General features: G+C 39.7%; 1 protein-coding gene and 2 pseudogenes across 2 annotated transcripts; 2 read left to right on the forward strand and 1 right to left on the reverse strand.

Moving 5' to 3' along the window:
• Positions 1-51,870: 51,870 nt before the first annotated feature.
• On the forward strand, positions 51,871-52,970 carry LOC121433370 (annotated as a pseudogene).
• Bard1 (BRCA1 associated RING domain 1) lies at positions 52,060-118,775 on the reverse strand. Of its 2 annotated transcripts, XM_041632001.1 has the most exons (11): positions 118,501-118,775; positions 106,989-107,045; positions 105,415-105,563; positions 98,693-99,624; positions 87,663-87,743; positions 86,071-86,243; positions 78,075-78,183; positions 72,627-72,759; positions 71,979-72,071; positions 56,015-56,112; positions 52,060-54,671 (listed from the first exon to the last, which is right to left on the reverse strand). In XM_041632001.1, exons 1-11 carry the CDS (start codon positions 118,638-118,640, stop codon positions 54,339-54,341), a joined length of 2,298 nt encoding a protein of 765 aa, XP_041487935.1. In that variant the 5' UTR covers positions 118,641-118,775; the 3' UTR covers positions 52,060-54,338. The 2 variants fall into 2 exon arrangements, with proteins under 2 accessions (XP_041487935.1, XP_041487936.1); XM_041632002.1 differs by lacking the exon at positions 87,663-87,743.
• Positions 65,130-65,542, forward strand: LOC121433535 (annotated as a pseudogene).
• Positions 118,776-144,179: the final 25,404 nt, after the last annotated feature.

Below are 144,179 nucleotides of genomic sequence, written 5' to 3' on the forward strand. Positions count from 1 at the left end.
TACTCGGTATTTACTCTGAGACAACTGACAGAAATGTCAACTGTCCATATACATCTCAACAACGCTACACTCATCTCAAGGTGTAGAATTTCTGCCAACTTTTCTGTCACTCTGATGCCCTTCCTCTGGTCTTTTGTGAGTTTTCTTCCATGATCTAATTCTCATTCCACAGGTAGTGAGGGGCCCAGCAACACACTATGTCAGTATTGCTGTGAAATAACTTCAAACTCAAAATAGAAAAACAAGACTGCAATTTATTGAAAGTACCCTGCACAGAGAAAGGAGCAAAGATGGCAGGAACCGTGGTATCCTCTGTTCTAACATCAATATGATGATATTTGGTTGATAACTGAGTGCTACTAGGACCCTCACAAACCTACCTTGAGGTGAGGAAGTGGACAATGGCATTTAGAGAAGAAAATGAGATAATGTGACATTTAATATTTTAAGAGAGGGCAGGCTGTGTACTCCAAAGGTGAGAAGAATGTGGCACTAAGTGTATATACTTGAAAGAGGTCACAAGATATCCCTTGGAAGTACATGGGCTCTGTTTGTACAAACAAGAGCATATGGCCATCTTATGTGTTCCCAAGAAGGGCACACTAAGGATCTCTGCTGCTTGGGATCATTACATCTCTGAAAACATGGCGTGAAGTTTATGGCTTGTAAAGCCTGCCTCTCTCTTAATTCAAAAGAGGCCATTCAGCTCATTTCTCAAGAGTGGTTGTCCTCTCACCTTTCTCTGGGGGAGAAGGCTCCCAGAGTTCACCATATAGAGCCATTAACTCATCATGGCACCTACTCCCACTCAGGTACCCTTAGGCCATGGGAGGATCTTGGTGTTTTAAGAGAGGCAGGGAATAATTTCAAACTGCCATCCTGACCTGAGCTAAAATATATATCAAAAGTGACTTAAAGAAGGAAGACACCAATGAACATCACAAACAGGGCTAGGAAAAGCCCACAAGGCCTCCACCTACACAAAGAGCTTCAGGAACTGGGAAAAGGAGACGTGGTCTTTCCCAGAAAGGAGCACAGCAACTGGATGCCCAGTGCCAAATGCTCAGCCCTGAAAACATACCTACAGGCAGCATTATACAGAATTAAATAATGAATAGGATATAATGAAAAATATATATGTATATACATATGCATGTCTGTATACATATATGTGTATATATGTATATATATGTGTGTATATATTTCATAAAAGGAGAGAGAGAAAGGAAGAGTGGTGATGGGGCCTGATGAAATATTAGTAGAAGGATGTCCCGCAATGGGTAAGACCTGATGCTTGCCAATTGTTTTAACTATTAGTAAAACAACAACAACAACAACAAAACAAAATCAAAATAAAACCCAGAGGCCACGAATTAGGAGGAGAGTGAGGAGTGGTATGAGAGAGGGTGGGAAGGAGGAAAGAGAAGGGAGAGAAGGGAGAAATCTTGTAATTAAATTACAGTCCTAAAAGTTAAGGTAAAAATTTTTGTAACGAAGGGACAAAAATGGGACATGGTAGCATCTGCCAAAAAATTAAAAATAAAAAAGCCTCCTTTCTCTACTACCTGACTGTCTAAATTAAAATTATGTTAAAAAGACTTCTTTTCTTTCTTAAGAAGTCATTTTTGCCATTTAGTTATGAAACTTAATTGCAAAAAAATCGATGTTAATTTATGACAATGGTACTATAAAATATTGATGAAATAAAAATCCCTAGGCTTTAGTAATGAGAACAGACATTTAAATCAATTCTGCACTCCAGCAACAAAGCAATCTTTGCAGAAATACTAACTGGTTTACATTTCTTCTTTTAAAATCCTTTACTAGTTTTTTAGCATTTGTCAAATCAAGTCTAAATTAATTAGCAAGACGAAATATATCCTTCATGGTTGTCTCTTATTTATTGTTCATCTCCCATTATTTTATGCTATCAAATAAGAATCCATTCACAGTTCCCAAAGGACAGTATGACATTTTATACTCCTTGTTTCCATGGCTATCATTACAGAGGAATTTCCTATAAGATCCCACCTATGCTTCAAAACCAAGGTCAGGTCTTGCTCATCCCTGGACATCACCCCTACTAATATTTTGTCAGACCCCATCTCCCTTCTTTTCTCTCTCTCTTCTGCATCTCAATCATAGAGCTATGTTTCTTTCTCACTTGGCTTAGAGAAGAGGCCAAGTTTAATTTCATGCCCCCTAGACTACTCTCTAAATATCTGCTAACTGTATGGCACCAGCATTATCTCTCTCATACTGCAACATTAGTGCAACTTCTATTACGTTCGTGTTATATTGCTTAAAATTGATCTTTCTGGTAACCTTACAAAGTGAACAAGATATCTTCATGCCAATAATATGTAGCAGCCAATAACTACAACTATTAGACTCAGAACCCATAATTTTCTACCCCTACATGTTCAGTGATCTAGACCAGTGGTTCTCAATCTTCCTAATGCTGCACTGCTTTAATACAGTTTCTTATGTTGTGTGACCCCAACCACACAATTATTTTATTGCTACTTCATAACTGTAATTTTTCTACTGTTTTGAATCATAATGTAAATATCTGATATGCAGGCTATCTGATACGTGACCCTCACAGGGGTCATGACCCACAGGTTGAGAACTGATCATATAGATGCATACCTACGTAGATAGTAAACCAAGCACTCTCCTCTTCTGATCAAGTAGTTTAAGGAAAAGAATCTCTATGGTGTAAATGTGCAAATAATCATGCTGAGGAATAGAGCCACACTGTAAAGAACACACCCTACTTTTGTTTCTACAAAACTCAAAAAGAGTGCTTTCCCAACTGGGACCATATTTTCCTCCCAGGGACCATCTCTTCATGTCTGATAACATTCTTGACTCTTAAAACACAGACAAGAATTGCTTGCATAGAGTGAAAGAAGACCAGGGATGGTCTTCAGCAGTTGACAGAACAACCCTCTATACCAAGAAACTATCGAGTCACCGAAAGTCAACAGTGCTAAGGTTAGAAAATTCTTTCTAAAACACACAAACTAATCCACGCTAACACAAGGCTACTATGGGTGGTTGGTTAGGGATGGAAGGCCGCCGGAGAAAGGGAAGGAGGGACTGCAAAGACACGTGGCAAAGTTTCAGTCCACTTGCCCATCGGAACTTCTGCTCAACCCAAGTTCATCACAGATTCTAGGCAAGTGATGGTACACATATGGTGCCAACCAAAGCAGTCCCTGGAGTGTTATTATTCTTCCCACAGCTATATGACCCCATTGGCATTTCAGAATAAAGCTCAGGGTCTTGCATTTTCACTATCAATTACATTTTACACAGATGATTCCCCACAAAAAGTTTCCAGCTAAAATTAGAAAAACAATTAGCTTTATATCTCCTTCCTTTTGCCCGCATTTCATTCTTCATCACCTAATAGTAGTTTCTCTTGATCACCTTTCTAAATGCTATTCAATCTAGACTGGCTTCAGAACAGCCATGATAACTGTGCAGACGTTCTCTAAGGTCTGTAACATTTGGGACTGGGCAAGTGTTTGTTTCAGTGGCTATCATAATCTATCTGTGTGATAGGGTGGTTTGAGTGTTCATTACAATAGAGTAATTCTATTCGATGTAAAACAAAAATGTTCATCATAAATCCTATCCAAGCAGTTAATTATACGATCTTAGCTAATCTTTATTTTAGAGGAGAAAAACTTGGGACACATCTTGTCAACTCTTCCCCAGAGTTGAATTTCAAGTATGTCAGACCCAACCAAAAGCCTTCTATTTGTACTGGGAATGGGGCTGAGTGCCAGGTGTGTTAATTTTTTTAATTGTGGAAATTAATGTATTTTATTTTATCTGATTTTTAAATGTATACCTCAACTTTACAGATCATGACTACATGCAGGTAATAAATTACATACTTGGAGAAAATAATTATTCTGTAACTCATTTAACTTGAGGTAACTGTCATTTCACTTTTTGTCCCAAATCTGACTCAAAGTAAAACAATCTTTTTCATCAACAAATAAGTGTTACATATATTTGTGGCTAAAATATATGTCTCAGGAGTCCTTTTCTCCTCACTCCTCATAGTTACCCATTTCTCCCCCTCACCAGGATTTGCTATGCAGAGACCCGACCATGGCTCTGGCAAACTCTCTCCAAAGATCTGGTCCTGGATTTTTTCCTCTCTCAGAAGATACTTCTCAGATTATCAGTTCTGACGGTTTGGGAACTCTTGTTCTGGAAGGAAAAATTGTGGAGCAAGCAAGATTAGACAACTCTCTGGGTGCTGATAAGGAAGAAAAAACAATTAACAATCAAAACCTTGGGAAAATATCATTTCAGTGTCATACACAACGACCTCTTATTGCAAGGAGTTAAAAATTATTTCACGTCCAGACTCTCATGTGTCTATCAAGAATCTTTACATTACAAAAACCAAGCTTCTGCTTTGTGCTAATAATGTCTTTAGGCTTCCCCTGGGAATTCTTCAATACACAAAGATGTTAATTAGAGAGAAGGAAAGGTATTTGAAGGACTTCATGACTCTCAATTATTCTTTGGTAAAGTTGATATTTTTTTCTGAACACATGAAGGAATGCATGTGCCTTCCCATGCCAGGAATAACTTGTAACCTTAATTCTATCAACAGGAGGCTATGATGTATTTTTCAAAAACGTTAGCAAGAGTTTCCTCAGTTACAAGTATGCCCCGAGATAGCTTAATGAAAAAATAAAGGCAAGACAAAAACAATTTTCTGGTAAATGCAAGCAGTCAATTTAATGGTTTACACAGTAGATTAAATTAAAGAAATATGGGGAAACACCCATGAATCTGGCATTTCACTTATGGAAGTATGTTTTTCCTTTTACATATACAAAAAAGGCCAACACTTCAAGTTTTTCTTTGTCTAACCCAGTAATTAAAAAAAGTGTATGGATATAATTACCTTTTCTTAAAACAAAACAAAATAAAAGACTTTTATATATTATCACACTGAGGCAGTTGAGAAGAGGCAGTGGATTATAAAACATGTTAATCTCTTGGAGTAATTTTTTTGTGCCTGAAGGTTCTTACTATACACATTTGAACTGGGAAGATGCAATCATTGTGCAGTATTAAAGAACATTTGCATTGAAAGTTCATTTGCTTATTCTCTCTTCTGGGGTATGTTTCTATTAGTACTTTGCCAAAACTGGATGGTGAATTTGTGGCATATGGAAACAGAATGCATGCAAAGCTCTTAACTGTACTCTTTTTAATGACAAATAACTACAGAAAATAAACTTCCATAAACAAGAAATTATGATGTATTCAAAGAATGTTGAGCCACTGTGAAAATGATGATGGTTCATGGATGTACTTTAGCAATCATTAATGAGACGAGGGGGAATTAACTATTTGTATGGAGGTTATATATGCACAGGGCAATTAAAAACAGCCGTAACTGTAAGGAAGCTGACTGAGAGAGTAACAGCTTCTGTGGTGTTGTATTGTCTCTATTTTTGTTTAAAATATTTCAGTGACTCAGGGATTAACACCACTTGGTGTTCTTGCAGAAGACTGAGGTTTGGTTCCTGGAACCTTCATGGTAGCTGATAATTGACTATAACTCCAGCTAGGGTCCAACACCCTCTTCTGGCCTATGTGGGTGCTACACATACATGGTGCTCATACACACATGAGACAAACACTTACGTGCATAAAATAAAATTTCAAAAAGAATATTTCAACGTTGATAATTTATCATATATATATCATATATAGTGCTTTCATTATCTTATATTCTGAGATATCATATTCTGGGTGCCATTAGTTAATACTTGAAGTTTCTTAATCAAGAACATGGACCTAATTAGTACTAAGTGGTGCTTGCAAGCTGACCAGCCCATGTTAGGCACAGCAGTAGTAGCTATGTGCATATTAAAGTCGCAGAAAAGAGTCTAGTGGAAAGGAAGAAGGAGTCAGCAGGAATGGGAGGGGTAGGAGAGGATAATGAGGACGAGTAGGACCACAATGAGTTGTATACAGGTAGCAACTGAACAAACAGTGGTGACTGAATATTCACAATAATACAAGCAAGTATGGGGAACTCAGAAACTGTCCTGACTTTCCGCACAGAACTGATTTCCAGACTGCAGCACAGACAAGGAAGAGGCCCCAACACACCACAGTGGCCTTGCTGAATGGAGTAGAGGTGAAGGTTCTTGGAAGCAAAGGAAGTTGGCAGCAAGAGTACTGGACAGGAGAGTGCCATACAACAGTTCCAGATTTCTCCAAAGGCAACCTCATTAAGAGAGACACTACTGCACTGTGAGCTGGAGTGACTCTCAGGGCTCACTAGGGGTCAGGAAACACTCGAGCTCCCACCAGCTACTGGAGAGACCTCCTCAGAGGACGAGCAATATCCACGAGCTCTAAAGGGGTCATGCCTTAACAGGGAACTAACCTAGGCCTACAGTAAAGGACCCTCGTGGCTCACACTAAACTAGCAAGCCTAAAACAAGTGTTTCATCGCCACTACCTGACAAAATAAAATTCTAAATTTTAGAAAATGCAAAATTCCAAATCTTGATTATGTCTGGAATTCTACTAAAAATAAAAATCAGACATCCAGAGGAGTAGGAAACTGTCACAGAGAAAACAATTAATTAAAGGGGAAATTCACAGTAGAATACAAAGGAAACATGAGTAAAATGAGGAAAGACATGGGACTTACAGAAAGGACTAATTAGGAGCTCTAAAAGTGAAAAGTGCAGGATCAGGAATAGCAAATTCTCCCAAATTGTACACCCTAGCGATGTGAAGATATGGTAAAGGAAACCATCTAAACTGAAGAAAGAGTTGAAACATTCTGAACAAAATAGACAGACATTTACTTATTGCATAATGTCAATACCTAGAACATACATGCAAATAAAATACAGATAGTCATGAGCGTTGACCCTAAATTTTCAAATTTAATAAGAAATAGAACCCCAAAGAGGCTCAAAATGTTTATGTACTCAGTGACATCGTCAGTGCAAATGCTAAAACAACAGTATGTCCGATGAAAGCAAAATGTAAACTATAGTGACTTCTCATCAGAAATAATTCAATGATATGTTTAAAAATTAAAACATCAATCTGAAACTTTATATCTAATAGAAAACATATTTCCAAAATTAAGAGAAAATAAAGACTTTCAAAAACAGAGCAAGAGCCGGGCGGTGGTGGCGCACGCCTTTAATCCCAGCACTTGGGAGGCAGAGGCAGGCGGATCTCTGTGAGTTCGAGACCAGCCTGGTCTACAAGAGCTAGTTCCAGGACAGGCTCCAAAACCAGAGAGAAACCCTGTCTCGAAAAACCAAAAAAAAAAACAACAACAACAACAACAAAACAGAGCAAGACTCACACAGATATGTCGCTGCGGTTTGTGTAAGGATAAATTCTGGGTGAAGTTCATCCAGTTGGAAGTCCAAGGACCACCCACCTCCATCCAGTTTATTTGAAAGACTACCGTAAGAAAACCAAAACTTACCCCGAGAATGAAGAGAGCTGGAAAGCTATTGTATGAATACTATAACACGTATATTTCCTATTAGTTTAGCTTATTAAAAATTTAAAGTTTATGATGACATTATTGTCTGACAATGATGTAGAAGTTACAACAAGAAGAAATAAATAATCAAACATACTATTATTTTATAATAATGACATGACATTGATAAGATCTGGAAAATCTAATGATAAAAATAGCAACAGAAACAGAAGAGACAAATGAACATACCTAGCTCTCTAGAGCTGTAGCTTCTCAATGAAAACATGTGATGTTTGGAGACTCTATTGTAAGTGGGATGCCTGAGGGCTGGAGAAATGCTTCAGTGTTTAAAAGCACTTGAGTCCCCTGTAGAGAATCCAGGTTCGATTCCCAGCACCCACAGGTGGCTCAAATTTGTCTAACTCCAGTCCTAGAGGTTCCAATGCCCTCTTCTGGCCTCTGTGGGCCCTACACGCACTCAGAGTACATACATATGTGGAAATAGCTCGTACACACAAAATAAAAATAATAAATCTGAAAAATAGAATAACCAAGAAAACTTTCTGAAAGAAAACTAATAAGTTAGATACTACTGGCAAAGTGAAATTGTAGCCAGACATTTATAATTTGTCATTTCGTAGGGAGGTGAACAAGAAGCACCCAAAGAAAAAGGGAGGCCGAGAGAATCATCAGAACACTGACTAGGGTGCTATGTAATCATCTGAGTTTGTTGTCAGGTGCCATCTGTCGGCTCTATGATGTGTGACTTACTGTACTTTCTTGCTCTTGCTAGATGAATATTCATTTTTATTACTAGGTTTGTGTTCATCATCTTGTATGGCTTTTTTATTAAGGAGAGCACTCAGAATTATTTATGCCTGAAGAGTCACAAGACCTTTAGACTAGAAATTGCCTGAAGGCTTGTGAAAACTAAGACAAGACCGCTTGTCAAGATTTCAGACTGTGCCGTGCCATTGTGTTCATGTCTTCTTGTTAATACAAATTTTATACGTGGCAAAATGGGTTTTAAGGTTTGCTTTTAATACACTACATGGTAGGAGACTGAAGGGGACAAAACCAAAGCAGAGACGCATGTAATTTACCAGCCAAACCAGGACACTTTTAGAGCCTTGGCTTATCAAAGTGAAGAGGCAGCAACATACATAATATACACAGAGAAGCGTGGTCCAAGCCAACTGAAGCAGCCATCCCTACCCCTCCTCTAACTACAAGATAGTACAAAATAAAATCGAAAATTTTAGGATTTTAACAAACCACATGGGTTGTTAAAGTTGCAATAGTTAAATGCTATGCCTACGAATCATAAAAACACATGCATCTACATGCGCAGGATGTATATATGTGCACATATGTACATGTTCATACCTACAAGTACATGAACAAAGTCTGACAATTACACACTGCTACTTATATGTGTGCATGTTTTCTACCTATGAATATATATAAAATAAACTGTTATAAGCTGGTTTTAAATGCATATGTGCTTGCGTATATATTGAAGTTACTAAAAAAAAATCTGTACATTTTATTTTTGGAGTAACTGGATGAACATTTCTGATACATACTCTTTAGGCACAGCCAAAGATGCATTTGTAAAATTATTTCATACTCCAAAGATTCAGACAGTGTGTATTAGTGTTCTCCTGGCTATGACAAAATGCCTGACTGAGGGAATTTTCAGAAGGAAAGGATTATTTGGCTCACAGTACAATTGGATACCGCCCATCTTGGTGGAGAAGGTATGCTAGCAAGGGCTTAAGGAAGTTGATCACATTCCATCTGCAAGCAGGACACAGAGAGCTGGTGCTCAGTTCCTCCTCTACCTGGTTCAGGACCTCAGACCCTGCAAGGGTACAACCTACACTTAGGATGCTCTTCCAGCCTCAGTGAAATCTGGATAATCCATCACAGACACACCTAGATATTCGTCTCCATGGTGAATTTTTTTTGTTTTTGTTTTTGTTTTTTTTTTTTTTGGTTTTTATGTTTTTGTTTTTGTTTTGCTTTTTGTTTTCGAGTCAGGGTTTCTCTGTAACTTTGGAGCCTGTCCTAGAACTTGCTTTTGTAGACCAGGTTGGTCTTGCACTTACAAAGATCCCCCTGCCTCTGCCTTCTAGGTGCTGGTATTGAAGGCATGTACCACCATCACCCGACTCCATGGTGAAATTTTAAATCATATCAAGCTGCTAATTAAAATTTACGTTCACAAACAAACTGAGAGATTTGTGTTTTTTCTTCCCATGTGGAATTCAGTTCCCCGTCATTTGACACAATAAGAAAACTGAGCATCTCCATGGCTTGAAAAGGCCTGCTCAAGGCAGAGACGAGAGTAGGGTATACACTAAAAGAACCCTGCAGGAAGGAGGCACATTATATGTTTCTTGTGTCTCCGCTCAATCCTCAAACCTCTGTTCTTATATATAACAAATCCTAAGGGGATAATTTCACAAACAATTTTAACTTCCCTTTATTATCATCCTATAAGTTTAATATACCCAGACATCTCACCATATTCTATTTTGGAATGATTTCCTTAGATTAGTATTTGATGCCAAGCAGTCGACATAAAAAAAAAATCACCAGAAGTTTGATATGCCATTTATGATGTGGGGAGGGGGTTGATTTCTTAAATTGTGCTGCATTTTACTTCTCAAACAACTAATTCTCCATGCCCATTTCCTACTTAGCAATCTGTCAGCACGCATCCCCCAGCAGTTGCCAGTGGCCTTTCATCAGAATAGATCTGGGGCACTTAGGTCAGCCAACATCCAAATTCAAGGTGACAGCAGAGTCATTAGGAGAAAATATAGACTAGGTGTGACTTCGCACTCCAGTGTCTTGTTGGGTTCGTGTCTGACAGGTGTAAACAGCAGCGAAGAAAGATTCGCAGCACGGAAGTGGCGAAACTTCCCTGGCTTCCTGCCCACAATTACTTTTACATTTACACCAAAAGATGTTTAAAGCAAAGAGGCATCTATCTATGGCTATAAGAGAACATGTAACTAACAAATAGTTTTCCCTTAATGCAGTGAAAAGATATGTGCAATTTGGGGGGAGGCTGTTAACAAGGGGGTGCTGGATTATTTCCTGCTTTCCAGTATTTTCTAGATTGTTTCTACCAAGTTTGATTGCCATCACCAACCCAACTGTTGTCATCAAAACATTTCCAGAGGGAACTTTTCTATGCATTAAGTGATGGCATTCCTTTGTGAAGAAAATAAAGGGAAAGCCGTGACCTATTCTGCAGGTCATTTGGTCCAGGTGGCAGGCCAGCCATGTCCAGAAGGCCTTGCTTCCCTTACACACTTGCCCCCCCCCTTTTCTGTATCTATTCATCTCTTCTATCTCAAGTGCACAGAAACAAGCTAATGAGATTACTGCCTATAGCTTATATATGTGTTTCCATGCCATGGTCCTTTCTCATCTTTTTCTCTTCTCCCATCCCCCCTACTTTACTTCTAGTCACCTGTGTTGACATTTGTGAAATACACCCCTCATGACCATATTTACATACATTGATAGACACATAATCTTAAAATACATTGGAGGATATAAAACTTTATGCGCTATATCATACTGGATTTGAATCTCATTTTTAAGTTGGTTTGGGTTTTCTCCTTTAACTTAACATTGGCCTGTGGTTCTAGTTACACTCCTGTTTTTCAATGTTGTTGACTAACACTGAGGCAGCAAAGTATTACGTTCATAGCACAGCTTGAGTGCTGAATCTCCTAGACGTGGTCTATCTATCTGTGTGATCAATGCATCATACACAAAATCTTTCCTCCAGCACATCTCCTTGGGAATCTATGATTGAGTTTTGCACACAGAATGAGCTAAAAGCTCATCCACATTAAATGACACTAGCACTGGCATTGCATAGCCCAGGGATCTATGTCTAAGTTTTTCCTGCTATGGAGTGGGATGGTGGGGTCTGCGAGTTTAGCCTTATTATTGTCACTAAATACTCAAGGCAGTCCCCAGATGACTGTACTTCAGGATGATTTCCTTTACAGCTTCCATGTCTGTACAAACACGAGCTGCCTGTGACACCTTAGAGTCATCAGGATCCGTCCATTTACCAGTATCTTTTCTGTATGTCTCTGCATCCATTCCTAGCACTCACTACCTACTCTCTAAATTGCACACATTGTCATTTTGTGCGATTTTCTGCTCATTCATTTGTGCATACAATATTTCCTCTGTAGTCCAGATATTTAATGTCTTGTTATATCTGAGATGTATTGTAAATGTCCCTCCTCCAGTTTCTTGCCACATCTTCACATTGGAAAATTCTAGGAAGGAAAACAAAACAAAATAACAGCAACAGCAAAAACCGTGGTGAAAGTCAAATGCACGAAGTTTTCCTGGGTGGTTTCTACTTGAAGAATCTAGTTGATTTAGTCCTGCCACCATCCAAGGCAATAAAGAGACTTTCATCTGTTCTATTTCACATAGCTTTCCAATCTACATTCAGTATTTACGTCTTTGATTCATTTGAGGTTCATATAATAATAAATCATCCATCGCCAGATGAAGGTTCTAAGGTGATATGCATGATATTCATCAGTATGGCTATAGGATACGGTAATTTCAGGTTCCCTCTCCTCAGTTGCTCAAGGTACTAGCTGGGGACATCTCCCTGGACACCTGCGAGCCCCTCTAGAGTCAAGTCTCTTGCCAACCCTAAGATTCCTCCCTTAATTAGGATATATATTTCTCTGCTCCCATGTCCACCCTTCCTTTACCCCAACCATCCCATTCCCCCAAGCTCCCCCCATTCTCCCCTTCTCATGTTTCTCACCCCATTTCCCCTTAGCCCCATGCCACCTCACCCCCAAGTTCCCAGGTTTTGCCCGGCAATCTTGTCTACTTCCCATATCCAGGCAGATGACTATATGTTTTCTTTGGGTTCACCTTCTTATTTAGCTTCTCTAGGATCACAAATTATATGCTCAATGTCCTTTATTTATGGCTAGAACCAATTATGAGTGAGTACATCCCATGTTCATCTTTTTGGGTCTGGGATACCTCACTCAGGATAGTGTTTTCTATTTCCATCCATTTGCATGCAAAATTCCAGTGTTTTCTATTTCCATCCATTTGCATGCAAAATTCGCAAAGTCATTGTTTTTTACCGCTGAGTAGTACTCTAATATGTATCGACAGAGACCAAATTGGAGTAACAGACTGAGCTCTTAAATCCAAATGAGGAGCAGAAGGAGGGAGTACATGAGCAAGGAAGTCAGGACCACGAGGGGTGCACCCACCCATTGTGACAGTGGAATTGATCTATTGGGAGCTCACCAAGGCCAACGGGACTGGGACTGAATAAGCATGGGATGAAACTGGACTTTCTGAATGTGGCGGACAATGAAGGCTGATGAGAAGCCAAGGACAATGGCACTAGGTTTCAATCCTAATACATGAACTGGCTTTGTGGGAGCCTAGCCTGTTTGGATGCTCACCTTCCTGGTCCTGGATAGAAGTGGGAGGACCTTGGACTTCTCGCAGGGCAGGGAATCTAGACTGCTCTTCATTCTTGAGAGGGAGGGGGAATGGAGTGGGGGGTAGGGGGGAGGAGTAGGGGAGTAAGGGGAGGGGCGATGTGTGCGAGGAGGGGGAGGGAAATGGGAAACGGGGAGGAGGCGGGAATTTTTTTTTTGCAACAACTAAAAATAAATAAATAAACAAAAAAAGGATAATTATTCCCCCCCCCCCAAAAAAAAACTTAACTCTAGGTCAGTTTGAGACAGAATCCAGCTGTGATTTTAGTTATGTTCTTGTAGAGATTAGGAAACAAAAGAGGCTCAAAAGACTGGAAATTTAGTTCCTGGAGAGATGGCATATACATGCATATACACACACACTCACACACTCACTCACACAAACACCTACACATAAATAATAAAATATTTTTAGAAAGATAAAAAAACAAAACAAAAAAAATAATACTAAACCATCATTCATTTACATTTTTTCTACTCTTCATGGAGGGACAATTTCTCCAACTTGTATTAACAATCTACCCTATGATTTTTAAAGCCATCTGCTGATTTGTAATGCCATGACTGTCATATGCCAAATGCTCATGCATGTGACTTCATTTCTGAGATTCATATTGGTCCTATAGCTGGCTCTTTTCCTCACCAGTGTTACACTGGTTTTGTTTCTTGATAATAAATCATAAATGTTGATATGCCCTGAAATAACCACACAGAAACTGTATTAATTAAAAACACTGCTTGGCAATTAGCTCTAACTTCTTATTGGCTAACTCTTACATATTAGTTTAACCCATTCCATTAATCTGTATATCACCATGTGGCAGTGGCTTATTGGAGATTCTAACTGGCATCTGGTGGAGGATCCATGGCTTCTCTGACTCTATCCTTCTTCCTCTGAGCATTCAGTTCTGACTTCTCCGCCTATCTAAGTCGGCTCTATCAGGCCCAAAGCAGTTTCTTTTTTTTTTAATTGGTGATGGAATATTTATTAAGTGGTCTTTGGTCTTTGAGGAATCATTGTCAACCCAAAGATCACTGGCATTTTTTTTTATTTTTTTTTATTGAGAAAAGGAAAAAAATGTATCCGCCTCCTCCCAGCCTCCCATTTCCCTCCCCCTCCCCCAAACTCCTCTCCCCCTCCCTCTCCAGTCCATAGAGCAGTCAGGGTTCCCTGCCCTGTGGAAAGTCCAAGGTCCGCCCCCCTCCGTCCATGTCTAGGAAGGTGAACATCCAAACTGGCTAGGCTCCCACAAAGCCAGAACATGAAGTAGGGTCAAAACCCCGTGCCATTGTCCTTGGCTTCTCATCAGCCCTCATTGTTTCTAAAGCAATACATGGACAGAAGAAACTCCTACACCATTTCCCCTTTTCTGTTTAAACAAAAAGGAAGGCTTTAACTTTAACATAGTAAGATTACATATAACAAAACAGGTATCAAGCAAAAACTACAGTTACAATATTTATATATTTGTATCTTTTATCATAACTAAGAAAAACTATAATAATAATCATTCTTCAACTCCATCAAAGATACCAGAAGGATAGAATATTGCCTAAGTAAACAGAAAGTGCATTGTAAGCAACTTCCAAAACTCTAGAATTGATAGAGACATCTTGCTGCCTGAACCCAAAGTTCTTCTGTACCATTGGGACATCCATCTTCAGCCTACAGGTCCATAGTGTTCAGCAGACTTTTCCATGAAGCAGGAAAATTCAAAGACAGTTCAGTCACTTTCTTATGTATCCTGAAGAATGTCTCGTAGACTCTTTCATGAAGCAGGAACCCTAAAGAAACATCTCACCTTTAGTCAAGTTCAGCAGTTCTCTCTCTGTGGGTTCTTCATGTTTAGTTTATGCAACAGTCCAGGCAAGAGCAGTTTCTTGCCCAAATGGCTAACCAATTCCATAAGGAGCCTCTTCGATGCCCATCTTCTTCAGGAAGTAGCTTGATGCTGCCAGGAGCAGACATGTCTCATTGTCATGAAAAGTCTTAAGTTATTAAAACATTTTAAATGCTATATTCTGTAGTCTTTGAAAGATAAGAAAAATGCCTATCCATCTGAAATATATCTATGCACATCTAGAAAATCTAACATGACTACAAACTTGATTATTATAGAGATTATCTATTAACCTATATTTCTTAATTATACATTACATTTTTAAATGAACTACACAATCACAATACCTTAATCAAGAGCAGAAATATACATATAACAAGATTGACCTTAATTTTGTATCAATAAACCAAGATCTATATCAATGCAAATTATTCATATCTTTATCATAACCCCCTTTAAATGTAAAAGAACATTTATAAACAATATTTGGGAATATGGGCATAGATTTATTCACACTGCTCTGAGATTCCATCTTATACCTGTAAGAATGGCCAAGATCAAAAACACTGATGAAAACTTACGCTGGAGAGATGTGAAGTAAAGGGAACACTTCTGCATTGCTGGTGGGAATGCAAGTTGGTACAGCCCCTTTGGATGTCAGTGTGGCAATTTCTCAGAAAAGTAGGGAACAACCTTCTTCAATACCCAGTAATACCACTTTGGGGTATATATCCAAAGGACGTTCAATCATGACACAAGGACATGTGCTCAACTATGTTCATAGCAGCTTTGTTTGCCATAGCCAGAACCTGGAAACAACCTAAATGCCCCTCAGCTAAAGAATGGATAAGGAAAATGTGGTGCATTTACACAATGGAGTACTACACAGCAGAAAAAATAATGACAGCTTGAATTTTGAAGGCAAATGGATGTATCTAGAAAACATCATATTGAGTGAGGTAACCTAGATACAGAAAGACAATTATCACATGTACTCACTCATAAGTGGTTTTTAAACATAAAGCGAAAAAAGAAAAAAACCTAGCCCACAAATCACAATCCCAGAGAACTTAGACAACAATGAGGACCCTAAGAGAGACATACATGGATCTAATCTACACAGGAAGTAGAAAAAGACAAGATCTCTTGAGTAAATTGTGAGCATGGGGACCTTAAGAGAGGGTTGAAGGGGATGGGAGAGGCAGGGATGGTAGCAAAGAAAAATGTAGAGCTCTAAAAAATAATAAAAAATACTGTATCTCTTGACTATTTATATCTCTGTTTTACTAACTATAATAGTTTTAAGAAAATCTCTATTTATATTCTTATGTGTTCTGCTAAACTTATTCCCAAATGTTTTTTGAATTTTCTATAGCTGTTTTAAAAAGTCATTTGTTTTATTCTGGTTTCTAGTGTGTTACTAATTTGTAGAATGTCACTGATTTTTGTATGCTCACCCTACACTCATCATTGCATATTTAAATGTTGTTCCCTGCCCTTTAATGTTTGTTTGCTTTTCTTCCTGGGTTTCGTACTAAAGGGACATTGGCCTTTCTACTTCTGCCTTTCAAATTTTTTCTTATTTTGTGTTTGGTTTCATTCTTTCCAGCTTTTAATCCTTCTCTGAAACTTTCCCAGAGGGTACCCCGACCTGCTCTCCACTTGCTAATAGTTGTGTTTGTTTTCTCTCTCACCCACACATCCGGTTCTTATCTAAACCTAAACTTGATAGCACATGATAGAGAGCAGCCATCTTCTTGCAGTCTTCCACAAACTCTGACCTACAAGATGGTGAGTTCAATGAGCACTCTTCTTAACACATGACTGAATTCAATAGTTTGCTACACAGCAGCAGATAAGAGCATCAGCAGATGGTGAGAGCGGAGGTCCTACATTGAGACGGATGATACCAGACTCATCAGAGGTTATAACTAGAAAATAAAACTAACCTACGGCTTATTTAATGTAGGGTTTTAGAACAAAGTAAAAAATGCTTAGCCTGACTCCACTGAGACAACACTGGCTCTTATCCCATGAAATTGTTTAGTTTTAACATACAGAAGTGCGGGGCTCCCAGGGTAAACTCATCTGTGGGGACCACTGGAGGAGGGCTTTTGTTCATAGTGCTTCGGTCTGTTTATTAACTGAAGTAGCTAGCCTCATTATGGATACATCAAAATATGCTTGAGTTTGCTCTTTCAATTCTCAGAGTGATTTTTAAAACACCTTTTTGATATGCTAAGAGCCTTTAATGAGGACAGAAAACATCAATTCAAAAAAAAAAGGTTTCAGTGAAGAACAGCTATCTCATTTGCTATTAGTTAGCAGACTGCCCACAGGGACTGCAGAATGGATTTTCATTCAACAGCAGGCCTTGCCAAAGAAGGCAACAACTATGACTGACCTTGGAGAATGCAAACACGCATTTGCCTTTAATTTTCCCTGATTTTAGAAAATTCAGACTCCAGATGTCTAGAAGACAGTACTGAGTGAGGATGCAGCAGGAAAAGGTACTGAGTTTTGATTTGCAAAGGCCTTTGTTGCTCCTCAAAGGAGTGTTGTATTAGGAGTGGCGGGGCAGCTAGCCCCGGCTCCCGTATGGCTAGCTTATGCCCCGAAATAATTACACAGAAACTGTATTCTTTTAAACACTGCTTGGCCCATTAGTCCCAGCCTCTTATTGGCTAGCTTTTACATATTGATCTAACCCATTTCTAATATTCTGTGTAGCACCACGAGCTGGCTTACCAGGAAAGATCTTAACCTGCATCTGTCTGGAGTGGGAGAATCATGGTGACTCACTGACTTTGCTTCTTTCTCCCAGCATTTTGTTTTGTCTACTCCGCCTACCTAATTTTCTGTCCTATCAGGCCAAGCAGTTTTCTTTATTAGTTAACCAATGAAAGCAACAGATAAGATACAAGACCCACCTCCATCAAAGGAGCCCAAGAATCATTGGGAATTTGTGGTTTGTTTTTGTCTCCTGCCTCAGTTTCCTCATCCATAAGAAGATAGTTCCCTTTCTCAGAACCAACGTGAAAAACAGTTTCTCAGTCATCTGACACAGAGGAGCCCAGAATAGATACCATCTGTGAGGTCCATTCTTATCTGACACACACAAACACTGAATTGATACTGTGAGGTCCATTCTTATCAGTAGAAAATAGAAGTGGATTCCAGTAAGACAAAACAACTAAAACATGGGATCTTAGAAATAAAGCACTTTGACAAGAGGTCACTCCCAAACTAGCCAACTAGGCAGGAGATATTAATTAGGACAAACACAAGGAGAGAGATGGGGGGACAATAACAAAGTCCCATGGAGTACCGACAAGAATCAGAGGAGACAAATATCCAGAGAGGTCAAGACTATGAAGAACTTGTGTAGACAGGACATCACAATCCATGCCACACCATGTTTAAAGAACAGTGTGCCCTGATGAATAATCATCAAAATAAACAGAAACAGAGACATTTCCTGATGACGTGAAATAGAAATGGCAGGTTAGGGAGGGGATGATACCATCTAGAACTCCTTCTGGTGGGCAGTGAGATGGCACAGCTTTACATAAAGACACTTGCTGCCCCAAAACCCATACAGTAAAGAGAAAATTGACCCCCATAAATTGTCTTCTGACATTAATTAATGCTCATCAGTATATGCACCAACATACTAATAAATAAACAAATAAGCAAACACAACAAATAAGTGCATTAATCAATTCATTGATGTAAAAATATCCTAGTAGAGCTCCCTTGGAAAGGGCACTCAACATTCAGTAAGAACTCTTTGATAAGTGAAGCCAGCACTGTCACTGCTCATCGAAGATACCCCCAGATTCTACACTTTTGTGCCCCTGCAGCTCGGAATCAATGTGTACTTTTTAACCTCAGAGCCACAGCAGCATATCTTTGTGGGTCTGCTCTGGGTGACTAGAGTCTGCTGCCTGTCCATAGAGAAAGTCTCACGTGTATATGCCTATAGCCCTGGTGTGGGCACTTGCTAAGTACTGAATACTGCAGAGCGTACACACCACTGGGAGGACTCATTCATTCATGGGATCTGGTGCACCTCACAACTCCATCAGGTGTTGGACCTCTGCTCAATTCTTCCATTCTGTGTTCTGCTTTTCCATTCCTTTTGTCGTTTCTCGGGGTGAGGGTAGGGCTTAAATAAATCACTCATGTATGTAAGCATCCTCATCTCAGAGATTCATTAAGTAAGACTCCTACCAGAACAATGATCTGTTTGTTGTAGGAGGCTGCTTGGGGGGCGGGTGATTGCCCAGGTAGCCAGTTGTCTCTGTCATTTGTTGCACATTTTGGAAGTTGCTTGATTGCACTTCCTGCCTATTCAAATAATTATTTCCCTTCTCGGGTCTTTGATGGGGTTGAAGATTGCATAGTCAGAGTTACTCTCCTTCTTTGACTTGGCCAAATTATTTATAATACAAGACAGAGACTCCTTAGGATAAGATAATTATTGAAATATTTATCACGTTTCTTGTTTGATATTGTTTATGCTGGTGGTAATTCTAATTTTTACACTTGATATTTGTTCTTATTGTATATAATTTTGTATTAGGCTTAAAACTCCCTTATTTAAACAAAAGGGGGAGGTGCTGTGGGAAATCCTTCAGCCAGTAGCCTTTAAGTTACCTACCCACTTGGGTGTGGCCTTTTATACTATAAACACTGATGAAAAGCACACTCGCTCTCTCTTCTGGCTGCTGGATTAGGTTGTTGTTCCCCGTTCAAGCAGAAGACTGTAATCTGTGAGTCTACCTGTAAATAAATAACCCTTTATTACACTCAGTTCTGAGCTCGTGTGGGATTTCTTTTTAGTGTCTGTCTTCAACAATCCACTAAAGGGGTGCAGAAACCATGAAAGAGACTCTCTGTATGTAAGTCAAGTTCATCAGAAGATCCTTTGTTTTGGTGGGTTTATGATTTTATTCCCGAGAATAGTTACTGGGAAAAAGCAGCTTTGGGGGAGCTATTTGTGTGGTATAATAACCACATACACAAATCCATCAAATACCAAGGGTACTTCTAGCACTTCATAAGGTGCTCACACACCAAACGGATTATGTTAAGGAATTGGAGCAAGTGCTGATTTCTTCACTGCGATGGACACAACACATAAGCGAAGAGGTTGGTCTTTTGGTCCAATACAGGAGTAGAGCATAAGGGTATATTTCATTCTGTAATATAAAGACAAGAGTTCAGTTTGCAATTCAATACAGCAGGATGGGGAAAATGACAGAAATAATACTAGCCTAATCTGAATCTATTTGTTCTCTGCTTCCATCGACTCTTTACACAAAATGTTTAAGCTACTTGTGCCAAGCTCCTCATTCTGTTACACAGAATCTGACAGAGTTAAAGCACTTTTTTCCTCCTTTGTTCAGTGATCAAATGCCACCCTCTGTCACCCTGACTCCCAGGTGGCTTTTCTCCCACCTTTCCTCACTCTCCTTCCTTTGGATGTCCTCTCATCTTCCCATAATTGAAGGCTGATGTCATCTGGAAGACGCATGCACTCCCTATTTTCAGAGGCTCTGTCATCAACACAGCTGTCTGGCATCCTGTCATTGCCCATCGCTGTCAGTTAAACAGGAACACAAACCTTCGGTGACATTATGCAAATGCATAACCTTCCCTGGAGACTTTCTGCCTGGATGCCAATGTCTAAGTCGCGCTGAAATAGCACATTGTCCATGTAGACAGCTGTAACCTGCTCTAATGTGTGTCACAAAACAAGGAAAATTATCTTGACCTCATTTGCTAAGGGAATCTGCAATTTCTAGACTAAAGTAGCATTCTTGAAACAAAGGTCTCACAAGAACAAAAACATGCCTTTAGTATTCTATGCTCCATAGCGTTTAGAAGAAACATTCGATAGAAGCGAAATTTCAGTCTTGACTACTGGGCTCTTCACATCCATTGCTTCAGAAAGCAGTGTAGACTTTCCATGATCCATCCCACACTGACCTGCAAGCATGAGAGGATGTTCACTTTGACTGCTCTAGTCAAGCACCCCCTCTCTCCTCTCTACCCTGTTCTTTCCTATAGATTCAAGCCAATATAAGCACTCAATCTGCACTAAACTGCTACGATACCAAGTCTACTGCGCTCACTACTCAAGCATCCCAGGAGACTTAGGCACACTTGTTCTCCATGGCCGTTTTAGTTGTAATATCCCCTGCCTTTCCTTATGTCCGGTCTTCCCTTCACTCAACATATATTTTATAACTATTAACTGTGCTCAATCACTTAATAAGGCCTAGAACAAACAAAACATTAACTCACAATGGCCTGTTCTCAGTGACCTTGTAAACTATGCATAGTCCTCAAGTTGATGAGACTCTGCATTATGTGCATTGTGTTCGTGACCCAGAAGTCTTTCAAGGAAAAGGCAACATTTATAAGCAAATATAAAACTTATAGTGATCTTCCTGCTGCAAGTATAACAATTGCAGCTTCAGAATATACAGAATGTAATACATTCAAGTTCTAAAGGCCAGGAATGTAAAGTGTCTCATGGAGCCTTGATCCCTGTCATGCTGCTAGGCCCCCTTGGCACTCCTAACCTTGTAATGTCATCACCTTCATATCATCTCCAAATCTGCTTTCCTCCCATAGAAAGACCAAGTGAGCCAAACAGAATAATATTCCCAACGAAACATCCTGAACTAAGTGAGAACTACAAAATCGCCTTTGCTGGATAACATAACCACAAGGTCCCAAGGATTAGGGCACATGTATCTTTGGGAGTCGGGTATTATTCAGACTTTCAGAAATATTACATACTAAGGAAGTTTTCTGATCAAAGTCAAAGAAACAAGTATGTTTGCAACTGGGACATGATAAGAAGTGAATGCAGTGGACACTGGGAATCCCCACACCCAGAATAGGGCCAAATGTTACTAAAGATATTGGAAATATTTAAAGGCAACTAGAAATAATCAAACGTGTAGAGTGAAGGCTACTGTCAAACGTGAAAAAGGCAGTGGTATGCATACTCATCTGAGCTGTCTCATCTTTACACAAGACAGCCTGACCTGTGTTTTCAAGGAATGTAATGTTCTAGTTAGGGAGAGACGGGTCCTGGGGGCAAGGCGGAGGTCACAAGGGCACAGACTCCATTCTACTAGGCTAGTATAGGGTAGCCCTGGTCAAATCAGTGCCCTGTGGGGTATGGGAACAATAGTGTCATAAATCAGATTTTTCAAAGGAAGCTGGAAATGAGCATGCTCTATATATCCTAACTTTTAAATACCAATAGAAGCTATTCAATTGAATAAAAGCATTATAGTGCTGAAAGAGTACATCTGTGACTTGAAAGATGCCTGTGGTAATTTATAGCCGCTGGCTTAAAAGATGGCAACGGCAATCAGGAAAACTTCTCTGATGCTTAGGGCCAGTTTTGACTCAGAAGTACAAATGACATTAGAACTATGGTTATAGATCTAGTCCCAAACCCCCTTTTTATTGATTTCCCTTTGCCAAAATATTTGTCTCCATATCATCCAGATGGGTAAATAATATGTAAGAATAAGATAAGTAATTTCAAATGGTCATATCACTCTGTAAAGAAGTATTATACTAACAACTACAACAGAAACAAGATGGTTTGTCTAAGCCCACCGGGGCTTCATCCTTACTTACATAGCCTTAAATTCTACAGCAGATTTTGCTAGCATACATGCTAGTCAATCCTGCCCTGGAATATTCTCATCAGTAGAACTTTAATTCTGTGAAGAATCCGTGTCTGTGTTTTTTGGGAGAAGCTGGGCTCTCGTGTAGTATAAACCCGTCATGACAACTTTGTTTCCCTCCTCAGTGACTGATTGCCTAATTTGCCTATCAGTTCAGCTCTAGCCACTGAAACATGATGATAAATCTCTATGGAGACTCAAGAGAGTTTCCTGGTCTCTTACCAAGAGGGAACACTTTTCAGACACTGGAATTTGCTGTGCGACATCTGAAGTTTGTTGCAGCCACACTATATCCAGGGTGGCAGCTGTGAGAAGAACCAACATGTTGAACATACTAAAGACAAAAGACAACATTAACAAAAGTCATACATAGGAATGCTACAGAAAGCGGCATGGGCTTGACTGTTTCTCTCACAATAAGGAAAGACACATGTCAGCTTTTATTTGTCAGAAAACAGAAAAGAGAACACATGAGTCCAAGGAAGAATAAAGGAAGTGATGAAGAAATCTGACTGTAGAGGTCTGAGGTAACAATCATGTCAGCATCAGTAGGCGGGTACCAACCACAGCCACACAGGAAAGGGGCAAGCAACATCTGTTTCAGAGCCTGAGGGCACTGCTAAGAGCATGCCCAGATAGGCAACTCCAATATCGGGAGGGTGTTTAGTGGATAGGAAAGTCTTTTTAAAAGAAGATCTCACTGACTGCTTAAATGATTTCAAACAGTGTCACACTTTCAACTAGTTACTTTCCTTGTGACTGTGACAGGTACTCAAAGGAGGAGTGTTTTATCTTCCTTACAGCCTCAAAGGTGTCAGCCATTGGCTGGGGAAGCCACAGCAGAAGCAGAAGCCACTACAGAGATGCTCATGTGTGGTACATAGGAAGCAGAATCAAGTCATGAGAAGGGGCCAGGGCAACACATAGCTCCAAAGACACAACCCTAGTGAACTGCGACCTCCAGCCATACCCAACCTCCACCGTTCTCCCACCCCCAGTAGTCTATTCAAGTTCTAAATTTTCAGTTGTCAGACCACTCTTGATCTGACTGTCTCTAGTAACCCTGGGTTACAGCTGGAAGTGTGTCTGACTAACCTTCTTGGTATCTCTCAATCCAAACAAGTCCACAATCGTGACTGACCATCAAACAGTGAAACTCTGCCATCTACCAGTAATAACTGGTTTTTTTGTGAATATTTCAGATATTTTAATGGCAAGTTTGTAGCCTGATTAATAAAAACCCAGAGACAGAAATTATGGTTCAACCTAAAGGTCATAAAAGCAAAGCAGTCAGTCACTGGCTCTTACATTTACCTCAGTCCAAAATGATGATTCTGCCTCCCAGAATATCAGAATGAGACTGTGTGTGAGAGCTGTCTCTTCCCATCTTATATTTCTCTCTAAAGGCATGCACCACTACCGCCCGGTTTCTATGGCAAACCAGTATGGCTACTGGGATTAAAGGTGTGTGTCACCACTTCCTGATCTATAAGGCTGATCAGTGTGGCTGTTTTACTCTCTCAACTTCAGGCAAGTTTTATTTATTAAAATACAAATGAAATATCACTACACAAGTTAAATTCTATCAGCTCAAATATTGAAATAACTATGACTATAGCAATGAAAAATGGTATATATAGAGGCAGGTGAACTGGTGATAAAGAAGGTACGTTCAGAAGGCAAAGGAGCAAAGGCAAGAAGAAGCCACGAGGTTATATTAATGTTCAAAAAAGAGAACCCTGAAACTGTGGCATGGGTTAACTATACTAATTTAGGGGCTGGAAAGAGGGCCAGAAAAATTCTTGCTCTTCCAGGGGACCTGAATTCCATTCCCAGAACCTGCATCAGGGGATGCCCAACTGCTGCTGACTTCAGCTTTAGGGAACCCAGGGCCCTCTTCCCCTGTGCCTCCTTGGGTACCTCCACACATGGCATGTGGCAAGCACACACACACACACACACACACACACGAGTGTGCACACAGATAAGTAAATACATTTTAAAATAATTTAATAAGAAGCCCTTTTTGTCAATAAAATTTTACTCCATTGGAGTGTGCCTGAGAGGTCAAGTGGAAACAGGCCAGTCAAGCTGTGGAAACCACAGTCAACCGAAGGCAAGAAAAGATGCCTATTAGACAGAGAATGTGAGCACTCTGACCATATCTTTCTATATTTTGACTCTCGGGGAAAATGTAAACAAATTTCCCTCTACTATTTATTGATAAATGGATATATGTTGTATTTTATATGTTTCTCCTGTATAGTGTGTGGTTTCGGGATGTACTAACACTGTCTGTAAGTTCAAGGCTTTGAGAAGTTTCTTGTATTTGGGAAGGAAATTATATGCTAAGCAAATTTTTTAGAGTTCAGACATAACAATGCTACATAAACCTCCCATTCCACAGTGTCTTAGTTCTATTGCTGAAAAGAGATGCTATGACCATGGCAACTCTTCTAAAAGAAAGCATGTCACGTGGGCTGCTTACATTCAGAGGTTTAGTCCATTACCATCACGGCAGGAGATATGGTGGCATGCAGGAGACATGGTAGCATGGAGGAGACCTTTCCAGCTCAGAGTGCTACGTCCAGTTCAGCAGGCAGCAGGAAGAAGGAGACACAGGGCCTGGTTTGAAACTCCAAAGCCTGGGTCTGGAAAAGCCTGGGATAAAACCGGACTCTCTGAACATAATGGACAATGAGGACTACTGAGAACTCAAGAACAATGGCAATGGGTTTCTGATTCTACTGCACGTACTGGCTTTGTGGGAGCCTAGGCAGTTTGGATGCTCAACTCACTAGACCTGGATGGAGGTGGGGGGTTCCTTAGACTTCCCACAGGACAGGGAACCCTGATTGCTTTTCGGGCTTCGGGGGGGGGGGACTTAATTAGGGGAGGGGGAGAGAAATGGGAGGCGGTGGCTGGGAAGAGACAGAAATCTTTAATAAATAAATAAATTTAAAAAAAAAAAAAGAAACTCCAAAGCCCACCTCCAGTGACTTAATTCCTCCAACAAGGCCACACCTCCTAATCCTGTCAGGTAGCACTTTCCCCTAATGACCAAGCATTTGAGTCTAGGAGCCTATGGGGGCCATTCTTTCTCAAATCACCAGAGATAAGATAGCATCTGCTTTAATAGCTACTTTTCCCTGGTAGAGATCAGTGAATTGCCTTCTTAGGGAATTCAACCAACATGAGATATCATTTGATAAACGCCGATGTTTCAAGTGTCTCGCCAGAGATAATCTTAAACATGTGTTAGATCTACTCATAATATATAAGAATACTGAGTTTGTATTCCTAGGCATGCATTATTCTATCTACACTTGTGCCTCTCAATACATACTTGCATTGGTTTTAAAATATGAAATACAGGATGGATCATGCTCACATTAGCATATTTGTACAGATTTTGCTGACCCGCACTTCCCCCAAAAGGGAAAGAAAATAACTAGGACCTAACACATGTTTAAATAGTCCCGTGAGTGTAATGTAGAAGTAAGATGTATTTTCCTATTTACATGTTCTTTGTACTTAATTTCTTCCTTATTATAAATCTGCCCATTTGGTAAAATTAAGTAATAAAAAATAATTAAAATTGCAACTTACAGGAATTTAAATGATTTGTAATCCCCGAGGAATTATCAGCACATTAATAAGAGCTGCATTCCAGAGAGAAGGCTTTGAATTATGTAGAACTTCTACCTTACAAACTAATTACAATTCAACTTTTTTTTCTTACAATCCCCCCCCCAAAAAAAATTGGTGGGAGATATTTCTGGGTCCACCTTAAGTTTTCACAAAAGGGTAAGTCTTTTGAAGACTCTGGTACTCTTGTTAGACCCAAAGCCTGTTACTGGGTTTACAGCTTATTTCATTGCACATATACGTGTGACTCAGTACCATTTTTAACAACTACTGCCTTATTAAGTACAAACTAGTGTGTTTCTGCAAATGAAAAAAATCAATTTTATGTGTTTATATCTACCTGTAAAGAACTGTTCAATGTAGTAATTCTGAGTCATTATAAAACATCAATTTAGAGACCAAGGTCAGTGTATATTAAGATTTTTTATTATTTCTTTTCTCCCAGAGTCACTATGTTGATTCTCACTGTGGATCAGATTAATGAAAATATGAAATGTTATTATAAGGAAACTGCATACAAAAATTCATTTTTCATGCAGATATACTGCACACTTTGCTGATCTCATTATAATCGTAAAACTTAATTTCTGGGGTTTCAGTGCTGCCTGAGAAGGGAGGCAGGAGCTGTGGAGAGGGAGAGCCTTGGGGCTGCACACTTCAGTTGATGATGAAGCTCTGGATGAGTCAATAGGCACAGGATGCAATCAAAGGAATCTCACATCATCTTCATTAGATGTAACATTCTCAGAGAAATCCCTGCATTGCAGACGGTGCTTAGACTAATGAATGGTTTTTGGACCTCCCCTTCTTCAGTGAAATGTGAACTAAGGGCATTCAGAGATGAATGTCTGGTATGCCTGGGTGGAGGTGGGTGGGTGATATGGGAAGGTCATTTGTCAATCTGTTGTTTCACTGGTTAAACAATAAAGAAACTGCTTGGCCTTTGATAGGACAGCAGCTTAGATAGGCGGAGTAGACAGAACAAAATTCTGGGAGGAAGAAGGCAGTGAGCCAGACGCCATGCCTCTCCTCTCCAGGCAGTCTCCATAGCTCTCTTCTCGGAGATGGATGCAGGTTAAGATCTTGCTGGTAAGCCTGGTACTACAGAGATTATTAGAAATGGGTTAATCAAGATGTGAAAATTAGCCAATAAGAAGCTAGAGCTAATGGGCCAAGCAGTGTTTAAAAGAATACAGTTTCCGTGTAATTATTTCAGGTGTAAAGCTAGCCATGCGGATCTGGGCGGGAACGCAGCCCACCACAGCTCTTACTACAGGTGGGGGCTGAGATAGACCAGTCACGGAAAAACTAACTCTGTGTGATTCCATTGATGTGAGTTTCTAAGAGCCAGAAAGTAGGATGCTGTTTGCAGGATCCTGGGAATGAGCAGGAAGTTGTTCAGTTGCTATGGAGTTTCCCTTCCATGTGAAGAAGAAAATTATGGAGCTCCTCTCTATCCTGCTATGAGTGGCCTGCAAAAATGGCTTCTTTCACTTAACACAATGCTTTCAAGTTTCCACTCTTTCACGGTATATCCAAGAACTTCATTCTTTTCTGTAGCTGAATGGTTTTCACAGCATGGAATATTATGTTTTGTTTTCGCTATTATTAATAATGTCATTTTAAATATTAATGTAAAATTTTTGTATAGGCATGAGCTTTCATTTCTCTTGGATTTATGCTCAGGAGTTGGACAAGTGTATGGTAATACTATACTTTGTCATTTTAGGAACTGCCAGGCTGTTTCCCCATAGTGGTTGTAGCATTTTTCATTGTCAGTAGCTGCGGACAAGTGTTCTCATTTCTCTGCAGCCTTCATAACTATTACTGTCACTTTTACATTCTGGGCATCTTTATAGGTCTGAAGTGGCATTTTGTTATGCTTTTGTGTTTCCCTAATAACTAGTGATGTCAAACACCATTCATATACTGATGGGCTACACATTTATTTCTGTGGAGAACTACCTATTCATTGCCTTTACACATTTTTACTTGGGTTGTCTCTTTATTGTTGAATTGTACAAGTTCTTTACCTGTCATGGACAAAATCTCTAACAGATACAATATACCTGGTTTTTTTTTTTTTGAGCTGTCTTTACTTTGTTCGTAGCATCCTTTGAAGTAAAATCTTTCTAATTTTGATGATGTCTAATTTCATCTGTTTTCTTCCAACCATTATAGAGTAATATCATATCTACAAAATCATTGCTTACTCAACAATCATGGGATGACTACTTTACATTTTTATGAGGATTTTACAGGTTTGGGTCTTAGAGTTAAGTTTATGATCTATATTGAGTTAACTTTTGTATTTGGCCCAAGGCAGGTATCCTACTTCATTTTGTTTGTTTGAGACAAAGTCTTGCTATGTTAACAGCTTGAAGTGTAGGGGAAGTCATTGCAGAATGAAGGCTGGCCTCTAACTTGAAATTCCCTTAAGTCTACATCCTAAGTACTGGGACTACAGGCAAGTGCCTGCTTCTGCTTCATTCTTTGGCACGTGGATATGCTGCCTCGGCACTCTGTTGAAAAGACTTACTTTACTATATTCTCACACCCTTGCCAACATCAGTGGATTATAATCTAGCAATGTATCCTGAACTTTCAAATCTATTTCTTGTTTAGTCTTTATATGACAAGGAGGAGCCCAAAACCACACCTGGATCTGAATTACTGAATTAGGGTTCCTTATGTTAGGCAGGCTTCCCTTGAACTTATAGTGATCTACAGGCCTCTGCCTCTCATGTGCTGGGATTAAAGGTTGAGCCATGACCCCAGACTCCCTCTTGAATTGGTTTCTCAGGTTTATGTCATCCTAGGAATTTGTATATCTCATGTACATTAAGAAACTTCTGCCAATAATTGTCCATACTGTTCATTTAGCATCTCATCTTTTTATATATTCATTAGTAATGACTTTATGTTCATTCCTAATTTTGATAATATCAGTCTCTTCTTAGCCAGCCACAGCAAGTGCCTATCTTGTAACTCCTTTCAAAGAGTCAGTTTTTCAATTCTTTGCATTTCTTACTCATGGCTGTACTTCCTCTCTCACTTATATCCCCTGGGTTGTTTGTTTGTTTATATTTGGCTGCTTGCTCTTTTTACTACTTATTTTTATAAAGCTACATGGTTAGTGTGCTGGACCATTCTCTTTTCTTATATATAAACAATTATAACTCTAACCTCTAAGAGCTTGATAAATTTGTATTCCGTATGTCTTAGTATGTTAAAATTTCGTGTTTAGTCAAGTCATTACCATTAATTCACCTTTGAACTGGTGGCTACGCAGTGGCATAGCTAGTGCTGATATAAAGTTTGGTTTAAAAAGGAAAAACAAATGCTGAAAGAAAAAGTCCACTCGTTTGTAGTAAGAGGTAGATCCGCGACACAACACAACCTTGTCCACTTTGGTCCTTTGCCGAGATTTCTACCATATTTTCACCACCTCAGTATTCTTTGTCTTTCCTCGTTGCTTGGCAATTGGAACAAAAGCAGAACTTTTCTCCTTCCCCATACTGAGTAGACAATGAAAGAAAAACAAAACAAATACACACAGTTCAACAACTTAAAGCATTCACTTTCAGAATGAGAAAAGGTTCAGTAGAGAACTAATATTTAGTGGATGTACTGTTTTCTTTTTCAAATGCTATTTTAATTAGTTATTGTAAAACCATGCGCTAATTTGTTTCCATTTTCCTTATGAGGCTCAGGAAAATGACGTAATTTTGAATTTGGTAACTGACAAATAAGTGCCTGATATTGGGCATTAGTGTCTAGTTCTGGGCAGTGCCACAGCCTGTAACCCTTCCACCGTCCTTCACTTCCTCAGAGGCAAAGGCACAGACCTGCACAACTACATTTTGAAAGTTTTTGCTAAACTTCAGGAATAGCCAAGTCATGCTGGTTGTGCGACCTTTCTCTATTTTCTTAAAACTCTTACCAGTTTAGTTTTCCATTAATTTTTATCTAAATGTATTCCTCCAAATGATGGATTTTGAAATGTGTTTCATTCTCTTTTCCTTTCTATTAATCTGTGTTACTATTTCCATGCTTTCAGATCTTGAAGTTCCCCTGATAAATTCTGCAGTACCCTGATAAATTTCTATCTCCATTTATCCTCATGCCATTTCCCAGTGTGATGGTTTTTTTTAAAATATTTATTTATTTATTATGCATACAATATTGTCTTGTGTATATGCCTGAAGGCCAGAAGAGGGCACCAGACCTCATTACAGATGGTTGTGAGCCACCAGGTGGTTGCTGGGAATTGAACTCAGGACCTTTGGAAGAGCAGGCAGTGCTCTTAACCTCTGAGCCATCTCTCCAGCCCCAGTGTGATGGTTTGAATGAGAATGACTCCCATTGGCTCATATTTAAATGGTTGATCCGCAGTTGGTCGAGCTGTTTAGGAAGGATTCGATGTGACGTTGTTGGAAAAGGTGTATCACTGGGAGTGGCCTTTGAAGTTTCCAAAGCCCACACTAGTCCTAGTCACTGTTCCTGCTCCTCTACCTGTTGCATCAGATGACATCAGAGCTCTCAGCTCTTTCTCTAGTACAATGCCTACCCACTTCCTGCCATGACGATTGTGGATTCATGCTCTAAAACTGTAGACAAGTCAATTAAATGCTTTCTTTTATAATAAGAGTTGCCTTGGCCATGGTGTCTTTTCACAGCAATAGAATAATAACTAAGACGCCCAATATATTTGTAATCCTGATTATTGTCTATATCATCTAACCTTGCTAACTTTCTCTTTTCATCTTTTTGTCACAACTGTTGAGCTCCCCAGCACCTCATTGGCCTGTGCTCAGCTCTTTGTTTCTATCAGCAGTTTTTATCGGCTTATAGCGTCTGAGTTTACTGGTTCAAAGGCTGGATGAAGAAGCCATTGAGTCAAGTCCTTGTTCTGTAGCTGAACCCAACTTTAAAGACTTAATCTTTTAATAAAGTATTTCCTTTATTAAAGTTAATTTTAATAAAAATATTTTTATCTTCTAAACTTGACCTCGTGTGATTACTGTGAGATTAAAGAGTAGACTTGTAAAATGCTTAGAAAGTTCAAGCCCCAAGTATTCAGTAGCATTGAGTATTATTTGTATAAATATTACTTGTTAGCTATTATTGAAACATATATAGCTGCTTGTGTGTATGTGTATATATGTGCACATATATATATATTCATATATATATATGTGCACACATATACTTTTCAGTGAGTATTATCTGGTACCTAGCATTGTAATATACATAAATATGTTTTTAAATATTTACACGTTTAGCTATTAGCTTCCCACAATCTTGTCTTGTTTCCACTTCTTGAAACCATTTTTAAAAATTTATTTTTGATTTTTTTCCTTCCAGCCATGTCACAGTATGAGATGGTAAACTTCTGATTTGAGGAGCAGTTCTATAAACTTGACAGGCCTGATTCCTTAGCAAAAAGGCAATGATCCAGTCAAAGGTTCCAGTTACATGTAATGGGTTTGTGCTTGTGCAGTTTCAGGCAGATTCAATCCCTCACCTCTTTCCACTGGCCAACTCCTCACAACATTTTGCTTTTCTTGAATTTTTTTTTTCTCAGAGCTCAGCATCTTCAGCGTGTCCTTTAGCACAGAGATCTTTGTCGGAACATCAAAGCATGTGCTCCGCAGGATGCTGGCTCTCTTCTCTTCACCCTGCAGGCGAGACAGAAGCAGTTTGTGTTACTCCTGAATGCAACTTGTCTTGGATTGTTCGGTGGAGGACTGGAAAAGAAACCTTTTGAAATGAACACGAAGAGACTGTGGTTGACCTAATTCACACTTACTTCCTTGCAACCTTCAAAGCAGCAACAGCTTTCTTTAGCAATTGTACTAGGATTATAAAATTATAGTGACCAGAGTCTAACCTCGGTGTCCTCCTAAATATCTAAATTTAGAGTTATGCATATACATACATCACCCAAGTTATGCACACTTTCTCTGTCTCTGTTGTTGATATCCTGATTGTAAACATTTAGACTAGTGGGTTTAGTCTTCATTTTCATGTATTTTTCTACTTTATGGAGATTTCCTTGTCTTATTTTCAACTTCTCTACTTTAAGGTTTATTTGAAAACACTAACTTGTATGCACTTCCTCCGAGTATTATAAATTTCTGTTCGTGTCATATGCATCAATGTCTTTGAGAATACAAAATGGGCTCCACTTCATCTGCAGTCAATCTTTCTCTTTATTTCAATTTTCATCTCTAATGGTTTATATTTTTCATAGTTTTGGTGATCTCAGATATTTAGTCAATGAGAGTTGGTGAGCTTTGGTAACACCAGGCTCTTTGCACACACGTGTTAAAAGAGCTGCCTAGTATTATCAAGCATCAGATTCAGTAAGCCAATACTCCACACAATGCACAGTCATTGTAATTATGTGAACACTTAAAGGAAGCTAGCAATGATCTCTGTGTCGCTGCTTCTGTCCATGGAGAAAAATATCAGCTACCTATTAGCGACTGGAACCTAAGAGGGAAATAGAGCAGAGTGAGTCAACCTTTTGGTAGTATAAATGAGCCTATAACATAGTTTCCTGCTTTTCTTCACTTTCTTGCTTATTTAGACCTGGAGCCCTTGAACAACTTTTTATTGTACTAAAGCTTGTTTTACTTAATCTCTAAGTTACATCTTCCACCATTTTCTTCCCATTGATCGACATTATTTCATCTGATTTTTCTCTTCTAAAAATGTACTAAAATGCTCATCTGCTAAAGTCAACCCCCCTTTCACAAGCCACAGACGTTTATTCCTTTATCATCATATTAAACATGGGGATTCATAAGAAAGGGAGATGAACCCTAGGCATGATTCACCTCCATCCTGGGCAGGTGATCTATGCTTCTGTGCAGTGACAAAATTATTCCAAGTGGATATTTTCCATCTCTTCTAAGATCCAACTTTGAATTCAGCTCTGGCACCTTAATAGTCAGAATCTCCATGATTCCCACTAAACTACTAATATTATCATCATCTTGATCTTCCTCATCATCTTTAATTTAAATTTGTTACATTTAGAGTGTGCATGCATGTGTGAATGTAGTGTATGAGTCATGGGATGGCACTGTAGTCAGAGGACAGCTTCAGGAGTTGGCTCTCTCCTACCACAATATAGAATTCCAGGGATCAAATGCAAAACATCGGGTTTGACAGCAGCTACTCGTGGAGCCAACACCATCTCCACAGCCCTGTTAAGAATCTTCTTACAGAGAAGTGTCTTAGCTCCTTCTGCATATAGCCACACCCCCACTAAGCTATTTGAACGAGGAGTTATATAGAATTCAATATTGGTTTCAACTGCAATATAATCAAGAAATTTCTATACATAAGCTATTGTTGGCTTTATTGTGTCTTTCCCATATCGATTCAATTCAAATATTAAAACCCATCTGAGAATGTGATTCTTATTTGGAAATAGCATCTTTAAACACATTTAAATTGATAACATATAAATTTATATGTCTGAATATAACTCGTTGTTTTGTATGCTACCCCAAAAATTAGATAGAAAGTATTGATGCTTGGGGGAAAACACAATATGTTAAAACGTGGTCATTAGGGTGGGCCCTATTCCACTGTGACAGTGTTCTTCAGTTTAAGACACAATTTACAAGTATACTTCACGAAATAATAGGTTTCATTTTCAGACATTTCCACACGTATATGTAACATGCCTTGATCAAATATGCCTTCTCTTGTCCCTTTGCAGACACTCTTCAGCTAGTCTTTCTTTGACACTGATGTATTTTTTTTTAATCTAGGTTCACTTATGGGAGATGATGTGGCATTTGTTCTTATAAATTAGGACATAGGTATGCAAAGGGAAGACCATGTGACCGTGTTGAAGATGACATCACGAAGGAGATTCTAGAAGAAAGCAACCTTTACAACACTCTGATCTCAGATTTTTACCCTCGGGAATTATGAGAAAATAAAATTTTGATGTGTATACTAACTCTGGGTCCTTTGTTATGAAAGTTCTAGCATACATGTCATTCATTCATGAGCAAGCACATTAGGAGAAACTAGTAACATGGCTACAGATGGCAATGCTGACTGACACTCAGACTTGTGACTTCTGCCCAGCATTCCTTCCTACTAGGAAATGTCTTTGAAGAAGAACATAAGGGAAGAGGGAAAGAAAGGTTCCTCTATACTCCTCATGGTCAATCACTGGTACTTACACCTCTCATTACCTCAGACACTGGAAAGTAGAGTAGGCTAGCTCAGTTACAAGCTTACAAGTTTCCACTAGGGAAGAAAATAAAAGATGAATAAGAGGCAGCATCTAGAAATCTCTACAGCCTGTATGTACCACAATCTCCAAGTTTCTGTTATCCACCAAATCCAGGAAAGCAACGAGCTCAAACAACACTTGTGTACTATCTGTTGACACTTCAAATTTTAAGTTTTTTCTTCTATTTCTATGTAAGGATGGCGATTGTTTGGCAGCCGTTTTACCTATATATTTTATTTCAAAACTGTGACAGATCAAGAGATTTGGTTTAAACGTTATGCAATGAGGGATGCTGGTATGAAAAGGCAAGTCGTAGGTACTAGCACAATCTGACTCAATTTACAGGAGGCTGTGACAATTTCACACCAGACACGGAGCATCTCCTCCCTGCACCCGGGTGACAATTGCTGTAAATTTTTGTGTCTTTCCTTCTGTTCAGACAAAACTCTATTTCCTCTCTTAACAACCTATCTGACTTTGCAATACAGGCAATGCTATGTAACCTCTGAGCCTAAGCCTGAAATTTATAGTTTCTTCCTTCACTAGTTGAAACAGGTCTTTTTGGAACCTAGCTGCCATATTTGTAGATAGTAATCCAGTATTAGAGGCCATGTGGAGAAGAATTAAGATACCAGAAGGGTGCACAGCCCACAGTTGGCCAAGGGACTGGACTCTGCTGCATGGTACGACACAGTCAGGACTACAGATGTTTACCACTCCAGCTGACACATGCCAAACCATGCGGCTGAGTTTGTCAATATTCAAATTCATAAAATGTGGTCCATTTCAGACATAACATTCCTGTATGATAACATCTGATGCATACACTACAATGTTAGATTAAAATACAATTTGGTTTCTTCTAACTTTGACTTAAAATAATTGTTGTCATTTTAAAATAATCATGTTTAGGCTTAATAAATCATCAGGAAATACCAATATCTCCTCTTGAATCATCTTTGGATTCACACTGCCTTGACTAATACCAAACCGGGTCATTATGTAAATATTTATTGAAATGCATGATGCTCTTCAAGACATACACATTTATAATGTCAAAAGTAAGTGACGTATAAAGAATGAAGGCTTTTGAATACACAGTGTGAAAATTCCAATAAAATATTTATGCTTTTGGAAATTATTTTGAACATTGGAAGGGAATGACATTTACAGATAAAATGTTTTCCTTCAATAAAAAAAGCAAGAAAAAGCAAACCACTTTTGGTAATCTCTCATTTTGTTAGTCATATTGCATTGACCTTTGATTTCTGACTACTTTTCAAAACATATTTCCTGTACCATTGTGTAGATTTTGCAGGTTTTAAGTTCAGAGCCAAATTTTGAGTTCAAATATTTTTACCACATTGAAAACAACAAAACCTCAGACTATAGACAGCTTTGGGGTCTTTCTTTTGTGTTTACTTTATGAACTTAATAGTCTATGCCATTTAAAGTTCCTCCTAATTTGTAAAGATCATCAGGAATCTATGCATGACTGAAAATCTAATGCAAAGATTAGACGTGATTGTAACTCATGATTCTCTTATACTATCAAGTATGTGATTATGAGGAACGGCTCATGAAAATATTCTCTATATTCTATGAATCAAAGTATGTTACAAGGTTTGGGATAAAGATAATCTATATCTAAGTTTCTCCTTATTTAAGAATGTAAATAATCTCTCAAGAAGCTACTTACTACCATGAAATCATATGAAACTATGAGAAAACAAATCTGAAGACAATCAGCCCATAATACTTTGAATATAGCAAAAACAGTCCATGGTTTGTAATGGAGTTTAAGGTATTTATTGGAAATAATGCTGATTTAACCTATGTCTACGGAATACTTGCAATATAGTTTGTGGATATTCTGACAATAACATTATGATTATTACAAGCTTGCATTTTGGCCTAGAAGGCTATCTGCATCCAAAATAACAGACATTAGACCAGTGATGCCAGAACTTTTCCCCATTTCTCTTAACAGTTGAGAACCTGGCCTGCCTTCAGCATGTGCATCCTATTCATTAGGGCTGTTTGGTCTTTTGTTTGTTTTTATTCTATCTTTTTGTCTTGTTTTGTTTTCTAACTTAGTTGGAATAAGCCCTGAATTTATAACAGATAGCATGTCAAATACCTCCTGCAGCGATGGGAGAATGTAACCATTTTCATGTGGGTCATCTTACTTGGCCAAATTAACCACAGATGACCATTTCAAGACCATTATTCATGAACTGGGAGGAAGAGAGCAAGGAATATGCTAAAATGTATGGACATCAAAACTGAGGAGGGAGACAGCAAAGATATAGGGCAAAAAATTCCAAAGGAATAAACCATTTCAGTTACAATGTTTATTTTCTTATTACCCTTGTTGGTGTAAAGTTTGGTGGAGAGCTCCGGTGGTTTTGTGAGGTGTTGGTGGGTATTATGATTTCCTAATAATGATACTGCAGAAAATTCAAAGTGTTTCTACAATAAATGTCTATGAATAACAAAAAAATCAGGAAAGCAAGACACTTTGGGATGGGAAGATAGCTTGGTCACTAAAGTGCTTGCAGTGCCGGAATGAGGATCTGAGTCTGACTGCCCCCGGGTCTGAAAAAAACCTGGGATAAAACCGGACTCGCTGAACATAGCGGACAATGAGGACTACTGAGAACTCAAGAACAATGGCAATGGGTTTTTGATCCTACTGCACATACTGGCTTTGTGGGAGCCTAGGCAGTTTGGATGCTCACCTAACTAGACCTGGACGGAGGTGGGTGGTCCTTGGACTTCCCACAGGGTAGGGAACCCTGATTGCTCTTTGGGCTGACAAGGGAGGGGGAGGGAAATGGGAAGTGGTGGTGGGGAAGAGACATAAATCTTTAATAAATAAATAAATTAAATAAAAAAAAGACATACACAAAAGCCAGACATGCCAGTGGCTGCCTGTGACCTCAGCATAGGGGATGTCGAGACAGGAGAATCCTCTGGTCTTGCTGGCCAGTTAGCCTACAGGTTCAACAAGAGCCCTTGTCACAAAAATTTAGGGTCAGGCATAAAGGCACAAGCCTTCCATCTCTACACATTTAATTCTAAAATAGAGACAGGATCTCTGTGAGGTCCAGGCCAAGCAAGACTATATAGACAGACCCTGTTTCAGAAAAAGCACGTGTGTGTGTGTGTGTGTGTGTGTGTGTGTGTGTGTGTGTGTGAGAGAGAGAGAGAGAGAGAGAGAGAGAGAGAGAGAGAGAGAGCTCTGAAAGGTCGAGACTAGTGGGCCTCAAGGTAAAACCTCAGACACTGAGTTTGACTTGCTGTTGAGCCACTCCGCTTCCAACCCCACCCTGCACCTTAACTTGAGATTGATAGCAGAACCCATAACTGCTGTCTTTAAAAGGGATGTGTAAATTTGTTTTATGTTGTATTAGGAATTTCGGAATATTGTAAAGGACAGGAACATAAAGTGTTGTTATTGTCATAAAACACCTTTGCAGAACCTGTTTTAGAAGAACATATATTTCTTTCCCATGTGTCCCGATTCATGTCTGCTTAGTTTACTCAGAAAAATAAATATTTTACAACCACCTCCTCTGCTGAACTAATGCTACTACAAAAGAGGAAAATGCATAATATTCCACCTCATGAATCAATAATATTGCTGACTAAAGTCTGGTTTCAGAGTCACCATCATTGGCGGTGACATACAAGGCAGAGGAAAACAAAACAACGCTTTCAGTTCCGAGCTCTAAATATATAAAATCAATATAAATGTCAAGCAAAATGCGAAATCTGAACCTTCTTGCAGAAATGCTTGAATTTATTCTGATAGAGACAGAAATACTTGACATCTCAAAGTCTCGGATGTGGGAATGTGCCCCGAGATGAGTGGCAGCCACAGATCTCATTATCAGGAGACAGAGATTTAATTTAATATATCCTTGACTTTTATGTGGCAGAAATATGTAGCAAAGCTCCAAGAAATTGAGAAACATTGTACAGGCCCAATCATGCCTAGCAGTGATTTGAAATTAGGTAGAGTACAATCCGCCCTGCCGTAGAGAGCACATCTACATAAATATCCGGGCTCGAGATGACTGCGGTGGGCACTTATCTTCAGAATGGCAAAAGCCCAGCAGCCAAAGCCGGCCCTCAATCACTGCCACAGTGAAAGGCGCTCCACTCTGAATGGCAGGGCACGAGTATGCCTAGCTTCCCCCAAGGACAAAAGAAACAGAACCTGCAGCCTTCGAGGCTCCAGTTCTGGGCTTCTGGTAAAACCCAAAGGCAGCCCAGCTTTCAAATTGCTGTCTCCATTTTTGAATGCTTTTTGTTAGGTGAAACAAATCTTAGACTCTTTTTTGTGTTACTTTTTCCTTTTAACTTAATGTAAATTTAACTTACTTAATGTAAATTTTATAAAATGGTAAAAAAAAATACCATGCAAATCAACACACACACACGCACACACACACACACACACAAACACACACACACACACACACACACGCACACACACACTACAAACAGATGCCACATACTGGCACTGACTCTGGACTGCTGAAGTGTAAGGTGCAGCTCTTTGGTGGCGTGTGTGCTTAGCCTTGGTGTTCCCTTTAGCATCACACACAGAAAAACCCTAAAGATCATTGTCCTTTATTAAGATCAGGTGCTTCTATTTCTCCTTCCCTCTCTCCCTCCCTCCCTTCCTCCCTTTCTAAGGTAAGAACTTGCTATAGACCCAGGATGGCCTCCAGTTCTTATGCCTCCTGCCTGTGACTTCCAAGTGTTAGGATTAATGTTGTACACCACCACACCCAACTAAGATGTAGCACATTGAAATTATGTTATATCAGAGTTTTAAAGAAAGGAAGTCATAAATATCCTTTTCACCTACCTATTCCCCAGCAGTATAAAGTACTTATCATGGTATCAACCTTGAGTACTGTTCCTCAGGGGATGTCCACCTTGGTTTTTGTTTGTTTAACAGGGAAATTCATTGGCCAGAAACTATTGGGCTAAGCTGGCCGGCCAGGGAGACCCAGAGATTTATCGACCTTTAGCTCCACAGCAAAGGGATTCCAAGCATATGCAACCACGCTCATCTTCAAAAACAAACCAACAGCACGGGTTCATTCAGCTGCTTGTGTTCAAATGGCAAGAACTCTGCCTACTGAGCCATCTCCCAGGCCCTAACTGATTTTGCAAATCATTTGCCTGATGCTAACATCTTTACTGGTAAATATTACACAACAGGATTTTTTAGTATAACTTTAAAAAATCACCTATGTAGAAATGCCATTCCTTTATTTATCCTAGCCTTAGGAAAGGGACTCAAAATAATCTATCTGTATTGTCTTCTCATATGAAACCAACTGAGCCAAACAATATGACACCAACATGCTTTCTGAATGTACTCAATCATAATTATATTCAAGGTCAACCTTTCATCATAGTCTTAGTTATAACAATGGAGCCTGGGCATAGAGTCTATTTTTCATTATAAATAAATTGCTTTGCAAATGCAAAGTAAGTCACTAACTCATCCCAGTGTTAGAGACGTTTAAACAACTGCCCCAGCAAGGATCTAGTCTCTGCAGGTTGGCAAACGGGTGCCTTGTAGTGGTTTCCATATCCTAAGCCAGGGGCTTGTGGTCTGTCATCATAAACTAGATCTTGTCTTTATTGCCAAGAACATGGCATCAGCTTCTTCTTTGTCAGTGAATAGTCTATGGTTTGTGATTGCTTTCCCCTTAGTTGTGGAACTAGGTTGAGAAAAATACCACATTATTGTCTAGTGTAACACATGTGGTTCATTCAGGTTAAAGAATAAAGTAAGAGGTAATGAAGTCCATGTCCCTCCAACCAACAACAGATGTGAATGCAATATTTAAAAAAAATATTCTAATGTCATGATTTTGAAAAGGCCAAGCTTTCTTTACCTTCGTTACATTTTATTGTATGTAGCAGGCACACCTTCCCATTCTCTCTCCAACCTATTCCATCTGAACTAATTAGCTGATGCTCAGGCTTGCTCTGCAGACCACTCTCTTCTGTCACAGTTTTTGTGAGTGTTCAGCTGCTTTTTTTTTTTGGGTGTATAATATATACATTTAATCACTGTAATACACATATGCCAGCCTTTCTTTCCTAATATTGCTGTTAGTCAACACTTGGTGGATGGAGTGCTCATGTGACTTTGTGGGCAATAAAACAAGGCAATGGTGGGTGTGGCTGTGAGAGCTCCTTTGCCCTCCTCTCATTTGCTCTAAAACACAGAAGTAATAGCTTTAGTGCACATCTGTACCAGCGAGGTCTGGTGAGGAAGGGGAAACGGTGTACTAGGCTAGACCATTTTCCTCTAGATCTCAAGTTATAGAAGAGAAAAAAAAATCCTCTACTGCTTAAGGTTCTGCCCTTCAGAACACATGGAACTGCTTGGCTCCTCAGATATGTACCATATTATTTATTGCCCTCTCTATGCCAAGTATTTTGTAAGTTCTCATTTAATCTTCTGAGTTCCTCGGGGGTATCATCACCATCCTTATACAAAGGAGAAAACTAAATGCCAGATAGGAACTTACTGCCATAGTCATTCAAATGAAAAGTTTTAAAGTTAGCCTATCTCTAAACACTCTGGCATGCATGTGTTTGCTGCCTCTTCCACACTACCTTTGAAAGTTCATTCCTCTGCGTTTTCTTTCAGTTTGTTCCCACCCACAGGGCTTTTCCTCCCTCCAGCACTCCAAATCTTCTTTGATAGGTCAGTAATTATGGTGGGTGGCCAAGGAGGTGGTTAGTATTTAGAGCTCTCAAGTCAGAGGGACTAGGCTCAACTTCCAGAAAGACTAAGGGCAACTCATGTTCCTAATTAAGTTATTTAAACTCTTAGAGCCCCATTTTCTCATCTTCTGCGTGGGCCAAAGGTAGTTCCCTGCGAGGCGGAGCAACTGGAAGAGGACCACATAGAAAACTGGAACACTGCCCGATGTAGTAGTCATGCCGTCAGCACTGCCCAGTCCCTGCTTTATGAGACAAATCTTACCAAGTCTCGGCTGTCTTACAAAGAGCCAAAGGGCCACCGGTTCTCGCAAGAACTTGGAAATACAAATTTCGGTAACTTTGGCAGCAATCTTGGCGAATGTTGAAGATCTATTTGGATGGCAGTGGTGAGAAAGAGGGTTAATAAATGGCAAATAAAGCAGGTGTTTCCATCCCTGCAGGACGGGGACCTTCTGAGAGGTTTATAAATGTGGGGAGTTTCAACAAGTCAGTGGAGCACTTGTTTTCTCTGCGATAGCAAAGGCAGAAAGTAACTGGAGAGTATGTAACTCAAGAATGTAGGACAGCAACAGTCAAAGGGAGTTAAAAACAGCAAAGGGGTGCCTGTAGCAGGATCAATGAAGTCTCACAGAAACAAAAACAAGCGACAAGCCAGACATTGTTCAGTATGTAAGAAAAGGACAGAGGCAGAAACACATGTAAACGGAAGAGCCCAGTAAATATGCCTAGTGATGACATTAACAAGAAGATATCAGAACAAGATGGAGGAGAAAGAAAAATCTAAATCAGGGGTAGCTCACCATTTCCTGACACTACAGTCAGGCCGGTGACGTCAGCAACAATGATTCCTTCTCGTAAACTCCTTGTTCTGCTTTGTGGATTCCATCAAACATTACTGTATAATTTTTACAATATTCCCAACGGGTAACCACCTGAATGTTACTTCTGTGGATTATTTACTACTCAAATCAGGTGAAGTGGTTTATTGCTCCTAACTCCCGCAACATAGAGCTATAATGAAATTTAAATGTGCTACATTTTCCTGGAGGAAACCCACAAAAGCCCAAGCTCATCTTTGCTTGAGAGAGGGCCTACCTGATGATCCCCAAGGAATTGTAATCGAATCAGACGCAAAGCAATATTTCCACTGCAGTTCATTCTCCTCCTTTGAAGCTTCTGCTTGATATTCCATCCCCTAAAATGCCCAAGGTCACCAACTGAAACAGCATTATCTTTGAGTCCCTCTTAACTGGTAACTTTCTGTTCTTATATCTTTTCTGTCTCCATCACATTCCAACACCTAGATGGTGTGTATTGGCACTTTAGGAGACCTCCTGTGAATGTGGCCTAGAGTATAATTACAAGATTTATCCATCTCTGCAAACTAGTACTAAAGGCAAGGGCCTTGCCAGCAAACATGAGATGGAAAGGCTGCCCTTAACAACACTTACCATGAAGATACTGGCATTTCTGCATGCAGAGAGAATTACTGGACAGGAGATGACTCAGGAAAGTCACGCTCATAGCCTCGTGTGTCATTTGAAAAAGAAAATGTTCCTTAAGTTTTGCTGGCAAGTTGTCCTAAGACACACAGACCACTTTCTTGTTTTTGCAAATATTACTTTCAAAAGTCAAGGCTGAGTCATTTTAAGGAAAGCCTGTGCTATTATTCCTAAATGGCAGTACGCTAAAGCATCAGCAAACAGATGGAGAAGGTTTACAACTCGGGTTTCAGAAGAAAAGGAGTATGAATACCAAAGGCATTCATTGCTCGCTTCTCTACCTGGGAACATAAACAGTACAGTCAACAACTGGATATGGCCCTCAACATAACAAACACTAGGTTACCTGTTACTTACCTGAGCCGTTCAACCATATCTACCAAGAGCACCAGACAAGAAAGAAGCAGATTGATTCACGCAACAAAACCTCCCTCAGAGGGAAGCAGCTCCCCATTAGCACTACTGGAAGCCCCCCAGTGAGGTTGCGGACGGAAGCACCTGCCCCTTCCACCACCACCACTGGGTCTAAATCCATTAGCAGTTTTAGACTATTTTCAATGTGCACAAGAATCACTACAAAATAAATTCTGCAAATGCCAACATTCTATATTAAAAAAAAAAAACCTTTCTGACAATAGCAAAAAAGCCAACCCTCCCATTTAACAACTATATTTGGATTCATAGAAAGCCAGGATAAATATTTAAAGGAAGCATTTTTAAAAGTTAGACTTGATGCACCTGGATAGATTTTACTGTTTAAATTTCTTCAGATTAAATTCATTAATTTAGCAAATTACACATGGGTGGCCAAAAAAAGAAAAACTCATTTTCAATTCAGTTTTAGCAAATAGCATTTCTCATTTCTGACTCAAATTCCTCTTCTATAGGAGACTAAAGTATCATTTCAAGGGGAATAAAACCAACAAACAAAAGCACCATTCTCTGAATTCTTAGACAACTTCTTTGGACACAGCCTCTCAGTCTTCAAAGTGACTATTTATTTGTTTCTAAGGTATATTTTCCACACTTTTCCAAAAAGAACCTGAAACTGTTCAGAGCAAACACTGGTTAATTCTTTGAGCAATGAAGGCCCGTGTGGCCAGGTACTGTTTAATACTGTCCTAACAACACAGTAGATGTGCATTCCAAGATGCTCTTCTTGCATTGGACAAGTCTATCTTGCTAGGAGCGATGCCTGAGCAGTCAAATTGGTTCCTCTGGCTCTTTACTAGGATATATGGAACCCAGCGATTGCTGTGGTCATGACTTAAAGTGGGTGCTCAATAAATATTCAATGAATCAATGGATGGACTGTTCAGTGAATCAAGGTCAGATTCTTGTTCAATTTCCTTTTAAAATGTAAAAGCCAGGTGTATATTTTTAAGGGAAATGATGTGAAGCATATGCATAACCACACATGAATCTCTACATCACGCTAAATAAGAGTACTTACTGAGAGTCAATTACCTGCCCTTCATGCTTTCTGTCACAGCCAGGCAAAAGGACAACAGAAACAGTTCCATAGGCTTTCCTTTCTAGAATTCATTCTTTGAACAGAAATTAAACATCACGTGCTAATCAGCATTTCCATGCTAGAAAAGCAATCTGATTTGACCACCAGGTTCGGGACTTCAGCAGAAAGGGAAGGGAGACGCTGCCATAGGAATAGGAATGACAATACTTGAACGCACAGCACTATGTTCTATTGTATATTCCACAGAGCTTTGTTTCAGAAATGTGGCCTGGGGAAGCAGACACACACGAATTTGCTTATATTCAGAGAAAAGTGTGCATGTGCGTACACCTACGCACGTGCGCACACACACATTGCAAGAGGTACTGGAATGAAAAATACAATTTCTATTGTGTAACCGTGTTATAGGTAATTCCAAAAATAAATAGTGCTAAAGCTGCAATTGTGGAAACTAAAGGGGCAAAAACACCTGAGCAGCTTATGTTTCGTCCACATTTCTTCCTGTTCCCTTCCAAAGCCGTTAGAGGGTGTACATGAGCACATTTGTAGAAATTACCCTGAAACCCCAACTATAGATACTAGCCACCAGTTAAGACTTTGAACTGAGTAAGCCACCTGCAATTGACTTGAGTTATTATTGTAATATTTCTATTTATTTGCTGCGCATGTGCATACATACTTACCACCATGCACATCCACTAGAAAGTGATTCTCTCCCTGTCATGTGGATTCTAGGAACTGAACTCCTGTTCTCTGGCTTGTATGACAAATGTTTCACCCAGTGAGCCATCTTGCTGTCCATTTTGTTGTTGTTGCTTGTTTACTGTTTCTGAGACAGGGTCTCACTGCACAACCCTATCTGACCTGAAATTTGCTATGTGAACCTAGCTAGCCTCGAAAACTCCAAACTATTACAAACAATGCTGCTATGAACATAGTTGAGCCTATACTTTTGTTGTATGATAGGGCCTCTCTTGGGTATATTCCCAAGAGTGGTATTGCTGGGCAGGGGTAGGTTGATCCCGAATTTCCTGAGAAACCGCCACACTGCTTTCCAGAGTGGTTGCACAAGTTTGCATTCCCACCAGCAACGGGTGAGTGTACCCCTTTCTCCACAACCTCTCCAGCAAAGGCTATCATTGGTGTTTTTTATTTTAGCCATTCTGACAGGTGTAAGATGGTATCTTAAAGTTGTCTTGATTTGCATTTCCCTGATCGCTAAAGAAGTTGAGCATGACCTTAAGTGTCTTTTGGCCGTTTGAACTTCTTCTGTTGAGAATTCTCTGTTCAACTCAGTGCCCCATTTTATAATTGGGTTGATTGGCCTTTTACGGTCTAGTTTCTTGAGTTCTGCTCAACTATGTTCATAGCAGCATTGTTTGTAATAGCCAGAACCTGGAAACAACCTAGATGCCCTTCAATGGAAGAATGGATGAAGAAAGTATGGAATATATACATATTAGAGTATTACTCAGCAGTAAAAAACAAGGACTTCTTGAATTTTGCATACAAATGGATGGAAATAGAAAACACTATCCTGAGTGAGGTAAGCCAGCCCCAAAAAGAGGAACATGGGATGTACTCACTCATATTTGGTTTCTAGCCATAAATAAAGGACATTGAGCTTATAATTCACGTTCCTAGAGAAGCTAAATAAGAAGGTGAATCCAAAGAAAAACATATAGTCATCCTCCTGAATATTAACCTTCATCAGGCGATGAAATGAGACAGAGACAGAGACCCACATTGGAGCACCGGACAGAAATCTCAAGGTCCAAATCAGGAGCAGAAGGAGAGGGAGCACGAGCAAGGAACTCAGGACCACGAGGGGTGCACCCACACACTAAGACAATGGGGATGTTCTTTTGGGAACTCACCAAGGCCAGCTGGCCTGTGTCTGAAAAAGCATGGGATAAAACCGGACTAGCTGAACATAATGGACAATGAGGACTACTGAGAACTCAAGAACAATGGCAATGGGTTTTTGATCCTACTGCATGTACTGGCTTTGTGGGAGCCTAGGCAGTTTGGATGCTCACCTTACTAGACCTGGATAGAGGTGGGCGGTCCTTGGACTTCCCACAGGTCAGGGAACCCTGATTGCTCTTCGAGCAGATGAGGGAGGGGAACTTGATCGGGGGAGGGGAGGGAAATGGGAGGCGGTGGCGGGGAGGAGGCAGAAATCCTTAAATAAATAAATTAAAAAAAAAAAAAACAACGAAAACTCCAAACTAAGAGACTTTCCTACCTCTGTATCCTCAGTGATAGCATTAAAGGCATGGACCACAACTGGCTGTCTTTTTTTAATTTTTTATTTATTCCAATGTCAAGAAATCAATAAACATATCAATGTTAACATATACCAGAGAACTTTTAATTTTTAAAAAGATTTTATAGATGAGTATGTTGTATGCTGACCATATTCAAGGGAACTATTTTAGTTGTACTGTTTTATTTAACATGGGTTAGCTTCTATCAGTAGTTCTCAACCTGTGGATCATAACCCCTGTGAGGGTGGTTGAATGACCCTTTCACAGGTATCGCTTATCAGATATTTACATTAAGATTCACAACAGTAGCGAAATTACAGTTATGAGTATCAATGAGAATAATTTTATGGTTGTGGAATCACCAGAAGATGAAGAAATTGTATTAAAGGGTTGCAGCATTAGGGAGATTGAGAGCCACTGTTTTAAATGCCATGTGGTAAACTAAATCTACTTAAAAACCTGAGAGTGCTTGAAAAGGAATTCTAGACACAAAAAAGCAGAGTTTAGTGCAGCTTCTTGCTCTATTTGCTGGCTCACCACAGCTCCTTCTTGACTCAGTCGTGGCAAGGAAGGCTCTGTGGCTTCTTTAGGAGCCAGCTGGTTCACCAGCACACAAACTTTCAGGAGGTCTGGCTTCAGAACATTTAAATGGGGTTCGTGAGCAGCATGTTACAAACTACTTAATGGCACATATTAGACAAGCTGTATACCTGGAACTGGGGCAGTGTGCATGGCTAGCAGAGGTGGTGAGCCATGCCTCTGCCATGTTGGACTGGGTGGAGCCAAAAAGCAAAGCAGCCTTTGTCCTAGCCATGCCGCTTAGTGTTTTAAGAAGCGGTCCTGGTCAGAAAAGGATTACAGGTACAAAATAAAGCCAAATTCAGATGAAAAAAGACCTCTGAAAGGGTCACAGTGTGTTTTAAAAATGTATGTATGCGTGGGAGAGAGAAGAAAATGATAGTTATAAAAAGTAAATGTTTTTTTAAAAATAAAACGGAGTCTTTAAAAAGACAGAGTAAACTTATAGAAAAAGTAATAGAGTAAGAAAGATAAGCACATATAAAGATGGAATATTCAGATTCTGGATTATGTATTTTCTTTGAATTTTTTGACTGTGAAGGAGCTAAATACAGAGAGACATTTCGTTGTATGGGCTGCTAAGCGAAACCCATATATATATTTGGTTTTTGAGACAGGGTTTCTCTGTGGCTTTGGGGCCTGTCCTGGAACTAACTCTTATAGACCAGACTGGCCTCGCACTCAAAGATCCACCTGCCTCTGCCTCCCAAGTGCTGGGATTAAAAGCATGTGCTACCACCGCCCGGCCAACATATATATTTTAAAGGTATCCTGACTTCAAAATTTGGGCCTAAAATTATGTTGCTTTGGAAAAGAGGTTCTGCTTTTGTTTCCACAGAAGATGAGAACCTGTGGATTCCTTCTAGACTAATATGGTTTAATGGACCAAGACCACCCGAAGGGTCTCCATGAATACCCAGAAAATTACTTTGCCCAATAAAGAGCAGAAAGTCGTATGGAGAGAACTATGCCCAAATATTGTTTATAAGTGTTTGTTTACATTTAAAGGGAGACATGCTATAGAGATGGATACTTTGCATTGATATGGTTCTTGGTTTACTGATACAAATTTAAGGTCAATTTTGTGTATATGTATTTCTGCTCTTAAGGTATTGTTTTCACGCAGCTCATTTAAAATTGTAATGTATAATTAAGAAATATAGGTTAATACATCTATAATAGTCAAGCTTGTAGTCACGCCAGGTTTTCTAGATGTACAGAAATATATTTCAGATGGGTATTTTTCAAACCTCTCAAAGACTAACAGAATATGGCATTTAAGATGTTTTAAGAATTTAAACTTTTCATGACAGTGAGACACATCTGCTCCTGGCACCACCAATTACTTTAAGAGGAAAATGGGCAGCAAAAAGGCTCCTCATGGAATTTGTTAGCCATTTGGGCAAGAAACTGCTCTTGCCTGAACTGCTTAACTGGATTTACAGGACTTCTTATAGAAAAATGACTGATGAAGTTGCCTAAGAAGGTCCTTTGAGGTTCCGGCTTCATGAAAGAGTCTACCAGACATTCTGCATCACACAGAAGAAAGTGACTGACAAACTGCCAATATGGGTGGAACTGTCTTTGAAATTTCCTGCTTCATGGAAAAGTCTACCAGATACTATGGGCCTGTAGGCTGAAGGTTGGATGCCCTAATGTTAAAGAAGAACTTTGGATGACTGTCCAGGCAGCAAGATATCTCTGTCAATTTTAGAGTTTTGGAAGTTGCTTATAATGTACTTTCTGTTAACTTAGGTAAGAGTATATCCTTCTGGGGTCTTTGATAGAGTTGAAGAATAGATAGTTAGGATTATAGTTTTCCTTAGTTATGATAAAAGATAGATAAAAATATTGTAACTATAATTCTTGCTTGATACCTGTTTTGTTATATGTAATCTTGCTATGTTAAAGTTAAAACTTTCCTTTTACAGAAAAGTGGAGGTGATGTATGCTGTGAATATGCTCTACTGCTGTTAATAAAGACACTGCTTTTGGCCAATGGCTTAACAGAGTAAGTCAGGATGAAAAAGATATATAGAGAAAATAGGTGGAGTCAGCAAGAAGCCATGTAGCCACCTGCAGGAAACAGATGCACCAGAACCTTGCCGGTAAGCAACAGCTATCTGTGGCGATACACAGATCAATAGAAATGGGCTAATTTAGGATATAAGAGATACCTAAAAATGTGCTTAAGCTATTGGTCAAACAGTATTGCAAATAATATGGTTTCTGTATGTTTATTGCGGGACCAGGTGGGACAGAAACCTCCGCCAACAAGTTCCAGCTAATAAACCAATTTGACCAATTAGCTGCAGATGTATAAAGGAAGAGTTGAGAGATGTTAGGATCAGTTTGGTCTCAAAACCAAAGCATGGTGATTAACGTCTGCTGAGGTAAAGAGGTGGCTATAGACAATACAGAATACCATCTCATTGTCCCAGCCCAGCCCAGTATGTCCAGAGTATATGGTAGGTTACAGCCTCCTACAGCGAATGCCGCTTTAATAGACGGCTGTGCAGACCCTGCCCCTAGTGAGTGACATGACTTTAGGGCAAGCCTCTGGCGTTCCCATGCCTGTAACTTCAACCCAAGTTCTATACAAGCAAGGTCATCTCAAATTCCTACTATAAGGCTGAATGAACCCATACCTACGTCTGTAACCAGGAAAAGCTATGTCTCGTACCTTACACCCCAAATCTAATGAACTAGCAATATTATAGCAATTAATCAGGTTCATTTTCTAATTTTGATATTTTAAACCTAACTTCAGGACCTAGTTTAAATGTAAACGATGTGTAGTGAGCTCTGTAAAGATGGCAGACACTGACTTACTGACATATGGATAATACTTTCTCCATAAAAATTGATTACAAAAATTATTTTCAACTAATTTGTAAAGAAACAGTCAAGATAGCCAGTAAGAGACCAGATTAAATACTGATACGGCCTATTGGCAGGGAGCTGTAACCACTTGAAATCATGCATGTGATAATATAGGAAATAAATCTGTATACAAGGTTAATCCCGTAATTATGAAGGCTATTGTCAGTTTTCCATTTTTTGAGTTCCATTTTTATCTTAACAGATAAAAACACTTAGAAAAAATATTCCATCTGTTCTATTCATGCTTTTTCTTTCCTCCTGCCATCATTCCCTAAGTAGTATTTTCATGGTACTACTTGCACTGTATTGGCATGGTATCTAGTCTGAAGACAGTGTACAGCATACAGGATCTTACACAGGCTAAATACAAGCATTACATCATTATGTCATTTTCTATAATGCACTTAACCACCTGCAGATTTCAGATAAGAGGGTTCCTGGAACAAACCCCCAGAGGTACTAGGCCAGAGCATATGTATGCTTAAAGAGAGAAGAGTAGGTGTAGCAATTGTTACTGCCAAGGAATGGGCTAACTCTGTATTTCCAAATACAAAAAGAATTCCAGTACAGTGGCCAGGACTGTAATGAGTGGACTGTGTATATAGACCTTTCAACAGAGTCAGGTTATTTTTAGCACCATAGAAAGTCACATAACTTAGTTTATGAATCCTAAACATGGGACCTTTTTTTCCTTAAATTTAAAAAAGTATTTATTTTTATAAATGTTTACCTGAACATATGTCTGTGTATCACATGAGTGTAGTGTGTACGGTGCCTGTGGAGGCCAGAAGGCATCGGGTCCTGTGGAACTGCAGTTACAAGCAGTTGTAAACTCCCGTGTGTATGCTGGGAATTGTTCCCAGGTCCTATGCAAGTGCAGCCAAGGGCTCTTAACCCACGAACCATCTATCTACCCCAATCCCCTTTTGTATTTTTCTTTTCAAAATTTCAACAGTAATTATCTAGTCTTATGAACAGTTTCTGATAAACTCAAGCTAAGTTAAACTCAGAAAAAGACCTTCAGATTCTACTCACATCAAATCATCTAGGTCACATGACTTTAGCCAGCAGGCAAATGAATAGTCATCCCTCTCAACACCCATCCAATGTGTCTCAAAGTATGAACTAGTTAGAAACAAGTCCCTCTTCAGTTTCTTTTCTTTAATGGATGTATGAAGTGAAGTTATCCAAGGGTACCTGGGGGCTCAGCTAAGACAATTTGTTTGTGGCAACATGCCCCAAACAGATAAGTCAGGCCTTCCTATGATACATCACTGCAGCGCAGAAGCCTAAGCAGTTTGGATATCAACAATGCTCACATTTAGGATGAAAGATAAACAGAACTTTATCGGAACGGGTAGAAAATGATATAGACGGAAATAGTTGTCAAAGCAGAAGGGATAAAGAAAAGTTGAGACAAGAAATTAACCACAGGAAAGAAGAGAGCTAGTCTACTCCTGTCTGTGACAAGTTATGCTACCAAAGCTACCTTTTTCCTAAACTGCACTTAGAAGTATCTCTGAGCCATCAACTAACAGTGGTCCTGAGTTGCTATATGCTCAGATTCATGAAAAGGAAAGTAACCTCCAACTCCGCACCTTGGGGCTCAGGTAGGAGAACTAGAAAACAAACTGTAAACCAAACAGTCTGGCTTCAAAATCTGCATCTTAAGCCAAGTCAGAATAACCCAGTGACTTCAATTCTCCCACATCATCATTCAAACAGAAATATCCCAGCTTTTCCCAGCACCAAAAGCCACCTGTGATGGTTAACACTGTCAGTCTGACAGAATCAGAACCATCTAGTAGGGCATGTCTTGAGAAACTGTCTAAATTAGGTTAAGTGCAGGGGAAAAGCCTTTCTTGAATATGGGTGGCATGGCATCATTCTATGGGGTGAGGGCTTCAACTGGATAAGGAGAGTGCAGGGGGAAGATATGAGGAAGGGAGAAAGGAAGGGAAAGGAGGAGGGGGAAGAGAGAGAGAGAGGAGAGAAAGAGAGAGAGAAGAGAGAGAAGAGAGGAGAGAGAAGAGAGAAGAGAGAGAGACAGACAGACAGACAGACAGACAGAGAGAGAACGCATTGAGCACCAGCAGTCACGTTGCTGTTTCTGCTTCCTACCAATGGATGTGCCAGCTGGTTAAAATCCTTGCTGCCTAGATTTCCTCACCAGGATGGACAGTACCCAGAACCAAAAGGCAGAATAATCTTCTCTCACAAGTTGTTATGTGGGAGAAGAGCAATGAGAAAAGTAACTAATATAGGCACCTTGTGCTTTACAAAACCACACAAAAACCACAGCTGGAAGACTTCTTCAGGAGTCATGTTGAGTCTCATTCTTCAATATGTAAGTAAGACATTTTTACAGAAGACACAATACATGCACAAATAATTTTAATGATTTATGTGAAATGAGTTAAGTTTAAATATATTAAGGAAAAAAAATTTAAGTATTTGTACAGAAGGAAGTACAAGGTAAGGTAATAAACTCAACATACACCAACTCTAGATGCTGTTGCTAGAGTCACGAAGGTGAATACGACCTGGAGAGTAATGGTCTGACAGACAGCTGTGTAGCTATTTCAGAAGTGGATCCACTGCCATCAGAAACTGAAAGTATCCGTAAATGGAGAGAAGAACAAATGGAGCGCTTGGAAGCCCTTGAGCCAATTCTCGGAAGCAAGAAGCAGTGTGGAAAGAAAAGGCAATAAAGGAGCTAGAAGAATGGCATTTGAAACAGGATGAGCAGCTACAACAGCAAACAACAGGGCAGCAGAAGTCTTTGTAGGCAACATTTAATGAGTCATCTCTAGGCACTGAGTGGGAATGGGTGGCTCAGATATGAGACTTTAACTCCAAATTCAGCAAAGAGGCCAAAGATGTCTCCTCCATGTACTCAGCTCTCACCTCCCTGAAGCAGCCCCCTTGGCATATTGAAAAGACACCCTATGGGGACACTATCTCCACAATATTTTAATCCTACTTGGTGAAGCTGAATATAGATCCTGTCCATTCACAGTGAGGACATACATGCGGATAGACAGGCTGAGCAGACAGTGTGCGCATGCCACACAGTGCTCTTCTACTACTCTGCCTTGGTTGTTTCCATAGTGAGAAGAGGTTCTTCTCACTCATACTTCCCTATATGTACTGTGATGGCCTGTGTGCAGGATATGGTAAAAATATTATGAATCAATCCATCTCCAACTTTTGCCTACTCATTAACCCAAAAACTTTATAAAGAAATTAAAACTGAGTGAGTTCAAGACCATCCTGGATAACTCAATAAAACAGTCTAAAAATAAAAATAAAATTGGGAGTGTAGGAAAGAGAGAGAGAGAGAGAGAGAGAGAGAGAGGAGATTAAACCTGGGCTGAGGATATAGTTCTGTGGTAGGTAACTACCTAGCATGCACAAGACTTCCATACCCAGTATCATAAATAAAAGGAAAGGAGAAAGGGAGGAAAAGAAGAAAAAAAAAAGGAAGGTGGAAGGGATTAATCTTGATAGAGGCTTACTTTAGTAATGCCCAGAAAGATTTACTATAAACAGATTGCTTCTAATCTAGTAAATTGATGTTTGATAGTTTTCTAAACTGGCAAGATTAGTAACACTAATAAAATAAGTTACAGAAAATAGAGGTTTGTACATATGCACAGTAGACAGAGAGCATATTGCACAATAAACATACACACACACAAGTATACTGATGATTTTGTCACTAACATCCAATGGTTCAAATCATGATTTTTTAATGCACACACAGATTTTAAAACTGAATAAACATGAATGAAGGCCAAGAAAATATAAGAAACTAAAAGATAGTGTAAGAAAAAGAAATAGAACTTTATAGTGGCACACTTTGATAGATGCTCTATTGTCATTGTAACTGAGGCAGAATTGATCATCTGATGATACTGTTTACTAAAAGATGCTAAATAGACCACTTATATATTAACAAGTAGTTCTGATGCCATCTCACTTATTAATCTGGGATACATACTGATAAAACTGAAAGACATGATCAATCAAAAATCACAGGCCAGTTGTAAAATGAAAACTTCCTTGCAGTTCCCAGGCTGGAACCTCATGCCTCATGCATGGTCCATGAAGACTCTACCACTGAGTTATAGCTACAACCTCAAGAGAACAAAAGAATCTTAAAAGCAATACTGGCATCTAAATGAATTCCTAACCTAGCTTCAGGTGTTTTATTTTGTAATTATAAGGGGGGAGATATAAATGGCTCTACCTATTGATAAAAACATGAATGATCAAACACATGACAATTGCTGGGTTCCCATAAACCATGCACGTTCAACTTAAAATGTTCACAATATGACACTCAGCTGTCAAGAGGAAGCAATTCAAAGGCCATTACACAGCTGATAAGCCAGGTGGAAGGAGCCATCCAGACTTTGCCCTGCCGAACCCTTTCTGGGCGACAATTAAACAAATCTTCATAGACGATGTACTGTGTGCAGAAGCGCTGGTCAGAATCAGGGTTGGCATGGTATGCCACTGTGTTGATGGTCTGTGTCACATCACTGTCTGGCTTGGGCTTTCTACTGAGCACCTTCCCTCCTGCTGCAGCAATGAGCTTAAGGAGGTCGCCTTTTGGATGATGCTTGAAGTTTCCCCCCAAAAAGAAGTAGCATCCATCAAACAGCTTTGGCAACTAAAACAGCAAGAAAACAACTGTTAGTAGCAGAACAAAATATTTTAAAACACTATATATGAATGAAAGACATTAAAAAAATATCCTGAGTCAGTAAGAAACATGCTAATGAGGTGCTGGCAAAGACAGTACTTCAATCACACTACCTGGATCAGAAAGCATACATCTGAAACTAAAAGGGTTTTTTTTCTAATTTAATGATCTATTTATTCTTATTTTATGTGCAGTGGTGCTTTGCTCACATACATGTCTATATGAGGGTTTCAGATTCCCTAGAACTGGAGTTACAGACAGCTGTGAACTGCCGGTGAGTGCCAGGAAATGAGCCCAGGTCCTCTGTAAGAACAGCCAGAGGTCTTAACTGCTGAGCCACCTCTCCAGCCATGCAAATAAAAGTTTCTTATTTACGATTTTTTTCATCTAATATTCAGCTGCTGACTGATTTCTTTTTACTTTCCTAACATTTCAGATGTGTTCTGCAGTGAAAATAAAACAAAACCCAAAACAAACAACCTATAGGCCGGCATAGCAGTATACACCTAAATTCTAGCTCTAAGGCTAGCCAAGAAAGAGCACAGCAAGTTTAAGGTCAGCCTATACTACATAGTGAGACCCTGTCCAAAAACTAAAAACAAAAACAAAACCACAACTCTTCAATTTCCTCCATCAGGATGGTTTTCCACATGGGTAGGATTTAAATCTCACAGACTCTACAATATCAAAAGTAACCTTTAGTGATGTAAGACTGGATTTAAACTATAAGGGCAACATTTTTCCCCACAGACGGTTCAGTTCTGTTCCTCTGCTTTCAGGTTCCTACATGCTACTGAAGGTCTCCTGGGCAGCCAGGTAAGAGTGTGGCCTTAGTTCTAGAGATCCATTGCCAGTATTACTATTATGAGGTCATGTCTACAGTTCCAAAATTAGAAAACGTCTTTGTCATTTCTACTATATATACATACATATCTACATACCTCCATATCAACACAATAATGGAATATTGCCAATTAAAACTGTACTATGTGGCAATAAAAAGATATGATAGCTAAATCCGAGCAGCAGCTGTAAGTCTTCTTTCAAGATACTTCCTGTATCTGAGACTTACCTCAGATTCTGAAAGCTTTATGGAAATGTTCAAGATGCCAAAAATCCATTAACAGTGTGAAATTATTACCTTCTGGATTTTACTACACATCGTGATCATATTTCAGAACCAAGTGCTTGAAATAAGCACAATTAAAATTTTAATCAGTCGCCTGTACTGGCTGAAAGGGCAGAGTTTTCCTGATGGTGTTAATGATGTGAAGCCATGAGAACAAGCAGGAGTATGTAAGAGAAAATACCAGCTGCTCTCTGTTGAGCCTGCTCCTCTGTGGACCTCCAGGAACTTCGTACTTTTCCTCCTGTTCACGTAGTTTACTGTGCAGACAAGCCTTCACCCCTGAAAAGAAATAAGGACTAATCAAACAATTACCACATGGCATCTGTGAAACTCATCCTAGTCTCTTCTTCATGGTTGCCCTAAATATTCTCAAATCTTAAAACCCCAATTATATCAAACAAAACAATAAAGCTAGCTAGGGCTGGAGAGATAGGGAAGAACACGCCTGAGGAATTGAGTCCAGATGCCCAGTAGGTGTGGCAGCATGTACCTGAAATGTCAGTGCTAGGGTTGTGGAGAGCAGGCTGCTTCCCCAGCACTCATCCTTCCTTCCAAAGATTTTTTTTTGTTTTTTTTTTTTTTGTTCTTTTTGTTTGTTTTTCGAGACAGGGTTTCTCTTTGGTTTTGGAGCCTGTCCTGGAACTAGGTCTGTAGAACAGGCTGGTCTCGAACTCAGAGATCCGCCTGCCTCTGCCTCCCAAGTGCTGGGATTAAAGGCGTGCTCCACCACCGCCCGGCCCTTCCAAAGATTTTTAAGCAATGAGTAAGTTCAGTCCAGTCTGAACTGAGCACTTAACATGCCTGCTCACTTTGCCAGTTGCATATATGGTCTGTTAGATGCCAATGGTACAATGTTAGGAAAGTGCATTTGTCTATAGCACTTTCCTCAGTCAAACACATCAGGGTCTCAGCAGGACCCAGTAAAATAAATACCGAACAAATCCCATGGCATGCCTGGGACTGGACGCCACTCCTGTAGAGAAGTTTGCTTACTATTTATTCTCCAGAGAAAAAGTTCTTCCTATGGATTGGGCAAGTGTATTTACAGTATCAGCTTCAAAAGCCTGAGCTATTCCATGCGGTGAGTAGGAAAAACCTAAGCAGGGGCATTAGCAGACAGTGACTGCCTGACTGCATTCTAAAATCAGTATGCCCAATATGCCAAGAACAATCACATAGGATGATACAACTTAAGTATCAGCAGCATTTTAGGATGGTGTGTGTGTGTGTGTGTGTGTGTGTGTGTGTGTGTGTGTGTGTCACTGCTGGGTTTAATGAACACAACTAAATTTGAGATTTAAAACCAAATGACTTAGTGCTTTGGTATAATTACATAAACTTATAAGGCGTAGTTTTGTTGCCTGTGGAAAGAAATGAAAGAAGAATTAACAGCACCACCTGTCTCACAAGTTTCTATGCATAAAATACTAGAAATGGGGTAACCCAGACCCAGAAAGACAAATGCCATATGTTCTCTCTTGTTAGTAGTTCCTAGCCTCAGCTCCTCATATCTGAGTGCATTAATATGTATAAATATATAGTAAGCACAGACACCAGAAGAGTATAAAGAGACCTCAGGCAAGGGAGGCCCTTGGTAGAAAACAACAGGGTATAAGTAGGAATAGGAAATGGAACAACAGGGAAGGGGCTCCAACTGGGGAGGAGGGAGGAGGTCAATACAAATGGAGAATGAGGGTTGAGGGACAAATAATGCCAATGTTCTTTGATTAAGCTTCAAGGAATCACATTATTTTATATTTACCTAAAATTAGATACAGTACATACATATATGTGATATATATATATATATATATATATATATATATATATATATATATATTTGTATACATGTATACATGTATAGGAGAAAGTTCAGCCAATTGGGCTGACAATGTTTTCCCCCAAATCACAAACTAACCAAAACCCCTGTACTAGACACAAGAAATCTCCTTTTGAAGAGCAGTCAAGATGATCCAAGTGACTTCCAAAGCAATGTAGATTACCAATAAAGTACTTGGTTTCCTCTCGGGGGTTGGGCCCTACTGCTGAAGATGCTGCACTCATGGGACACAAGACTCAGACAACTCATGCTAATCTGACCTGAAAGCATGTTCCCTCCAGTATAGCATTCATGGTTCCAAAAAATGCTATGCAAACTGCCAAGAGATAGAAACAATTAAACAGTCCTATCCAGCTACAGCACCTAGTAACCATGACAAATACCAGCATAGCAGGATATGCATAGAGGAGTCAACAAACAGCTGTCTAATTAGACTTATGGCGCATTCACCAGGAGGGACATCATGCTGGTATTGGAAACCTAGCCAGCTTTCTATGGTTAGTGAGGTCTTACCACCACTTTGCTAGTCACACATAATTCCTTACTATGTTTCAAGTCTTATCCTTATATTATAATCTCTGTGAGTTCGAGGCCAGCCTGGTCTACAAAGGGAGTTCCAGGACAGGCTCCAAAGCTACAGAGAAACCCTGTCTCGAAAAACCAAAAAAATAAAAAAAAAAACTATAATAATAGTTATAACTATTATTCCTCATTCAGAGAAGCCTCTCTTTATAGAAAAGACCTCTGCAAAAAACCACAACTGGATCCAAAGCAGAAATCAAAAGATGATAGGGAGGAGTTCCTGCAACTATTACTCAGGACATAGCATGGAAAAAGTACTACGGTGAAACACTATCTCCTGGAAACAAGACAGGAATAGGAACATCAGTACTACACAAGATAGTTAACATGGAAGGGGGAAATTTTGTGAGGTCCCTCCCTAAACAAAGATTTATAGGTAACTATTGCTTGCTGGGAGGACAATCAGCCCCTTCTAGGGATGAGTCTGCTTATGGGTGGACCAATGCATAGTGGTCAGCCTTGAAACCACATACACACAAACAACAAACATAGACTTGACTCAGCAGGTTCTATTTATATCTCTTCACTCATGCACACAGATAAGAGCAAATGAGACTGTCAACTTGAGAGTGGGGGCCACTGGAGGGATTTGGAGGAGGGTGACTGGGAGGGGCTGGAGGAAAGAAAGGGAGGGAGGAACTGATAATTATATTCTGATTGAAGACATTAAAAATAATAAAGAGTATCAAAAGCCTGAAAAAAATCTCAAGATGGATCTTATAATAAGCTATCTCCACTATAAAAACAAAATCTTCAGATGATTTTCCATTTGTCTTTAAGATTTTTTTCACTCAATGACCTCAGTTTCATCACTGAGAAAGCAACAGGAAGTAAGAACAATTAAAGAAAACAATAATAAAATAAGAGTTACAGGTCAAAATCCTACTTTAAAGTAGTTTTGAATATCAACATGTGACATCCTCAATCACTGCTATCTAAAACCTACCGAGAAGGAATTTGCATTTATATAAACATACACTGAAAATTAGACATATGTACTATATTAACATCCTAACATGGATAAAACAACAGTGACTGGACTCCAGTGAAGGGGGACACCTCAGCCTTGACTCTGTAGAGGGCCATAAAGGCTCATTCCTGTGCAGGACTGGTCCAGAACCAAGTATCAATCTGCTCCTGGCACCAGAATTATCCCATTTTGTACTTGAAATAAAAAGAATTGTGTGAGGATGAGAAAAGAAAGAGCATGTGAACAGAACAAGGTTACATGTAAGACAATCTGTAAACCCAAGAGTGGGTGACAGCTCATTTCACTCTGACCTATACTCTGAGGTAACTATTTTTAAGAGTTTTGTCTCTTACCCTAAACTAGAATAATGTAAAATGTCTGCGAGTCGACCTGCAAACATGGAATAAAGGACAAACATTGACGCCATGGCATCCTTTACTAAATTATCAAATAAATATTGTTTGAGCTCTGATTTGCCAAGATCACTGCCAAATTGCTCATTCAGCGTTCCTCCTTAGGGCCACTGCAGCTTTATTATTAAGGGTCTACTATTTACACATTGAACCAGCCATGTCTCTATAAAGAGGTTCTATATACTTTTTTGTTGCAAAAACTTACCTTGAACTTTCATTAAAATCAGAAGGCTTTAAGTGAGTTCTAAATTAAAATGAATGTAATTTCACAGCTCTCTTGTGCTCTGTCAATAAATAATACATTGTAAAACTTCACAGGTATGCATGTGTCAAACATATGAAGGATGCCAGGCATCACAAGCCAATGTACACATGATGCCAAGGGGCAGGCTCTACTCTTGTTCAGCAACTCACAGAGCTCAACAAGATCTGCATGTCTGTTCCAAGCCAATGATAGGAATTGGGTCAAGGATACAGTCAGTCACAGCCGATCCATGCTTTTGAGATTCACCTTTTCCCTCTCCCCAAATCTAATTGCAAACCTTCAGAGGAATAGGTTAGATCAGATTGACAGAAAGGTGTTTTAAAAGAAAAAAAAATCCATTACATTTCACATTTAGTTCAGATATACTAAAAGCAAATATAATTAGATTTTTTTTTTTAGTAAAAACGTTTGAATATATACTTACTTCTAAAACACAATTCTAGACCAATTTACCTTCTTTTTCTAAATTGCTGCTGAAATATTCTAGAAGTATTAGTGGTTTGGCTGTGGTAGTGAAATGAAATGCAAAATTTGTAGTGAGTTAGGAAATTGTGCACAGCTAGAGTTTTAATTCTTTAATCTCTGGTACTAAAAAAAATGAAATATTAAATGTTGTGCAGAAAATCAGAATATCATTAAGGAATATGGGAAAATCAAGCTGTTTCTTTACTGCCTTGGGTACAGATGAGTAGATTACGAATAGAAGGAACTTGCTTATGTGTTGTTCTATTCTTAAAATCCGTAAATCATTTTCAAAACCCCCTCTTCTCATTCATTTTCATTAGTGGAAAGCTATCACAGCAATATTACGTTATAAAATCTATGGATGTTGTACAATCTTATATTCATCCCAAGAACAGATGCATTGTTATAATCCAAATGCATAAACACTGTCTAATATTCCAAAAATATTAATTTCCCACTATTTAAATAATAAAATACTAATGAGCACAGGGCCTAAAAGAACATTAAAAGAAATATATTTCTTTTATTTTTTAAATTTCTTTTTTTCTTTGGTTTTTCGAGACAAAGTTTCTCTGTGTAACAGCCCTAGCTGTCCTGGAACTAGCTCTGTAGACCAGGCTGGCCTCAAACTCATAAAAATCCGCCAGTCTCTGCCTTCCGAGTGCTGGGATAAAAGGCATGTGTCACCACTGGCCAGCAAGAATGACTTAAGGATCTGGCTGTGACATCTGTCGCCCCCATTGATCGCCAGAGGTGATTCGGTTGATATGGCTGGCTAGGCGCCTGTCCCCTTCTTCCACAACCGCTCTATGTGCATCCCTCTGGAAGCTGTGTTCTCGGGTGATGAGGACAACCGTCCCCGAACAGAGGGAGATGGGTCTTTGGTCAAGCAAATACAGAGTAGCTACACTCCAAACAAGCTCTCAAGAAATGTATTTCTTAACGAGCTAAAACGACATACTAATGGTTTCTAATCAAATTGCAGGGAAAAAAGAAGACAAAACACTACCAAGTACAACTTACTATTTCTTTTTTAATATAGTTTTTAAAATCATTTTAATTATTTCTTTTAAACTTTATTTATTTGCTTATTTATTTACTTATTATATACACAGTATTCTGCCTGAGTGTATGCCTGAATGCCAGAAGAGGACACCGATTTCATTATAGATGCTTGTAGGCCACCATGTGGCTGCTGGGAATTGAACTAAGCCTCTGAGTCATCTCTCCAGCCCTCATTTAATGATTACTTTGTGTATATGTGTGTGTGCAGACTGCACATGCAGGTGGAGGTCAGAAGACAACTTGCAGGAGCTGGTTTTCTTCTACCACTTGGAACCTAGGGATCAAACTCAGATCATCAGCCTTGAAACCTGCTGGGCGGGCCATCCTGACGTCCAGTTTCTCTAATTTTAAACGACCAGTGATGCTGGCATTATGCTGATGAAAGACAGTGATGATTGCTAGGGATTGCAGCGCCCACGTTTTGCTATGTGTGCTGCTGTCCCCTGTATTCAGCAAGACTGGTGTGGCTGATGTTCCTTACCTGCAGTAGTCATACTGTAGAAAGAAGCGACAGTGTGGAGATACTCAAGGATTGTTCTGGAAATGCAGTGCTGGCATTCTTGTTCTATGTGTGTTTAAAATCACCATAGTTCTTCCACTATATCATTCACTGTATTCTCTAGAAAAACATCTTTTTGCATCTGGAATGGTGGACAGCATTGTAGCACTATACTTGGGGACTATTTAAGCACGGACTCAGCAACACAAACACATGTGAGACATATGCTCTGCACACTCAAAGAGCCCTTTGTTTACAGTGCGCAGCTGAATGGAGAAGGCAACAAATTACAAGCTTGATCTCAGCTGGGAGCACGTTCATCAGCATCTCAAATCCTAAGATACTCTACAAGTCTGCAAAGGCTTTTTAAATACTGACTTGGGGATTACAAAATTTTAGCATGTAAAGCAAATTCAAAATGTAGGACCCACAAACAATAGGATTTACTGTGCATTATTTCCATTTCAGGAGGAATAAAGCACAATGTTGTTAGCTGGCACCGTCTTTAGCTAGTACATACAGTAGAATGGGAATTTGAACCCAAGACTGCTTAGCTTTCTAAAGCCTGTGAATTTTACATAAAAATATATTTTTGGTACGCAAGCAAAACCTTGGAGTCTGAAAGGCGTGATTGTGAATATATCAAATGATTTTAAGCTGTTTTGAATGTTCCAAGAAGTTGCATTTTATTAAAAAATAAGTTAGAAACTGAATAGTCCAATTCTCCCAAAGTTGAGTGCTGTCAAAAGACTTCCCTTCGTTTGGGATTGTTAATGTACTCTAAAATTCAACGACGAGGAACTAGAGAGATGCTTCTGAGGTATAGAACCCTTGGTGTTCTTGCAGAGGACAAGAGAAAAAGATCCCACACCACTTCAGGCAGCTCCCCACTGCCTGTGCTGCACACCTGGAGGATCCTATGTCTCTTCTGGCATCTATGAACACCTGCACACACAAATACTCATACACACACATAAATAAAAATGAAATACATCTTAAAATTTCAATACATCAGAAACTTCCCATAATTCCCTATTTGTATGGTTATGTTATTATTTTGTTGTTTTTGCCCATGTTTTGATGTTTAAATATACTTTCCCCAGTTTTCAAGACTGTATCATTTGACTTTGGTGAGCCCAAGTCCTGAATCTTGTCATTCTAACTTAGAAATTACTGTTTTAAATAGCATTATCTTAAATAATTGATGGCTAAAGTGCTATCTCGTGTAGCTAATAGTAATATACTAACTTTGCATGGATATGATAGCTCACATCTGGAATTTCAGCGCTGGGGAGGCTAAGGCAGGAGGACTGCTGTGAGTTTGAGGCCAGCCTGGATTGCACAGTAAGATACAGGGGAGCCTCAGCTAAAGAGCGAGGCCTTGTTTCAAAAGTAAAGGGAGTGTATGAAGAATGCAGCTTACTGTATACTGAAAATGAGACTCAAAATTTATGACTAGGTCAAAATACTATCTTGGCAACAAAGCCCAGTATGCTGGCCACATACTGTTTGTATACAAAATAGGATCCTAAAAGGTTATCAGCATTCTAGCAAAATCATCAACAAACTCATTCTTTTATATCTAAGCTATTATTTTAATTTTGTATCACTGTAGAATATTTACGCATCCACTCCTACTTCTATCTGCAGAACAATACACTCTTCAGCTGAATACCAGGGCAACAGTGCCTGCTCTATCAGGAGTAGCCAGCAGACAATTACAGAATGGGTGGACGGTGCCTGTGCGGGCTGCTCTATCTGTTCGATGGGTTTATTTGGCTGATTATCTTAACTCTCAGGATGGTATCTATTGATCTAACAATGTGCCACTGCCAATCAACAGAACATAGCCTGGACAGACTAGAGCTTGTTAGTACAGCACTGGGAGATGTGAGACAGAAAACATCCCCTCGTAGGGTAGAAAGCATGGTTTCCTAGCAGAAGGCACCAATGTTTCTGCAGTGCTTAGGCCCTGCTTCACAAAATCCTCAGCTCTGTAGCAGCTAATAAGTACACTTAAGGTATTTTTTTTTTGAAAAACAGAAAAAATAAGAGGAGCATTTACAAGTTGGAATGAATATAGATTCTAATTCCTCAAGACCAATGTTAGTGGTTGCGCTGAAGCCCAGTTACAATTGCAACCCACTCTGGCACGAATTCCAAAAGTGTAGGAACAGAGTCCAGAGATGTTCCTCTGGTTAATCATCTCTTCTGACAATGCATGACAGCCTAACGTTCACCTCATTCTAGTACAATGCATACAGAAGTAAACAACATGCTGAGGCGACTTCCCAGGGTGTGTCACTGTCACCGTGGGGCTGAAACACATGGAAATACCAAATGACCATCCTACTGCTAGGTCTGTGTTTCAAGTTCATCCTTCAACCATTTTCTGCACACTATCCTGAAGCAAACCAAGTATTTATACAGTAAAACTGATGTGAATCAGGATTTTCAAGGGACAGAACCACAAAGTAATATATGCAGATTTTGTGAGTGAACAGCAGGTTCTCTGACATTCATTTTTGCTATGTAAAACAGTAAATGATCCTTCTTCTTGCAAAAGAATCAGTGTAACCATTGCACAAGGGTTCATTTGTGATCAATCATATGCCCCAAATCTTCCGGTGACTCTGTCCATCCCCATCTTGTTTTCCTTATCATTTCATCTGTTATTTTTCTTTTAAGTTTGTCATGATGGGATACAGTTCTGCTGAACTGATACAGCATCACCATCCTTGTCAAAGACTTGAAACACTTCACAGACACCTTTGCTATAGATATCTTGCACTTTTCTAGTCACCATGCTCTAATATTATAGGAAGTAGATAGTGCCAATCCCATCAGCATCTACTTCATTGATCATATCCTACAATTCAGTTTCTACTTGGTTCTGACACTGTGACCTCATGACACTCCCAGGTTCCTTTGTTTTGATGGTATCGTCACCATCTTTACCAGATAAAGAGAAAACTGCCTTGAATTCAGCAATCTGTTCTTAATTTAGGGTATGTCCACTGCTGCTGCTAACCCACAGGTGTGCTGGGCTAACCTCGGCAAACAAGAGACTCCCAGTACCATTCAGTAAGTAAACTGTAAAGGCAAAAAAGTTCAGTGCTCTAATCCCAATTACTGAGATAAAGAAACATGCTTCTGCTCTTTCCGTCTCCGTCCGCCATAGCAGAGGAGGCGCCGCCATGTCAGCGCATCTGCAATGGATGGTCGTTCGGAACCGCTCCAGTTTCCTGATCAAGAGGAATAAGCAGATGTACGGCACCGAACCTAATAATCTGAAAGCCCGCAACTCCTTCCGCTACAACGGGCTGATTCACCGCAAGGCAGTGGGAGTGGAGCCTGCGGCCGTTGGCAAAGGGGTCGTGGTGGTCATGAAACGCAGATCCAGTCAACGCAAACCAGCTACTTCTTACATAAGGACCACCATCAACAAGAATGCACGGGACACCCTGAGCAGCATCCGGCACATGATCAGAAAGAACAAGTACCGCCCCATCTGCGCATGGCGGCCATCCGCAGGGCCAGTACCATCCTACGAAGCCAGAAGCCTGTGGTGGTGAAGAGGAAACGGACCCATCCAACCAAGAGCTCCTGAGCCCTATACCCCAGAAGCAATAAGGAGTCTATTGACTTTTTTCAACCAAAAAAAAAAAGAAAAGAAAAGAAAGAAAGAAAGAAAGAAAGATGCTTCTGATATTTGCTTATTCCAAAAAACAAAGTGCTTACGCCACCCAGGACAGCTAAAGAAACTGAGTGCATTTCAAGTCTAGAACTGTTAATAATAACAAAGCCCTTTTATAAAGCTGCTATCATGGCCCAGAAAACCCTGGGAAGCTTTGCAAACTGAGTGACATCTACTCCTAAGATTGCAACTCCAATCCCTGGTCAGGTCAGACAACTGGAGACACAACTGACATTAAAAGCTCAGATATCCTCCAACTCCTGATCAACTTTTCCTTAAGTCTTTTTCTTTGGTTTGAAAAAAAATTCACCTAAAGAAATATCAGCTAAATCTATTTGGAGTAGATATGTTCTATTTCTCTTATCATAAACCATATGATCAATTCATTAAGGAGAAAAGGCCATATTTGAGAGATTAACCAAAAAGCACAATGCTGAGGACTCTAATGGGAGAAGGAATTGAGAAAAATAATTATGTATATCTTTGTCTTCAATAGGTCAAGGAGTTTATTTAATAAGATGCTAAAATTACCACTGTCAATCTGGTAGCCCGAGTTTACTATAAAATAGATATTTGCCACAATCAAAGCTCCAATCCTTGTGAATCTCCTTTGAGATTAATCAAATAATAATAATCCACTAAGCAAGTAAAAGAACACGCGTGAGACTCTCTAAACTTGCAGTAATTAATGACATAGTAATATCACTAATGAAATAAAGAAATCAACCAGTCAACTATACTTATTTAACAACCTAAAATCATCGATATTTGAAAGCTTTATTTATTCCACAGAAATTAAGCAAATTGCAATAGGACTTCTACACCTACTTTCCATTTTAAGATTTTTTTATCTCTAAAATATAACTTAAAAGCATTTCTATTAATTAACTCATATAAAGTATATATCATATATGCCATAATTCCTAAAATCTATTTATATTAGTTTAAAAACAAGTCATTTACCAACAACTTAATGCTACTTCTTAAATTTTAATCCAATTATTTTTTATCTATCGTAAATGTTTAATAAAGCCCATCATTATACTATCATTTGCTATTAAAAGTTTAACAGAAAGATACTTATTTTTTTTCCTTTTGAAGAAAAAAAGAAGCAAATTCAAGATCAGAGTTTTGCTTGCTTTCTCCACTAATAATTTTCAAACTAAATTAACTTGGTAATTATATATGTAAACACAGATTTCCCCATCTACCATAACTACATATTCTTTGAATGTGTCAAGTTACTATTCTCATATAATGTACAGCCACTTTTCTCTTATGATGCATGCTTTATTTCATCTTTGTTAGCTTGAACATATTCTATATTTTAACTGGAACTTTGCAGGGATGAGGGAACAAGTCACCTGTACAGACAGACTCTCTGAGTATAGATGGATTCCTGACCATGCCTACTATTTGATGAGCCCAGAAATTATGCTATTTTTCTATGTATGTAGGAGAAGCACAGTTCCCAAAGTACTTCTTAGCTCAAAATCATTATTGTAAAATCATTGGAGCAGCTAGGGCCATTTGGCAAGGCCAGGGGGTCTTTGCATATTCAGGCAGCTTATGATTGTCAAGGCTACATGAGTATTTTTTAAAAAAAATTATACTATACAGAAAAGTATTCCTTTATTCTAAACTGTTAGCATCCATTCATTCCTGTCTCCAGCTCATAAAACATAATTTGTAAATAAATCTTCATTTTAGATTCATGGATGATCATCAATTATGCTGATCAATTTTTCTGAGGCTTGGGAGAAAAGGATCAACAAGGGAAACAGTAAAAAGGAGTGTCCTTGAACCCTGTCTAAGTTAGGGTTTCTCTTGTGCAAAGAGACACCATGACCATGACAACTTTTATAAAGGAAAACATTCAATTGGGGAAGGGGGCTCACTTACAGTTTCAGAGGTTTAGTCCATTATCATTATGGTGGGGAGCATGATGGCATGCAGGCTGGTAAGGTGCTTGTTACGTCTTGATATGCAGACCACAGGAAGTCAACTGAGACACTGAGCGGTATCCTGAGAATAGGAAACCACAAAGCCTACCTCCATAGTGACACACTTCCTCCAACAAGGCCAGACACACTCCAGCAGAGTCGCTCCTCCTAATAGTACCACTCCCTTTGAGACTATGAGGGCCAGCTACATTCAAACTACCACAGACACACAGTGACACAAAATTATGAGAGAATACATAAAGGTGAGTGGAGCTTAAAGATACAGATCTATAGAATGTCCTCAGGAAGAGAAGCCCTCCCTGTCTTACATGGAAAGCAAAAAAGTATCTTCACTGTCTTAAAAGCTAGAAAACACAAAGTTGTGGAATTAATCAACTGCTATTGTTATGGCTTCTGGCTCGTCATAACTGAAAGCATGGAATTAAATAAAACTCTTAGTCAACAAATTTCCGTTAAGAAACTTAGAATACATAAACATCACTCCATATCAAAACCAAGAGTCTGAACAGATAGAACTAAACTAGGAATTTATGTCACTCAGAATGACAATAAATAAACACCTATGGAGTTCCTGTCTGATCCAGTTGAAAATTGACACTCAGGCTGTAAAAACCAAAGGAATCTCCTTTAGAAAATGGATTTATATTAGAATTTTTAGTCAAATAGACTATGGCTGCACTACAATCAAAAAAATTTCACACTTTCTACACAAAGACAAAATAGAAAATAAAATACACTGTCACCACACTCTCTCAAGGGTCAGGTGGCAGCTACACAACAGAGAAATAAATAAGCTCACTGTGACATGAGTGAGGCGATGATGAAATGAGGGCTGACTGTGTAACATACAGTCTAAATGTCCTGATCACATCCTGTCACTGAGGGAACACATGGGGGACACACTACCAGTATTTGAAGGCAGGAACTGAAGCATAACAATGGAGGAATGCTTCCTGGCTTACTCTCCCTAGCTTATTCAGCTACCTTTTTATTGTTTGTTTGTTTGTTTTATTTTTATTTTTTTGAGACATGGTTTCTCTGTAGCTTTGGAACCTGTCCTGGAGTTTGCTCTTGTAGACCAGGCTGACCTCAAGCTAACAGAGACCCGCCTACTTCTGTCTCCTGAGTGTTGGGATTAAAGGTGTGTGCCACTACCACCCGGCTTTAGCTACCTTTCTTATATGGCCCAGGCCACCTACCAAAGGTGACACCACTGACAGTGAGCTGGGCCCTTCCACTATCATTAATGTTTCATTAATCAATAATGAAGAAATGCCCAAAGGCTAATCTGGTGAAGGTATTTTCTCAACCAAGACTCCCCCTTCCGAGATGACCCTATCTGTGTCAAGTCACAAAAAACTAACCTGCACATGTGCTATCATAAACATCCAGGAGGAAGTATTACTGAAAATACTGTCATAGGACAGCAGATTTTGTCATACTTAGTAATCATTTACTTTTATCCTATACTTCAAGTTAATATTCTAGTTATAAGTACACTTATAAAAAACATATACTTCTTGAGACAAAATGTCAAATTTATTTTATTTAATGCATACAAAAAAAGCAAACCAATCCCTTCACAAAATGCATTAGTGTACCATCAAAACATTGTAAACAAAACTTGGGAAGCAGTACTGACACTAATACCAATACTGTCTATTTAAAGAACAAATTGTCTAAATGTCCAAAAGTTTACTGAGCAAAACAAAAATTACATTAATCTTTAAAACTACAGAAGTCTACTTTAAAAAGGAACTCTTGGTATCAGTCTTTTTAGAGTCAAATCACTCAAATCAACTAACCAATCAGAAAACACCACCAAAGAGTATCCGCCTTGCTCTTCTTTATTCAGTTCAGATGCAAGTCTAGAGCAGCGGTTCTCAACCTGTGGGCCATGATCCCTTTGAGTATTGAAGGACTCTTTCACAGGGTTCCCCTAAGACCATCCTGCATATCAGATATTTATATCTCAAAACAATAGCAAAATTAAAGTTATGAAGTAGCAGCAAAAACAGTTTTATAGTTGGGGTCACCACAACATGAGGAACTATACAAAAAGCATTAGGAAAGTTGAGAATAACTGGTCTAGAGTAACCCTAGCACAGTGAAGTGGGAAACAGTCTGCGAGACAGGCAGATCTCCAGACGGCGGTGAGCTTGTCCAGCTAATCTCTGAGTTTCTGTCTCAAAAACAAAGGTGGGAGCCTAGGACATCTGCCATCAACCTCCAGTCTTCACACACAAGTACAGGACATACATGATGAAAATCCTTCTTCAATTCATTTGTTATGGAAAACACTATAAAAGGTTAATATTATTAAGTTTATAAGTAGTTATTCCAATTAATTTTGTCTACTAACAAACTAAAGCTTAGAATCCTACTCAAGAAAGTTTTAGTAAGTCACGCATGCTTTTGAAAGCAGTAATCCCCTTCATTTTTCTCTAATATATATGATTTTCAGATAGTTCTGAATTGCTCTGAAATATTTTTCAATAAATTGAAATTGAGGTGCCTGATACCAAAAAACAGACTGGGGAACCTCTGTCAGGAAAGAAACACTTTGGGAGTATATGACTTACTTTTACAAGCCCAGTGACCTAGCGACAATTTAAGTACTTGTCTTAAATTTTGAACTTACTTCTTCATGGGCTCTACATCAACTTTAACAAGAAAGCCTATCCATTCTTTATCCTAAAAGAATCATCTGCATTAGAGGATACAGTCACTGCTGTAAGAATCACCAGATATCACACAATTAAGTCAGCTTGAGTTCATCAGTGATTCTATAAAAATAATTAGAGTGACAAAATTCACATTTCCTACAGAAGATAGGTTTTATGGAAATGCATCATAGCCTGTACATGTAACCAAATGCCAGTTCAGCAAATTGTTAAATAGACTTAAAGTTCAAAAGCATCAGATTATTCAAAATCCCACATGGCTTCTTTATTAATAAGGATCTTGATATTAAAATAAATCGACTAATTCTAACCACTGGCAATGGTTCTGGCCCAGGTGTGGTACAAAGAAAGTCATAACATTAGAGGCACTTGAAGTTTTTATATACTGAAACTCAAAGAGACTTACTATAGACAGGAAAGACAAAACAAACAAACAAACAAAGTTCAAGCACAGGCATAACGCTAATCATATTGCCAATCAATTATCATGCTTCTCAAGCTGGTTTTGACCAGGAGCAACTATTAACAGAGAATGAGGAGAAAAGATAACATGGTTTCTCACACTGCAATCATACCCAAGAGAGCTGACTAGTACCACAGGGAGCAAGTGGAAGCCGATTAGGAGGACACGAGTACTGACAGGTAATACCAAACTGCTCTTCAAATCAAATGGCCTTCAAACTTAAGATCTTGATCATCACTCTACTACAAGGCCTTCAAAGCACAAAGCCAATATTTTTAATGAATTTTAATATACAATGTTCTTCTTAAAACTAATATACTCAATCTTCTGTTTTGATATAATTGTCATTATAGGAGACTGCAGTATCCAGTGTTAGCAGTGAACTCTGGAAGATTAACAAATCACAATACAAAGCAACTCCATGTGCAGATGTGTGTGGCAAGCCTGAGAAATTTGGGCCCTCCATCATTCTTGAGCATAAGCAACATCAAGGTTCTCAATGATCTATCATAAGACTTCCCTGTCAGTCCTTTGCAGCCACTTAGCTTTCTCAAGAAGTACTTAACGACAGCTGGTGCATCTGCCATCATATTTTAGCCTATCCTACCAAAAAGCAGATACTTCAAGTACCAAGGAAAAGAAACTAACTAGGAAGAGGGAGGAGATATGTAAGGTTCTGGAGGAAAAAGGTGGGTGCGGGGGGGGGGGGGGGGGAGTATGAAAAGCAGCATATAGCACAGTAGGGGAAATAGAAGGTAGTTCTGAGGGTGATGGCCTATGACTGCCAACGAGAGAAACAGAGAAAGTTTCAGTGGGGGCTGACGTAATGGCTGCTCTAATCAGATCATGTAGAATGAAATGGTAAATTCCCCCAACAGCTGCCTAATAGGACTGAGTCAGCCATGAGACTAAAAGGTTAATACTGTAGACATTTTAAATGGAAAGCAATAAATTAATTTCACTTCATAGATACACCATTAAATGGATTAAAACTTGAGTATATTTTGTCAAATACACCATTTAACATTAATATCGACTATTTAGACTTCAAATCTAACAAGAAACTACATTAATTCTTTATTAATATACTTGGTATTGCAGAATAAAACTACATTAAAATCAGAGCATATTTATGTACATTTATTAAAAACATCTGCAGGGCACCAATAATACATGAATCCTTTTCAAAGCAGTGAGTATCTAACTAGTCTAGTAATCCTCCCAAATCCAGTACTTACATTCAAACGTCAGAATCCAGCATCCATTGAGAATCCCAAGCATACACTTCAAAGTACTTTGAGCTTCGTCATCAGGAACAATGACATGAGTTACTAAAAAAAGCAGTAAGGAAAAACCAAAATAACTTCCTGGTTTTTTATAAGCAGTTAAGTCTATTTTATTAACTAACACATAAGTTTTCACCAAAGGAAATTTATATTGAATATAATGTTTCTTTTATTCCATTTTTTTAACTTGGCCATCAACATGAAAAATAGATCGTAAAAGTATATTAACAAATACAAGTTTTTAAACTATTTTCAAATGATTTGTGATATCACACTGTGTTATACTTTAGTAACAAACTCAAATCTGTTCTTAACAGTACTCTACCCTAAAATAAGTGTAAAGCTTAACTTTACAGCTCCTGTTAAGGATGTAGGTGAGTGGTAATGCACTTGCCTACTAGCAATGTGAACAGCTCCAAATCCCCCAAAACAAGTAAAACACACTTTACATTTCCTGGGATATTAATAGAAATAGCCTAGATTACAAGACGCAAAATATATAACCAACCATAAGCCAATTCTTAAAACATAAATTACTGAAGTTCACTCTTTAAAGGGACTAACTTTTAAAATTATTTAGAAAGAAATCAAACACCTCACCTGTACTGTCAAACTCAGCACATTTTTTAGCCTTAAGAACTGTCTCGAGTTTGCTGAGCATTTTCTGCTGCTGTGAAGAAAGTCCACTGCCTATCAGCACCAATGGCCCATTCCTTCGCTGTCCAGCAGTCACCTGGTAGTGAAAAATGGAGAGGCACCATGGTAAAAACATGTAAGGAAGACAGAGAGAAGGCACAAGCCATCAGGCAGGGGATTTATTTTACGAATTGCCTTACTCCAGCTAATAATCCCCAGTAGTTCCTACTGAATCAATACCCATAATTCTAATACTCAATCCATTTGAATGACTATTTCCTAATTATTTTCCTCCCATCAGTGTCAGTTGGAATAGCTCTCTCCATGCAGGCAAGCTTCCTTTCCTGATGCTGAACTGGATTCCTGTAGCGCTTCATAATTTCATTCTGTCCCCAATAACCTAAAACAGCCATTTAAAAAGGACCGATTTCATACCCTCTTCAAAGAGTCAAACACAAACCTGCTCTATTCAGTTTAAGCTAAGATTATTTTGAAAATTCTAATTCTGAAGAAAATGAATTCTTGATACTGAAACAAAAAGATGAACATAGGCAAGTGAACTGATGGGTGAAGAAAGTAGGTGGACAAACAGGAGGGAGTTGCTCATGCCCACAAGGAGGAAAGGCTGACTTACAGAGACTAATGATTTCAGCTTAATATCTAATTTACACTCAGCACTTACAGGAGACAAACAGCACCAGTGAACAGCATGTGGGATGAGAAGAGACGATGCAGAGGAACAATGACATGGTGGAGCATGCAAAAGATGGAAAAAACAGAACTGGAATTACCTAGGAAGGAGAAGGAATGATCTAGAGAGAAAAATGCATAACCAGCACTACTGCACTAAGGAAAAGACACCACACACAACACAAGACGCTGAGTACAAATGTGCATTGGACACCTGGGCTTTCAAGGGCTCTGCAACATTTGAAGGAAACAACAGAGGCACAGGGACCGTCGTGTAGGGATAAGTCCCGCCCCTTGGGGGGAGTGTTCGCCTCGGGCTAATGTCTGCCTATAAATTTGGCTAGCGACATCGCTTCTGCTTTCCTGGTCTCCTCAGGAACGGTGGTTCTGTAAGTCTATTTCTACATTAAAGCTATAGATATATATATTTTTACAATCTGTCTGCATTTGTTTACGCCGTTACACCATCGCAGTTCAGCAACTAGGTGAGAGGAGGCTAGTATTTAAACATTAGCTTCACATACCAGAACAGTGATAGGTCATTCAGACTCCCTACATATGACAGCTAAGTTGTTGGTGAAATTTATAAACAGTTGAACTCAATTCATTCACAATAAATGAGATCTACTATATAGTAAGTAGGTATACAAAAATATCACAGTAAGTCTTTGAAATGACAGTGCTTGGCAATTTAAGTTCAGCAAGCTAAATTCAACATGGTATTTTTCTTAGATAAAATTGTTATCAAAATTGTTAATAAATTTATCAAGCATCTAAGGGGGGCTTAAAGAGATGGCTCTGAGGAAGGAGGAGCTTGCAGTCAGACCTGACAACTTGAATTTGACCCCCAGGACCCAAATGGCAGAAGGGGAGAATGATTCCTGTTGCCTCTATATGTGCATATCTAGGCGCACGCACACTCACAAATTAACATAAGCAAATACAATCAAATCTTTTAAAGAATCAGGAAATGACTAGAAAGGGTAAGCATGCTGCTATAAGGAGTCAAGGGCAGAAAAGTCCCTAAACGAACATGGAAGGATGCTTTTGGTTAAGACCAAAGGTTGCTTCTGAACCTCAAAGAAGGGCCACCAAGATTACTTGAAACACAATTCTGGATGAGACACAGATGGATTAAACCGCATCAACTTATCACCTCTACCCATCTGCACATCCCCTGAAGGAGCTCATCAGTACAGCTTGCAATACAAACATTCTAGACTCTACTATCAGGCAAGTGTATCATGTTGAGACCAGTGTTCAATGCACCTGCCACTTTCAGGCTTAAAAGCTTGCTCACCGTCAACACACATGCAACCAAGCACTTGGTACTTGCCACACTGTTCTCCATGCAAAAGACCTGTTGCAGTGAACCAGTCCAGCCCTCATACAGCTTATATTCTAATAGGGAAGGGAAAAATAAAGTACAGGAAGAGTATAATGCTATTTCTCAACTGTATGCTAAATGGGGTCAAGGGGGTGAATGAGGTGAGCAGCACTGAGGGATTGCTATTTTTAATAAATGGTCCAAAACCAGCGATGTAGCTCAAGGGTGGACTGCTTACCCAGCAAATATAAGGTTATAGGTTCAGCTCCTAGCAGAATAAATAAGTAGCTGACAGGTACAATTGTGTCTGAACGGTGTAAGTAAGTAGGAGGGAGGAACCCTGGCTCCTCAAACCTGTTTTTGGCAGAGAAAATAGCTAAAGCTTAGGATCTGAAAGGGAATATATTTGATCAACTACAGACCCAGCAAGACAGCCAGGTTGAACAAGTGGAGTCTGGTGGCAGCTAGGGGCATCACATCCTAGACCTTAGCTCTTAACAACTGCACATACTCTCCATCTCCACTTACACAGACCTGTTTATCATCTACTAGCATTCTAGCCACATATCAGTCACCAAGAATAAAGAAGATTGGCCATGGTGTTGTACACATCTTACCCTTTGAGGCAGAAGCAGGTAGGTTGCAAGTTTCAGGCTATCATGGGCTACATAATGAAGGCCTATCTCAAAAAACAAAAAGACATAAAGTCAATGCCAATGGAATACAGAAAGTGTGTGTTTCTTAAATTTCAAAATAAAAATCCCTTTCTGAAAGTAATTACCATAATCAGACTTAAAGAATACCATAAAGGTATCTGTATTTCTGACACATTTAAAATAATCTATGATGACAGCTTAAATATATTATGCTCTGGCAGGGAGTTCTGGTATAAATGAGTAAAATAAGTACTAATTTGTAAAGTATGGTGGAACTGAATGAGGGCTGACCTAAGACTTAAGAAATCTGAGGTCTAACTGGTCCATTAAAAAATGTTTTAATGTCTGGTTAATGATCCTGGGCAAATCACGACCTTTCAGTTTTTCCATTTTTAAAAGAAAGAAATTAAAGAGGTCCTTTTCATTTCCCAAACTATCATTTGGAACACATTTATCAGACTGCAATCTAAAACAAAAGACAAATGTTCTCAGGGATAGCACCTATGACCACACCAAATGCTAATGACCTCAGGCGAAGGCTGTCACTAAGCAGTGGCCTCAGTCACTACTGCACTGCTCTTTCTGGACAACAGGGCTCTGCAAAAACAGTCATTGTATCATGGCAGCCTGACAAGAGCCAGCAAAGCAGCCTGGGCTGAGAGAGGAGTGTGGTAATGGTTAGAGGTGACATCCCAGATGTAAACTACCTCTTAATGAATGCACAGAACCTACCGCCCCGACTCACACGGATTTATCATCCATGAGTTTCCTTAGCCACATATCAATGATTAAGACAATAAGAAAGTTTGGTCAGTGTTGTTGCAAATCCCTCATCATCTGAACAAATATGAAAATACAGTGAGCTCCCTCCCGTGTCTCTCTCCTCTCCTCATCTCAATACCATCATCCATAATTTCAGACCCTGTTAATCCTGGACTTTATTACAGCAGCCTCCACTCAACCTGCATTTCTTCTGACTCCATGCTATCCTGCAGACCATCTTGTTCCATACTGAAAATGCCGCACTAAATCTGCAGTACCTATTAAGGAAGGTTAAGGCCTTTCATAGGCTGATCCCAATCTAGCGTTTCACCCTAAAACTACTTTAGCATTCCTTCTTGCACACTAACCCCAATAGTTCTTTACATTTCTGAGGGCATTTTACACCTTCCTCTGAGAAGCTGTGCTGGCTTTCCAAGCAGAACACATTCTTCCCATTTTCTACACTAAAAAAAAGGCAGATTTTGTGCAGGTAGCCCACTACAAGATCTGCTTCATCTCTATGCCTCGGTATGTCAAACAGTATGCAGTCAGTTCTAACCAATAAAACACAAGGAAGACCTCAGTGAAGGCTACAAGACTCCTTCAAGATAGCCACTATCACAACTAGAATTGCAGCAACCATTCAACAGGAACAAGGACACACAAGTAACACCAGAGCCACTAAATCAAGGATGGCAAGTAATGTCAAAAGCATGGGTTCTCAGTGCAACTACAGCTGCCAATAGGATGGTCTTTATAACAGTCAAGTGTTTCTGATTAGGAATTTTCTGTCACTTCCACAACAGGACCCATCAGCTCACTTTCCCTCCGACACTCTATCACCTTCTGAAGTTCTTGCTGACAGCTCCTGAAGTGAGGCTCCTCGAGTCCACAGTACATGTTATAGCTTTTGCACATTTCATTGCTTTTATCATGTAATACAATTTATACCAAGATTTTTTGCATTTATATCTTCCTTTTGGCTTTGGATTCCCAAGGAATAGGTCTTTTTTTCCACTATGTGCTTATACCTTTTATCTAATTCACAGGCTCATATAGCCAACTATTACTTAACAGTTCCAACAATAGATGCAAAATTGGCAGAGGATGAAGGATTCCCTTTCCAATACCAGCAAATGGCACCAACTAGTCTATGCCTCCAGTGACATTAATTCTACTCATTCCCCACTCATTATAGAAACCCAGTGAAAAGTAATGCTGGGATAAACATACACTGAACTTCACTACTTTCCTTCTTACAGACTTTCAAGGCTGTTCATGTCACGCTGGCAATTGCTTGCCACAATCCTAGGTGATATTTCGTTCACTCTTGCACACACTGCTCAAAAAGGAGTGATTTCCTTTTGTAAATCAAAAGAGCAAGTGTTCAGGACAAAATTCACTCCAGTTTCTCCTGTTTCTATTCTCAAACTCTGTCTCCAGCAATTACTAACTCTGCAATCTCCAAATGTGCCCATTTTGTCTATTTGAGGGTCTCTATACAATGTCCTTTATGTGGTCACCTGGCTGCCTCTCCGTCATAATTCAAGTTTTAGTTCAAATTGGTTCTTAAAAAGCCCTCACTGATGCAGTGTCGTTCAGGAGTCTATCACCTCCACCCAGCTACGCAATACAAAATCACTCTGGAAGCATTTGTGTACCCACTTCTGAAATGATTGCATTTAACAATTTACATATTCACAGACCATTTTTTCTCTACCTCTTACTGGCAAGCAAATTCCTTGAAATAAGAGTTGCTTTAGTCAAATTCATTGTTGTATGAATGCTGCAAAAACTACACATTTCTTCGTAGATGTACTCTGATTGTGTCTTTGAATCCATAATAGTCAGTACTCCAGAAGTACTCAATAATTGGTGAGTGAAAGATACCTGCTAACTGGAAGTTTTTCTATTATGCTCCTTTCACAACCAAGTTCAATAAAAAAATAAATGTCCCAAATCTAAATCCATACTTACGACTGAGCACTGGCTAGTAGAGAATGATTCATTCTTCTCTGGTGGCAGCAATAATGATTTTATATTTTCATCGTCTGTATAATCCACGGGCCGTTCACCAAATATGTTACTGGTAAAACAAGTCAGATGTGTTTAAGTAAATAAAATACATAACTTCATTCTTAACGGATGCACTTCTAGAACTACTTGTCAACACCCTTAATACACAATTGTAACTAAAGAAACAGTCATGAAGATCTAGTATCAAAAGATATGGAACTCAGTGAAGAAGCAAAGAAGGAAGCCAGCTCCACCTCCACTCTCTAGAGACTCAGCCTCCTGCAGAGGACCCAACATTTCCCTAGTTCTTCCCCTCAGCCCCTTTTACCCCTTTCCTTCTAGCCCACTTCCATTCTTCTATGATGCTGCCAACCCACAGAACGATTCTCTACCAGAGACACCCCTCCCCCGCCCCCGTCTGCACACTACACTGGGTAGTAGATATAAATATATATGTAGAGAGAATGAAATTTTACCCTGTAGATGACCTGTCCTCATAAGCCATTTTTTTAAGATATCCAAACATCCAAGGTCTCTTTTGACTTTTTGAAGATGAGTATTTTTTGTAAAGACAAGAGCAGAACCCTGCCCCAATCCTTAAGAGGTTTTAATTACCACCTGTATGATTATCACCTCTGTGGATAAGCTGTCATTTCTCTTTTTGAAGAGTTTTTTTTTTTAATTGAATCTTTAGTAATTTGATCCATAGCTTTTTTCTCCTGTGGAAACAAGAGCAACGTAGCACATCTCCTGTTTCCTATTTTGAGGTCAACATATCCTTGAAATACACAGGCTAATTTAATCTAGAAATTTTTTTATTATTTAATGTCTCTCTCTTGCCATTATTTTTTATTTGCATTAAGAAAATTTAAGTTTAATAAAGCATCATGTAATCTATTTGGGGGGTACTTTTTATCCCTTTTTGTTTAACTGCAAACTAGTGTGGTTCAGAGAACAGCCTGATACAAACTTCTGAATGCATGCATCTTTATAAATCACAGCATGAAATACTAGACGAGGTCTCAAAGTAGAACCCCATCATTTCATAGACTATAATAAAACAGAGCAACAGGGTTTCGATGATCTATTTAGGTCACATTTGCCCTGTATCTCAGTTACATTCAATAGCATGCTCAACAAGTCCATTGTAAATAATTTGTTAAAGCTACAACATTTGGTCAACCATTCCTCTTCTTTACAATTCAAGAATATTTTAGAATATATTTTAATATACCATACTGTAATATTGAGCTTTCAAAATCAAGTTATCATTTCTAATCTCTTAAGGGTTTTAAGGATATTGCATGTATATATTCAATTAAAGCTGAAGAGGGCTGGGTATAAAGTTCAGTGGTTCAGTGCTTGTAAAACATGCACAACACTCTAGACTTGATTCCAAGCATTGAAAGCAAATGTGAAAATAGAGTGTGTTAAATGGGAAACAAAAATATTAATAAGGTACTATAACAATTTTATAAATGTAATTGAGTGCGTAGAGAATGTCTTAAAGGGGCAAGAATGAACCATTAAGGGAAGAAGAAGAAAAGTGTCAGCTTTGGATGAGTCACAGAAGTCACACATATAAGGACTAAGCCTCTCTGAGCCAGTGACCTTAGGGAAGGCTGTTACAATGGCATCTTGGGAAAAGAGAGCTAGTGGATTAAGATAAGAAATAAGTCAGAGCAATTCTCTCATGACAGCTCTTCATGACCACCAGGCTCAGTTGCTCCGTCTTCTTTCAGCAATTCTGAGTAAACAGTCTTAAGGCTGCATTCTCAGGTTCCCCTTTATGTCCAGGTCCACACCATGGGCCTTTCCTGGCAATATTCCTTCTCCAGCCAATGTAAAAGACAAGTGCATTTGGGTTCCTGATTTACAACACTGTGACACAAGCCACTGCTTACAGCTGGAGCGAGTACTGTCAGAGCGCGTCAACAGGATCTCATGCACTCTCCTAGAGACGTCCCAACCTCATGCTCTCTTATGCACACACCACCACACTGCCTCCTCATGTGCAGATGCTATGACAGCCACAAAATAGAAGCCTGATTTGAAGAATCAAGATTCTAATTCTTAAACCAACTGCAAAAATGGATAAACAAAGCCATAGTATATATGTTTTTATTAATATATATAAGAAAAAACCTTAGTCAAATGAACTTAATACACACTAACTGATGACATCTGCATAGCTATTTATATGAGCTGAAGTAAAAATCCCTGATGACAACATGAAAAATGGCTAAATGAAAGTGCTTCATAACATGCACAGCCATAGTGCTACTAAGGCAGACTTCTACATAAACACGTAGTCTGGAGCAATCAAATACTCTTGTATTCTGAAGAGTTTCTTCACAAGCTGACTAGCAGAATTTTATTATATGTAAATTACAGAATTATAAGTTACAGATACCACAGGTTCTGGAAAGGTCCTGCGCTTCATGGAAAATGTGGCCTATGGCACTCTGTCATAATTTTGTTTTCTTCTCAACTACAGAAATACGGAAACAAATTCAGGTTTACAAGTAGAAACTTAACCACAGCAAGGAAAGATAAGGTATATTCTACTCTTATGTGGACACATACAAAATGTGTTCTTTCCAGATTTGAATGGGTTAACACAGTTTACATGTATAGTGAGAAAATTTGATTTATTTTAATTAGTTAATTTTATCACATTATTTATTCCCTTTATGTAAAAAAGATATCTCAATAATGTAAGACACTATTGAATACGTCAGTCACTGACATTGTGACTACTAATTGGAAGAGTGGTAAATTAATTATTCTCCATCATCGTAAGAAAGTCTTTTTAAGATTGTAACATATTAACTCAAAATAGATATAATTTATTATTTTACTGAAAAGGTCAAGGCTATTGCTCAATGATTCTTTTCTAATATAAACGCAACGTTCTCTATTTTCTGGTATGAAGCATAAGCCTTAACTCACATCACTATCTAGAAGAATAGGGTGTACACACCTTTTCCTTCTCCGCAAACCACTGAAAGCAAATACTAACCCAACAAACAAATATGAAACTGACCAAGTATATACCAAAGCAAAGTAATGGGGTGAAATGTAGGTAAGGAACATACATTGGCAAATGAAATGGCCTTGGGTCAAGACTGGTTATTGTCATGTGGTACATGAATGTTGTAGAGACTGAGGAGGAAATAAGCAATATGGCTGCTAAAAAGTATGTACCAGCTGGAAAAGAACCTTCTCCATCTAGGGAGCTGAACTCTTCTCATTGTATGAGTATATGTGATGGGTGAATACAAGTGAAGAAACCGATACAATTAGCAGACAGAGGCAATGAACACTAGAGAGAAGGAGACACTACAACTGTGAAAATGGAAAGTATGTCTGGGTTAGTGCAACAGCAACAAATCAAGGTACTTGTGAGCATACAAGTTTATACAATTAAGCATAATTCCTGACAATATACTAACAATTTCCATATGTATCACTTCTAACCATTCCTTTAATACCTTATCCAAAGAAAATCTCTTAAAATTCAGTGAACTCCAAAGGATTACATATAGTTAATACTGTTCATGCATTAGAAATTCTTCTAAAAATGCAGTTTTCCTGGTTACTGAAGCTTATCATACAATCATTGACAAAAATCCTATCTTTTTATTAATTTTCTCTATTGATTTATAGCATAGTACATTAGCTGGTTTTACTATTTCTCTTCCTCCAGTATATGCCTTCCTCTACTGACTGCCCTGTGATTTTACTTTAAGAGTTTTTTTATTAGATTCATTTATTTATTTGTGTGTGTGTGTGTGTGTGTGTGTGCGCGCGCGCACGAGAGAGAGAGAGAGAGAGAGAGAGAGAGAGAGAGAGAGACAGAGACAGAGACAGAGAGAGAGACCAGAGGAAAACTGACAGGAGTTGGCCTTTCCTTCCCATACCTAGGCCCTAGGGATGGATCTCATACCAACCAGGACTAGAGGCAAATGCCTTTCCCGAGTGCTATTGCCCTTTTCCTGTACTTTCATTTGTTCAGATTGTTGTTGTTGTTTTTGTTTTATGAGACAAAGTCTCACCATGTAGCCTTGGCTGGCCTAGAACTCACAGAGGTCTGCCTTCTACTACTTCCCAAGAGATAGGATTAAAGGTGTGAGCCACCATGCCTGGCTCTCTCTGGGATTTAAATCATAAATCCTAGAAAATACATTTCTTCTTCTTTTTCTTTTCTTTTTTTTTTTTTTTTAATTTTGGTTTTTTGAGACAAGGTTTCTCTGTAGCTCTGGAGCCTGTCCCAGAACTAACTCTTGTAGACCAGGCTGACCTCGAACTCACAGAGATTCGTCTGCCTCTGCCTCCTGAGTGCTGGGATTAAATGGGCTTGGGCCACCAGTGCCCAGCTTATCTAAAAAATTTTAAAGACAAAGATAAGGATTTTTACATTTTCTTTCTTTATTTTTAAAGATTTATTTATTTATTATGTACACAGTGTTCAGCCTCCACTATGCCTGCAGGCCAGAAGAGGGCGCCAGATCTCATTATAGATGGCTGTGAACCACCATGTGGGTTGCTGGGAAATGAACTCAGGACCTCTGGAAGAGCAGTCAGTGCTCTTATACATTTTCAAACCTTCTCAGAAGATCTGAGTATTTCTAAGTAACTATGTTTTGCTACCTAATAGCTAATAAATAAGCAAACAAAAACCCTGAAAAATCAGTACTACTGAAACACACTGACTGTATGAAAACATATAGCACATATATGTCTATGTGATATTTATGTAATTTACACACAAAGAGTATGTGCATGCACACAGAGGAGGTGATAACCATTGCTATGTAATCAGTTTGAAAAAATGTTTATTCAACAGGTGGTTTTTCCCTGTTTTAGGCACTGAAAATGAGGAAAGGAGGGACAAATCAGATGAAGAAGGGGGAAAGGTGGAACACACATGTGTTTCACAGGAATAAGGAGTTTGAGAAGCAGCAGCTATGGCCCAATCATGAAAGAAAGAGGGATAGTGTTAAGTGGTGGATGCTTCTCCTGAGCACTTCTCTAAACAGGTGTGAGCAGGAGGAATGGATGGGAGTACATGATAGCTAGGAGCCAGATTATACAGGAACACTGCCCAAATTCAAGTTTCAGATCTAGAATCACTGTATTGCCATACACAAACTACTTCAACCTCTAGTGCCTGTTTTCCACCTGGAAAATGGGGTTGGTAGAACCTGTTTCCTAATACTATTAGGAAGGCCAAATTAACAGATCAAAAGTTCTTAAGACGGTGCCTAGCAGATAGTTACCAACTCAGTACCACTAATACTGCTGGGTTTGCACTGCTGGGAGACAGATATAGAATCAACACGAGAAAACATGGTAGGTTATGCCTGGAGTGCTAATCATAGTTTCCTCCATTTGATGATACATTTCATGCAGCTTTTATATTAGTAGTTTGCATAATTAATAAGAAAAAATATATCAAAGCATGCTTTTTGATGAAAATAAGAAAAAAATATTCATTTTTTTATATGGTACCATCTAAACATAAAAGAATATGAGACAGGGACTGAAATCCTTTCTTAGCTAGGATTCTTCCTTATCAAGACTGATTACAGAGATGAGCTTCACTTACTGAAGGGTTAAGCTGAGGTGTTTAATGCCTCAACTATAACCAAAAGGCACTGCTCAGACAACAATACGATCTTTTAACGTCCTTTCCCATACAGGAGTGACATGGTAGACATCTACCTACAGCTGAGTCCTGAATCAGCTGCAGCAATAGGAAAAAAAAAAATAAGGAAAGATGAACAAACAAAAAGATTTCTCAACATGCAAAAACATAGGCTAGGTATTTTTACTAAACTAAACCTACAGGGCATGACAATGTCAAGAGAGTCGATGAATGGGATCCTTTATGAACAACATAAAATTGCAATCACAAAGACCATCTTTCAAAAGAGCAACATGGTTTTGAATGTTATAAAACAGTTCTTTGCTGTAGAGGATCCATTCCTTTGAAAATTTACTAGGGCAGGAAAGCAATTAATAGGTCCATTGGTCCATATAATACTTTTCTACTTGAGAATGCAATGTCCACCAAAGGAAAAGTTCTTAAAGGCAGATCAAGCACTGGTTCCACATTTGGAAAGGAGGGATAGCATGTCTTCCTCACAACAAACTCCACACAGTTCTAAGGTGCCAGACAGTATGAATTAATTCAATGGATAAATCTCCACTATTATCCTCTAGCCAAAAACCATCTGAACTTGTTGTCAAATACATTCACCTCCCGAATCATCCTAAGACAGGAGTCACTGGACACATATGAACATTTAAAACAGTAAAAAGTAAGCACCTTTAAGGATTCTGTTTCCAAGTAGTAGTTTCCAAGTATGGAGTAGCTATAGATGGCTACCGGCTCATGAATTCCAGACATTGACATAAACACTTCCTTTAATGCAAAAGGCCTACCAGAGAGTGCTTAACTATATGTAATTGTGTCACTTTGCCAGCTCAGGCCACTTACTACAAAATGGCCCCTGATCTGAGAAAGCAACTGTGAAGGCAGACTCATCTCCTGCCTTGTTCCCACTCCTTGTACCTTAGTGACTCCTCACAGCACAGTGAAGAATCATGGCGTACAAACCACAAGACAGTCTCTGTGTTTTGGCTCATTAATCCTCACTATGATCTGAAGAAATAGAAAAGCAGCAGGCAGCACCCATGTTTTATAGGTGAGGACACCAAAGCACAAAAATTAACCTGCCTGCAGCTATAAAGTCAATAATAGAGTCACAAATAAAAGCTGGATTTCCTAACACCATGACCAGTGCTCCATTCATTTAAGTAGTCACGGCTGATTTAAGAACCCTAGGATGGAAACTACTCAGTTTCACCTGACCCAAGCAGCCATTTGCCTCATCAAATGGCTTACTACACCTACAGGAGGATCATAGCTATAAAGTCTTCACATAATTATATATTAGCTCTATGAGATCCTTATATACAAAAACACACAGAAAGACAGAAAAACAAAACCATGCATGCACACACACATTTCTCCCAGAATTTGACCCAGATGCCTTAAAACTTGTAATGGGAAGTAAAGAAGGGCTGACACACTGAAGCTAGAAGCACAAGGGTATGTTATTTTCTTCATTAGTAACTTGTTTTTCAGTTGTGTTAAGTGGCTACCTACTAAAGATTACAAGTCAGAGAATCTGCATGTTGTGGTTCTTACATACTTTTCTATACTAAGGGTGAGGCTTCTGCTGGAAGCACACAAAAGCAGTGAGAGCACAGAGGAACAATTCTTGCATTTTCATTTCAACCAACTCATTAACTGAAGAGTAAAATAACATATAGGGAGACAGGAGCCAAGTTACAGATTAAAGATATAAAAATCTGCATACGGCATTTGCTTGCAATACTCTTGACAATAGCAGTTTTAAGATGCAGCCGCCAGCATTCGCTAATGCTCCTCTGTGCCCTGACACTGCAAAACAATTTGCTCAGAGCCTCATTTGAATAATGTGAAAAATCTGGGCGATAATTCAACTGCACTTGCCCAATATCTGAATTCTTATAAATTTTAACTTTTGTTGAACTAATAAGCAGAAAGGGCTAACAGAATATTTAAAAGGAGTCTAAAATATTAAGTACCACAAAAAAATTAATTATCTAATTTTTATTAAGTATGATTCATTCTACAGCATATAAATCACTAAGGGAATTTGTCTACAAAATCAAGGTTTCTAAACGGATTTGATAGTGTTACTGAAGAGAATAAATCTGCTTCAAATGCATGAGTTTTGAAGAAGAGAGAATGAGTGTTGAGTCTAACATGCATGCTGATTCTCACATCTAACTTTAGCTGTGGAAGACAAGAGACCAAAATATCAACGGGTAGTTATTGCTTCAGTACATACCTTCATTTAGGAACATAAACCCATTTAGAGGATTGTAGGCAACTACTTACACAGCATTCTTGGAGGCACCACAGGACAATAACACCTTGACTATATCTATGTGCCCATTCTTGGCCGCATCGTGGAGTGGGGTGTCATTTTGATAACCTGTGGTGTTCACCAAAGCATTATGCTGGAGCAGCAATTCCACTATCTTCAGGTGACCATGACTGCAGGCTTCATGCTAATCAAAAAAAAAAAATGTTTTAAAGGAGGAAGTATGAAAAGAAAATTAATACATACATTTTAGAAAAATTAATGAGAACATCCAGTCAGTAAACTTATTCTCATATAACTACTATCAAACCTTAAGCTGTTGACCATCAAAACCACTAATTATAATTTTCATGGTAAAATACACAGTTATAAAAAAATCTATGTACTCCATGAGAAAAAAATCAAGCTTTGTTTAGATCACATGCTCCTCTCTACAAAATGTACTTTTAAGCAACTTGAGCTGTGAAATTTTTCTACAATAATTTTACAACAATGGGAAAAATTCTTAAAAGTGTAACAACCAGATCATATAGAGATCTGGAATTCTCCAAGGCTGAGGAGAATTCAGTGCTTCGATCCATAAACCAAACTGTACACCAACATTTACACAAACCCACCCAGCAAAGTGGCATCTAGGATGATTTAAAAGGCAAGTTCTCTTTGCTGATGGACATTACTGGGTATGTGTGGCTTTTAAACAGACAAAAAGGATGAACTAGTAACAAAGGAAGAGCAGGAGAGTGAAGCAAAGCCAGACTGCAGCAGCTAACCTTCCTACACAATGTTGGCCAGTCTATGCAACACAACAAACTGAATCCAGATTAAGCCCTCTTGGCTTAGGAATTTGCCCAGAAGTCATCTTATATATACTATATATTAACTCATATAAATATTACATATTTATATATTCTATCTTCAAGCTATTTTTTTGTACCTGGCCTAATGAATCTCATTTCTGTGCTGAAATTCTAGTTTACAAGAAAAAGGTACCCACCTCCCTTGTGGAGGCTTTGGGTTGCATTCTAGGCCAACACTTACTGTCTTCATTAATGCCGAAATTGGTTGCAAGTATGTTTTCCATTCTCTTTTTCACATTGCAATTGATGGTAACAATAACGAACAGACATTTAAATGTTTATGACAAGGCTTTCTACTGCTACTGCCTCATTTTGCAAGTGGACAAAGTATGAGGCAAGATTTAAATACTCCCTGGTCATCACATTCCATCCTTACAACTACTCTGTTCCATGAAGCCAAACTCTATCTGGTTCCAGAGGCATGCAGTGCTGCGCAATGCAGCCTGGTGACCACTGTAGCAGTTACCGCCACACATGACATAAGCTGACTCTCAACAATACAGTGAAACTGAACTCCTATATCTAAAAGTGCTCAAAAGGTAGCCAATTACTTTCCTGTCACAACTGAAACAGCTAGATGAAAAATAACTTTCTTTTCATACTTGGTCAATAAATTCTTCAAACTAAAGAGTGTAGGTGGCAGAGCATGATATATGAACAACCACAAAGCCATAAACTAGAACCATAAGCATAAAAAAATGAAAAAACAGAGATCCACAACACCACAAAGATACACAAAAGAAAACTACCAATGGTGTCCATCCAGCATGGTCTTTAACATTTGGGTCATTTCCATTTTGCAAGAGGTATTCAACAGAAGGTATATCACCCTGGTGGAATAACGAAAAAATTAAAGGACATTAAAATATATCATGAATGAAATGTGGCTACTGAGGCTTTGTTTTAAAGATTCTGTCTTCTTCAAGTCAGACAAATCTTTCCCCTTACACCCTGGCTGCTACTTATTAGCCAAGAAATATTATCTGCCTCTAAAGTCCAGAGATGCCAAGTCATTTCTTCTGTACTTGGATATTACTAGCAATCCATATTGAAAACTCAGTTCAAGATACAAAATGAAGACCTCTAGTCAGAGACTATCCTAAAATTCAAGTCATCATTTCATTTGCAAAAACATCATTTTGAACATACATGAAAATCATTTTTGAGCATTAAAATAAACAAAGCTGTTTACAGTCAAAAAGCCAGTCAATGAAACCAACTGTTGAAACTGCCAAAAATACCACTTTATTGCCAATTATTCTATTTACCCTGAGTTGCTAATTTAGTTTATAGTCACTTTATTTGCACCAAAGGAATCATCATGGCAGAAACAGTTGCTATGTTTGAAATCAGGACAGGGATTGAGAAACAGTCATACAACACACAAAATTAGCATTTAATTTCCATCCACTGCTTTGAAACTAAAACCATTACCTATTATCAATTAACTGAACGGTAGGAAATGCAGCTTCCATCAAATTCATACCGCTCCATAAATAGCTTTCTCACTAGCTTTCTGTTCCTCCTAGATCAGCAATCTTGAGATCCATATAGTAACTTTTCAACAGTGGCTCACTAACACAGGGAGGGCACAAGGAAGAGAGGAAAAGTAAGAACAGCAGACACATTACAGCATCAGAGCCTGGTGTCAAATGAGAAGAACAAGATGTTAGCAAAAGAGAATTTTTAAGATAAAGTAAAGGACCAGCAGACAATATTCCTTCTCCATTCAAGTTGTTAAGATATTTGCAATAACTAAATGACAAGAAAATTATGTCTTCCAATTCTGAGCTTTCTGTGACTGGTGTATCACGATACAACTAAATTCTAACATGGGTGAGTGGATTGAAGGAAGATGCAAAATGGTTTGGTCAATAAGATTCCCTCTGTTGCTAGCCTGTAATGGAAGAAAGCCTTGGCAAAGGAGATAAAGCTGAGAATTAGACTTGCACACTCTCTCTAAGCATGCCCTCCACCACGTTCTAACACCCCAACCCTTCTTTACATTCCTTTCCCCAGAAACACAATCTCCAAACTACATACCACTGCAGTCTCATTATCACATGCATTCCTTATTCCATGTGGATGCAAAAATCTGCCATCCATATGCCATACTTGATTACCTATTTAATCAAAGTATTGCTCGACCCTCAAAGCTTTTTTAAAAATCTCTTAACTATAAAAAATATCACAGCCCAGCGGCGGAGACTCCCGGCGCGCAGGCCCCAAGCGGCGGAGACCTCCGGCGGTGGATGCTGGATAGGCCAAGCACAAAACAGTGAAGCCCACACTGAGAGCAGATAGCTCCACTACTACTAAATCAAGTAGGTTTTTTGGGGCCTGGCCTGCAGAGTGGTAGAACGTTTATTGACGAGGTCCACGGGTGAACGGGAAGCCTGGGCCTGCCCCTGAAGACCCTCCTGAGTGGGGAGAGTGTTCTGGACCCACGGCGGGACACAGGAAACGGAGCAGGGGCATTCCCCGACCCCCTTGAGCCCCCATTTAGTCTGCGAGGGCAGGTACCCTCTGCTGGGGCTGCTCCTCCTCTGCAGCAACCTCTCTCTCCCTGACCCATCCCAGCTTGTGCCCAGGAGCCTCCTTCACTCCCCCTCCCTTCCGTGGGGCTGTGGGATCACCCAGTTTACCTATAAGGGCACTGGGTCAGGAGCTCAGGGCAGAGGGCAGTTTCTCTGTTTTGGCTGCTGGCCTGCAGAGTATTAGCCCTTTGGTAGGCGAGGCCCCTGGTGAAGGAGGAGCTGGGTCCTGTTCCTGAAGACCCTTCTGAGGGGTTAGAGGTCACCAGAAAATGGAAGGATCTCCCCTGCTCTTGGATTGGGAGGATCAACATAGTAAAAATGGCAATTCTACCAAAAGCAATCTATAGATTCAATGCAATCCCCATCAAAATCCCATCAAAATTCTTCACAGATTTGGAGAAGACAATAATCAACTTTATATGGAAAAACAAAAAACCCAGGATAGCCAAAACAATCTTATACAATAAAGGATCGTCTGGAGGCATTACCATCCCTGACTTCAAACTCTATTACAGAGCTACAGTATTGAAAACAGCTTGGTATTGGCATAAAAACAGAGAAGTCTACCAATGGAATCGAATAGAAGACCCTGACTTCAACCCACAAACCTATGAACACCTGATTTTCGAAAAAGGAGCTAAAAGTATACAATGGAAAAAAGAGAGCATCTTCAACAAATTGTTCTGGCAAAACTGGATGTCAACCTGTAGAAGAATGAAAATAGATCCTTATCTATCACCATGCACAAAACTCAAGTCCAAAGCTTCTGCAAAGAATCAAATGAAGACACACCTCACAGAAGGGAAATAAATCATTGCTAACATATGACAGAGGATTAATATCTACAACATATAAAGAACTCAAAAAAATACAAAGAATCAAATAACCTGGAGCTAGAGAGATAAATGGCTCAGCAATTAAGAGCACCGGCTCATCATCCAAAAGACCCAGGTTCAATTCCCAGCACCCACATGGTGGCTCATAGCCATCTCTAACTCCAGTTCTGAGAGATTCAACACCCTCTTCTGGCCTGTGCAAACAGATATTTATATAGGCAAAACAACTATACATATAAAATAAAAATAAACAAATTGTTAATGAAAGAAATGAAAGAACCCAACCAATAAATGAGCTAAAGATATAAACAGAGAACTCTCAAAAATTAAAGCACAAATGACCAATAAGTACGAAAAATCACTAGGTATCAGTGTTTAATCCAAATTAAAACACTGAGATTTCACCCCATCCTAGTGTGAAAAGAAGAAAAAATACTGATAAGAATGGATGTAGAGAGGGGAACCCTTATATATTGCTGTTGTGAATATAAGTTAATCCAATAACGGAAATCAGCTATCATCCTCAAATAGAAAGTGGGCCTGAGCCAACTTAGTGACCAAATGTGTCTGCCAACCATGTCTTAACATGGGTTTAATATCAGAAGCCAACATGGTGGAAGAGAATAAATTCCCAAAAGTTGTCCTCTTACTCCACACACTTGCCTACCCACCTACTCACACAAATAAATAAAGGCAAACACAAGACAAGAAAAAACTTAAAATTAGCCATTGTGGTTTGAATGAGTAGACCCCTATAAGATCATATATTGAAATGTTTGTTCCCTAGTTGGTACAACTGTTTGGGGAAAGACTGACACTGATGGGGAGTGTCACCAAGGGTGGGTTTTGAGGTTTAAAAACCCATGCCAAACCTAGTCAGTCAGTCACTCACTCTTTCTCTCTCTTCTCTCTGTCTCCCTCTCTCCAACTCTGGAATAAGATGTACTCTCTCAGCTACTTATCCAGTTCCAGCACCATGTTTACTTCATTTGTGGATCCTAGATTTATATGGATTTTATATAAATCATGTATGTATAATATGACATGAAAGTGGAAGCAAAACTGCCTCGGGGAATAGAGAGGACTAATGGGAGGTGGGAAGGAGAAAAGGGGAACGGAAGAAGAACCTCAGTTTTTATTGTCAACTTGACACAACCTTAAGCCACCTGAAAGAGGGAACCTTGGCCGAAGTCTTACCTCAGAATGGCCTGTAGGAAATTGTCTTGACTGATGTGAGAGGGCCCAGCTCACCTGGGATGGAACAACCCCCAAGGCAGAATAGATAGGCCTGGGCTGTATAAAAGTTCAGCACAAGCTAGAGCGCAAGTAAGCCAGAAAGCAAAGCCTTCTGCCTGAGTTCCTGCCCTGTCCTAAATCATGGACAGTGACCCAGAGGTTAAGTAGAAACAAACTCTCTCTCCTCCCCAAGCTGATCTTGGTGGTGTTCACAGCAACAGGAAAGAAATTAGAACATAGAGAAATAGCTAATGTATGTTAGATACTGTATGAAATGTCATTATGAAATTCACTACTATGTAGAACAAATATTGAAAAAAGACTGCCCAGTCAGAACTTGAAAATATTTGCCTCAAATTCCTATTCCATACTTCCTGTACAAGTTAACACAATTTACTAACTTTTGTTCTGCACTGAAGTTCCAAAGGAATTCAGAAAGCTCTACCAAGATACAAATTTGAATTCTTTTCAAATCTCCCTGAATATTGTATAGATTTATTGCCACACATCTATCCTACCTGCAAAATGAAAGTATCCCCAAAATTGTATACAAAAAAACTGTTAAAATTTCTCCTATAATTCTTCGTTAATGAACAAACAAAACAGAATAACCTAATAAGTCCAGAAAACACTAGAAACGAGTGAGAATTAAAAGCCACATGTGAAAACCCAACAGGAAATGAGTGGCAGCGTTAGAGACACGAGCAGGAGCAAACTCTGCTTTCATGTCGCTTCTGAGTGTCATCAAAGGCAGGCTGTCTATGAACAGTCTACCCCTAAAACATACAGCTGATTAGCAAACTGCTGCTTGTTAGACCTCAGCTGCTTTCTCCTCCTAATACTCAAAAGTTTGTCTTATTTTCATCTTTCTACTTCATGTAAATTCAATATCATGCACATAAATAAAATTATGATAACTAGAAAGGGTCCACAGGAACAGGATGGCCTGCACCGGTACAAAGTTTCCAGGAAATAAATGAACTCTGCTTCTTGCTGCTTTAAATGACTTTCTTCTCTAGCAGAATTATCCTTAGGAGAAGCACTCTAACTACTCACAACTTAAAAGAATAATTATGATTTCTTTAAAGCGTTGAAAAAACATCAGCTAGGGAAAGTATTTATGAAAACTTTTAAGAAACTTTAAATGCTTTAGGTATTTTCAAGTAATACTTTACAGGCGTCAAAATAAAGAAGAGTGTACCCAATTCAATTTATATATCTACAACTTTGCAGTAAAAGGAAAGATTCTTTATATGGTCCCACATACTATGACTATGTGCATATTCCAGCAATATAAAGTAACTTTCAAAAAGCATGCAAATAGAATTATTTTCTCTTATTAGATTGGCTCTTCACAAATACCACTAAAACAAATCTTCATAGAAACTATAGGAAATTAGAATTATGCACAATAAAACTTACTTACCCATCATAGCTAAGCTTTTCAGTTGAAACCAGATAGTTAAAACTTGGCCCCATTCAGCAATCAGATGTCATTTTATAAAGAGAGGTCAAAATTACTTTTGGGAATGGAATTCTACAATATGGTAAACAATTCTCTGGCTTCTTAGAATTATTCTTATGGAATAAAGTAAATCATAAATAGTACTGACAACGCAGTGATAGAAAAAGTTAGTAGTATTACAAAGGGAGCAGTGGGTGGCTGACTCAAGAAGCTACATGCTCACTCCATGTGGTATTCCAGAAATAAAATCTTCAACATATCACAGGTCCCGTTTGCAGGTGTGTTCTATACTTTCTCACAATACTAGGAAGAGGAAACAAACAGGACTGCCTAGAAATATGAGCTGCAAAGCCATATTTGGAAGTAGATCCTCTCAATGACTGTCTCTCTACCCTGAATTAGAATTCATTAGATTCTCAGCACCTTGCCTTCAGGTTGCCATCTTAACATCTGTCATGTCTGCATGGCATTATGAAATGCCAGCCTCAGAAAACCCACTACTGAGGCATGAAGTGCAAGCAAAAGTATTTCAGCCCCTTACTTTTGCAACACAGAAACAACTTACAGAAAGAATGGTTTATTTTGTTCATGGGGGCTTTGTTCCACTGTGGCACAAAGGTAACATAGAGCAATTCACATCATGGCAATTAGGAGGCAGAGAGGGGCAGAAACAACAGGGGGAAAAAAGGCTATTCCAAGTTATGCCTGTAAGGATACACTCTCAGTGACCACTTCCTCTGCAGCAGCTCAACTGTCAGTTTAAAGATGGACTTATTCAATGGACTGGCCACACTTTTGTCAGAGCCCTTACTATCTGCCTCAGAGACACACAGAACTGTGTTTACTAATATCATTGGTGTTTTTAAAACAGAAGTTGTTACCATGGACTGGGGTATTACTGTGACAGGCCTGACCATGTTGTTGTTTGGAGAAATATGGGAGCCCTGAGACGTCGGAATAGAAAAGCAATTGAATGCTTTCAGCAGTGCTTAATGGACCATCTTAGTAGGAGAATGGATGGTGGTGCTGAGGGTGAGGTGAAATGTGGGGCCCAGCTTATACAGTTTCAGAGGCGAAGAAGGTTACTGGCTGCCACATTCTTCTGCAGTTTTGGCAAAGAATGTGACTGCTTTCTGCCCCCGTCCTAAAAATTTGTCAGCAGCTGAACTGAAGAGTTTTGGATTTATGGCATTGACAGAGGAGATTTCAAGACAGACTTCATTTGTGGTATTAGTGATCACGATTATATAGACCTACAATGAAAATGAACACATGAAGCAAAGAGAAATATAAAATGTACAGTTTAAGGACAAAATGGCACCAGGATATGCAATGCTAGAGCCAAGACTGGTGTTTAATGAGATTTAAAAAAAAAAAAAAAAGCTTGATGCTAAATGAAATAAAGGGACTGACAACACCAAGGCAAGACACCACCCAGCTAAATCCTGCAACCTGTAAAAGGAATAAACCTGGAGGATTTCCTTAGCCTAGAAAACCTCCACAAGTCAAAGCTTATGCAAATGTAAATCATCAAGAGAGTTACATTTTAGCCTGAGCAGGCAGCAGAACTTGAAGGCTTTGGCCACATAGTTTTAGGGTCAAGAATAAAGGAAAGGAGTTGTGGAATCGTCCTCCTCCATTAAAGAAAGCCTTTGAGGCTAGGTATGTGGTAGGCCCTGCATGCAGTCCCAGAGTGTTGTGATCCAGCTGCCCTCACTCCCCCTGACCTACAGCAACTTCCTTGTGGTCTGTAATTGACAGGATGTTTGTGTTCTTTCTGGCCAGTGGTTTTCCACAGAAGCAGTAGAGGTATAAAAGGCTTTAGCTCAGGAAAAAATAAAGGTTGCTGTTCTTCCACCTGAAAAGAAGCCTCCATGTCTCAACCCTGGTAACAATCCCCACCCCCACCCCCGCCAGTGTTGGTACTGCGGCAAGTGGAAAGTGGGGATTCATGAACAGGGTCGCTCCATCTGCCCGCTAAATCAAAGAGCGTATTGGGGAAAGTAATGTGTTTTATTTTTTCATCCCCAGAGATACTCAGAGGGACACCCTCCAAAAGACTAGCTAATATAAAGAAGAGGCAGGAGGATGAATTAAAGGCCTCAAAAAGTAACTGAAACTCTTAAAGCAACAAGACACAGAAATAACAAGGAAGACAGCAGAAGATTTTGTACAAACAATAGCTCAAGTTAGCCCCTGGTTTATTACGGGAAGGGGCTTAAATGTTCCAGACTAGGAACAAGCCAAGTCAGATTAGAAGGAGTATGTGTTTCTTCATCCCCAGAGACGCTCTGAGGGATGCCTTCTGGAAGACTAGCCAGTAGGGAAGTGATAAAGAGGAGGCAGGAGGGTGAACTGAGGGCCTCAAAAAGATAGAATAAGTACAGATGTATGTTAGTATGTTGATTGTTGTCTTTTGTGTTCTGGACTGGAGAAAGACATTTGATTCTGAGAACTGCTAAGAAAGGTATTTTGACTTTAAAATATGGGCTTAAGGATTTGATGCTTTGGAAAAGAGGTTCTGCTTTTATCTCCACAGAGGATTGGGAACCTCTGGATTCACTGCAAATTTATGTGGTTTGATTCAGAGACCCCCTGAAATGTTGATGTAAAATACCCCCAAGAATGCAGCACCCCACCCTCCCCACCCCCGCTCGCTCAGTAGGAAGTAGCCAGATAGGTTTACGATGCCCAAATTCCCAATTGTTTAGGTGGGGCCCCTTCAATGGTTCCAGAGCAGGAGCAGCAAGCCTGCTTCCTTGAGTTCTGCTCTGCTCCAAGTAGCAGTTTGGACCCAGAGAGAGTGGGTCTGGGGCCAGAAGGCAGCTGGAGCAGAGCTTTGCTAGGCATATTGCCCTGGTCCAGTTGGTGTCCAGCCTGGAGGACACCATGGCGGTGTCAGCAAATATGGCAACAAGTGCTGAACCATAGAAGATCAGCAGAAGAGAGACCCTGGAATCACCGCAGCTGTAATTGTCGTTATTGCTATCTCTGCCACCACAGATACTGCTGCCGGAATGGCTCTTCCCCAGACTGTGCAGAGGGCTGAGACTGTCAACCAGCTGGCTGAAGGAGTTAGCAATGCTTTGGACATTCAAAATGATCTTAATGGACATATTCAATTGGATACATATTGACCTTGAGCCAACAAGTGGCTCTGGTTCAGGAGCAAGTGGACTATCTTTGGACTTTTCAACAGTTAATCATGTTATGTGCATTACTCGTGGCACTGTATTGCATGCTTCTGCTACTGTTATAGAATTCAACCATATGAGAGAGGTTTGGAATACTGCTTTTGTTAATTTTACCACCCAGTTAGTGCATGCTAAATGGTTGCAGTGCTGGTCTGGCTCATTAGTGCTGTAAGGTCTGGGGATACTTGGTTTAGGGCTATGTGTCTGGGTAACCATGGACGGGCAATACTTTGGGGGCAGGATGCCACCCAAGACAGGGAATATTAGAGGGCTATTCCCCACGACAGGCAAGGTATTCCACCCAAAGTAACAAGACAGGCACCGTTTATTTTATAAAATAAAACGGAGGGAGTTGTGATCTAGCTGCCCTCACTCCCCATGACCGTGAGACTTCCTTGTGGTCTGTAATTGACAAGGATGTTTGTGTTCTTTCTGTCCAGTGGTTTTTCACAGAAGCAGTAGAGGTATAAAAGGCTTTAGCTCGGGACAAAACAAAGATTGCTGTACTTCCACTTGAAAAGAAGCCTCCACGTCTCAACACTGGCACCCCCACCAGTCTCCGCATCCTGGCCATGCAGGCGCTGTGCCAGAGAGGCCACTGTATGGAGTTGTAAAGGTGAAGCCTTTGGATATGTAGGGATATCTGTCAAGGAGAGCTGCAGACTGGGTGTGGTGGCAGCTGGAGAGAGAGAAGAGTGTTGCAGTCAACAAAGTTGAAAGGAGCTGGAGTTCTGAAGAGCATTGGACATGGAGATGCAGAACATGGAGTTTGCTTTGCTGGGTTTCAGTTTAACAGTTGCCTTAATCAAGGTGTCTCTTCACAGCAACAGAATAGTAACTAAGAAAGAAGTTGGTATCAGGAGTGGGATAATTTGGGGGATTGTTTTGTGGCCTGGCTAGCCTTGAACTAGCTACATAATCCAAGTTGGCCTTACCCTCCTGAACGCTAGAGTTACAGATATGAACTACTGGACCCAGCTCCAAAAAGACTGACAATCAAGATTAACTATCACAAGCACCAGGAACTGTGGAAGCTCCAAATCTACCTGTGTGCTGTAGGGAAAAGCAACAACCACAGCAGCAACTCAGAGAAGTCTTACTATTTGACTTGCATAAACCCGCTACTTCTCCTTCTTTGCTTTGGCTGCTTTAAAGGTCACCAACTCTGAATTCACTGTGTATAATGGACTCGTTTCCCAGTTCCTTGTTTCATTTTATGGTAGCTTTAACATTAAGGCTCATTCAAATATTTTTCTGAAGAAGATGGGCATGCAACTGAAATAAGACAGCAGAATTATAGTATTTGGCTTCTTCATATAGCTAGACAGTTCATTCTTACTACAAATGAAAAAATTAAGATGAAAACTAAATAAAAATAATTTCTAATAAGAAAACTATGTTGATAAACCCACTAGTATTTTTTTCTTCCTAGACAATGTCTATCAAGTCAAACATAGAATTTGAAAGCACAGCTACTTGGTAAAAGTACTTGAATAAGTCCCTGTGTTTGTTTGCCAGAATTGTAAAAAACTAACAAAAATCAAACAGGTGGGAATACACATTCAGCTCATAATAAAATTTTAAAAGAACATGATTAATGGTTTAAAAACAATACAAATTAATGCATATTTAAGTGTAATAAATCAGAATCAGTAAACTAATAGCAATAATATCTGATAATTGGGTTCAAGAACACAATACAGGTAACTTTAATTTGAGCAAGATTTTTCAAGTAAATGGTCTATTGAGAAAACATACACAATGCAATCATGAACACATCAATGAAGAAAAATCACCATGATACCACTATTTTTTCCTATTCTACTGTGGCTTTTTTCCATGCCAACAACAGAATATATAATCTAGTTTGTGGATGAGCTACCTGAATATGCATGTCAAGTTTTATTGGTTTATTTGCCTGCAGCTATTTCTGCTCTACAGTGATAGCTGACATATACTATACAATTTGTAAAGTTAGATGAAACATAATAATTATTAACTAGCTATGTCTAGGATGCATTAAAAAATACTACAATATCGTATTGTGGAGATTTTTTTATTAATAAGGCAAGATGACCAAAAGACTAATTTTCTAAATCAGGCTTAGCAGATATCACCTGAAACATAACCAGATGTTAACAAAAATCCGAGTTGTCCTAAGAGTATAGGATCCCTATACCATAGTGTAGCTAATGGAAGGGTTCCCTTACCCCAACCTCATCTCCATCTTCGACATTAAGGTCTTCAAGTCACTGGGCATAAAGAAGGAACAGGATCTCCACTCCTTCCTCACTCTCTCTCTTGTTTTTCAATGATGAGGTGAACAGTTTTGTTCTACAACACACATCTACCATGACAAATTCAAAGCAAAAGAACCTACTGGGCATGAACAAAACTTCCAACTCTATGAGATAAATTAAACGTTTTCTCTTACTATCTCAAGTATTTGTTATAGTAACAGCAAACTGATACGGTCTCATTCCAAGATTTAGTTCAGAGTAGGTAGCCTACCTTAATAGAAGCAATATGAAGCAAAGTCTCTCCTCTGTGATTTCTCTTCCCGGCCATAATACTGGGTGACAGCTTCACTGTGGAGGGGCTTGGCATCATTTGTCTGTGAGTTGAATTATTCAGCAGAGGTGGGGGTACACCCGGTGAAAGGCTGAGGGAGTCATCTGATACGTTACTGTGTCTCCTGAGTGTGACATCAACTTGAAATTGGTCTGAAGGCGCCGAAGAACAGTCAACCAACAGCATATTTTCTGCAAGCACTGCTGGTTTAATGACATCTCCACTGGGACTCAGAACGTTGCTCCCACAATTCTTAGAAACAGTACTGGGAGGCCTGCTGCAGCCTTTGTGATTTTCATAATGCTCTCTTGAACGAAGATCTTTTACACAGACCTTCTTCTCAGGCGTCTCTTCATTGCTTACAGTGTCTGGAGACACGATATGCTCAGCCAATGGTAAGGAGACTTGAGTCAATCCTCCCGAACATTCAGACTCTGCAGCAGAACCACTGGCTAATAAGTCTATTTCACGATGTACCTGTGGACTTTCCACAACTGGTGTTCGGCTACAGGAGACAACCTTCTCCTTCAGTTCCTCTTTGGAATCAAACTGACTATCGTCTGTTTCTGGCCTTAAATTCCCCTCCTGGTTAATCTCAGCTGAAGATTTCTTCTGCTGCTTTTTTGCAAATGTTCTAGAAGCTGCTTTGGCCCTCTTAGAAACAACTTCAGGGGGACTTGTAGAGAAAAAATCATATATGGAGGCTCCTTGGGTTCTGCCACCCTCTGCCTTTCCAGGCTGAGTTGTCATTGACTCTTTACTCACCACGTACCTAACCTTCTTCCTTCGAGGACTGAACCACATTTTAATTGAATTCTTCTTCCTTTCTGCATTACCAAATAAATCTGCCCTAGATGTGTTGTCTTTGGGATCTGATTTTAAAAAAAGGAAAAGAAACATGCTATGAGGATTAATTTCTCCATCTTGAGCTACCGATGAATTTGACTTTTAGTTTTCCTAAGTACAGTCAACTTTTATTTCTCTACTCCTACACTACCAATTCTTAAGTGCCTAGAATTGCTTCTTTATAAACACATCTACCAGGGAAAAATCACACTAGGTATAGAAGAAATGGAAAATAGTTTGTTTTTTTTTTAATTTTACTAAGTAAGTAGTTTTAACCTATAGGAATGTCACGTATGTCACGTCATGACGCACAACCCTGCCTAACATTAACAGCACTCAGACTGTACTATGAAGAGGCCACAACTTATTCCAGGTGTCACGGGAGCAGTTAGTACCAGGAAGACAGAAAACAGATAAGGCCGATACAAGCAAAACTATGTAACAGAATGAGGGTAGATTCCCCATAGCTATTGCAATGGTTTGCTGAGTCTACGTAGTCCACACAGTGATACTGAGACAGAATCTTAGGGATCAAAACAATGAGAATGAGGGTTCTATTCACAGAGAAACTATACATCTAAATTCAACAAGGTCTTTTCAGTGAGAAGTAGATTTTGAAATCCAGCCACTTCTAATACAATCTTGAGACTAAAGAAAGGTCAAAATGAAATGTTCCCAAGGATTACTTCTTAACAAGGCCTCAGGATTACAGACTTAAAGGTTAATCCTCAAGTAGTCTGTGAAAAGTTGTATTTGGTTTTAATTTATTATTTTAAATGCAGATAATGACATTTTCAACTTAAAAGGAGTCAAATCTTGATTTCTCGATGTTTATACTAATAAGAGGTAGAACTGTACAACTAAAGGGAAATCAAAGTATGTGAGCAACACTAACATATTCAATTGACTAAAAACCCCAAATCTAAAAAAAGTAAATTTCAACTTTAGCAGCATGATTCCTAACTTATAAAAGAGCGAAAAGAGAGTTCACAACTATGCATTATATGCATGTAATCATTTCACTAACTAAGGTATACTGACATCTTTGCTCAGGGGTTTTAATCACCTCTCTTGGCTCAACTAAGCAAGGAAAACTGCAAACAATAACTGTAAATTCTGGATTTTATGCAGCATATCTAAGATAAAACTAAAAAGCAAAACAATTCAGCTGTTAGAACATAAATCATATTATTTACAGCTTCAACTGTTTCATGGGTGAGTGCTTCTAAGCTTGATAAATTATCATATTCATTTCATGAAGAAAAACATTGGTCCTTCCTCTGCATAGCAAATTTCTTAATGATATTTAAAAGAAACTTATTCTCTGAATTTAAATTATTTCAGCATATACTAAAAAATATCAAGAAACAGACATACATGTTACTAAGGAGGTGTTTAGCCAAGTTTCCTTTTTCTTAAAATGTAATAACAAGCATAGAAAAGAGAAGCAATTAGAGAATGTGATTTCGCTATCATTAATCTACATCAAAGGATTATGATGATGTACACTGTGCGCTTTCCAAACTATTCTCTATTATAAGTTACACAACAGAAGTTGAGAAATCTATGACTAGCTAGTTCCTTACTTAAAAAAATAAAAGGGAGGCACTCTGTTTACCATCTGTGTAACAGTAACACCTTCACTAAAAAATAATTATTCTGTAAATTAAGATGTATTTCAGTCAATTTAAAATAACAAGAGCAACATGGCTATCCAAATGCTCCTCTCCGTCTATTCTAAAGTCACAGCATATATGAAACACTGTGTAGTCACTTCAGAAGGACTAGCATCTTTCCCCAGACTAGACAAGAGAGATGCAAACTATCATCCATGAAAGCCCAATCAATGTTCTTTATTTTAATGTCACCAGCACCGACTCGTTCCACAAAACCTGACCAGCACCTGCAAGGTGCTGATTTCATATGGTGGGTTCAAGGGGAAAATAGAAACTTTAAATTTAACTCTATTCGTAGAAAACAGATTGTTACAATAATAAGCTAAAATTATCCATAAATGGCCATCAGGAAAATATGACAACCTCTTCTCTTTAAAGTACACTGAACCGAGAAAAATATGGTGAAATGTTTAGAAGCTCCTCTTTGCACACTTCTTCTTGCACACACTTTGCATCAGGCTTCTTCATCTCTAGTGTATCATATGCCATGTCCATGATCTGACAAATTCTTCCTAATTACCCACTTTAATTACAGTAATTGCACAGTTTGTAGTAAATGCAAGTAACAAGGTTCATTTGGAAGATAAATTATGAACTACAGGTTTTTTGTTTAAAGACAGAGCAAACGTGAGAACTGTTCAACCATTCTACTTAGTTCAGCACTTTAACACGTGATCATTTAACAGTCACAGAATTTTGGAATCAGCTAAGGCTTCAGGAATCACTCAGTCTGATGTCCTTGTCTTAAGGTGAGATCATTTTCTTACAAGAAAAGCAATCCTCACTTGTTCCAAATTCCTGATTCCGTCTACTTATAAAACATTTTACCTTCTACATTTAAATGAAGTTTTAGAAATACTTACTAAACTAGCACACGAACCTCAATACATATGCTAAATCAACTATAAAGAAACAAAGGGAGCTACTAGAGAAGGGACTTAAAACTGAATTGCCCCTCAGAGCTGGCTTGTTTTGAGAAGACTTAGAGAAAAGTTGAAAGTGATACAACTTAAAATAGGGGGGAAAAATTGTACTACAAAAACAAAGGTATATTCAATAAACTTCGCTACATTTCTGTGATTTCCATCAAAGTAGCAAAGGCACACTGTAAGTTTTGTTTTCTTCTAAAGGTTACTTTACATGTGTGTGCACGCTCGAGCCTGTGCATGCAGGAAGGCCAGAGGAGGCTGTTAGATCTCTCGGAGCTGGAGTCACAGGTATTTACAGAATGTTTAGCTTGCAGTGTGGGTGCTGGAGATCTGAACTCTAGCCCCACACTGTTGATTTCTATTCAACATAGTTCAACAAATTTAGCAAATACCTACCAAAGAAACAAATGTTCAAAATAGGAAAACAGTAAGAACATATTTTAAAAGGGGTCAGGTCCCACCCTGAACATTGTTCAAAACTCCAATTTTCCACTGTCCACAAAAACAAAAACTATACTATGATTCAAACACTCTTCAGCACAATAAATCTCTAGGAACCGTATTTCTTTGTGTACCCAAAGGTACCTAACACAGTGAGCCACTGAGAGTGCAATCAGCTTACAAAGACCAGACCAGCCTCCTCCCATTTAATCACCATTAAAAATAGCAAATTATTTACTTAAGCATTAAACTGTGAACTTCCTTCTACTCTCTAAGTCCATATGCAGAAACTATAACTAATACGGGGTACCCAAAATGAAATCTTAATTAAAGTCTATATTGGACAGACTCACCCAAGAGGAAGCTGCTCTGGCGTGGATACCCTAATGCAATATGAGGACATGAGGTAACATGAGCACAAGCTATGGATCTCAGAGAGAAAGGACATTTCTGAAACTAAACTTCAAGCCTCCAGAACTGAGACAGTTTCTTTTACTTCAGCCATCTGGTTTGTCACTCACTGTTACAGCATCTGCTATAACTTAAAACACTATTTATTATATACAATAATTAGAGAAGAGTCAAGTTAAAATATGACAATCTCAAATTAGAACCCACCATTTCAGGGCTTGGCCAATAATCTTTGTTTAGACATACCCATAAGACATACCCATAAGAATCTAATGAAAGCAACGCTCAGAGACATATATATTGTTCATACTATCCAAGTAATGACTCATTGATTCTTCTCCATTCCCTACTCTGACACGGCCAAAGACACATGGACTATTACTGGAAATCATTACACCAATTTAAAGTACATATGAGGGGAAGACAGAGGTCAATTAGATCATACACACAATCGTTTCAACTACCAAATACATACCATCACATACTGTTCTGAGGAAGAAAAGCATTCAGATGGCAATTCTTTTCTCAATGCAATCTTTTTCTTTTTTTAGGATTTAATTGTATCAACATGTATATGTGCATGAATACAGGTGCCCACAGAAGCCAGGAGTCAGATCCTCTGGAGATGGAGGTATAGAAAGCAACAACTGTCTGGCCTGAGTACTAGAACTGAACTCAGAACCGCTGCAAGAGTAATATGTGCTCTTAACTGCTGAACCATCTCTCTAGTCCCACTCAATACAGTCCTTTTTTTTTTTTTTGTTTTTTGTTTTTTTTTTTTTTTTTGGTTTTTCGAGACAGGGTTTCTCTGTGGTTTTGGAGCCTGTCCTGGAACTAGCTCTTGTAGACCAGGCTGATCTCGAACTCACAGAGATCCGCCTGCCTCTGCCTCCCGAGTGCTGGGATTAAAGGCGTGCGCCACCACCGCCCGGCTTCAATACAGTCCTTTTTATAATCTTGTTTTTCTTTTATATTTTTTGAAATTATAATTATATCATTTTCCTTTCCTCCCTTCAATCCCTCCTAATTATCCTCCCTCCTTGCTTTCTCTCAAATTCGTGGCCTCTTTTTCTGTTTTTACACACACACACACACAGCTGTTATTCATATAATTACATAAACATACATGCTGCCCAAACAAGACCAGAACCAATGACACCAATAGACATGCTAGCACAAAAGAGAAAAACCTCATGAAGCCTCAAACCTAAACAAAGAACTACAGAATAATGAATGCTGGGAGCTAGAGAAATGCCCCCCAAGTGGTTATCCAATACAGAGTAGTCAGCCCTGACATCAATGCATTAAGAGATTTATAACCTCAATGCTTTTTAAAGCAAGTACTTTACAAAATATATGTACAGACATGGATACCATTAACTCATAGTGCTACTATAACACATTTCATCATTAAAAAATAGTCTAATACAATGACCAAATAACTAAATGTAAAGACGGGTTTACATTTATGACTTACATTCTTAAAAACACAGACCTGTTGTCAACAATACTTAAAATCATTTGACTTGTTTAATTTTGTCTAATCAACTTTACTAGGAGTTAACATACTAACATATCAGAATCCAGAGAACAAAGAACTTAAAAACAGAAAAAGCCAACAATTTCATATTACCATTATCATTCTTTCATGGCATCCTGCCAGACAGGGTCTCCTATAAATACATGCTAAAATGATATGCTTTGGTCAATGAAAATACAACTCCAACATCCAATTATAAAAATTCAAAACACTTTAGTTTCTTTTCACAGCCAATTAGTTCTCAGCAGAAGGCACAATGGGAAGACATATAGTTAATACACAGAGTCTAAGAACAATTTGAAAAACATTAACCCCCATTTAAATAGAAAAGGAAATGAGTGTTAAGATTTTTGTTCTTTCAAAATGTATACATAATTAATTCAGTCTAGAAAAGTGATCCTTGCAAGAATATTGTATTCTATCTTATAACAGGGTACTTAAGTGAATTAAGCACTATTATAAATAAAGTCACAATAGCATATATAATCTACAGAAATTATCCTAACTGCAGAAAGCAGTCAGTGTGAAGTGAGACCCTCTGGACTGACACCAAGAAATGAGTACTATTTCTCTTGCTTCCTATATTAACTATACATGTGACTGTAGGCAAGAGCATTTAACTTCTCTGGACCTTGGCACCTCATCTATAAAGCTGAGACTTAATTATCTCATTTCTCAAAATAACTTAAAAAAAAACCCTACTACTCTTACGATCTGAGCTACACCATTCAGAACTCTTTACCCATTCTTCCTTCATGTAGTCGTTACCATTACTAATTTGTCCACCATTTAACAAAACAATGACAGCATGTTACTCACCTGAACGTTTATCATCATGTAGCAAATTTCGAAGCTTACTATAAAGCTGGATCATGCTGTCCAATTGTCTGTTTATCCTGAGGTCTAGGATCCAGGCTGGGGTGTAACATACTGGACATCCTGATCCAACACAGTCACTTATACAAACACTTAAAAAATTAAAAGAAAAATCAGGAGAATCTGAACTCCAAACACTAGAGCATATAAACATAAAGAAAACAGCGGTTGTTTCCCATAGTATGGTAAAGCAGTGTGCTTGAAGAATAGGGCATGCACATATATGTAAAGTCTGATCACTTTACTATGATGAGACATTATTTAGCATGACAATCTGTCTAATTTTTCCCAGCAAACAAGTCTATGGCTGCTAAGGGTAAAGCTATAGAGATGTGAACAAATAGTCTCAATATAAAGGACTATGGACCAGAAACGTCTAACCAATATAAATCTTCTCCCCTGTTATGTATGTGTGAATCTCCAATGTGTGCTTAGAGACTATGACTTACACATAACAAGCTCCTCTGACAGACTCACAGTTGAATGCTTGGTCCCCAACCATGTAGCACTATTTGGGGAGGTAGATGAAACTTTAACAAGCTATCACTATAGACGTCACTGCAGATTATACCTAGTGTTAAATCCTCAATCCTTCCTGTTTCCTGGCCACCATGACAGACCATCTACCTCCATATGCTCCTACCACCACGCTGCTCTTTTTCATGAGGTTTTTCCTCAGAAAACCTTTGAAGGATAAACATACCAAGCACTTGGCTTATTATACTAACCCCAAGAAGCAAAACTGGTGTTTAAGCACCAAATTCACCAAAGCCAAGCACTAAGCACTGTACCTGAATCCTGAGACCCTAGCTCAAAGAAACCTTTCCTCAGATAACTTATGGCACGGTGACAAAGAGGCTGACCAATAGACACCCGTCAACTGCTGAAGTCAGCTATTCTGTCACAGCAAGGGAAAACCTCATTAACAACCCACAAGAAACCCGGCAAAAACAGTCTCCCGCACAGCCTTCAGAGGGAACAAATTCTACCAACATATATCAGAATTTGACTTTCTGATCTACAACAATAAATGTTTACTGTTTTAAGTCACCCGACCTTGGAAATTTAAGAACTAGACTTCAATAAATTTTGAAAGACTATTGTCTCAGTCATTAAAAACTGGAATATTCAAGGACATATCAGAATTTTAGAATTACATCGAAGGCATTGCTGCATTTCCTCTGGAACTCTGGACACGCCACTCTGAGCTTTATTTCTTAGTTATAAATAAAACAGTTCTAAAGATAACATAGAGACATCACAATTACATCAAAGTGCACATCAAGACAGGCATCATAATTCCATCATTGCAGCAGGGTGGTGTTGGCACAGGCCTTTAATCCCAGCACTCCTCAGGAGGCAGAGGCAGGCGGATCTCTGTGAGTTCGAGGCCAGCCTGGTCTACAAGAGCTAGTTCCAGGACAGGCTCCAAAACTACAGAGAAACCCTGTCTCGAAAAACCAAAACAACAAAACAAAAATGATTCCACCAGGGCACATCAGGCTCTAACTACTTACCTACAGAAAATGTGCTCACATCCTCCTAAGCACACGGGTTCCTTCAGAATATTAGCGCTGAATGAAGAAAGGAAGATACATCATTGTTACATAAGCATTTCCTGCCCAATAAGTTACACACCTAAGACCTAACACAATCTTCTTTCTCTCTTCATTAAAGCAGAAAATATTAAGGAAACATTTATTGCAAAGGCTTTAATTCTGCTGGCTAAATACCCCATGGACATACTTCTTGTACTCAAATAGCAATTATCATGATGAATTTTAGTACTTTTTGTTTGTTTTTTGTTTTGTTTTGTGTTGTTTTGTTTTGTTTGAGACAAGGTTTCTCTGTAGCTTTGGAGCCTATTCTGCAAACTAGCTCTTGTACACCAGGCTGGCCTCGAAATCACAGAGATCCGCCTGCCTCTGTCCCTGAGTCCTGGAATTAAAGGCATGTACCACCACCGCCCACCTAATTTTAGTACTTTTTATAATGTATCTGTTGAGAGGTTAGGAAAAGGGACCAGTGTTGAAGCACCTCCCAACTTCTTCTTTCAACAGCTAAGGTACATCTTCCCTGACTACCTTGAAGTGAAACCTATAAATCTAAAATGGGGCCTGCCATCCAATGAGACATTTCTCAGAGTGGAGAGGGGTTCTTAACTGGATAGGGATAAAACCTAGAACTGTCCCAGAAAACTAGGACATTGGAACACCTTGACCATAATAATGCAGTGCTTCCCATTTAAAAACAACAAACAAACAAAAACCTAATAGTCTGCTATTAAGGAGTCATCTACTTTTATAGAAATTTTGACCAAATATTCTTTCAGTTCACAGCTAGTTGATTGTTTAAACAATTCCAGACGCAAAGCGAGCTGGCAGTCTTCAGGAGATTCAATACATCGAGAGAAGAGAGGCAGAAGCAAAACCTCCCTAGTGCTGTCCATCAGGATTCCTGCTGCCTCTGAAGTCATAGGAAAGGACGGGCTCTTCCTAATACACAGACGCGAAGCCCTGACACTCAGCGGGGTAATAAATACATCAAGAGCACAGCACACAAGTAAAGCCCTTAAAGGATGATCACTTCCTGCACTTGGCTTATTATACCAACGCCAGACCTTTAGGTGTTTACACCATTATTATCCAGTTATCTCTAAACACAAATTACCTATCAGTAAAACACATTTCTCTGCATTTCTGGAAACATCAAACATTTCACATTGCACATTTAATAGATATGAACACTAAGGTGAAATGGAGCTTTTGGGAAGGGGCTAAGAAGAAAGTACACAGCCAATACTCTCAAGTTACTAAAAATGCTGCTTGCTGACATTATAAAACTATTATTTTCAAAAACTCACAAAACCTCATTTTTCCATCACACTACATAGAACTGACAAAATATGAGTTTGGCAACTCTAACAATACAATGATTATAACCAGTATTTGTGTGGCTCCTTTAAGTTTTATTATATGAATTATGAAACCTAACCAACTCTTTCATAATTAAGGGCTAAATTCTACTTGTTCCCCCCCACACACACACAACATGGAATTCCTACTCCTTGTCTGTGTATCTTGTATCTGTGTATCCTAAGCAAAGCCAACTGCTCTGTACAGTGAATACTGACCATCCTTTTGGTTCACTGGATTCTGTATTCAGCCCAGACCGCAAGGTTTAACTACTCAGAGCCACTTTTACTACTGACTTGTGAATGCAAGTTCATAATGCTAGACAGCCCTCAGTGTTCCTTGCGTTTCAGGCTCTGGATATCAGAAGGAAGCCAGGGTGGTGGCACACTCTTTTAATCCCAGTACTCAGGAGGTAGAGGCAAACACATCTCTGTGAGTTGAGGCCAGCCTGGTCTACAGAGGGAGTCCCATGGCAGCTAAAGAAACACAGAGAAACCCTGATTCAAAATCAAAAGAAAAAAAAAATAGAAGAGTGGTTGATGAGGTAGTTAACACCTAATTCTCCTACACTCAGAAAGCAGATGTAGGAGGATCCTAGGTTTAAGGACAGTTTACACTACATAACGAGTTCCCTGGCTTCTTGGCCTAAAAAAATGAGACTCTAATCAAAATAAGAGAGAGAAATAAAAAAAACTATGTTTTTAAAAAGCAGTATTTCTTCACCTTTGTACCTTGACAATGATGAGATGATCACTAAGTAAAAAGCTAAGCAATGACTACATGGTTATTCAAAGCTACCACAGCTCCTAAGTACCTCACACAGTGTGAACCTGTGACCATCTGGACCCCTGCTACCTGTCCCATAACCTCACCTGCTCCTCTCCTCTCAGAGGAGAAACTCTTCCTCAGGTACTCATCATTCCTGCAATGGGCTGTTCTCAAGCTCCAATACCTTCCCTGTTTAAAGGTTGTGGCCATCACTGTTAGAATCAATCACCTTTCTTTCACTCACATATAAGCGTACACAGGCAATGTGATGGTTTTAAAGAAAATGGTCCCCATAGGAAGTGGCACTATTAGAAGGTGTGGCTTTGTTGGAGTAGATATGACCTTGTTGAAGAAAGTGTGTCACTGTGGGGGTAGGTTTTGAGGTCTCCTATGCTCAAGCTACACCCAGTAACACAGTTCACATCCTACTACCTACAGATCAAGATGTACAACTCTCAATTCCTTCTCCAGCAGCAAGTCTGCCTGCACACTGCCTTGTCCTGCCATGATGATGATGGGCTAAACCTCTGAAACTATAAGCCACCCCGACTAAATGTTTTCCTTTATAAGAGTAGTGGTGGTCATGATGTCTCTTCACAGCAATAGAAAACTTAACACAGGTAACCTCCCCTTCAACCTAAAAATATCTGTATTTGGTCCCCACCACCCATTCTACCATGTCCCCCAACTGAACTAAATGCTCTACCAGTGAGTCCATCCTAACCATTTTAGCCTTGGGTTCTTTCTCCTCCTTGACTTCCCTGTGAAGTTACACTAACCTCTTCTTTCTGAAGCCTCTCCTTCCACTGAGTCTTCATTTTCTTACAGCACCTCTCCCTGCCTACTTTAGCACGGCCTTGGCTGTTTCACTTCCTACCCTCCATGTCAGCAGATCTCCACCATGCAATCAGTCCACATACTCCTGGCTTTCTCTGGTACTATTAAACTCAATGTCTGCATTCTGTTTCTAAGCCTCCTATTTCCTTCCTAAAGTAACTCTGAACCTTTTCTATAGTTTTTACCCTTCGCCCTAACAATGGTATATTATCATGTAATTAGCAGTGGCATATATATGAATAGACCAGTAGAACTATTCTAATTAGTAGGATAGACCATTATGAGGCTTTAAACAAATGAGACAAGATATGAGAAATGTGAATGAGTTCTGTATGGGTTCTGGGGAAAAGAACAGTAAGGGAAATGTGATGGCCAAATGGAAAGAAGGCAAGGCCAACTTCAAGGGAGGATATAAGGCAGACACTGCAGAAGTAGAGTTTAACTATGTCAAAGTCAAACCTTTGTTTAAGAAGATACCAAGAATGAAAGAATTTTACCTTATAACTAAGAGATACTAACCAAAATCTTAAATATATCCAACTTTAACTCAATTATTAAAGTTCCAGGAATTTCTGTTGAAAATGATACTTGTAAATAATGAAACTTAAAAACATCAAATATTACATAGGTAAGCTTTCAGAGATAAAGAAACAATAGAGCCTTACTAACGAGATACAGAGACTTGCCAAGGGAGAGGAGAATCAGTTGAGGGTGTGGCCACTGGTAGGTTTCCCATGCTCCAGTGGATAGCCCCACACTCATGCATATAAGGGCAGCACTAATGGAAATTAATAGGCTGAAAGAAAAAAAATCTAAAGAGATGATGTTGGAAGCAGGATAGGTTGGGAGAGTGTAGGAAGAACTGGAGGGGGAAAATAGGGGATAACTATGATCGTATTTCATTGCATATATGTATGAAATCCTCAAAACTAAAGATAAACATTGAAAAAGTAAAATGTCTTTGCTACCTTAAAGGCCTCAGGATGAAACTATTTGAAAATTTCAAAATATGAAAAAGAAATCCAATTAAAATGCCATACATACTGTTTAAAAAGAAATCAGCACATAGGACTTTTCAAAGGTTGTAAGAGATTTGAAAGACTAGGGGAGTGAAGACTTAATTAATAATGGGAAATTACTTTGGACTTTGAATGCTATACCCAGTCACCTTCTACAGTGCAAGGTTAATACAGAATAAGAAAATTCAGCTTTAAAAGTTAGAAGAAAAGAAATAGTATCTAAGCTAGAAAACAACCTAGAAAGGGGAATATAAATGTTATTGGGAAACCTAGAGGTAAAAAATAAATTGAATCCAAATTATAGACCTCAGGAAAGGTGAGAGATAAAGAACATATTCACTGCAAGCTTTTATGTTCATGCATAAGCTTTAAAACCATGGTAAAAATACTCACTCCAGTACTGCGTGTTACTACAAAAGACAATAAGCAACTTAAACCTTTTGCAGTAAGGTAATGACTAAGCTATTAATTCATGTACAGTATTGTCTCATTTGAAGGCACACATAGAAAATCTCTTAAAGGATACACAAGCACTGATGATCTTGAGTTACCAGACAAGGTTCCACCTTATCATTCCTTCAGGAGTATCATTTTAAATACAATTTTACCATGACAGTGCCCTTTGGAATTATGCAGTATGACCCTTCTTGTTGCTCCCAGGAGAAGCTCTGCCATGGTTGGGCCAATGTCTGTGACAATTCCCCCATATTCTGCATCCAGCTCTAGCCCCCAACTCTGCCTAAACTCTTCTCCAAGTCTAGAATACACTTTCTTCTATACAACAAATATGAAGATCTGACACTGTCAACACACTATTCAAACACTATACAGGAACATAAGAAAAATGACAGTAAAAAAACAAGCAGAGAATTACCAGGCATGTGAAAAACACTCAGCTGACTCTGTTATTCCTCCCTAAGGGACTAGAATCTACTGGGGTATTATACAAACAAATGAAAATAAGACTTAAGGGAGGTAAGAAAATGTTCTAAAGTTCCAAAGAGCAGCAATGGCATCTAACTGGGGCTCTGGAATTGAAGGTTGAAAACACTTTTAACTGCCAGATTTTCACTTCCTTATTTCCAAATTCACTATAGCCTTTCACATGAGACCTTTTTTGTTTGTTTGTTTTTTGTTTTTTTAAGTTCCTCAATCCCTTCTACCTACCACCTAGCATGGATCTCAATAACCCTTAGTGAATGAAGCAAATGGAAGACTGGGCAAAAATTCCTCACTCTACCTTTACCCATGTCCTATGAGTACACTAGGAAGGAGGAAAATGCAAAAGACACTTACTTCATAAGGAGAGCTTTCAACTCTCCATACCTTTGTAAACTCAGCTTTACAACTCTCAACTACACTCACACTTCTCTAACTTTCTACATAGTGCATGCAGGCCTTATAAATGCTACTGCAGTCTCTGAATTCTTATGAGCTTTGCTCATGCTGATTCAGAGGACCATGTTTTCTTGGTGTCCTACATCCCCCCTGACTCTTACATTCTTTCTACCTCCTCTTCCACAGGGTCCCCTGAACCCTGAGGGGAGGAATTTGATGGAGACATTCTATTTTGGGCCGAGGCAAGGTGTTTACTCTCTGCATATTGTCTGGTTGTGGGTCTCTATGTGTTCACATCTGCTACAGAAAGGAAGCTTCTCTAATGTTGGCTGAGCAAGGCACTGATCTGCTTCCCTGGCCAGAGTCTCTTTGTGACGATTATATATGTCAGATTCAGACAAATCATGCGGGAAAACTTTAAATTTGTATTTAATTGTTAGGGTCAGCAAATGTTGAATGACAAAAGTAAATGCACAAGAGAATTTCAGTAATGACTAATTATAGTAGATCCTATCCTAAAAGAAGCTGCTATACACAAGCCCCAGTGACCATCAGGTAGACCTGACCCAACAGTGCTGTGTCTGTCTTCTCTTCCCTTCCCTCCAAAGTAAAACAACATCTAAGCAACTGCTGCTCTGGCTCTTTAAAAGCCTCATTGCTTTCATCTGACACTCGAATGCTGGATTTCAAGGCTCACAGCTAGGCCTTCCTCTCTTCCCTTCTCATCTCTAGAAATAGACTTCAATCACATGGAAGTAACTCTTGCATATATCCATTGTCACTCTCCAATGTGTCCTCTGAGCCCAGACCTGCTTACCAGTAATATCTTCGCTAAGAAAGGGCATCCAGCTGCTCTCAGTGGCATGCACTGGCAGTCCCACCACAAGGGAGGCTGAGGAGTGAGAATCTGTGAGTCTGAGACCAACTTGAACAACACAATGAGACTCTGTTTTAAAATTAAGTAAAATAAAAGGTGTCCCATGTGTCTGATAAGCCCTCTATAACACCAACTGGGCCCTCATCCATAAGGGGACTGCATATACAGTAGTTTTAATTCTGAATCTCAGAAGTCAGACTGATCTACATGTACAGCTGCCTTGAGGCCTTAACCACTGTTCAGTATTGGTAATTAACTCTAGAAACCAATGGAGGATTCTCTTGTGCTCTTGGTGAATTAAGTAGGTCATCTTGGTATCACCACTTTGAAATTGGGACCTAGTTGACCTAGTTTTCTTCATTCATTATTTTAACACTAAGAAACATTATATCTGGCACTGTGACTAAAAACATGAACCTATCTTTATGAGTACTCTACCATAACTGAAGGAGGCAGACATCGAGTAAGTAAGTAAAATAACACATAAATAAATTCCATGAATAAATGAATTCTAGACTGGAGGATATGGTGCAAACTGGACACTATCTGTATCCCTCTTTACATATGTTAATTTTTTTAAAATATTTATTTATTTATTTATTATGTATACAATATTCTGTCTGTGTGTATGTCTGCAGGCCAGAAGAGGTCACCAGACCTCATTACAGATGGTTGTGAGCCACCATGTGGTTGCCGGGAATTGAACTCAGGACCTTTGGAAGAGCAGGCAGTGCTCTTAACCACTGAGCCATCTCTCCAGCCCATATGTTAATTTTTATAAAAGCTTTAAACAATACTGACAATTATGAAATCTGTAAATTGGAGACAGCTTTAAAAGTCAATTCATTTACATTCATCATTTGATAGCTAAGGACAACAGAATTCTAGGAGCCCACATGAATAGCTTTCCTTAGGAAGTGAGCTGTGCTAGCTCACTTTTGCTTTGATTTTGTTTTTGTAATTGTCAATTAGATACAGTCAAGGGAGCTTCAGTTGAAAAACCACCTTTTATCAGATTGGCTATTGTGTTGATTGACAAGTGACAGGGAAATCCCAGGTCACTGTGGGCAGCACCATCCCTAGGCAGTTGGGCCTGGGCTAGATAAGTCAGCTAAGTTCTAGTTACAGAGCAGGCAGTATTCCATAGTTTCTGCTTCAGTTCCCACTTCTAATTTCCTGTCTTGAGTTTCCTGCCCTGGTCTCCCTTGGAGAGGGATCCTTACCTAGAAATATAATCTGAAATAAATCCTTTTCTCCCCAAATTGTTTTTGGTCATGGTGTTAATCACAACAGCAGGGAAGCAAACTGGAACATTAATTATGCAAACTAAAGGGACACTTTGTTGTTAGGCTCTTATCCTTCGAGATCTAAGTGACCTTAACTCCCAGATTATCTCACCCACTCTCATGTAACCTACCATTCTTAGCACACAAATCATTTGCTAATATCCCACCATCTCCACCACTGTGGCCAACAGTTCTATTAATAAAAATCTACCCACATCTCAAAGGTACAACTGTAAAGCCCATGTGGCTTTCCTCCACAATAACGACCTAAGCAAAGTTCCCTCCTCTACATCTCTCGGGCCTTCATCATCACTTACCCTGAACTGTGTATCCCTCACACTTCTTAAAATTGAGCACATATGCCTTAAGGGTAGAAAATGCATTGCTGCTACTATGCTTTGGTGATTTCTTGTTCTAATGAATAACCAACCAGTGCCACAGCTATCCAGAGGGAGCAATCATCCTACTTAAGGCTCACTGGCCTGTAAGAATCACTCTGAAGACTCAAAACTCCTAAAGAAAGGCAAAAGTTCAGTGCTGCAGCAGGACATCTAAGCTTTATTTTAGGAATATTTATATGCCATTTAGTATAAAACAGGCAATCTTCTTAAGATTAGGTAAACAATGAAGTAAACAAAGAATAATAACACTGACCCAAGATCTGAAAAACCTGGGCGGACTGGGATGATGGGTGTCTATCCAATAATGTCTTCTAATTTGTATGTATACCTAAAAGCATGGTGTATACATGTGTGGCATATCATATGTAGGCACATACAGAGACCAGCGCTAATGGTAGGATATCATCCTCAATCATCTCACTACTTTTTCGAGACAATCTTACTTAGCCAGGAGATAACCATTTCAGTCAGATGGTCTCCCTCCACTCCGCCCCCACACTGGGGTTATAGATGTGCAGAGCCAACCTCACTCTATGTGAGGCGGGATCTGCATTCAGGTCCTCATGCCTGTACAGCAAACACTTTAACCATTCAACAACCCGCCCTGCCCCTAGAATCCATGAATAGTGCTGTGATCCCAGAACTCTCATGACTGTGGCAGTAAGATCCCCAAGTTTAAAGTCCCCATGGACTACATAATATGATCCTGTACTTCAACCCTCCCCCTCAAAAAAGACATAAAAGAAAGCCAAGTTCACATCTAAATTCAGGTGACTGAGTCAAAGGATCACTATGTGTCTGAGGGCACCCTGGGTACAGTGAGTACCAAGAACCACAGAGTGAGAATGTCTCAAAAGACACGTGTGTGCGCACACACATATGTATATATACTTACATGTAAAATGAAATTTTTGTCTTTTAAATAATAACTTGAAAAAAGAAAACCAACTATCTTCAAAGTTATTACTTTTTAATCTTCTCTAAAGTGACATAAATGCTCAAAATACAATTGGCATAAAAAGCCCAACTCTCCCCACCCCAAAAATATGCCAGAAGTACCTAATTAATTTTAATTCACAAAGAGCACCACAGGAAGGACACCTGGAGCTTTGACAAGGCAGTTCTTATATGCATTTCCTGCTTCTCAGAACACCCTGGAACTCTCCTTTCTGGCAGCCTCTAACAACAAGGTCTTCCGGCCTCCTTTTCCCTGATGTTTAAATAGCTTCTGTTTGGTCGTGAGGCTTGGCCCTAACACAAATGTCACATCTGACCTCTTGAACACTTTACTTTCACCAGCTTCACCTTGAAGCCAGAATCATGTTAAAGGTCAGGAAAGGATGCCCTGTAATGTAGCAATCCACTGCAAGAGCAAGTCTTGCCGGCTACAAAACAGATCCAATGTGCTACACAAGACAGGTGACAGCTGGGAGCACCAGATAGATGACAGCTGCAAGCCGAGAGTGAGGGTAATCGGGGTAATCATCACCAGCCTACTGGGGGGGACTCTGAAGCTCTGTAAAAGGACATGCACAATTTCAAATAACATGACACTCTGGATGATGTTGAGCCGAAGCAAGCCGCAGACCAACCTAGGTTGCTCTTTTCTAGCAAGAGGGGCAGGTGTGTGTGTGTGTGGGGGGGGGGGGGGCAGAGAGCTTGAGAGACAGCAAAATGGAAAAAAAAAAAAAGCACTCCCAATGTGATATGTCATTTCCTCTGCACCATAAACCTGTATGCCCAAAGCGTCTTTAAACATAAGTTTCTTTTGTTAAAACTGAGTGTGAAGCTGGGCATGGCAGCTTAAATCCATAATCCTAGTGCTAAGGGGGTGACAGCGGCAGAGGGCTGAATGTAGGATGGTAAGGGCATAGAATATCTTCCTGGCAGCCTGCTTTTCTACACCTTCAAAGAAAAAACATTTTTATATTTTTGTTTTGATTTGGTTTTGAGACGGGGTCTCATTATGTAGCCCTGGCTGGCCTGGAACTGTATGTAGAATAGAGTCATCCGATTGTAACTGACTGCCTCCAGAGAGCTTAGATGAAGGCACAAGCCACCTTCTTAAACAAAGAAAATGGACTCTTTGGGGCCACAACCTAAGTAATATTTGCTGACACTGCAGAAGAAAAAATTAGACCCTCTAATACTTAAATTTAGCTCATCTACCACATACTAGGTTCATACACTAATAGTAATAAAAAGGGGGGAGCAGAAGTCCAGTATTCTCTGGCCAACTGGATGGGAGATATTTAAGTCTGGCCTAACTACCGCTGTCTATCTTCAGGCTCTTGACTCTTACAGTAAGCTTGCTTAATTTAGATAGTAAAGAAATAGTTGGCAGGTGCTAAACAAGGAAACTGCTTAATTTTAGGATAATCTATAGATTGGGTACACTTTACCTAATATAAAGAAATGGTTCATCACCTTTTTATAACCATTTACGATAATCACCACAGGAAAGCGATTTGCATGTATAATTACATTTAGTTTTCTTTTTTCCTCTCCCAAATAGAAGGTTTGGAATCCCTGAGGCGGAGTGACAGAAACACTGGGGTTTTTGTCTGCTTTGCTTACTAATGACTTCTTACTCAGAAGCCATACAGGTATGCCTTAAGTGTTCAATAAATGTTCATTATTAACACATGGATGAACAAATCAGTATCACTGAGGTATAGAGAAGATCAAAGATGTGGCTGGAACCTGAGCTTAAGTGGTCTGATACATTTGGTTCGACTATTTTAAAGTATGAGCCAACATGGGCTTCTGCTATTGTGACTAGAAGTACAGTTTCAGATAATGTCTATACCCAGAAGGATAACTCGTATGCTTCAGGAAAAAAAAAAAAAAAAAACAGCTCAGAATGTCTTCATGTTAACAAAACTGCCAGTTTCCTAAGGAGTGTATTGTCATCCTTTCGAACAGTAACATTTTGCAAATAATAATAATGTTAAGTACAAAATTCGGTATCAATTAAGTCTGACTTTAAAGAATCAGTTGCTGTTTAACACTGCAGTAATTCAGTACTAGAGGCCGAAGGTTCCACATGCAGTACTTCCAAAGAGAAAAATGGGAAGAGAGGGGCACTTCCGGGGTCGTATTCAACAAACAGCTACAGTTAAGGAAGTACCACTCAAGAAGGTGTTTCGGACGGAATAAAATCCTTGATGGGGCGTGGGCGTGTTGGAGAAGAGTGGTACACTTCCTTAATCCTCCAACTCAGGAAAACCTGCGATGCCCGCCGCACTGCCGCCGTCAAACTAGCTCTAGCCAGGTCACCATCCCGGCCGCCCGCTCTCCCACACGCCGAGGCCGCTACTCAGAAACGGTCGGCCGGGGTGCCCACCTTCCCAAAACACCCAGCCACTGACCCCCAAAGCCTTAGCCCCACCCAGCTCGGAGCGTCACTTTCGGGGAGGGGCCAGCGACCTAGCGTCGTAGGCCACGCCCCCACGGCTGTTCTCCCGCGAAAATTCGAAAAGTGCCGTTTGAACCGAGTTTGCGGCGAGGGACCGGAAAGCCCCTCGGAAAGGACAGGAACGGGCCACGGAGAGGCAGGCGACACCGGGCGGCCAGGTCGGTCCTTACCAGCGGGAGCAGCGCAGCAGCCTCTCCAGGCGGGCGAGCGCCGCGCGGCTGTAGGCCCAGGGCCCGTCGTCAGCCGGCTCCATGGCGAGCGCGGGAGAAGGCTTGTTCCCCGAGCGGACGGTCGGCGGCCTACGCGGCATCGCCTCGGAGGGCGGGAGGTCTGGTCCTGCTCGGGAGCCGCCCCGCGCTGGCACCGCCGCACCCCGCCGTCGCGCGGAGCCCCTGAGCCGCTGGAACGCCTGGGGCAGCGCGGCGGAGACGCGCGCGGTAAAAACTCCCCGAGACGGAGGGGCCCGGCTTGAGGCCACGCCCTCAGGGGCTGGGGCGGAGCTTCAGAGACGCGGGCAAAGCTCCGGAAGCGGAGGGGCGAGGCTTGAGGCCCCGCCCCCCGGGGTTGTGTGCCTGGTCTCTGGGTGCCTGGTGGAGGGGGCGTGGGTAGAGGTCACGACCTCAAGCCCCGGGAGGCGGGACGTGTGGAACTTCCTGCGCGCGAAACAGAGGGGCGCGGCTCCAAGGCCACGCCCTCAACGTAAGGGGGGGGCAGCCCCCCCATGGGTGTCTTTCCGGAGCAGGGCTTGTGCACCTACCTTGTAGCATCAGAAACTCGTTGCTGAAACTGTCAGCAAAAAACGGCGTTTTCGTTACTGTTGAACTTGGAAAAGCTTTTCCCATTACAATAAAAGTAGTACCATTCTGCATAAGAAAGTTTTCTTTTTCTCCTTGCCAAACACCGAATTCATCTTGCCACTGACTTAAACTCTAAAGGCCAGTAGGTAACGCGCCTTTAATCTTAGCCCTACGGAGGCAGAGGAAGGCGTTTCTCTGAGTTCAACGACAACCAGGGCTACACAGAGAAACTGTCTCGAAAATCCATAAATAAAAATAAAACTCTAAAGGTATTTCCTTGTTTTCTGATCAGGTGGCCTATGCCAACCAGAGGAACATGTCATTTTTCCAAGAAGCTTCTCTTCGATGACTCATCAAAAGTCTCTGTCTTGTACACTAAGATTCACTTTGGAACCTGGAATTTTCCTCTTACCAGGGCTCCTTCAGATCCTGACTCAAACATCAGTCCTTGAAAGGTTTTCCTGATCCTCCATTTAGATTCTCCCAGGTCCTTTCAAGATTACACTTTGTGTCACGTGCATTTATATGAGCATGCTTCTTCCTCTGTCTCCAGATCCCAGAGGGCCAGAGATCCACTACATCTGACCTGTTCCTTTAATACAGTGCCGGCTCTAAGTCAGGCTGAAGATTTGAATTCGTGAACTGTATGAGCCAGGCCTCTTGTAAGTACTTCACTGGATTATAAAACGTCAGAGGGTACAACATGGAACTAAATCACTGTGTCCACCCCGAGTACATGAGTTGAAGCCCTACCCACTAATGGGATGGCATTTGGAGGCAACGCCTGGCAGAAATACGTAGGTTTAAGTGAGATTTTGAGAACTGATGAACCAGCCTGCATCTTATAGTAAAGACAAACCAGGTTCATTCCTGTTTATGATTAAACTTCTGTTTCTTAAGGTCTGGGCTATGCCTCACCTGTAACCTTAATTAAAAATTGTTCTATAGTAGATGTTCCATATCAACTCTCTCTTTCTTTCAAAAAGATATGACTGTTGTTTTTAATTCTGCGGGTTAGACGGTAGAGACGGTTACGCGAGGAAAAGACACAGACACACTGCGGTCCTACTTGGGTACACTTTAATGGAGGAGGGGCAACAAACAGGAAGGGGGCGTGCAGACACGGTAGGGAAAGCGGGAAAGAGAAGGGAAGAAGGGGCGTACTCGTGATGGTCCTTGCTTTTAACGGGGAATGCAAAGGCTTCTGGGAAATGTGTTCCACGCTTGCGTCCAGAGGGATGCTGGGAGTTGTGGTCTCGCCAGAGAACAACAATGACCGTCTTGCCACACCTACCCTGTTTCAAAAGGTTGTTTTGACTACCCTGTTATGACCACCTTGCAGTCATGTCTTTGTTTCAGGGCGTCATTATGACTAACTTGTTGTGCTTATGTTCTGCACCTGTAACCTGTCAGAATCCTGTATTTTGCCTGTCAAATCCTCATTTGGAAATCCTGCCCCGAGCTATAAAAACTCTGTCTTATTCTGACCTCGTGGACCCTGCCTTAGGGGGAGGCAGCCCATGTACACAAATTAAAATGCTTACTTTAATTAGTTTGGCCATGTTTATTTGGGTTGGTGGTTTTTCTCCTCCCATCTTTGGGATTAACAGAAACACTATAATCTTCAGCTGAGAAAGAATTTGCTCACTTTCTACTGTGTAAGAGCACAGAAAGTGGGGAAGGCCCTCATCTGAGCCTAGCCATGCTGACACTGATCCTGAATGTCTGTCTTCCAGACTGTCATAAATTCTTTACCACATGACAGTGACAGCAGCTGACCCTGTGTTTGCTGTTCTAGAAAGGCCCCTTGGCTTCATACTTGTAATGTGGATTAGCAATCCACTTGGCTCCCAGTGTGTTCTAGAAATGGGGCTATGTTTCCAAACCTGACCCTAGGCAAATCTGTCACAAGGTTGTCATTGGGATAAATGAGTGATTGGCATGAGGTTCTGGGTCCATTTGGAGCCCAGGCAGGATGCTTAGGATATGGCACCCCCCTTTCTGCCTTAGGTCAGTGGCCCAGAAGGATGCTTTCTTGTGTACCTAGGGGTATTTACTCTGTCTTTCTGGTGCTCTAGGGTGGAGGATCAGAGGTTAGCAAATGTCTGCTGAAGACCAGAACCTTCTCCTCAGAACTAGCTAGGGACCATCTGGTCAAAGAAAGCACAATTGGGCTTCCCCCCTGTACTTCCCACAGAAGGCTTTAGGAAGTGGTGGCCAGTAGATGGGAAAATCAAAAGGAAACGGTCAGTATAATGGTCTGTCCTGTCCCTTTAAGAGACAAGCCCCGCCCACTGCCTCTGCTGAGGCAAGTGGGTGGATTTTCCTTCTGCCTGCCTCTCTTCTTCACTCTTCTTCACCTTTCTTCCTCTCTCTCTCTCTCTCTCTCTCTCTGTTTCACTTTCTCTTCCTCTTTCTGCCTCTCTCTCTGCTCTTCTCCCCTTCCCCACTTTTTCCTTCATAGCCTACTAAATAAGTATCCACTTTTCCTGTATGGGTCTCTGTCTCTCACTTACCATGTGGCTTCCTGCCTGAGACTGGCTGCCTCTGTGGTCTGTGCTCTTGTGGTCCACTGAGGTCTCATGGCCCACTGCCGCCATTTGGGGATCTGCAGCGTTTTACCTTAACATTCGTTGCTTGTGACTAGCCTCTGGTACTCTTCACATTCCCTCCCGCCTGCGGGTGAGCAGGCTGAGGACATGTGGAACCCTGGCCTCAGGAACCAGGTTTCTTTACCACAGCTCTTCATTCTATCTGCCTGAACACCGACCTCTACACACAGCAGCGACTTGGGTGTTGAGTTTTCCCCTTCCAGCTCCCAACCACAGCCTCGTGGCTACTGTTGAGCCCTTTGCTGACATTCATCTCTGCTTGATTCCCATAGCTGAAAACGTGACTGGACTAAACGGGTTGTTCCTCCCATGCTAGCACTGAACATGCTGTGCAGTGCATTTGATCTGGGGCCTGGGGTCCCTCGGATTTTTCTTTCTCCTTTCTTTTTCTTTTCTTTTCCTTTGGACCACTCATACATGGTCCCCACCATGAGAGACCGCTCTGAGCAGCCTCTAGTCTCTGGTTTCTGAGTCGCTGGGACCCAGAGCCAGTCAGGTTTCATCCACACCCTGCCTATAGCGAGGAGACATTCTTCTAAAAGCCCTGTGGCAGCATCGTTCTTGCGGGTTTTCACGCTTTCAGCTATGGAATATAAACCCTCAAACTATGAGCACCTGGTCTGTGAATGCTCTGCTGGTGTCCCGCAGGCTCCACTTTTCCTCAAACTATCCCTGACACCACTACCACTGGTCCCATGGAAAAAACAATAACAAGATAAGTCGAATCCATGAGGCAGCTGTTTTCAATTTCAGCATTTGCTCCCTGCCGCACAGCTTATGGTATGGCAGCTAGGCAACAGGGTACATCACACATCTAGATCTCTTGTTATTATATTTAAAAATCCCACAGCTCAAAAAACATGGCTTCTACATATAACGTGACCGCTGCCATTTTGACTGAGGTCAGGTGACTTCACTGCCATCTTAACTGAGAGCCAGTTCAGGTGACCATGTCCTGACATCTTTACTGAGGTATTCCCTCTCTGGTCCCCTGGTGCTGACTCTGTTACATATGTGTTTTGTCCACTGGTGTGCCTTTGGTAGGGTCCACCACCAGCATCCTCTTCACCCAATTCCTGTTTAAGTGTGTGTTTACTGTTAAATGTTTTAATTGTCTGTTTATTGTATGTCATTCCAGACTACAAAACAATAAGTCTCGTGTTTTAAATTGGCGTGTTTAACTTAATTTATTGTTTTAAATTGGTATTTAAACAGGATTGAATCCTAAAAACCCAATCCACCAAGGATTAAAATTCTCATCCACCAAGGCAAACAGATCTTCCTTCCACTTGCAGCCTGAGACCTGCTTCTTTTCCATCTCTCTTCTGAAGAGGTAGCTGCTGCTGTGGCTCCCCCCATCTCTCTCTCTCTCTCTCTCTCTCTCTCTTTCTTTTTGTCCCCCTTCTCCCTTCCTCTCCCCTTCCATAACCCAATAAATAAATATCCAATCTCACTCTGCATGGAGTGCATATCTTCTCAGTCTGTCACGTGCCACGCAGCTCCCTGCCTGGGACTTGCTGCCCTTGTGAGTTTTATTTTTACCATAACTGTCACAAAAACTATGATTTTGTTACAGCAGCCCAGCCAAACAAAATACAAAAAGAAACATTTAGGGTGTGGCTCAGAGATGTTAATTTTGACCCTGATGTTTTTATTTTCAGAACTCTTTTTTCCCTCAACTTCAGTAGTCCTCTACATAAAAAAAAAAAAGACCCAACATATTTCAGTGACTTAACCAAAATCCGTCATTTGAGTAGACGCAGATAAACAAAACTAAAATCAAATCCTAGCCCCAACCCCACCTCTATGCCAAGTGCATGCTGGGCAGGTACTGTATGGCTGAGTCACATCCCAACTGCTCCTGTTGGGGCTCATAAAGCTTTTAAAGAGACTTCAATACACGTTAACCACCACACCGTTTTTCTAAAACTCAGAGGCCTCATGAAATTAGTCCCTGATCACAGAGGCGGTCAAGCCATTACTGATTCTTCAAGTCCTAGGTAACTTCAACTGTTCAAATTTAGAGAGCCTCTGCAGCATTCATGAAGTAAATGGGCAATTTCAGGACTCAGGCCCACTATCATCTCATACAAATATGTGACCTATGTCAAATGTTAATTTTTGAGATAGGATCTTGCTATGTAGTCCAGATTGACTTGAACCTGTCATTCTGTTCCCTCAGCCTCTTGAGTGCTGGGATTACAGACTCAGGTTCAATCTTCTGCTCTCTGCACATTAATTTTCTCTGAAAAATGATAATAATTCTTATAGATTTTTGATATTATCATAGGAGCATAAGTGTGAATTGCCTAAATCGATAAGCATCCAAGAAATGGTAGCAGTGAGGACAATTCTATACTTATTAAAGAAGAACATGGAACACATTTATCAAATGCTTTTTTAATTATGGCACTATTTCACTGTGATCAGAGTAAATGAAAATTTCACATTTTGTAAAATACTTTTGGGACCAGATGTTTCCAATTGGCCCATTTCTACAATAGTGTTGAAACAATTGTGATGCAGATGCAATGAGTTCTCTGCTTGTTTCCTGGTTTCTTTCCCTCTGCCATGGCCCAGATACCTCTTCTGCAGCATCATTTTATCCTCAGCAGTTGTGTAATGGTGGTGATAGCAGTCTTCAAAAGAATAAACAACACTACCCTCCTGTCTACAACTGCCCATAGCTTCCAGCTCACTCTGCTATCATTCAGGTTGCTAGGCCTTTACTATTACTGGAGATGGGTTTTATATTTTGGAACCAACTCATCCTCTCAGCCATAAATGCTCAAATTTAAAAGCCAATTCTTTCGTGTGTGTGTTTATGTATAAAACATAGACAGCCTTTTTATGATGAGGTTACCAATAATGGTGAAAATACTGGAATTCTTGAATGGTGGTAGGGCACTTCACAAAACCTGTTCCACCCCCAACAAGAAGTGGGGGTGTGAATGAATACTAGAATTATTCTCTCAGAGGCAAAAGAAAATTCTTACAGAAACCCAGTCTATCAATAAGGTGTCACTAAAGCCTGAGTTTGCAGCGCTTCTCACTTAAAGGGACTAAGTGGCTCCTAGTCCCCTTTCAGCAATTCTTCATGAGAACCAACTGTGCACACACAAATTTAGGCTCGTTACATTTCATTTTGCACATGTTTCTCAACTAAGTATTACTCCAAAATTCCTGAGACTATTTATCCTCCCCAAATTAACACTGTGATCCTAGGAGGATTCTGAAGCACGCAGATTGCTTGCTTTAACCTATTTACCTATGCTGTGTTCTCACACTTTCCCCACAGGACTTCGGTTATCTTCCATCATGCTGTGCACAAAGGCATCTCGGTCTGAATCTCTTTCCTGATCGTCAGGTTTGATGTCATGTAACGGTTTGTTGGAAATTGTCATGACACTATTCCTGTGCTGTGATGGATTTTATAAGTGATAAGCTGTCTTGTAGCCACTTGGATAAGCGTATATAAGAAGAAAAAATGGAATATATGGATATAGGAATTCCCAGACTTTTCTCCCACGGGTAATTTACAAATTAGTGAGGATATTTTACAAATCTCCACTCTCACTAACTCTCCTCTTACTTGCCATTATGGAATCATGCAATGGGGTCAACTGCTTTGACATGTTTAGAGTACATTCTCTTTGTCAGGTACAAAGATGTTTATGGCTGGGCAGTAGTGGTTCATGCCTTTAATCCCAGCACCTGGGAGGCAACGGCGGGCAGATCTCTGAGTTGGAGGCCAGCCTGGTCTATAGAGTTCCAAGACAGAAAGAGCTAAACAGAGAAACTCTATCTCAGGGCAGGAGGCAGGTGGACTCTTATGAAATCCAGAACTTGGAAAAAAAATGCAATTTGGAAGCAATTGATTAGGCACAATCACATATTTTAATTAATCAAATGAATGAACAGCCATAGAAATTAGGATCATGATATCTGCTGTGTGCATCTGACTGAGCTTAGCGTTCCTGCATAAAAATGCTATAAAAATAAGCTAAAGTAATATGCTTTATGCTGGCTTTTCTCCCTCTGGAATCCAACGTGGCATAATGATGAAGCACATAGAGTTTGGAGATCAGCAAAGCTGAGTATAAGCCAAGCCCTGCCATTTCTTAGGATTACCTCCTTGGGCCTATTGTTTTGCCTATTTTAGGATTTCTCTTCATCGTTTGTAAATTTAGGATTAATTTATAACACTCTCCGAGCCAGGTACATAGTTGAGTGAAGAAGTACATGCTTCTCAAATATGAAGTCCCACTTAGGATGATGAGAGATGGGAAGACCTAGGGACAGGAAGAAATAAGAGGAGTTGGAGAAAAAGAGGAAGAAAGGAAGAGAAGAACAGAGGAAAAGGAACTACTGGTCTTATACTCATAGGGCTGTTGAAGGGAATCACAGACTGTGAAACTGAAGCCCTCAGTAGAGCACAGTCAATGATCCAGGTTCACCATGGACTGTATAGAATTAAACACATACAATTAAAACTTAATTCAAAACAAACTGTCAGTTAAATCTTCTTAAATAAAGCAGCTACTGGATCTATAGGATTCTTTAGTCTGTTGTAAGGACCTGATAATAAGAATCTTCATGACTCTTTAATTAACTTGAACATCTTTTGTTTTTTTTCATTGTGTTGCTCCTTCATGAGGAAAACATCCCCAGAAATTGATGCTATTTATTCCTAAGCACAATAGGCAGATTTTATGAAAAAAGAAACACAAGTAGGATGAAAATTAGTCAATATCCACCACCCATGGATATCATAATGATTAATGTGGATCTCTCCTTGATCCAGTCGGTTGTGTCTGTATATATTGATCAAGATATCAGCTACAGTGGACTGTTTGTATAACTGAACTGTTTTGGCATGCTGCGGTCTCTGACTTGTACATACAGATTAGGTCTCAATGTCACAGAGACCTTGGCACTCAGTGAAAAGTTACCCAAGGCTCTAGAAGCATCCACTTGATTTTTTGAGATAGTTTTTGGAAGGATGTAAACAGCATCTTTGTGGGCACTCCCTCATTTGTCAGAGGAGCAAAAAGCAGCTAGTTTAAGGGCATAGTTACAACAGGCCCCTCTAAAAATTGTTTTTGATAGGCTTTTGAATATCTTCTTACTTTCTGGTCACTTGTCAAATTCCATATGACGGAAATAGCTCATTGGTCATTGCTTTTTGTTCAACAGATGTCAGAGTTCGGCCCATTCCACTGCATTTTATTACTTGCTATTTTTAAGGAAATACCTCAGGAGAAACCCCCATTCCCACCCCTTTTCGGTACAGTGTAATTACTGAAGCACATAAAGCGGTTATAGCAGGAATTTATCACTTTCAGGTGGAAACACTCCCAGCCAAATAAAAGATAGAGTAGCAATGCCAGAAGCAATTTATAACAGGCTCACTGACATTTTGTGTTGAGAAACCCCACCACCGAATAAGCATTAAGTCGTAAATCTCCGTAAACGTGATTAAGGCAAGCAAGTTATTCTTTGAAGGGACACTGTAATAAAAAAGTGCCGTGATGCAAAGCAGGAAACTTCTGTTGACAAAAATCACCAAAAACAGCTGTCAGTAAAATTTAAAAACAGCTTGTTTAAAATTCTACTGGAGTCCAGCAGCTGTTTGTTTGCACATAAAATATTCATTTAGGAAATGAACGCTGGCCATATTTGGGGTTCTGTTGTACTTCAGAATTCTGCAACCAATTTAATCAAATTTATGAAATGATTGGAATTCCTTCCAAAAGAGAAGTAACCAATGTATTTGAATATACCTCATAAGCAATGTGTGTGCCATAAAGGGAAGAAATGAAGACTATATACCATTATCATAAACGTCGTGATCAATTATAACTGCATTTCAGCTTTATTCCCCATTCCCGTATGCTATTTGAGAATTGTTCCCTGTTTGTGTTGGGTTCACTTCATTAGTATTGGTAGAACCCTTTAAAAGTCATTAGGCTTTAAAATTTAGATGGCTTAATTAAAATTTGGTTACCTAAATCGCACCACTGTAGGTGAGATTATTAAATCTCACCTTGATCTTACTGCATATGCCTTTATTTAGTAACTTTTCTCACTCCCTCAAATGATGCCTTTTGTATTTTTTCAGATGAAATAAGAATAATAGAAAATGTCTTATTCCCAGTATATGGAAAAATACGCTCATACATGGTGTAGCGCGTACATCTTAACATTATCAATACATCCTAGCCCTTTCAACAATTCCAAAACATAAAACAATCTTGTATGAAAGTAAACCAATTAATTAAAATTGCTAATAAAAGGGAAAAGGAAATCACTGTGTTGTGCACCCCTGTAGTCCCAACTACTCTAGAGGATGAGCCATGAAAATCCAGAGTCTAATATCAACAGGCTCGTATTCTAGACCAGCCTGTGCTACAATGTCCTGCCTGAAAACACATCACAACAAAGCTGTTCTAGGTGGCACACAGCTCTCATCCCAGCACTGAGAAAGCTGAGTCAGGAGGATCACACTTTTGAGGTCAGCCCAAGGTATAATGAAACCCTGTCTCAAACATGCATATGCACATACATTCACGTACATGTTCCACTGGTTTTAGTCTCTAGGAAAGAATCTGTATTATCCCAATTCACTATGCAATTATATCACTCTAAGCAGTGGTTCTCAGTCTGTGGGTCGTGACCCCTTAGGGGATCACCTATCAGATATCTTGCATTCCAGATACTTACAGTATGATTCATCACATTAGCAAAGTTACAGCGATGAAGTAACAATGAATAGTTTAATGGTTGGGGGTCGCCACACTGTGAGGAACTGGTTAAAGGGTCGCAGCATTAGGAAAGTTGGGAACCATGGCTCTAGAGAGTGTGGGTACCACTATCATCCCTTCTTGGCAGAAGGTGAAACAGTGGTTAGTGAGCTGGGATACACAACTTACAAGCAGCAATGCACAGAACTAGATCCGGGGCTCCCTAACTTCAAACCCAGACTTTCAGAACCTTCGAAACCTACTTGGAATTCCCTTAAACTTCAAAGGATGACATTTAAAGCCAAATCTATTGAAATACGAAGAATACATGCTAATTCCCAGACAGCAGTGCACTGTACATTACAGAGCTTCTTCGTTTTTAGAGTGTAACTTTTTAAATTAATTTATTGGTTCATTTGCATCCTGACTGTAGCCTCCCCTCCCTCCTTCCCTCACTCCTCTCCTCCTCCCCCTCTCCTCTCCTTCCCTACTCGGTAATCACTCAGAAAGGGACTGTCCTCCCTTGGGCTTCAGCAAAGCACGGCGTATCAAGCTGCCATAAGACCAAGCACCTGAGAATTATTAAGTTATAGTCTCCCCTTGTAGAAAATGGGCTGCCTAGTTCCTGACAAGGCTAACAAAAGAAACAATGGGAATAGTATGTGGCATATAACACTATTGTTCGAATGTATGTGTGGTAACACATAAGCATCACAAGAGGTCAAGGGAAAGACTGTTGGAAATCACTCTAAGAAGACTGGTGTGGCCGTGGATAGCTTTGTGGCAGAGCGGAAGGTGGAAGGTTAAGCCTGGCCAAGAAACGGTTTGAAATAGTAGCTGGAGAAGGCTTATTTCAGATGGGCAAAATTGGGAGCATCCACATAGACAATGGACAGGGAAACATTGCAGCCATTCTACTGGAGAGCTGAGATACTAAATTGAAGCACAGACTGCTTTCTTCCCACAATCCAAAAAAATCAGACAATAGCAACCCATGTAGTTCAGCCTAATTCATATTAGATAGTAGTGGTCATAGCCACTACACAACAGGATGCATTAAGGAACTGCTAAAATTTGGGGAGAAATCAGTGAAAATATCCCCTTTACAGAAGGAGGCTTGCAGGAATCAACATCTAATGGCTGAGGCTTTTGTCTGCTCATGTGTCACCCTCAGAGAGAGTCAGTAATGTGGTGCTCAGAGAGCCAGAGAAACCCTCCTAGTCAAATCAAAGGAAAGAGAGCAAATTTAAAGAACTAAAATAACTTCAGGATATCTGATAAGGGAAACAAGCATCCCTGCATTCAAACTAATCATTCTCTATTTATCCACACACAGTTTCAGTTTTGGTTTTAGTTTTTGCTTTTTTCGATAGCTCTTGTTATTCAGCCCTAGCTGACCTGGTCCCAGAGTTGCTGCAGCCTGCATGCTGGTCCCTCCAGTGCTAGGATTACAGGCCCACAGCCCCAAACCCATTTATCTAACTTTGACATCATCCAAGGCATTGTTACCTGATACACATGGGCTCACAAGAACCACCCGTTAAATCTTCCAGGAATTTTGCAAGCTGTTTGTTTAAGATAACTATAATTTAAAATAACATGTAAATATAAAATTTACAATGTATTGCTATTTTTTTTATTTTGATTGTCTTAGGTGATTCTCATGTACCCCAGGCTGACCTCAAACTCATGATGTAGTTGAGGATGTTCTTGAGTTTCTGATCCTTCTGCCCCCATCCCTGGTTGTTGGGACTCTCTATGTATACTTCCATCCCTAGCATCAAACAGATTATTAGGTTTTTAAAACAAATTTAATAAATATTTAAAACTTATCACTACTTAAAAGTTTTACTATATTTTCTTATTATCTATGCTCTTGACCCTATTTATATTTTTAATTGTTATGACTAAATACCATAGTATTTGAAGGGAAATTCTTATACATCTATTGCCAGCCCCGTGTTCAATGACATCACCATGATAGGTTGGAAAGACTGGAATTAACCCTGGTGAGAGCATTTACACCGTATGCACAGAGGCATGGATGAGTCATGCCTGTTGCTGTTGTGTTGTGAGTGGCCACACCACAAAGTCTCCTCACAGTGTTCAAAACAGAATCAAAAAAAGATAAACAACAAATAGATCATAGACAAAAAAAAAAAATTGCTAATTTTTTTTTCTCAGTAAATTAGTTAAGTTAACGACTGATAACCAAGATATTGAAACTACACTCAGAAAGTTCAGTGTTTACAAGCACATCAGTGCCCCTTCCTAATGTGACATTTTGTGAGTTCTCTGACTACTACCCTATAGAAGTTCAGTACTGCCAGAATAATATGGCATATTTCACCATGTCTTGGAACAGTTGAAGTCAACGGTTTTTGTTTTTGTTTTGATTTTCATCTAAGTCCATAAGCTGAGGATGGCCTGAAGTCATGAGTCCTCATTTTTTTTTGGGGGGGGAGGGGGACTCTATTCCTCCAGTACAAAACTAACATTCTAGACACATGACAACCTGGTTCTGTTCAGACAGGGAGAATGCCTTTTCCCGCCCCCAAACCAAGTGTTGTCTTGGGCTCTAATCCCTCAGACACATTATGAGAAACCAGTTCTTTGGATTTTTCGGTGCTTTTTACATTCAAACACAAGTCTATGGGGAGCTGGTTTGGCAGAATATTCCTGTCCCACTTTTCTATTTTCTTTGTCTCCCTCCACCCCAGAAATAGACCCCAAGCCCTCATTAGGGAAGTGTTCACAGATGTTCTCTATCCCCAGCTCACTTTCCACTCTATTTTGAGGGTATGTCTCACGGAGTTGACCAGGCTGGCTTTGACCTAGTTCTGTAGCCCAGGCAGGCCATGGACTTGAGGTCCTACTGCTTCAGCTTACGATGTAGCTGTGATTACACACCTGCGCCATCAGGCACAGTTCACTTTTCCTCCTTTATGTATTTCCAACAGACATCACTAATTAACACATTATATATATATATATATATATATATATATATATATATATATATCTTACTCCTAACTTGATATGTGTATTTCTTCAGAGTGTGTCTGCTAAGAGAGCAAGGATTTCTGTGTATCCATCACAATTCCTCTAAATAGCCCAGATAGCCCTAAGGATGCTTCACATGCACAGATGATGAATAAATTAATGAGGACAAGGTGGAAGAAAGCAGGCCTTGGTTAAAACAGACTTCACCTTCTGATCCTACAGTAGTTTCATTTCTGGATCCAACTCTCTTTTCTCCTACAGTGTTTGTTCTCCATGGATACTCCCAGGTTGTTTATATCCAACAAGCCCTCTAATGTGACTCAGTTCTCCAAGATGCTTAGCTTAGCTTCACTTTACGTCTTCTCCCCCACACCAGCTTCCATCCGTACATACAGTTGTAATGAGAGCAATTATGATTGATGTAACCCTACATATCTGGAGAAAAATAAATGGAGCATGTCAATGGGAATTGTAGAAGGGACAGAGTTAGGGACAGAGTTGCACTCTGGAAAGCAAAGCCAGCAGGATCTCACTGTGAGCAAATATTCTACCATTGAGCTACAGTTCGGCACCCAAAATTTCTTTCAAAAATACTTTTAATAATATTTTTAAAGATGGGCATGGTAGCATAGGACTGCAATCCCACTACTCAGAAGTCGAGGCAGGAGAATCAGAAGTTAGAGGCCAGACTGAGCTGGATAGAGAGCCCCAGGTCATCCTGGGTTATAAACAGACACCCCAAATCAAAGACACAAACAATATGTTTTCTGAACATTTCAGAACAAATTTCTTTGATGCGGTGGCTTGAGAAAATTCTTGATGATTTTTGGCTAGGGGATAAACATTAGCAAAATCCAAAGCAGCAAAGGGCAGTATTTAAACTATTTTTCATGCTACCAGGAGAGAAAAGTCAATTTGGGGGCATGAGAAAGAAGAAGAGAAAAGGGTAAGAGAGGAGTCTTGCAATGAAAAACACAGTCTGCTGAAAGATCAGGAGGTAGACGGCTGAGCAATGTAAGAACTAGAGGCTTTCATTACATAATGCTTTTTTAGAAGCAGATAGGTACTTCATGGAAACAAGTCTGAAATCCATAGACTCATGAGACCTGGAAAATTCCTCGGAAGATGCCCTGTAAGCTGTGGAACTGAGACTAGGGTGACGAAATTCCATATTCCAATAGGTCGCCTTGTGTAAGCAGAAGTAACTGCATGCATTGTAAATAAATCATTATGATATTACAAAGGGAGGGAGGGAAGAAGGAAGAAAGAGAAGGGAGAAGAGAGAAGGGAGGAGGGGAGAGTCTTGTCTGAAAACCAGTCTTTTACTCAGCCTTTCTTACTCCTGGGTAAGAAAGGCCTCCTTTTGTTGTTTTGTAAGAGGTTATTTTATTTGGTTTTGTTTGGTTTTCAGACAGGGTCTCACTATGTATGTAGCTCACTAGCCTGGAACTTGATACGCAGAACAGGTTTTAACTCACAAAGATCCTCAGGCCTCTGTCTTCCTGGTGCTAAGTTTACAGGCATACACCATCATAGCCAGCTGTTCTTCTGTTGCTGCTGTTGCCAATACAAACATCTATCCTATCTGGAAACATTCTGCTCCCAGAACAAGATGGTTAGCGGCTCTGGAACTAGTTAGGTTTCTATCTTCCAGTCCTCAGCACTGCCCCGCCATCCCAAACACCAGAGGATCGTCTTGCCAGAAGCAAGGAGCGACAGTCCTGTGGACACAGGACCTGATTGTTTTCAGATCGTATTATCTTTTATTTTCTCACTCAGTGACTTCATGTCAAATGTTGCCTCATCTTTCTGGCTGAGTGCTGTAGGTGAATGTGGATGCTGTGATAATAATCATCAAAACAAAGAATGATCCGAAAAAGGAGAGATGCCCTTTGTTCTCTAACTATGTTTTATGGTGAAGAGCATTTAAAACTAAAGTGAAAGATAACATTTTTAATGTATAATAAAAATGTAATGAGTGTTGGTTGTGGTAGCAGGAGATGGGCAGCGGGAAACAGCTCCTGAAGAATAGGAAAAGAAAGACAATGACAGTATCCTTGGAGCTATAAGATGTATGTTCATACCCTGTGTGTTTGCTGTGTTTGTTTCCCTGATTAAGCCATGTAATGCTTAATTTTTCCAACTAGACTCATGCCTCAAATGATTTGGGAATGAAGGTTCATCTCTATTGTCAAGTCGATGAAGTCCAGAATCACCTGGAAGATGGGCTTCTGGGCACCTGCGGCAGACTGTCTTCACTAGATTAACCCCAGTCCTGCCTGCCCACGGTGGGTGGCCCCATTCCCTGGACTAGGGTCCTTGGCTGTTTAATAAAAAGGAGAAAGTGATCTACCCCAGGCGTTCTTCACTCTCCTCCTCCTGACTACAGCTGCGGTGTGACCAGGCACCGCCTCTGCCCCTGCAGCTTCCCCACCATGAAGCCTTACATAGCCTCGCACTGGGAGCCAAAATAAACCCATTCTCCCTTAAGTTGCTTTAACCAGCAATATTGTACCCCAGGAAGAGGAAAAGCAAAACACTTCTAGGCACTAGAAGGACTGAGTGACTAGAGTTGGCCCCGTCCCCAGAGCTCAGAACTGCTGCGTTCCCTTCATTAATTCTAAAACAAGGAAAATAATAATTGCCTGCTCACCGTGTGGCTGTGACGATCAGATAGGAATACCTTATATAAAAGCAGTTTGTAAACCCTACGTGTCAGAGAGGATTATTATCCTGCTCTTTGTTCAAACTTAAAATAAGAAGTACTTAGCCAAACCCACCTTTGTTAAGTTAAAACAAAGTTATTAACTTCAATTGTCAGTGTACAATGCCTTTAGGAAAAAAAAATACCTCAGTTTAAAAACCTCTGAAGGTTTTCTGCAGCACCCATTGTGATCAATAGATAATGCAGCTTGCTTTGAAATTTCTATATTTCATTTCCAAGTAGGAATTAAGTTTCCTTTCTTGAATTATAGGGTGCCAGAACAAACAGTTGAAGCACTGAGCAAGAGTCACAAAATCTAGCTATTTCTATCCTAGGAGGTGAACTGCAGACAGAAAAAGCAATTTAAATAGAAGTATCCTCAGACTTTAGGTAATTTTGTATTATACAACATTTGTGTAAAATAGTGCAAAATCCATCCCTAAAAATAAGTTTTAAAAATATTGAATTAAAATAGTCATTTTATCTGCTCATTTGGGGGAATAAACATAGTATTGAATCAGACAGAACCACAGCTTAATGTCCTCTCTGGTATTTATATACTATGTCTCTTTAAATGAAATTAGGGCTTGAACATGTTTGAAGATCACGCAGTCTTGATAAGCTCAGTTCTGTTGAGTACTTTATAATTATTCAAAAAAGGTTAAGGATTGCTTAAAATGAGTATTTCTTGCCTTTCAAGTATATCTTGGCTCAAAGCATCGCGGTTTTGAAAGAGGGCTCGAACAGTGGGGTAGACGGAGATTTGAGGGGATTGTCCTGTTCCTGTCTCAGCTCTTCTCGCTCTTGTCATCCTCTAAATGATTGGAGCATTAAGTTTCTTTTGTTAAAACACTGGTCTTAAACAGTTCTTGAAGGATTTCAAGATAAAAGATAGCTCTTCGCTTTTTAAAACGCCCTTTCAATCACACCTGGATTTATGTTAATGAGACCATTTTTGAAAAGCCCTGTAACCCCAGAATGGGGGGATCCAACTAGCTCTCAGAGACTTCAGCCTCATACTTCTTCCTCAAGAAGGGCAATGAGGGAGGGGTGGGGACCGGCTAATTTGATCACTGGTGGATATTGAGGGATACTGGGAGAACCTGGCAGCTGGATTCTACTTTGGGGTGTTAAATAGGCACCACAACCATTTGTTTTGGGATATGAGCTGATCAATTGTTCTTGCATAATGCAGCCTGTATCAAAACCCAAAGCAACAGGGTTCAGAGAGCTTCCACTTAATTCAACACTTGGAGACTCCTGGAGGTCAGGGAAGCCACATCTGCCTTCTTGCACACCTTGTTTGTCTAATGCAGCCCTTCACTTCTGTCCTCTGCAGCATCCGTTATAATAAATAAATAAATGTACACGAGTATGTTTCTGACTTCAGTGAACCACCTCTACCATATTAACCAGCCATGGGGGAGGCTTGCACTTGGCACCTGAAGTGATAGGCAGGGTGTGTACAGTCTTGTAGAACTGAAATCCTCAACCTGGGGATTTAAATGGTACTTCCAAGTAGATACTATCCAAGTTGAACTGAATCGGCAAACTTTGGCAGTTGGGGGCTGGAGAGATGGCTCAGTGGTTAAGAGCACTGACTGCTCTTCCAGAGGTCCTGAGTTCAATTCCCAACAACCACATGGTGGCTCACAACCATCTGTAATGAGACCTGGCGCCCCCTTCTGACATGCGGGCACACATGGAAGGAATGCTGTACACATAATAAATAAATAAATCTAAAAAATAAAACAAAACACTTTGGCAGTTAGCCACGTCAGAACTGGTTGGTTGCTGGAAGACAAAGCTTTTATAGACTTACTTCATAGTGACTGGAAAACACAGAAGTCATCCGTGTTGGCTCTGTGTCCCTTAAGTTGTCCTTGTATTTCATCATAATGAGAAAAGTAACTAAGACACTTTGTTGGGTACCAGACATACAAAAGTGAAAGAGTAACCCAACCAAGTTCTCTCAGAATTTACAGCCTGCTCCTTCCTTTCACTGACTCTAACCCCAGGAAAAGAATCATCTCCTTCCTCTAGTTACCAAGAATAAGGGAGAATGCTTTAGTCCTCTGTTTCCACAAGTGGGGTACCACTTGTGGTGATCTCCCTGATCAGTGACACCTTTCCCGGTAGAAAATGAAGTCTACCAATACAGAACTCTCGGATCAGTAACACAGACGCTCACACCGCCTTCTTCACAAGGTGAAGAATGCCGTCATTTTAGCTGTGAAGTCCATATCTGGATGCATTCCTCTGTTGTTCTGTAAGTTTACAGCTGTAATCACTATATCCCACAAAGGTATAATGCATCTGAATATTGTGGTACAGAATCCAGACGTGTCACTACAGGGTGTAAGAATAAAATGATTCATTGTTATTCAATTAGTAAGACTAATGAGGAAGAGAATCTAGAAACATAGAAGACTTTACTTGGGAACTTGCTGCACAAACATTTCTAAAGTATAAACCATGTGGTTCATTCAGGCAAGAAGGGAAAAAAACCCAGACCACTACATAAGGTTTACACAGTATTTAAGCACAGATAATGCCATCTTTGCCTTTGTAGAACACAAGTATTTTTAAATCAGTTTGTAATAGGACAGAAAGCTTGTGGAACAGCTCCGGTGCAGAGTTAAGATCTACTGTGGTGCTTTCAATCTATACTCACGAATCAGGAGCTCTTTGTCTTGTCAAGGCAACCAAAGTCCTATCCTGGTTAAGAAGGCAATATGAATTCCAAGCAGAAAGAAAAATGGCAATACCCTTTTGGGGAAAGTGAAGTTCAACCATATTCAAGGTAGATTTTACTGAAGTTATGGCATTTGTCCCATATTTTATTTTTCATAAGGAGCTTCACATACATGATTTACTTAAATGGCTAGAAGAAATCTGGAACAGAAACACTATACTCATTTTATGAGGTTTAATAAAATTTTAATACAGTAAAACATAAGAAAATGTTTGTAGAAAATTTGTATTTTAACTCAAAGAAATGGAAGAAAAAGGAGAAGAATTTTTAAATTATGAATTGCTTTCCAATTTCTAATTCATTTCCCAATAAGACTTTAATGAGACATAATATTCTTTCTTCAAAAATGTGTGTTCTATATGTGTGAAATTTGAAGTACCACGAAATTATTGATAAAAATTAATCACAAACAGTAGTCCATACTTTATTTAATAACTGTTGGAGTGATATGTAATAGAGATCTTCATAAAACATGTTTCTATAAAGAGTAATCATCTTGTGTTTTGTATGTGATGCCTTATCACTGACCAAAACAGTCCATTAAGATCATCCACAAGGTATCTGAAAATACACTTTAAAATACAGATAGCCCCTTAACAATGGACTTCAACCTAATTGTGGGCTCAGTGCTCACTTCCGTCATAAATGAGAACAAGTAGTATCCAAATAATCAAGTACTCATTACCCATGGTTTATTAGAATGTACCAGGAGCAAATGTACCAACATGGCTTGTTCCTCACTTATGTATGGCCTTGGCTGAGTCATAATGAACAAGGCTATTCAATCATATCCTATTTTTCAATTACTCAGTTCAGGAAGACATCAAAATTTATAAAACAGTGGGAGTCTCTGATACTTGGATTTTTTTTTTAAAAAAAGCACATTGGATATGAAAGAGATTAAGTTTCAAATCCAGAGTGAAGCATATTTGTTTTTACATAGTAGAAAATAATAATACAGTAGGGTTCTCTTGAGGTTTTGTGTGTTCTGCTAGGTTTGATTTGTTAAAACCTGATTTTCATGTAGAAAATGAATTTTGTTTGCTTTGTTGAGAAGGTATTTTAAAAGATTCCTGCAGTGTACATTTGTATCAGTAGGTGTAAACTGAGCATGGTGGCCTATGCCTGTAATCCCAACACCAGACTGGGGCAAAGGGTCGCCAGGAGTTTGTGACTAGTGTGGACTATAGAGTAAGACCTTGTCAGAAAAACAACAACAACAAACCCTATATACATACGTTCATACATAAATCTGTTTGAAACCATGTTCTCTTACCTACATAAGTTTAAGAAGAGAGTTTTGGGGTTGGTAAAATGGCTCTGCACTTAGGTAGTGACTCTTGCCTGAAGCCCTGATGAGAAGAGAGAAATGGTTCCTAAGAGTTGTCCTCTGACCTCTTCAGGCAAATTAATAAATCTGGGGAATATGTTCCTAATCTTTGCAAGACAATTGCTCATCTCAAAATTTAACTTCCAAATATACAGTAGAGGCCAGGGGGTGGTAGTGGCAGGGCAAAGGCAGATGGGTCTCTGTAAGTTCGAGGCCAGCCTGGTCTCCAGAGCTAGGACAACCAAGGCTACACAAAGAAACCCTGTCTCGAAAAATAATTGCTTATCCATTAAATATGGCTGGTAATTTCTCAGCCAATAAAATATTTTTATTTTAGTAGATTTTCTTTATATTAATTGAAACTTGTGAAAATTGAAACTGAGGAAGTAATTCAGTGAACGAGTATTTGGCTCACACCATGAAGCTTATTTGTTGAATCTCTAGCACAGAAAAAAAAATGAATGCATAAAAATTACTACCTTTTTAAGACTGTTCTTTGTTAAAATATTATGTTATGATTATTTGGAATGCAATTATAAGTTTATAGTTATTTGAGACCAGTATATGCCACCCTACAAGAATACCTTTGGTGTAATGGTTTGAATCTGTAGTCAGTTAAAAAACCAGATTAAAGAGAGGCTCTCTGTCCTTCCCCCGTCTGGCTTATGAGCAGGACATCACCTTATAAAGACAAAGAGTGACCCCTTTCCTCTCTATTGAAACATACAATTGAAGATCACTGCAATTATCTGTTTTATTTTTCATTTAGAGTTCCGAGGATTATTTATATCTATTTGCTTTGACTAGATGAGATAGTCCTTAAAATGCATCATTTTTTTGGTCATTTACTATTTCATTATTATCAGTCATGTCTGTTCTAACAATATCAGAAGTTGCCCATCAATTCTCATAGGCAGCAGCTATGAGAGTGTTGACACTGGTTTATGGAAAGCTCAAAATATCCTGTTTCCCACGTGCACTAGTCATTTTCCCCAACTAATGAACATGAAAACGTGTTATTATTGAGGATAAGGCACGGGAGTGACGTTAATAGCAAGGTTGCCTTAAAATGATTCTCAATTATCATTAGTCTGGCTTTGTTCTGAATTCATCAATAAACTCAGCTACATGTTAGGTTTAATTCATGCATATCAAACATTTCTACGTCTCTAGAAACTTAGCTTTACGTAAAAATTAACCAACAACTGAAAACTATTCCAAACAGGTTTTCAACTCATGTGTGGCCATGAGAAGAGCATGAAAAGCAACAGCGGAAATGAGAGATCATGGTAACTTCCATGTCTCTCCCCCTGATAATCTCTGTAAGTAATGAAACTGTCCCCTTTCACTTCGTTCTGTCTCTCTCATTGAAATCCTTGGCAGACATCACGTTGTGGTGGAGAGGAGCCTGAATGATCTAGGGTTTTATATATGGCTCCTACTTCCTAGAGAAATTTGAGTACTTATAAATTCAGTCACCCCCCCACCACCAAAGTCCAGTTGAAGAGTGGGAAGAGTGAGAATATGAGCAAAGAGGTCAAGACCATGATGGGGACACCATTGAAAGAGTTTACCTGAGATAATGGAGCTCACCAACTCCAGCCGGACAGGGAAGGAACAAGCATAGGTCCAAACTAGTCCCTCTGAATGTGGTTGGCTGGGGCCGACTGAGGGGCTCTGGCAGTGGCACCAGGATTTATCCCTACTGTTTGTACTTACTTTTTGGAATCCATTCTCTTTGGATGGATGCATTGCTCAGCCTAGATATAGTAGGGAAGGCCTTAGACCTTCCCCCAAAGCATTGTGCCTTACTCTTTCTGAGGACTTGATGGGGGTGGGATGGGTATGTGGAGGGAATGGAAAGAGAAGAGGGAACGGGAACTTGGGTTCATATGTATGATCAAAAAAGATAATTTGCTTTCTTTTTAAAAAATAAATAAATTTAGTTTCTAATGCACTTCTTCACCTGCTGTATTTCAACTCAATTTGTTTTCTTAACTGATCTTTCCTATACTGTTTTCTCTCTTTTACCTGATTGTATGTTGACTCCAACTCTCTCTCCTCATAAAGGGAAGAAACTTAAGAAAATCAGTGGAGATATAACAATTCTTGGACTGCTTTTCTAGATCCAACCCAACTTCCTCAGTAATACTTTTAGCCTTGTATACATTCGTCATGTCAACTGGTAACTATGTCAAGACCCTGATAATTCTATAGCCTCAGAATCACAGAACCCACTCTACGTTTACTGGAGAGATTAGGCAATCAAACTGACAAGTAGACTGTGTACTTCTGAGAACCATCCACCTTGCCAAGGACCCTCTGAAAGATACTCCAGTACCGAGTCCTTTATGCATAACTGGACTCATGGGTGCTTATCTGTAACTGCTAGGTCAGATGTGTGTGCCTATCAATAGTTTGATAGCTTGAAAAATCAACTGGAATGAGTCTGTCTGGATCACTGAAAGGGCAGACCTACGGTTAGTTAGCATCACACAATATCATACTATATACATGTTGTATTCACATCTTATATACTGAATTAAAGCAAACTAAAGTCAACTTCTTAGTAATGGAACTTTTGAAAATCTTGCAGGGCATGGGGGAACACGCCTTTAATCCCAGCTCTCTGGAGGCAGAGGCAGGTGGATCTCTGTGCATTCAAGGCCAGCCTGGTCTACAAAGTGAGTTCCAGAGAAGCTGGAAATATTTAGTGAATATTTCCATTCACTAAATGGAAACTTGCTGGGCTCAAAAATTCTTTCCCATAGCAACCACTGTTACAGAAACGTTCCAGGGAGATGGTGGACTCTAAACAATGATCAGCCAGGCCCTCTAGAGCCTGAGCATAATTTTTCATAGTTAAAGCATTATAATGATACAATTATATTAAAATTGGAGAAGATGAGATCATCTTGATTTCTTGAAGTGAGCCCTGAATTTAACCACAAGTGTAACCATAAGAGGAAAATGGGAATTTGTTCACAAACACAGGAGAGTAGATCCTATGAGGTGAGAAGAGATTTAAAAATGCTGCCGCAGAAACCCTGTGGAAGTTCATGATCCAAGATGCTGCTGTCTTCTTTTGCAGCGGTATCGATGTCTGCTGACTCACAGGTGAGACATATGAGAGACATAGATGGCTTCTGAGACAGTCCTCCCCTCCCCCCACAGTCTAGACAGGAATCCATTGAAGAAAACTCTTAGAAGTTACGATAAGGATGCTGAAGTGTAGATCTTACAGTTCATGACCTTTGGCAGGAGTAAGGGTGGGAAGGACACAGTTTTCTTTAAGGGGCTGGCCATGGAGAGTTTGACCATGCTCCAGTGAGCAAACAGGCAACACAAATTGGTCTATATTCTTTTATTCTTTTTATGGAGGAGGGGATTACAACGGTTGGGAGTGGACATGGGAAGTCAGGGAAGTGTGTGTAATTGGGGTGCATTATGTGAAATTCTATCGTGGAAAATAACAAAACAAAACAAAAAAGATGCTATGGTGCCGACTTTGAAGATGTAGTGAGGATTACAAGCCAAGGATACTGTTCTAGAATCTGGAAGAGACAAGGAAACAAGTTGGTCCCTAGAACCGTCCCAAAGACTGTGGCTTTATCAGTACCTTAGCGTCAAGCCAGACAAAATGATTTTGACTACTGAGAAAGAACAATATGTGGTGTTTTACTTCACCAAGTTGACAATCAGGGATTACTCTGGAAAATTTTGATGAAGCATGAGGGTTTTTTTTTTTTTTTTGGTCTTCATCTAATAAGCCAATCCTTGAACTTACAAATACTGCTATGATATTGAACTGGGGAGAAAGCTCAGTTGGTAAAACACTTGCTTCACAGTGTGAAGACCTGAGTGTTCCCCCAGAATGGTAGTGTGTGCTGGAAATTACAGCACCATGAATAATAGACTATTCATAGATGACGCTGATGCAGAGCATAAGCATCAGATGTAAGGATACAGCTCAGGGACAGAGTGCATGCTTAGTAAGGCTATGCCAGGCCTTGCCTCCCAGCACAAACATCTCTCTCACAAGAAAGAAAAACAGAAACGAACCATCCTGGGCCAAGGTCCTCTCTTGGGCATGGACTCTTCCTTCATAGTCTCATGGCACTTGTCTCGCTCTGCGGTTTCTTCAGGAAACAGCAGGAGAGAAGAGAGGCAAGAGTTTGTCTTTTAAAGGTCCAGTCTCACTGTCTCTCCTGACCTAAAGGCAGAAGTCCTTTCTTCCCATCCTTGCATATGGTAGACTCCATGCTATCCGAAATGAGGCTTGCCCATGGAAGGGCTGCTTTGTAAGAGGAGGTGCACTTTTAATAAGAGGCACTTTCTCGGGGCTACTCAGCAAATGTCAAGCCTTTTAAACTACTGCCTAGAAATATCTGACACTGGCAATGTTAACCTTTAGAAGCCGTACTAGCATTTACTTGAAGGCTGTGTTTTACAGTGAATAACAGGCTACATCCAAAGCCTAATAAACTTCTATTCCAACAACACAGGTTTAATAAAAATGTAAAATGGGTTGGTAAATTATCAGAAGCCATTCGCTCCTACCTTACCAGGCTATATTAAAGAACATGTTCCCTCTTTAATCTGCAGCTGCCAGTGATCTGTATTCATTTCATCATCCCTGGAATCCACTCAAATCCCTTACAGCATGAGCTCTCTCCGCTCCCAGAGAGGAAGAGCTTTCATGTGTCCTCACTGCAGGTTCCCATGTAGCTCCAGCCCTCAATGCATCGCAAGGTGAAAGCTTATTGAAACACTGACTTTTCTGTTGGATGATTTGCCCTATTTGAAAAAAATAATAATTTGGAAAACTAGGAAACTTTGCATGAGAAGCAGTTCGACCAAACTTAACCTATGTCTACCAAGCCATTGTCCATCCTCACCACTTTGCTTAGGTGCCAGGAAGCTTACAGACAGGGGATGAGGCCCCAAGCTTCCTGTAGCACCATGGCATGGTTGTCTTGTGGAGTAGTGACATTACGATGCAGAATGTGGTCAAGGGTCAGAACGAGGCATACAGCTCACAAGGGCTTCTGAAAGTCTGCTGGAAGAGGAAGAAATCAACGAGAGGTTAAGAAAGTTAGCCCAGCATGGATTTGTGACCTAGATTGCTGCCACAAGACAACACACTTGAGTAATGAACAGCCATAGCACACTCTGAGGAGCCGAGGTGCACAGCAGCAGTTAGGAGAGTTAACAGAATACCCACAGAGAGAATAACGGTGCAGGAAAGGAGTACGAGGGCCCCGGAGACAAACTGTTCTCTGGCTCACAGCTATTTTCATTTTTATTTGGTACGAAATTATGTGAATAAGATTTTATTACTTGTATTGCAATTTACTATCATTTCTTATTCATTTATTCACTTATTTATTGCTTAGCTAATTTTGATGGACTGACTACAGGAAAGAGCAAGCAATAAAACAAAAAACAATAAAGGAAATGAAAAGGCTATAATTTAAGAAAATCAAGGGGAAAAAAAACTTTATGATCAAGGCCAAGGAAGAAAAAAATCAAACTGAAAAGTTGATATTTAAATTTTTAAATTATTTGTAGTGATGAGGCAAGCAGGTCTGCTTCTCTTCCCGTCTGACTCCCACACAGGTAGCTTAGCCACAGATATAACAACACACAAACTGTATTCATTTAAACACTGCCTGGCCCATTATATCTAGCCTCTTCTTGGCTAACTCTCATATCTTGCTTTAATCCATATCTAGTAATCTGTGTATCACCACGGGGTCGTGGCTTATTGGGAAGATTCTAACCCATGTCCATCTCTGGCTGGAGCTTCATGGCAGTTGCCTGACTCTGCTTTCTTTCTCCCAGCATTCTGTTCTGTCTTCCCCACCTACCTATGTTCTGACCTATCAGGCCAAGCAGTTTTCTT

The sequence above is a fragment of the Microtus oregoni genome, unplaced genomic scaffold (assembly GCF_018167655.1).
Source record: "Microtus oregoni isolate MIOR12 unplaced genomic scaffold, Mior012 000038F_ref0000394, whole genome shotgun sequence".
NCBI classification, from domain to species: Eukaryota; Metazoa; Chordata; class Mammalia; order Rodentia; family Cricetidae; genus Microtus; species Microtus oregoni.

Excerpts from the sequence above, each read along its gene's own strand:
- Bard1 (XM_041632001.1), bottom strand. The coding sequence starts at position 118,640 with ATGCCGCGTAGGCCGCCGACCGTCCGCTCGGGGAACAAGCCTTCTCCC. Across the intron at positions 107,046-118,500 it reads CTGCTGCGCTGCTCCCGCTG|CGCTAATATTCTGAAGGAAC; the intron begins GTAAGGACCGAC and ends TTCTTCATTCAG. Across the intron at positions 99,625-105,414 it reads ACATGATGATAAACGTTCAG|ATCCCAAAGACAACACATCT; the intron begins GTGAGTAACATG and ends TTTTAAAATCAG.